A 125,958-nucleotide genomic window follows, 5' to 3' on the forward strand; every position below is an offset into this window, starting at 1 on the left:
GGTTAATGCGAACTTGATTCCTTCTATTTGGTGTTTGCACATCTTAACACCTGTTTTATTGACATAAATGGTCAAACCTATTATTATTTTTTCATACTTTGATACTGGCACGGAAGGTCCGATTTTGCAGCCAAATACTCTAAAAGCACTCTTTGGTTCTTTCGGAAAAGTTACGTAGAAAGAAAACATAAATTAAATAATAGCATACGACGTTTCGATTGCAACACAAGCAATCATCATCAGGTACAAATGAGAGACAAAACACAGACACGGAGACACAGACAGACAGACAAGCAGAGAGAGACACACACAGAGACACACAGAGACACACACACTATGTCTCTGTGTTATCTCTCTCTGCTTGTGTGTCTGTCTATGTGTCTCCGTGTCTGTGTTTTGTCTCTCTCTCAAATTTAGCAATCTTTGGAAGAACGTAATCAACCAGGTGGGGTGTTGACTGTTATGTTAGCCGACTCTCTGTGTTGTATTGCATTATATTTCTAAGTTTACAAGGTTTATTTTCTCTTTCACTTGTACCTGATGACGATTGCTTGTGTTGCAATCGAAACGTTGTATGCTATTATTTAATATATTTTTTCTTTCTACGTGACTTTTCCGAAAGAACCAACGAGTAATTCTTGCAGTCACGAAAGCTCCAAATCTACTCTAAAAGCGTGTTTCCAAATGTTGAGGGTAAACCCCGGAGGACCCGGAGAAAAATCCACGTGACCACGGGGAAAACGTGCAAACCCCAAATATAGAGCAGGCGTCAGGGTCGGGATCGAACCCATGCCCTCCTGTGTACCAGGCCGCTTCTGAAAAAGGAGCTAATAGCTCAGTGGGTCTTACCTGGTGAAATAAAAAGTTCAGTTTAAGTGGAGTTATTCGGAGTGGTTCGCTTACCTTTCCCATACTTTGCACTCCTATCGTTTCTCCGCATTGTTTGCAATGGTAACTTTCTGACCCGCCCCGACCGGACGCCTGCGAAAAAGAGCTTCATAGCTCATCGGATTTCTCGAGGATAAAAACAGATTCTGATTCTTATGTAGGTGGATATTTTTCGGTAGGGTGGGAGGATTAATCGGCTGACAAAGAAGTATTGAGTTGGGTAGGCAAATGCATGTAAAGCCCTTTATCAATCCACTGCTGGATGATGGTCTCAGCACGTCGTGAGGGGCTGTTTGAACATACTTCACCACGCGGGCCAGTGCAGATTGAGGTGACGTAGGAGCATAGAAGTACAGTACAATATAAATGTTTTCGCTGCACTGACCATACAGCCACGCAGCAGCCTAGGGGCCGTCCATAAATGACGTCACGCGATTTTGGACGATTTTTGACCCCCCACCCCCACCTCGTCACACGGCGTCACAAAAAGTCAGACCGCCCCTCAAATATGACGTCACAAAGCTCTGCCCCCCCCCCAACATGCTTCAAATCGCTTTAAACTATTGTCATTGTAGTGCGTATTTAATGTGGCGCTGCACTCTGATGTTGTAGGATAAAACATTTATTTAAAAGTCTATTGAATTAAGTAGAACGTGTTGTCTATATTTATTTAAAGTTGTGCATTATGATGTGACGTCACATTTCTACCCCCCCCCCCTCGTCACACATCGTCACAAATGTCTGACCCCCCCCCCCCTAGGTGCGTGACGTCATTTATGGACGGTCCCCTATAGCACCTGTTGCGTGAGGGGCTGTTTGACCATACTTCACATCCCCCCCCCCAATATTCAAATATGCTCAAAATGTCCCCCCGAATATATTGCTATTAAATAGATTTCTGTTTATATGATTGTGGTTATGGTTGTACTTTATTAATCCCTCATCTCTGCCATTACATACAATGAAACAAGAAAAAGTAAAAAAAGAAAAAACAGAGAAATGCAATACAATTTACTATTAGACATTATTGTAAACTATAAATAAAAAGTCCATCATACGTGTCAGTGAATTTTTTTTATATTTTACCAGGAAATTCGTTTTCAAATTTAGATTTTTTTTATGGGGGGGGGACCCCTGGAAGATTTGGTCCCCACCAATGTTGACTCCATGGCTACGGCCTTGGTGTGTGGAGCCACGAGTTGCCAGTACCACGTCAGCACCGAATGTGCACAGTAGGGGGCACAGCTGGTGCATCTGCCGGTCATCTCAGTCCGTCAACACACGGCACATCGGGGGGGGGGGGGTCTGTCCCGTGACCTCCTGCATGCAGCGAGCCTTCGACACTTAGAGTGGCCTCAAAGTGAACATAGCCTGGCACAAGCGCCGTGGCGTCGTCACCGCTACCGAGTGGCGAATGGCGGCCGTCGTTGTTAAATCGGCACTTGCACTCACAGTGGACGCCAAGCGATGGGCACGGCACGCATCAACACGACACAGTTACATCACTAATTTGATATAAATATGGGGCCGTCCATAAATGACGTCACGCGATTTTTGACCCCCCCCCCCTTCGTCACACGGCGAAACAAAAAGTCAGAGCCCCCCTCAAATATGACGTTACGAAGCAATACCCCCCCCCCCAAAAAAAAAACACATGCTTCAAATCGCTTTAAACTATTGTCATTGCAGTGCGTATTTAATGTGGCGCTGCACTCTGATGTTGTAGGAGAAAACATTTATTAAAAAGTCTATTTAATTAAGTAGAACGTGTTGTCTATCTATATATATAAAATCGCAAATCTGTCTGTCTGTCCGTCTGTCTGTCTGTGTGTGTGTCTGTCTGTCTGTGTGTGTGTCTGTTTGTCTGTGTGTCGCCGGACCATACGCAGTTTCATTGGACGGCGGTTGCCCCTGGCAACGGGTAGCGACGCATTCGCTGCGGGGTGGACGCCATTTTTAATTCCCGTAAAAAATATGCGCACGCATTAACACGCGACTCTGAGGTAAATTCATCAAAGTTTCACGTCCTCTTCACTCCCCTCCCACCCCAATGTGTGCAATTACTATTATAGGGTCGGTAGATAATAAAATTATAGCGATTAGAGCCGGGTGGGCAATTTAGGCGAGGCGGGAGGCTCTGCACGGTACTAGGCCTCGACACCCCACCACACTATAGGCCGTACATATTACTGCACAGCGGCCCAGGAGATCGTGGCTGGGGGGGGTGGGGACAGGGGTAGCAGCCCATCTGTGTATATATGTAAGGTTATTAAGAAATATACTTTTCACCCGGGCAACGCCGGGTACTTATGCTAGTATTTATTTAAAGTTGCGCATTTTGATGTGACGTCACATTTCTCACCCCCCCGCCTCGTCACACATCGTCACAAATGTCTGACCCCACCCCCCCCCTAGGTGCGTGACGTCATTTATGGACGGCCCCTATACACATATATATTCAGGTCCGTGTTGCGAGAAATCAGAGTGACAAGCTACAAACAACACGAGGATGATGACCGGAGGCGTAAATGAAAGGGGCAGGGGCAGTTTCTTAATTAGGGCGATTGGGCGACGCACCACCAATCTCAGCCGTTACTGTGCCTCTGGATATAGTCCAATCAGCGTCATGTCACGTTCTGTGGAGTACCGCCTCTTTTTGGGCGATTTCACTCTGGCTGAGAATCGCCCCGTGTGGTCCCATAGACTTACATTCAAAGATGGTTTTTTTCGAACGGCGGGCGCTGCAATGCATTCTCTATGGCTTCCGGGAGGGCTCGCACTAACGTGCTTACGTCATCATACGTAAGCACGTTTCAGTCAACAATATTATTTGTCGCCACCTAGTGGAATCTTTAATAAAATAAACTAAGTGGATTGTAATAATAGTGAGATAGAAACAAACAAGATGCATTGTAAGAGTCACTTTATTTTTCATTAATATTAAAGAAGTAAAGTTGCCTTTACATGCTTAAGCTGTTAATTTATCCATTGCATGGGTGGACCTTATCCTTATCAATCATCCAGACATTTGCCCCCCCTGAGAGATTTTGCAGGAGCCGCCACTGGAAAGGGGTAGTTGTGACTGCCATTTGCCCCCCCTGAGAGATTTTGCAGGAGCCGCCACTGGAAAGGGGTAGTTGTGACTGCCAGCCCCTCCTCCCTCCCTCCCTCCCTCCCCAAAAAGATACACCATGCTATATCATTGAGAGAGAGAGAAAAAAAAGTTTTGCTGGCTGGCTGGCTGCGTGTTGTCCGTTGCTTCTCTCTTACTGTGCAAGCCCCATGTGTAATAAAGGACTCCTTCACAAGATGTCGCTCTCCGTTGGTCCTTTATTGGATTCTTTCCTCGCACCCGCTCCGACCCTCACAGTGCGCCCCGCGCACGCTCCCTGTGGCTCTCTGTCTCTCTCGCCGTGCGCCCCGCGCACGCTCCGTGTGGCTCTCGCCACGCCGTCTCCTCCGGCCCCTCCGTGTGCTCTCTCCTCACCCGCCTGGGCCACACCGCCCTTCGGTTACCCCGCACACGCTGCTGGCTCTCTCTCTCTCCGTGCGGTCCCGCACGCTCCGCTGCCCGCGCATGCTGGACCCCAGTGCGCCTATCGGCCCCGACCACGTGGCAATGGCGCCACTTCTCCCTCCACCGCCAGCGTGGCTCCCTCCGTCGTTCACTCTCTTCTCCCTCCTGCTCCTCCTCCGTCTCTGTCCTTATACAGTGATACCTCAGTTCACGAACTTAATTCGTGAACTGACTCTGGTCGCGAACCGAATTGGTCGTGAACCGAGGCACATTTTCCCATAGGGTTCAATGTAAATCTGGTTAATCCGTTCTGACCTTTTTTTTTGGTTTTTGAAGCACAAAAATATGAAACAAATTACAATACACAAAGAGAGAACACTAACCTTGCTTGAGATGACTTCAGTAAGCACTCAAACGGGTGAACTGTACATTACAGTAAGTACAGTATTGTACAGTACAGTAGTACAGTACAGTACTGTATGTGCTAAAAAGCACACCAAAAAGCAAAAAGTCACTGAAAGTGTCTTCACAGTACTCACAGTACTTCTTTCTGTGTCTCTTCTTCTCTCCACGATCTTCCTACAGGAAGTCACGACCATGTGACAGCCTGAAAATAGCATTAAAATGGCCGCGGCTCCTGTTCGTGAACCGAAGCGGAGTTCGTGAACCGGAGCATATTTTTATGAACTTTTCTGTTCGTGAACCAAGTTGTTCGTGAACAGAAGCGTTCGTGAACCGAGGTATCACTGTATCCCCTCTCTCACGTGACCCAAACTCCACCTTCTCATACCGCCCCTGTCTCGGCCCCCACTCACCCCAACGACCAGGCTCCGCCCTTCCAATACAAAGGCCGGTGTGAGTGGTGCGGAGGCAGCGCCCACCCTGTCCTTGCTCGCATTACACTACTCCCCCCCCCGATGAAAAAGCGAGCCGTCCTCGGCTGCAACAGAACAACAATAATGCGAGCAACACATGACACACCGGCATAAGAAGACAACAGAGAGAAGAACAATAACAATTAACGAAAGGGAAGGGATTTCGAACGCGTGCGAGTCGTCGAACCGTCCTGCACGGGGTTGCCCCCCCGTGCGCACCGTGGCCTCGACGGGGTTTTAGGAGCGGCGGGACTGGAACCGCCCGCAGCTGTTGGAGGCCCTTCACTCCCAGCGTCCCGTTCCCCAAAAAGGCCCGTCATCGAGCCCTCCCGCAACCGCGCCCGAGGTGGGGTTGTAGCGGCAGCGAGGTCAAGTGTCCCCGTTGCCGTGGTAGGCCCACCCGGAGCAGGAATCACCATGTCCGGCAGGATCACCGCCGGTCCGTCTACAGGAGGCACGACAGGCGCGCTTGCAGGTTGAACAGGCAAAGTCAATGGCGCGTCGGTCGCGACAGACACCGGCAAGGCAACATTAAGAGATGACGCATCCGTCCGCGGGGCCACATAGGGTTTCAATCGGGACGTATGCACGTACCAACGCCGCGATCCGAACCGAACATGCGCGGACTGCGAACTAGGAACCTCAATAAGCACCACTGGCCCCTGCCACGGCCTATGTAACTTAGGGGAGGTCCCCACCGGTACCTGCGGGCAGTGCAGCCAGGCCATGTCCCCCACCCGCCAGGGGGACTCACCATGCGAGCGTCCTGCACAACGTTTGTTTCGGCCCTGGGTCTTGGCAGTAGCCAATCGGGCCCCCTCCCACTCCTCAGCCACGTGATGAACGGTGTCCCGAATACAATCGGGGAGAGGCTTAACAGGACCCTTCACCCCCGTGCCCAGCTGCACGTCCACCGGCGGCACGTTCTTGCGGCCGTACATCAAACAGAAAGGCGAGTACCCCGTCGACGCATGTGGCGTCATCCGGTACGCGGAGAGCACCCCAGGGATATGCAAATCCCAATCAGCCTGCTTTTCGCCAACCGTATGATAGAGCATCGCCGATAAGGTCCGATTAAGACGTTCAACCATCCCACCCGTCTGCGGATGGTAGGGAGACGTCCGTACCTTCTTGGTCCCCAGTGCAGCGCACACCTCAGCCAATAATTTAGAACAAAAATTTCGCACTTGGTCCGTAAGTAACCTTTCCGGTGCCCCTTTGTCCATTACATATCCGAACAAGAACGCCTCCGTGATAGACGTCGCTGACTGATCGGCTAGGGGCCAGGCCATCGGCCAGCGGGAAAGATATTCCACTCCAACCAATAAAAATGTGTTACCCCGAGCGGATGGCGGAAAGGGCCCCAAAATATCCAACGCCACCAATTAATCCGTGACACCTGTATGGACTGCACTGGCGGAACATATGGGTGTTTAGGCGGTGTCCGTTGGGCACAGTCGGAGCACACCCAAATGTGCCCGACGACATCAGTCGTCATGCCGTGCCAAAAATAATCCCGCTGTAACGTCAACAAGGTTTTCTGCACTCCGAGATGTAATAACTTCTCGGGATGCAGAATCCGAATCAATTGATATCGCAGCCAAACCGGCACAACAAGCCGCCAGCGATCGTGCAAGCCTTCCCTCCACATCAGCAAGCCATCCCGGAGAGCACTCACCCCTTACCTTCTCAGCCCGACCCCGAAAGGCCCCCAGCGAGTCATCAAGCAATTGTTCGCGAACCCATACCGAACGTGGCAAATTCAAAACCCCATCAGCCGGCTCTGGACACGCGGGAGCCTCAGGCACCTCCACAGCGGACATAACCGTCTGAGGTGGCAACGGAACCCGCGTGCACCTATTTGTGCCCGAAGTGCAAGCGCACGGGGACCCCTGCGGCAATCTAGAAAGCACGTCCGCGTTCGTGTGATGCGATCCCTTCTAGTACTGAATTTCAAATGAAAACTCCTGCAGGGTTTCCAACCATCGTGCCAATTGGCCAGACGGTTGATCAACCCTCAGGGCATATTGCAGAGCAGCATGATCCGTGCGCACAATAAACGTACGGCCGTATAGATACGGCCGGTAATGGCGAAGAAAATGTACTATGGCCAAGAGTTCTTGACGAGTAACGCAGTAGCGGGTCTCCGGCGGAGACAGCACGCGGCTTCCATAAGCCACTAAGCGTTCGACGCCGTCCCTAGATTGGGACAGGACGGCCCCAATCCCCGTGTCACTCGCGTCGGTATCGAGGATAAATGGCCGAGTAAAATCCGGATAGTCCAGCGTCGGTGCCGATGCCAACCGATTGCGTAGGCTCTGAAATGCCGCCTCCTCCGCCGGTCCCCAACTGAACCTCCGGCCCTTCGCCGTAAGGAGGTGTTAAGGCCTCGCGATCGTGGCAAAATCAGGCATGAACTTGCGGTAATAAGAAGCGAACCCGACGAACCGACGCACGTCCCCCACTGAGGCCGGAGTCGGCCAGTTCCGGACGCACGCCGTCTTGTCCGGGTCAGTGGCCACCCCGTCCGAGCTGACTATGTGGCCCAAATAGCGCACGGATCGCTGCAACAGGTGACACTTTTTAGGCTTAAACTTCAATTTAGCGGAACGCATCCTTGCAAACACCACGTCCAATCTCCGCAGATGTTCCTCAAACGTGCGGCTGAAGACGATAACATCGTCCAAATATATCAGACACGTGTCCCACTGCAGACCGGTCAACACGAGTTCCATCAATCGCCGGGGCGGCGTTCAAGCCCATGGGGAGACAATTAAATTGAAACAAGCCCTGCGGTGTACGGAAAGCCGTCTTTTCCCTCGAGGACTCGTCCAGGGGAAGTTGCCAAAATCCCGATGAAAGATCGAGAGTAGAAAAAAAATTTGCCCCAGACATGGCATCGAGGGAGTCATCCATACGTGGCAGGGGGTATGCGTCCGCAACCGACACTTTATTCAACCTGCGAAAATCGACACAAAACCGCAATTTCCCATCCTTTTCTTCACAAGGACCACTGGAGCACCCCACGGACTGTTGGACGGGGAAATGATGTCGGCGGCCAGCATATCCTCCACCGTGCCCCGTATATGATCCCGCTCCGACGGACTCAACCGATGCGGGTTCATCCGAATCGGAGCGGCATCCCCCGTATCAATATGGTGGGAGAGCAGTGAAGTGCGTCCTAAATCGAAATCGTCCAAACTAAAAACGTCGGAATACTTTCCCAACAGCGTGCGAAGCGCGGACCGTTGGTCGCCAGTTAAGGACACATTCTCCCGGCACAATTCTGCAATCCAGCGATCGTCCTGTGCCGTGGAGGTCGAGACACCCCCTACGAGGCCCCGAGGGCCCCATCGCCATGGGTCGTGAAAGCAGTCATAGCATGAGCTAAAACCGTTCCGGCCGGCACACTAACATTATCTGCGGTCCCATTCAACACTTGTAAAAACGGGGGTTGACCCGGCCGAACAATCATCTGCGCTCCGACCAGCGTCAAACCCCCCGTTATAGCATTGGACGGCGACAACAACACACCTTCCGCCCCCTCGATTCCCGGCACCGGTTTTCGATAACGCAGCGGAATAAGCATTTGCGACCCAGGTGGAACATCAATCGATACGTCAGAGAGCGTCTGCACCTGGCGGTCAGGAACGGACTGGCCCCAGGGTGATGGCAATAAGGCAATTTGGCGGCCCCCTGGTAATTGGATACAATTCTGATCCACCCTAATCTGAATGGGCATTTTCGCCAGGAAATCCGTTCCCAACAAGCAGGGCACAGCGAGGGACCTAGAAATCAACACTGTCCCAGAAACCGAAACACCCCCAACCGCTATGCTGGCGTCCACCTGACCCACAATGCCCATACTTCCCCCATTCGCCGCTATACACGAGTCGTAAACCGGTCCCACCCGCTCTGGAGGAATGGACAGGAGGTGAAATATAACGTCCGAGATAATGGTTGCGGATGCACCCGAGTCCACCAAAATATGCACGTCCACCCCTTGGATGGAACCCGGCACAGTGGACGACCCGGTAGCGGCCGCAACCACCCTCCGTGCCAATTTACGCCACTGCATCAGCGAGCGACGCGGCTCTTGCAGCGCTCCCCCGTTAGTAACATTATCCGGCCCCCCTGGCGAAAGTGATGCATAAGGTGACAGGCCTTGCCGGATGTCTGATGCGTAACGACTCGCCTATCGTGGTTGTTCTTGATATGGCGCCTCTTTGGCAGGGGCTTCCTGCTGGAGCGGCGGGCGAGGGCGAGCCCAACATTCCCTGGCGAAGTGCCCCCGACAGCCGCAGAGGAAGCACAACAGGTCGGGCCGTCGTCCGGCGCCCCGCCTGTCCTGGCGATCTCGCAACGGTGGCCCAGGCCCCAACTCCGCACACCCGCGAGTAGGCGGTTGAGTCGCTGCTGCCGTCAACTCCGCAGGCCCCCTCTCGTCCCGCACGTACACGGCCTTTGACGGGTCCCATCCCATGGCACCGCCCTCGATCTTGGGGCTCCCCATCCAGGCCGTCACTTGCTTCCACCAGCGCAGGTTGAATTGCACGTCCAGGCACTTAGCCGCTATCCGGGAGGTCAGTTGTTTGTGGCCACACACAGGCATGGGGATGCCCAAATCCCTGGACAGCTCCAACATTTTTCCTAAAATCAAATGCTCTAGCAAGTCAGGCTCCGTGTCCGGGTTATGCGGCCATAGCCAATTCCAAGACGGCACCCCGATAAGCCACGGGAGATTCCTCCGGAGCCCATTGCCGTTGAATAAACCTGCGATGGGCATCGTCTGGGGGCTCATAAGCTTCTGCCATCTCTTCAAATACAGCCTTCAGCGTAGTCTTTCTCGCGGCTTTAATGGAGCGGAAAAATCTGACCGATTCGTCATCCAGAAGCGTCGGCAGGACTTCTAGAGCCTCCGCATCAATCCATTTTGCAGAGCGGACTGCCGCCTCAAAGTGGCAGGCGAACGCACTCCAGTCGCCGCCAATGGAGAATTCCTTGAGCGTTGTCAGACGATGGCTGTGGGTCCCCGACTCCCCGTACTCCGCCCACGGTGTTTGACGCGGTGGCGACTTGATAGCGTCTTCCCGCATAGCTAAGATGGTGGCTTCCCGCGGAGACAAGATGGCGGCTTCCCGTGGTGACAAGATGGCGGCTTCCCGCGGTGACAAGATGGAGGCTTCCCGCGGTGACAAGATGGCGGTTTTTCGCGCTTCGTCCCCGGCCCCACCCAAGATGGCGGCGTCTTGCCGCGTGGCGGAGAGGGCGGAAAGCGCCACGCGGCCCCAATGGCGGACGGCTCCCCGCTCGGGCGATCTGGACTCGCCGCCGTCGTCACCAGGGCGCACAGTTGTGTCAGCGTGGCCCGCAGCAATTCGACTTGAGCCGTCACTTGCCGCCAGCCATCCTCTGCACCCGTGGAAGCAGACGGCCCCGCCGCACCGACGATTTCTTGCAACCCCCGGCGTGTCGCCCGTCCGCACTTCGCCCCCTCCTTCCATCGTCGGGACCGCCGCCTCAATTATAAACTCGTCTTCGTCGTCCGAGGATGGTGCAGGTACGTTCTTCTTTTTAAGATGCCTAGACATCTTGGTTTACTTCTGACACCAGTGTAATAAAGGACTCCTTCACAAGATGTCGCTCTCCGTTGGTCCTTAATTGGGTTCTTTCCTCGCACCCGCTGGTCCTCGCTCCGACCCTCGCCGTGCGCCCCGCGCACGCTCCCTGTGGCTCTCTCTCTCTCTCGCCGTGCGCCCCGCGCACGCTCCGTGTGGCTCTCGCCACGCCGTCTCCTCCGGCCCCTCCGTGTGCTCTCTCCTCACCCGCCTGGGCCACACCTCCCTTCGGTTACCCCGCACACGCTGCTGGCTCTCTCTCTCTCCGTGCGGTCCCGCATGCTCCGCTGCCCGCGCACGCTGGACCCCAGTGTGCCTATCGGCCCCGACCACGTGGCAATGGCGCCACTTCTCCCTCCACCGCCAGCGTGGCTCCCTCCGTCGTTCACTCTCTTCTCCCCCCTGCTCCTCCTCCGTCTCTCTCCTTATATCCCCTCTCTCACATGACCCAAACTCCACCTTCTCATACCGCCCCTGTCTCCGCCCCCACTCACCCCAACGAACAGGCTCCGCCCTTCCAATACACCGGCCCGTGTGAGTGGTGCGGAGGCAGCGCCCACCCTGTCCTTGCTCGCATTACACATGTAACGGTCACGTCCAATGGGAAGGTCACGTCCGGAGCGAGGAACGGACAGGTTACGTCCATAGAACGTGTCAAATTGTCAATGCATTGTTATGATTATTTCACTTACGTATTTTTTGTTCCATTATTCGACAAATATATTGGGCTAAGACTGTTTCCCGAACTGAGTCGCCTCCCAGGGACACGCCTTATCTGCGTGCACGCCGGTGATGATGGTGATGGTGGTGATGGTGGTGATGCACATCCCACCGGCCTCCTTTATCCGCACTGAGTTCAAATCAGAATCCTCGCCATTCGTAAAGGCGCCGTCGAGCAAAGCAAACGCGCGGACCAGTCGGAGGGCAGCGTCGTCCGTGCGTTGTGCGATCATCTGCTGGTCCCGTGAGCCTCTCAAGGTTAGCGATCGTATGATCTGGCTGTATAGCAAATGAACAATACAATTACTTTACTATGCAAGTAAAACATTTGTGTTTTAATATTTAGGTCTTTTTTTTTCATTTAGGGCCCCTTTATAACATATGCTACAGGCCCCGCACTAGCGTAATCCGATGATGATGATGATGGTGGTGGTAATGGCAATGTTTCTGTGAGAGGCTCACTGCAGGGTATGGCAACATGGTCACCCATGATCATCACATATTGAGTGCTGATTAGCAGTCAGTTACACTTGCGGCGTAAGGCGATCGCGAAGGCGCTGCTGTCTATCACAGACAGGTATAGTCTGCCAGTAGGGTGTGGGCGGTGTTGCTATCTGGCTCCACCGACCCGCGGCTTAACCTGGGAGATGTGAAAGCTGAGTAACAGCCACGTCCACGAGCGCATCCGTCAGCAATGTGCTCACTGCTGCCATAGATTCATCCGGTAAAAGCCTCACTGATTTCCAACATTATTTTCAGGAGGGTCCTGCTCCGATGGGATGTTTGTTTCAGGCAATGTTTTTCACACATTTTCAGAGGGGAAGGGGGGGGGGCACTTTCGCCGATAAGACATCATCAGTGCTGATGGCCGTTGTGGGTTTGACAGAAGCACGATGATGATGATGGGGGTGTGTGGTGTTCACGCGTTGTGTGTTGTCGGGGGCCGCCACGTCAGGGGCCGCACTAAAGGCCACCAGGGGCCGCCAATGGCCCGCGGGCCTTGAAAAATGAAGAACGCTGCTCTGGTTAATTGGGCGCTTTGTATTAGGGGCCGTCCATAAATGATGTCACGCGATTTTGGAAGATTTTTGACCCCCCCTTCGTCACACGGCGTCACAAAAAGTCAGACCCCCCCCCCTCAAATATGACGTCACAAAGCTCTGCTCCCCCTCCCCCAAACCAAACTTCCATTTTGAAAATAAAACATGCTTCAAATCGCTTTAAACTATTGCCATTGGAGTGCGTATTTAATGTGGCGCTGCATTCTGATGTTGTAGGAGAAAACATTTATTAAAAAGTATATTTAATTTAATAGAACGCGTTGTCTATATTTGATATGACGTCACATTTCTCAACCCCCCCCCCCCTCGTCACAAATGTCTGACCACCCCCCCCCCCACCTAGGTGCGTGACGTCATTTATGAACTTCCCCTGGGGTGGCAATGGCTTTTCCAGGCGAGGTGCTCAGGGGGGACCTACGCAGCCCCGTGGTGTCGGGGGGAGCGGGCGGGGGGGGGCTTGCCCATCTTCCCAACCCGCGGTGCAACATTTTCACAAACGCGGTGGTAGTGGCCTCACAAGTTTGCCGAATTTTTGCAAAAAAAAAACGTTGAGAACGTTAGTGCATGTGCAGCTGAGGGAAGATCGCGTACCGTGACTCGTTCTGCTTCGCGCTTTAACGCTGTGCCCCCCCCACACGACAACCACCGGTCAAGGTCCAGCGCTGGACAGAGCCTGCAAGGTCACGGTTCAGCGTATGGGGGGCTCTATCGGTCACCGCATCGATGCGTTTCTGCGGCCATCTGGAACGCTCCTCCTTGCGATGTGAGGAAGCCACTGGGGAGCTATGCACATGTAACTCATCTCGATGGAAAGCTAATTTCTTAAAAAAAAAAACTACTTTTCGTGTTCAGTTCGTTGTCCGTCGCCTCGCACCTCCGATAAGCACGGCTGAATACGTACGGTGCAAAAGAAGTTCAACGTACGTGTACCGCGCATACGCGGCTGAGTGGGGGCGTCACTCGCACGCGGGACCCGGGCAGCCGCTGCCTTCAGGTGTGAGGCACAGGATGTGATGTCAGAGGGGGCGAACAAACGGGGAGAGAGACAGAGAGGAGAGCGCTGGGAGTGAGAGGGTGTAGAGCCACGAGAGAGAGAGCGGAGAGTGGCGCAGATGGGGGCGAGATCAACGCTCGGCGCTTGGACCTAGGAGGGGAAGGAGACGGAAGAACGCACGGGGAGAGGATAGGGAGGAACAGAAGACGAGAGGGCACGAGGTCGAGGTGGCGGCGAGAGAAGACGACAGGGAGAAGTAGATAGGGAGACGAGGAGGAGGAGGAGGTGGAGGCGTGCGGGAGGGCGGTAGGACGCGTGACGGGAGAGGAGGAAAGGAGGCGACCCGAGACCACAGGATTAAGGACGCCCGCGCGCGCGAAGGGAGACAAAGGCGTGAAGACACCGGGCGTGCGAGAGGCGTTCACGGGAAGAGCGACAGGACCGACAGAGAGGTGAGTGCCGTGCGCTTTTACGCAGCGACGCGCGGCGCCTCCACTCTCCGCCGTCTTCGCATCTCGGCTCAGATCGCCACCGGCCCGACGAACGTGAACAAGCCCCCAGGCACCACATGTACCCGGAGTCGATGGCGATGGAGGCGTCGAAATATTTTCGCCGTTGTACAATTAGCGAGTGGCGCGTTTCTCGAGTTGTCGCGCGCGTGGTTTAGTGGAGGGTGGCATCCATTTGTTGACGCGCGTCGCTCCGCGCGCTGCCAACTTGCAGTGCCTGAACTCCGCCAGGGTGGACTGTGATGGCGGTGGTGGACAGGGCGGTTCGAGGATAGTTGTGGAGGAGGCATTATTAACATTGTGGCTGTACGCACACGCGCGTGTGTGGTGTGTGTGGTGTGTGTGTGTGGGGTGGTGTGTGGTGTGTCTGTGTGGTGTGTGTGTGGTGTGTGGTGTGCGTAGGGTGTATGTGTGGTGTGTGTGGTGTGGTGTGTGGTGTGGTGTGTGTGGGGTGTGTGTGGGGTCTGGTGTGTGGTGTGTGGGGTGACGCTCACAACAACGAGCAGAGGTCCCGGCGGATTAAAACGCGGACAAATGAGAGCGTGGGGATACGCACGTAGCTCACCTGCCAATTGCCCCTGGCCAACCAACACCACGAGCGTCTTGCCCCTAGGACCCGCCACCAGCGAAACCTTTCTTTGTCGCACACGTTGGTCTCAAAGTATGCACGCAGTACGTCGAACTTATTTCGCGCCGTACGTAGCCAAGCGTGCTACTCGGAGGTGCGGGAGGTGCACCTAGCCTGGCACGAGCGCCGCGGTTACGTCTCTGCTGTTAAGTGGCCAAAACGTAGAGCACCTCCTGGCTATGACGCCGGTGGTGGAACCATCAACGGCATCAGAACATCAACAGCAGCTGGCCGATGCGCGCATCTCCGTGAGTGGAAAATGAAAGACGCGAGCCACAGTCGTTCGATTGTGGCACTGCAACCCAAGCTAAGGATCGCAAGGTAAAAAAAAACCGAAGAGGCACGTGGAGGACACACAGACACTCGTTGATACAGAGAGACCCACAGTGACACACACTGATGCATAGAGACGCATAGATATACATGAGAGACCCATAGAGGTACATCAAACACAAGCCACACGAGTGAGATTGCCGCCATGGAACCGACACTACGGACCTTAAAGTAAACCACTGAGGACAGCGAAAAGGACGCGAACTCTCTTCCGAAGCCCGCTCGTCGTGGGCAGCAGCAGACCTCGACATTGGCATTTAGCTCCTGAACGCACTGCCAAAAACGCACGAATAGAATCGTGGTAAATGGTGGATGTTGTGGTATGGTGTGTGTCTCATCTGTATGAACCATGTATGGGTGTGTATTCGTGTGATTTCGGGTATCGTTTTTTTTGTTTTTACCAAGCAAGGCCCACTGACCTACACAGCTCTTTTTCAGAAGCGAACTGACCACAAATGATATCTCAACGGGAAGTGGCTTATCGTCGTGTGGAAATCTATAGCAGCCAAATACTCTAAACCAGCCAATGAGTCTGTCGATTGGGAAGTCTACAACAGTGGTCGTCTCGTCGATCTCAATGTGGAATTTGCACCCCCGGCTGGGTCGCCAGACAAGGGGAGCTTTCCTCCCACTTCTCGTTTTAGCAACAACAGCACCACCACCAAATACAAAGCACCCTCGTACAGCCTCAACAGACTGTAGGGGCAAGTGCTGTTAAGCGAGCACCTATGAAGGCCGGCACGGCACACGAGGGGGTGGGTGGCCAGCACCGCGCCCGACCGCCTTTGTCTACCTAAGTGGCGATGTTTACACACCGCACCGGATACTCATTTGAGGCCGAGTTGACCTAGGGGAGGCCCTGTTCAGATAACCGTCACCGGTTTTGGCCATGAGCAGGAATCGAATTTGAGGCCGCCGGGTTCGTAGCGCAGCGCGCTATCCGCTACACTACCGCTCACCCCAAACTCTACCACCACCACGTGCCTACGAGTTTGACTTTTGATTTTGCTCGGATCGACGCAACAAAAAAACACTCGATGCACCGTTGTACTGGGACCAGGTCTGCCCCCGCAACCTTTCCCCTGCCCTCACACCCCCATGGAGTGCTGTGCTGTGGTCGCTCTCCAGCAACGCAGCAGTCGCTCGCAAACCGAAGCGGCCAACAGGGCTCGCGTCCCAGCCGCCGTGTTGCAGTGTGTGACTACGCCTCGCTCTGCTTTCTGACTTTAGAGCCGCCCCCACCCAGTGGCGTGGTAGTGACATGATCAGCTCAGGGGGTATCAGCAGCAATGGGTCAGGTGGGCCCCCCCACCCAAAAAAGATTTCAGATTTGTCTCGCACGGTCGCACCTAGGCTGTTACATATGTCGCGGACTCCTCTTGCCTAACCACATCATTAAACATTTGAATTAAAACAAATTAAAACCGTGATGTTAAACAAGTGTTTTGTTCTTTGACACTGTTCTTGAAGACAAATCTCTTGGTGGTTGTCAAAGGGGGCCCCAACTCGTAGCTTTGGCCACAGGGTGGTGGAGGGGACGACGACAAGGTTCGCTCCTGCCCCCTTCACCCCCCATCGCCTCTTCTTCTAGGCTCCTGTGATGGCCCGACTCGATTCAAAACTCGAGTTCTTATTTCCTGTATCATCATTAGACCTCCTTTGCCAGTACCTGTAAAAGGTTTAAGTTTTGTTGCCAGAAAAAAGGGGAAAACCCCTATGTTTTTATTCCTGTATCATCATTAGCTCTGGCAGGTGCTGGCCCGCTTTTGTTAAGTTGTGCGATATTCCGTAAGGACCCTCTACTTGTTTTTCGGCAATGTTGATGGGTTTTTGTTTGTCCTTTGTTGATGTTGCTGTGCTAACGGCACCACGGATGTCCCATGTAAAATAGCCAACTCAAAAAAATACAACAGGACTGTGTACTCGCGCAGGCGTGTGTGTGTGTGAAATGTACGTGCTTGCTTACAGCACTAACAGCACTCGACCCAAACAGTCTGTTAAGGCTATACGGGGGGGGATCTTTGTCTTTTTGTATCAAATTGAACCGAGGCAAAACCGTGATGTCAAACATCCCAGTTGTAATATTCACGTTGTTGGGTGGCTCAGAGGTCAGAGACACCGAGCCCAGCACCGTCGAGAAACCTGGGTTCGAATCCGGTTGTGAGCCGCCCGTGATTTAAAGCTGCGATCTTACGCACGACGAGTTCATGGGAGTCGGCAAAATCACATTTCGTGATTTGCCACAGTCGGGCTCGGTTCATCTCCAACAGACGACAGCGGCGGCGCCGCCCCAGCCATTTTCGCTCTTTACTCTGCAGGTTTGCTGCCTCTTCCCCCTCTGTGAAGTAAACACGTGAGCGATGGAGCGAGCTATCCGTGCGGCGTCTTGAGACGAGGTCAGCATCAGAATTTAACCTGGAGAAATCCGATGAGAGATGAAGCTCTCTCTCACAGATGTCTGGTAGGAGCGGGTCAGAAAGTTGCAACTACAAACAATGCAGATAAACGATAGGAGTGCAAAGTATAGTAATGGTAAGCCAACCACTATCAATAATTACACTTAAACTCAACTTTTTATTTTAACAGGTAAGGCCCACTGAGCTGTTTGTAAGCCGGGGACTGTCCGTACCAACGATTTGTCCACCGTGTGACAACCGCCTGAAAAGCAGGGCATGAGGTGACCCATTTAGCGTGGATAAGAGTCAATTGGTACAACTTCAGAAAGCGTGTGCTATGAACAATAGCCATTGCACATATCATCGCCTATTGTATATTTATTGGTGTTGGTTTAATGTTCTCTGTGCTATCCGCGATGCCGACTCAGCTCTTTCCCGAATATGGCGTGTTGCAAATCTTGGATGGGTTGACTCATGCTTTGAGTTTGTTGTTGCTTGTGCACTGCTGCCAACGTGTGTGGCTGATCCATCACCAAAGGCCTCCTCTGTGGTTCGCTAGGACTGGAGTTGTGAACTGGTTACGTCTCTCGAAGTGCGACGAGAGGAAACGAATCTCAATGTGGAACCAAAGCAAATAAAAAAAAACTCTGCTCTGCACCCCTATGTCCTCCTGGACATGTGTGAAAAAGAGCTTCATAGCTCATCGGATGCCTCCAGTCTGCATATCGATTCTGATATATACAGGGTGCCTCACTGCCTTCACACTCGACAGCACCACAGCGTTGGAACGCGCGGTGGAACGAACTCCCGTACATAGCTCCGACAAGAATGTCTGCATTGAACTCCAGATTTAGCTCAGGAATTTACAGAGGGGTGAAATTATTCTGTTTTTCTTCCGTTAAAGTATTTGTCCTTGGCCGAAACACGGCACCGCCGGTAGACTGAGATCAGTTCGTAATTCCTCGGGAAGGAATTCGCCTCGATACAGGATTCTCTCCAACTCTCATGACACGTTTTCCAAGAGGGCCCATCGCTCTGCGTTGTTGAGGCCATTCCTTGGTCGGTGTGCGGTCGCGTTCGTGAGAGAGAGCTCGAGATCCCCCTTGTACACGGGGGGGGGGGGGGGTTCACTGGCCGCCTTTATTATAACCTCGTAGCCCATGATGTAAGGAATCTTTCGGGGCACACTAATACTCACGTGTTCCACCAACCCCCGCCCCCAAGGCAGTATTGCCAACTCGGCACGCGATTATGCCGCCGGATTAAGTGACTTTGCGGGTGACCCCTGGCGACAAAAGAAATCGTCCAATCTGGGGGCTTCCTGGGGACGAGGCCATGATGCACATGTATGAGCGATCCCATGGTGAGGGTTAAAGATTCTGTCTCGGTTTACGGCGGGTGTTGCTTGCAGCATTGGTGAGTAACTTTCTTATAAGGATCCTGTGTCAGATTCAAAGTCAAAGTGATTTCCGTTGAGGCATTGGTGCTCACCACCCGCTTTGCATTCCTATGACGGGGGACGAGTGTCCCCGCACAACAGCTGTTGACTTCCCCACAAAGCAGTACTCGTGTTGTCGACCCAGGAGGGATGATGGGCTCGGTCAACAGCCGCAACCAGGAGTTTAACTCGCGACCCTTCTGATCGCAAGCCACTCGCTCTGCTGCCGCGCCGCCAATCGTAGTTCCTCGTCCACTCTGCGTGGCAATTGATGGTGAAGTTCACACCGTGGTATTCCTAAACGCCTGAGAAAGACATGTTTTGCCCGTTCTCCGGGTCAGGCCAGGCCCTATCTGACCCTAACGGTCCAATGGTATGCCACTGATGAACCTGCTGCGGGCATATTCTTGGTTCTTTCGGTAAAGTCATGTCGATAGAAAAATCATAATAAAAAAAACCCCACGACGATTCGAATTCAACACAAGCGGTCTTCGTCAGGGGCAGTTCCCTGCAATGCGTCACTCACGCCTACACCAGGCCAGGTCATTGCCCTCTCTCAAACAAAAAAACAATAATTAATAGTTGCATTGTGGCGAGGGGAATGTTGTTGTTTGCCCGTGGAAAATTTTGGTGCATCGGCTGATGCTTTTAGGACTAATTTTCGTTTGCTCTCGCTGTCAGCCTGGATGGCAAACAAACCGTGTGTCAACACGGCGATCGCGGGCCCACTGCGCTCTGTGCGCCTGCGGGAGCCGCGTCTCTCTCTGCCTGCCTGGCCCTGAACTTTGTCCACCACTTCGCGGCGGTGAGGGAGGGATTCCCCATCACCCAAGCACACTGCACGGGACACCCAAAAGACAAAGATCCCCCGTATAACCTTATCAGACTTTTGGGGCAAGTGCCGTTCGCGAACACACGGCATGCGAGGGGGGGGGGGTAGCCAACACCACGCCCTGCCGCCTTTGTCTCCCCAGTGGCGATATTTTTTCACTCCGCACCAGCAACTCATTTGAGGCCGAGTCGACCTAGGGGAGGTCCAGCACCGGTTCAGATAATCGTCGGTGGTGTTGGCCGTGAGCCGGAATCGACCTCGGGATGGTCGGGTTCGTAGCGGAGCGCGCTAACCGCTGCGCCACCGCTCGCAGACGCGACACCCAGCCAGGGCCGGATTAAGTCGTGGGGGGCTTTCGGGGCTGCAGCCCAGTGGCCTCCGCCAGCTGGAGGGCCTTCAGAGATTAAGTTAAAAGTTATTTCATTTGTGAATGCTGAATTTTATTTGTTGTTAGCCTTGTAAAAATTAATTTAAATTTTTATTTAACTTTTTTTTCCTTTTGGAAATATTACTGGGGGGCCCGCACAGTACCTGCAGCCCAGGAGCCTACAAAATCTTAATCCGGCCCTGCACCCAGCGCGCCCTAGCACTCATCGTTGAGCTGGGGCTGTGGTCGAGTGGTGGGGGGCTCTGTGGTGGAAGGAAGGGATGAAATTCACACAGCACAGGCCACCCATTGGCTCAGTGTAGGCGTTTACACCCAAGGGGTCATTTCTCCTTATTGCACCCCACCTTGTTGTTCAACTGCTGGATAAAGGCCTCCCCCATGCCCTGTAGGTCATGGGGGGAGCGGGTTATTTGAACATACTTCACTGTGCTCGTCAATGCGGATTGGTCAGGCTAGATTCGGTTCAGATGTTAACTACCTCGCCTGGTATACAGGGGGTTGTGGGTTCGATCCCGACCCTGACGCCTGCTGTGTATTGGGAGTTTGCGGTGTCTCTCTCGCCGTGGTCGTGGGTATTTTTCTCCGGGTCCTCCGGTTTTCCCCTTGACACTTAGAAACAACATGCCTTCTGCTGTACATTTCCACACGGTGACAAGCCACTTCGTTGAGCTATCATTTGTGGTGGTCAGGTCGCTTCTAAAGAAGAGCGATGCAGCTCAGTGGGACTTGCCCGAAAAAAAAAAAATTTGAGTTGTTTTATAGACATCACTCGCCACTTGCCACCAAAATAAACAACCTCCACGAGTCTGGGGTGGGGGGGGGACGCCTTGACCCAGCAGAGACGAATTATTATTGATTGTTAAATTCCTCTCGGAATATCCCAAAGTGTACCACAAACCCCTGCTCGCGAGGGAACGCACCAGGGCGGCTGCTATCAGTGGCGCAGCGCAGTCGGCATGGGACCCTCTCTCAAGTAAACAATTGCATCTCCACCCTCTCGCCTACCCCCTAATCAGCAGTATCCCCCCCCCCTCTCTTCGTAGCCCCCTTTGTATGCACTCTATGTTGAACGTCTTCCGCACCGTACGCAGACAACGATGCAGTCGCGCCGCCTGCCGCACTCGACGGTTTTTTTCCGCCGCTGGCTCCGAGCGTACGAGCAGCACGGCCATGTAGGGGCACTGCCTGCAGCTGCAGCAGCAGCGATGCCTGGGGAAGCTCAGCCTGACGCCCTGTGACAGCTCGAACTGAGTGTGGGGGCGGCAGCAGCAGCAGCAGGAGCAGGGCGCCTTTCCCCCCAAGTTTTGCTGTGCGTTTTTGTATGCCTCGCGTAGAGAGGGAAGCCATTGTTGATTTGCAATGGAACATAAGAGACGATGGGACCTTTTTTTGCCAGGATCAAAAGTGTGAGAAATAAGAATCGGTTTTACCATTCAAGGCAATAAAGCAGGTGTTAAGATGTCTGCATGAACCCTACGTACTTGTGGCAAAACATGCAAATAAGCATGGCCTGATAATGTATGCATTGTCTTTGAAACTGATTGGCCTACACCACAGACGGCCTTTGTGACAGCATCGACGGCCCTGTCTCACCAGTGTCAAACCAGAGAACGCCAAAAGGTGAATAGCACAAAGGCAATGCCCAACAGTATCAGAGCCATGTACAGCTCGCGTTGAGCAGTTATATCTATGGGACCTTTTTTTTACGAGTATCAAAGTATGAAAAATAAGAATAGGTTTAACCCTTTCTGTTATGTCATGTAGTAAAAAAATGCCAATATAGTATGTGTTGAGCTATTTTGTAAATATTTTGTCGGATTGATGGAATATTCTCGCGAAATAATGACATTAACATCAGGGCACAAATTTAAAAGAGCGATTCTTAATGAACCGTGGTCAATCTTTTGTATTTATAACTCCCGCCTCTTCGGTTTCGCTCTCTATTTTAATCATTATTAAATGTCTTTCGAACTTAGTCTGCCGAAACGTGTATTTGTTACGTGGAAAAAATCCCGCGTAGCCAGTTACCTCGTTAGTTTCGGTGGCAACTGCCTCGACCAATAGAGTTACTATCTATGGGACATTTATGCCTGAATAAAAGTATAAAGAAATAACATCTTAATACCTATTTTATTGCCAAATAGGGTAAAATCCATTTTTATTCTTTAATAGAGTTACTGTTGGGGTGGTGGAGAGGTGCCCAGCCAGCAGCCAGCCAGGATACACGAGGCATAGATTATTTGTAACAATCGTATGATTTACTCATTTACAGCCCTTTGCCAGTCCGCTGCTGGATGAAGGCTTTCTCGTCAGTCATGCGCGCTCGTTTGACCATACGGTGAAGGCGCGGGTTGGTGAAGGTGCAGAGGAAGAGAGCAGGACCGGTTCTGATGTCACTCGCCGCTGATGTTAGCCGTGGCCGGGAACCAAACACAAGTGACTGATCGTGATAAACTTTCGAACGCCGTTCTTTTCCAGGTCACATATATTCCCGTCTAGTATCCGATTCGTGCTGCTAAGATGGTGGCAGTGACAGATACTAACTACTATTTAATTTTTTATTTTACCAGGCAAGGCCCACTGAGATATATATAGCTATTTTTCAGAAGCGACCTGGCCACAAATGAAAGCTCAATGAAGTGGCTTATCATGTGGAAATTTAGAGCAGCCATATACTCTAAACGAGTGTCTCTACATATGGAGGGCAAAACTGGAGGGCCTGAAGAAAAACCCACGTGGCCACGGAGAGTGAGACAAGCAAACTCCAAATTTTCTGGCTTTAGTTATGATCGAACCCACGACTTCTCGTATATCAGGCAAGGTGGTTAACATCTCGCCACCGCGGCCACCCAGCCACCCGAGGAGATTTTGGTTATCAGGCATCGGCGCACCGCCGCCAGCCGCCCGCGATTTGAACCTTTGTCGACACGAGACAAAGTTCAGCAATCACCGGGCATGAGCAGCGTGGAACTCTACTTAGTTTTGGGATGGAGAAGGCTGGCGGAGACGTTGTGTGTGGGTCGCGAGGACTGGAGATTGGGGAGAGACCCCCCCAGGCCATACCCACGGAGAGAGCCTCGCTTGCCGCAGCCCCCTAATCCTCTTTGCCGTCCAAACCCTGCAGCACAATGACGCGATTATGGTGGGGAAAACATTCTTCTCTCCGTGCTTGTGTAAGCGGCTCAAGCGCTGGCCAACGCTACGTCTCTCGCCAGGGGCAGTTGCAGTCTTTATTCTGTTCAGAAGAATTTCCACGTGACGGCAAACCATGTCACCGTGATTCTGATGCACTTGAAGTCAAATCTCTCTCTCTCTCTTCCATGCAGCATTTTGCAGAGCGACCGGCAAAATATTACAGCTGGGTGTTGAGATTAGCAATCGGTTCGACTGCATCACGAGTTGCCTGGTGTATGGCATCCGCGGCTGCTGCGTGAGCATGTCATGAGCGGTGGTCGCTCATGTGATGGGCACATTGCACCTCGCCAACCTCAACAGAGCGACCCTTCCATTCTGTATGTATGTTGAACTTATTTCGCCAATATGTAGCAATATAATCGGAGGTGCCGGGGGAAGGACAACAAAAAGCAGTTCTGAAGAAATTAGTTTGAAATCTATATTTCAAAATGGATAGCTCCAGTGGCTTCCAAATATTGTCCAACTGTGAAGGAGACATTGGCCGCTCGTGCCGTGCGCTGTTCGAATGCACCGCGGTGGCGAGGTGTAAACTACCTCGCCTACTATATAGGGGATTGTAGGTTCGATCCCAAGCCTGTCGCCCGCTGTATTTTTTGAGTTTGCGTGTTTCTCTCTCTCCCCGTGGTGGCATGGATTTTTCTCCAGGTCCTACAGTTTTTTCCCGAAATATGCGCGTTGAGTATTTGGCTGCTATAAATTTCCACGTGACAAGACACTTCGTTGAGTTATCATTTGAGGTCAGGCCGCTTCTGATAAACAGCTATACAGCTCAGTGGGCCTTAGCTGGTAAAATAAAACATAGCTTAGCTTGGTTTAGTGGCAACAATGGGAGGCACCGCGTGGCGCAGTCACCTTCGGAATGGTTCATCTTTTTCTTCACTCCAATTCGGTCGCAGTCGCCGATCTTTTTTTACGTGCGGAATTTCGCTTGTCACGAACTACGCGTCCCTTCTGGCACTCAGCAGTGACCGCGAGGCGTGGCTCGACTTCCACTTGACGGGTGACCCCCGCTGCCAGTCTATCATCTCCATCGTCGCCTTTTGATCTCTCCACCGCTGGATGGAGGCCTGCCCAAACCATCGCCATCCTCACGACCGTGTGACACCGAGAACACACCAAGCTCCTCCAGAAGCAGGGAATGGACAGCGGCGTAGCTACGGAGTGTGCAGGCGGTGCAACTGCACAGGGAGCCCACGGGTCAGAGGGGCCCAGGTTTCGTGATATGATGATGATGATGATGCAGGTGCCAGACTATGCAGAAAACTTGAACACGGGAGTGTCATTTCATTTCTTGCACCAGCAAGGGCCCATGCCATCCTCACTGCACCACTGGGAATGGACACCGTGCCACTGAATGATACAGGAAACTCGTGCCCGTTTTTTTTTCTGGGAGCCTCTCTCGCTCCTGCTTGGATTGTGCTGCGGTCTTTGATTCAGCTTGCCTTTTTGCGGTGAAGAGGAGGGAGGAGGAGGAGGAGGCGGATTGTCTGGCTGGGTGCTGCGATCTGTCCAGCAGACAGCAGGGCTGAGCGCCGCCGTTCCATGCAGTCATAGCCGCCGCGCGTCTCTCACCGCTCGGCCTACATCGTAAACACCCCGGGACTGCCTCCCTCTGCCTCTCCCCCGCATCCTCTCTCCGTCCCTTCCTCCACCGCGCACCCCCCTCACTTCCCCCCCTCCACTCCTTGTCTCAACGTCCACGTTGGCTGAGAGAGGCTCGCTGGCTTTTATAAAGACTGCCCCGGTGTCCTGAGGATTTTGTAAAACTTTGTTCGGGTTAAGCATTTTCTGACCTCGGAGGTGGGAATATAGCCAGTGGGGCATGGGAAGCCACTCATTGCGTGGATGGGTCTAGTGGTTGAGTGGGCGTGGCCGTGTCAAAGTGGGTGTGGTTGATGGGAGGGGGGCTAACCAGTTCACCATGCGTCCCCGTTGAGCCTCCCAAGAAATGTGGTGGCCTTATTCTCTTCGCCACGTCCTCCCAATCCCCCCTCTCTTACCACATGTTACTGGCAGGTGCCCCCCCCCCCTCTCTCTCTTCATTAGCGGAGGATCTCGCATGTCCATACATCTCATTGATATGCGAAGTGATGTCATCTCGACATGCAAGGCATGTTGGGATTCCTGCTGTATTTTGTTGCTTAGACACCCGTTTATATATTTCATGTCATTCGTGTCAAGCCTGCATATATTGTTTCTTCTGGTTGTTGAATCGTCTCTAGCTCAAGGTAATGCTGTACAAGTATTATATTGTGCCTCTAAGTCGGATAAAACTGGGGGCAGGGGGGAGTGGTGGCGCAACGGTTAGCACTTTGCACTTTGATCCCGGTGACCTGAATGCTAAGTCCCGGCCACGGCTATCATCGATGGCGAATGATACCTGAACCAGTTGTGGTTCTGCACTACACCAACCGGCAGTGACCCGCGTGGTGAAGTATGGTCAAACAAACTCTTTGCACAACCTCCACGGCGTGACGGGGGGCCTTCATCCAGCAGTGGCTAGACAAAGGCCTGCACATTTGACGATACACCTGCAGTGTACGCACTCTCGCTCCGCCTATTAGCATGAAGGGAACATGTGAATAGTCAGGCATTCTTACACGCATGTGCTGTGAGCGTAACTGTATCGGCAACCGATGAATCGAGTAGTCGTCGGGTCTGTCTCAACCCCCGTCGATTATAATATGATCCGACCGCAGGTAACATTTGCATAAGCGCGGTGAAGTATGGTCAAACAAAACCCAATGAGAGAGGGTATCTCCGCTAAGCGCCTCTCAATTATTTCCATCTTAACTTTTTTGTTTGTAAGTAAAACCGAACCCAATGTTCCGCCTCGTCTTGACCTTGTGTTTTGTTTGTCGATGTGAAGCAGGTGGGGGCTGAGCCCCCCCCCGCCCCCCAACGGGACGACGAGCTGGGGGTGGTGGTGGGCACGCGGCGCGATGGAGACGGTGGTGGTGATCGCCATCAGCGTGCTGGCACTCGTGTTTCTCTCGTCGCTCGGGGCCCTTGTGCTGCTCTGCCGCCACCGCTACTGCCGCGCCGACCACATCCTCACGGAGCGCGACTCCCGGTGAGGGCCGCCTCGTGGGTCCCCTATGGCCCCCCGTGGACCACCCGTAGCCCCCCATGGGCCCCTCGTGGGCTACCCTGCGGGCCCCTGGGATGGACACGGTCATTCCACTGCTTTTCCTGGTTTTTCAGTTTTTTTTCAGTTTCATTTATTAGGTATAATCCTGTGAGCCATGCGGCTCTTGACTCAGGTGCAACCGCAACAAACAAAAACGTGAACAAGAAACATCTTAAAGTGACTACACGCAACAGAAAAATCCAGGAAAAAACAGCAAAGTCTCCCAGAAAAAAACACCGTATATCAACGCTGTGTGCAAAAATCCCAGTGGGATGTGGGCCACGTGGTGAAACGGGCACGTGCGCGCATGTGTGTTCCGGCGGGTCACGCAACGTCTTGTCAGCTACTCCGTCACGGACTCGTGTGGCGCGGTGATGGGGCCGTGAGAGGTGAGAAGGAGTAGGAACTAACGGCTCGTCCTTGGCTCCCGCAGGCCGACTCTTGACCTGATCGACGCCATGGAGACGCAGAGCAACCCATCCGAGCTGGAGCTGGAGGGCGTCGTCATCACCAACCCCAACATCGAGTCCTTCCTGGAGGACGTGGCCTGGATCGAGGACGCCTCGTGAGTCACGCCCCCCCCCGCCCTCAAGTTTAAAGGGTTGTCCCCCGCGGCTGTTGTAGATTTTGGATGGCCCTCTTCGTAAATTCACTCCCTTCTCTTCATTGTTTTACCACCGCCCATGCCCCCCAGTGCCCATCGCTCCTTCGTTATTCACCGTGGCCACTTCCGTCCGGGTGTTTCATTTTGCGACGCTCGGATTGAAAAGCTAAATCACCGTCCCTTAATGTGCTCCGCTGACCTTAATAGGTGCTCGCTAATGGCACTGTCCCCAGCGGTCTATGTCCCACCTGAGTTAGAGAGCGTCCAATTGAAACGAAGGTGCGGACTTTTTTTGTACGTGTGTGCACACGTGCGTCCCACGCTAAGAAAACAGTGCTTTGCATTTGAATAGGCACTCTCCGCTTTACATGGGGCTATTGTTTAGCAATCATCAGGCATGTGCAGTTTGTATTTGAATGTAAAATTATGACACATTTGGTGCGTCGCGTCGCACAGAAACGCACAGCATGGAACAACACTGTTGAGTTTGACAGATCACGATAAAAACAACAACCAATTTAATGTTTAGTTTGATACAACGTTCTTCATGCAAATTGCATCTCACAATCGCTGGATAGGAACCACAGACAGAGCTGGAAGGCTGCCAGGCGGTGAGCCGGCGCTACCAACAATTGTTCTGTAGCCCTCTATATACCAAGATGTTTTCAGCCAACGAGTGGTTATCACACACGTGGGAGGAAACCGGAGCACCCGTAGAATACCCATGCACGCGAGGGTGCAATGCTCTATCTCATACACGTCAGTCTGCACTTTGCTGTACCGCATTCTGCTGGCGAGCCCGGGCACGGCACCTCTTCGACGGCCACGGGGCGGCAGGGAGTTCTGCAGCATCTCTGTGGTGTTCATAGCACGGCGCCTGTGCCAGGCCAGGTATTAAACCGCGAATCCACCAACCCTCGCTCCTGCTGCCTCCACAGCGCTCGGTCACAGGTAGCCGCGTGCAGCAGCGTAGCCACCACCGGCGCCGCCCAGCAGATGTTTGCGGTGTTCGTTATCAGGAGCACTTCGTGCATTCTAAACCCAATATGTGTTTGTTTGTTTATTCCCTTCCAGGGGACTGATTCCACACTGCATCGAGATCCTGAAGGTTGGTGGATCTTGCACGGTTCATTGCATAGCTCAGAAAGTAGCAGGATGGAATTTGACGATTTGCTCTCAGTTGGATGTGAGGGCCTGATGATGACCGCTTGTGTTGCGATCGAATCGTCGTGGTTTTTATTTTGTATTATTTTTTATTAACTTTATTATTCTTTTCCTATCTACGTTGACTTTACTGAAAGAACCAAAGAATATGAATTCCTGCAATCACCAAAGTTTCAAGTAAAAAATCATTCTCTTTTGTTGCGCATACACGTCACTAGCAAACGTGCAATCCGCTCCCAAATCAGCCACAGCTCACTGCGCTACCTATTGACTCACTCTCCCGTGTGTGTACCTCGCCCCCCCCGCCCTCCCTCCATCCCCCGTTGTCTCGCCCACCCCCCAGACGTGCCACACGCTGACGGAGAAGCTTGTCGCCATGACGATGGGCTCGGGGCTGAAGGTGAAATCGTCCAAGAGCCTCAGTGACATCATCACCGTGGCGAAGCGCATCGGCCCCCGGTTCGCAAGACCCCCACCCCAGTCCCCCCCCCCCCCACCTAACCCATCCAACGCTCGCCACCCCAACACAGCACTCACCTCCTAGCCCCCCCCCCCACCTGGTTTCTATTCGCTTCATTGCTGTACTTGGTGTCTATGTTTGTGTCATTGTGGTCATCCATGACACTATCCTGGCCTCTGTAACCGTTAACTTACCTCACCTGGTATCCAGGAAGTCGTGGGTTCGATCCCGACCCTGGTGTTTGCGTGTCTCTCTCCGCGTGGCCGCGTGGATTTTACTCCGGGTCCTCCGGTTCTTCCCTTGACATTTAGAATCAACGTGCGGTGAGATTATTTGGCTGCTAGAAATGTCCACGTGATGAGCCACTTTGTTGAGCTATCTTTTGTGGCGTCTGAAAAGAACTACATAGCTCAATGGGCCTTACCTGATAAAATAAAAAAAATGTTTAAAAGTTTCGTTTTAATAGTTTAAGTAGCTCTAAGCCTAGTTAAACAAATAAACTTTAGCTTCCTAAAACCTCCCCCCTCCACCCACCACCTTTACACCCTCCCCTTATAATAACTCCCAGCCCCTCTTGTCTGACCCCTGACCCCTCCTAACCCCTGACCACTCGAGCACTCACCCGGACCCCATTCCTCCCCCACCGTGACCCCTGACCCCCGTGTTGCTGAGCGCTGGACAAGCAGCTGGTGGTTGTTGTTTTTCTGGGGAGTGGTGGTGCAGCGGTTAGCATGCTGCGCTACGAACCCTAGGATCCGAGTTCGATTCCCGCTCATGACCAAGACCACTGTCCGATTTTCTGAACCAGAAGCGACCTGGCCACAAATAATAGCTCATCGAAATGTCTTATCATCATGGACATTTATTGCAGCCAAATAATCTAAGCGCATGTTTTTAAATTTTGGAGGAGAAAACGAGAGGATTCGAAGAAAAATCCACGCTACCACGGCAAGAGAGATATGCAAACTCCAAATATACAAGCGTTAGGGTCGGGATCGAACCCACAACCTCCTCTGTACCAGGCGAGAGAGGTAACATCTCGCCACCATGGCGCCCCTTACTTATAGCACTTGCCCCAACAGTCTGTTAAAGGCTATACGGGGGAACTTTGTCCTTTTGTTCTTGCGGTGCTGTTGTGGTGCAGGGTGGATGACGCTGTTCGCTGCATGTACAACCCCATGGAGCCCAAACTGCTGGAGGCACGGTGAGTCCTTCCATGCCATGCAACTAAACGGTTCACGGTTGTTGAGAGCAGCAGGCCGAAGGCCCAAAACCGCCAAGTAGCCAGCAACAAACAGCAGTGTGTAAAAGTGCTCGTCGACGGGAGTTATATATGATTCAACACTTAGGCTTTCGCAATCAATATCACGCATGAACAAAAATTGTTTCTGGGTGACATCGCGTAAATGTAATTTTGTCGTACGCCCACCTCCACCTTGACGCGGCCAATTAGTGAGGTTCGTTGCGTGAAACGTCGTACTCAAATTGTACGTGTTGCGGTATTACTCCCCAACACATCGATGGGCTGAAGTGGTCACTCATCGGCGCGTTGTATGCACATGACAAACCTTACCGAATGGTTCTCAGGTGGAGGTGGGTTTACGACACGGCATTTACATTCACGCGGCTCTCACCCAAGAAAAAAACGCTATCATTAAGCTAGTTAATACGTTCCTTAAAGTGAGCAGGGTTGTACGGACCTGGGGGAAAGACACGATGGAAGGGAATACCAAAGTGGAGAATTGCACGGGAAGAAGCGGAGATAGAGAGGTGCTGTGACCTGTGGTGTGGTGGTTGAACCCTGTGCTGTGGGTGCATCCAATGTGGTGGTGAGTCTCTCAATAGGGCACACAAAATGGTTCTCATTTAATTCAACTTGGGCGGGAGAGTGATGATGGGATGAGTCAACCCCCACCACGATGATTTGAACTCGCACCCTTTCCTTTGATTGCGAGCCGCTCGCTCTAGTGCCGAGTCACCAGTCTGGACTTGACAGCCTGCGGTGCCCAGTGGTGGCCTCACTTAGGGGAGCGGTGGTGCAACGTTTAAGTGCGGCTGCGCTGCGAATCCGGCGACCGGAGTTGGATTCCCGCTCACGGCCACCAACACCAGTGACGATTATCTGAAATGGTCCTGCACCTCCCCTAGGTCGGCTCAGCCTAAAATGAGTGCCTGGTGCGATGTCTAAACCTCACCACTGGGGAGACAAAGTCGGCCAGACGTGTGCTGTGCCGGCCTTCATAGGTGATCGCTAACAGCACTTGCACCCCCAACAGTCTGTTAAGGCTATATGGGGGGATCTTTGTCTTAGGCCTCAATTATAATCCTCCGCCTGGCCCTGAGCCCTGCACAGGATAATATTTAAGGAGACCACATGACTTCTAACAACATTGCTGCCCAGACTGCAGCATCTAGAGCTGAGTGAATAGCGGAAAGGTATAATCAGTCAGGCCTGACTTAGGCCCATATATCTCTATGAACAGTTTGTTTTGACAATCCTCCTCCGAACAGAAAAAAGTCAAAACTAATTATTTATACACACTGTAGTTTACAGCTAGGCTGTACCCATGCGAGTTTTATTGGGCACAAGCCAACAGACGAATGTGTTTACCTGCTCGAGTTGACCTTCGTATCGGTTGAATCAATAGTTGAGTTGCATAATCAAAGCTTAAAGAAAAAATACTCCAGTATCTCCAGCAACTGTGTCTGGTCTTGAGTGGCCGCATGCCCCATTCCGCAAGTAAACAGCAAAGATTGAGCCCTTATCTGTTTACTTCTTTATGACGCTTCTCTTAAAAGCATTATGGTCTACAAAGCGCACGTGTAACTTTGCGCACACGTGACGCGTGGTCCCTACTGCTATCGACTTATCAAAACAGTTTTGGTGTTTTACTAATAATGTTGAGAGCCAACGGTGCTAGGATGACGAGCAATAGACGATACATTCACCAATGACAAAATAAGATCCTATTTTCAAACGTTGCCTTCTGAGAGGACGACAGATTAACTGGAGAGCGGGAAAACTCTGTACGGGATGCGATTGCTCATGAGTGGCCGGATTGCGAACAAAAATTAACAGTTCTTTTTTATCGATTTGATACTGGTTTTTATTTATTGATGAGGTTTGTTTTTCAATAATCGATGGGGTATTATTTGTTTATTGTGGATAATATTGGTTGCGAAAGCTTACAAGTCACGGTCACAATATTGTTGCTCTATTGAGAGATATTTTTTTCTTCCATCTATTTACTTGGAAATTCAAGACTAAAATGCGGTAACGATAGCGACCGAGGGCCCCTCCGTTACCCTTCCTGTTTAACCGGAACCGTTGCTGTGTACACGGCCCCACGGGGGGGGGGGGGGGTGTCATGTGGCATCAAAGCAACGACTGTTCCCAGATGAGGGCACGACCTGTGGTAGTGAGTGACCACAGCTGTAGGAGTAACAGTGGGGAGTGGTGGCGCTGTGCTACGAATCCGGTGGTGACCCGAGTCTCGATTCCAGCTCACATCCAATACCAGTGACGATTATCTGAATTTGGTTCTGGGGCCTTCCCATTGGTCGACTCAGCCCCAAATGAGTAACTGGTGCAGTGTGTATACATGCCCGCTAGGGAGACAAATGCGGCCGGGCGTGGTGCTGGCCACCCACCCCCTCGTGTGCCGTACCCGCCTTCATAGGTGCTCGCTAACAGCACTTGGCCCAACAGTTTCTTAATGCTATACGGGGGATATATGTCTTTTGTCATGGTCGAGGCTACCAAACGTCGCAGTTTGGCCGGTAAAGTCCTGGTTTCAGAGGCCGTCCCGGTGTCCCGGACACTTTAGCGAAAATCAAGATTTTGTCCCGGTTGCCAATTATTTGGCCTCATGCTCACCGCACGATGTGGGTAGAGGACAGGCTACCTGAGCAGTGGGCGGGGCTATAAGTGGAGAAGGCGGGGCTTATGGTGCTTGAGTGGGCGTGGCCATATAAAAGTGGGTGTGCTTGAAAGGAGGGAGAGGGGCTCCTGGGTCCTGGTTGAGCCTCCCAGAAAATTGGTCGCCTTGTCCGCTCAGCCACATCCTCTCTATCCCGTCCTGCACGCTGCCTCTAGGCTCTCTGTGTCTCAATGCTGAATTTAAGAGTAAACATTGTGTGCTGTTATCATTAGACAATGAATAATAGTAAGCGAGGCTACTAGCTCACCATGTATCCCGCTTGAGCCTCCCAGACATATCGTCGCATTAGCCATGATCAGGAGTGTCATCCTGTCCCTCCTGATTCTTCCCCCTGTCTACCGTCGTCCTTATCTCCCCCCCCTCCTCCCACCCCTGTGGGAGCAGGCTGACGGCGCTGCTGCTGTCCGTGTCGCACCTGGTGCTGGTGACGCGCAGCGCGTGTCTGCTGAGCGGTGGAGGCCAAGGCCTCGACTGGGTGGACCGCTCGCTGTCGACGGCGGAGGCGCACATGGCGGTGCTGCGCGAGGCGGCTGAGGCCTCGGAGATGGAGCCTTTGGCGGCGCCACCGGCGTTCGTGCTGGCACCCACGCCGGCCTCGCTGGGCGACGTGTGCGCCCACCCCAGCGCGCAGTCGCACCTGTGAGCCGTCGACCGACCGATCTCGTCTAACCGACCGACTGACGGGAGGGCAGAAGACGGGTGTGCCTGAGATTGTTGTCATTTCTCATCATCAGCAGCAGCATTGATAGCAGCAATATAGCCCTCATCATCATCTTGAACAGCAGGAGCAGCAGCATCGGCATCATCATCAGGGGCAGAATCATTGGTATCAGCGGTATTGCAGTAAGCAGCATCATTCACAACATTAGCAGCACAATACAATTCTTCTCAGTGTTGTCATCATTATTATCGTCGTCAAAATCAGTCATTATCGACATCAACTTTATCAGAAGCAGTAGTATCATCATCGTCTTCTTCTTTCTCATCAACAGCAGCAGCATTGTCATCCGTGATGTCACTTTTCAAATCTCCGTTCACAGAGAGCCACAGAGCGGCCCTACATAGTTCTAGTGCCAAACAATCACTGGGCCCACGCGGGCAGCAGGTGAACGTTGGTGTGGATTAAGACACACTCGCACCTTTACCAGCGAGACTGGCAAGCGCGGCTCACTCCCGGCATTCAACTGCTTCCTCCCGCAACTCAATGCACGGCGACCTTCTCGTTCGTCCACGATGGACGGTATCGTTAAAGCTACCAACAACGTCTTGGTCTTTGCCTGGACAGTTATATTAAGGCTGTGCTCCTACTGAAACATTTTACTTTTTTGTTGTCTACAGTTTAAAATTTCGTGAACTCATGCTCGGTTCATGATACGGGCAAAAGGTGTCGCGAGACTTCAGCAGGCTGGGCCTATAAGCGGTGGGCGGGACCAACGTCATCGAGAGACTTGAAGGTGGCCGCTCGCCGTGGGCGGTGCTAGTGGCCAAGTGGGCGTGGTGATTGAGAAGTGGGCGGGGCCAGCTCTCACCATATGTCCCCCGTTTTGAGTCGCCAACAAATGTGTTGGAAGCAGGAAAGCACTGAGCCGTGATCATTGAAGCCGGTGTAGAATCGCTTGAAAGCTTGCACAAAAGACGTGCATAGGACATTCTCACTCAAGCGCCCTTTCACGGTTTGCATTTATTGGATTCGAACCGGAAGGGGAAAAGCTGCTGTTTTAAGTATAACTTTATCTGGCTTATACCCCTGCATGGATGTCATGCTAAGAATAAGGATGTTTTATCTGCGAAACAGCTGTGTGCCGAGGCTTTATCTCTGTAGTGTACGCGCACGTACTGTGTAAGTGTGTGGTGATTCATCGACGCCTACTTACGACGTGAGCATCGAATGATGCGTGGCGAAGAAAAACGTATGCTTTTAGACACATTCAAATCAGACGCCGATAGCACATTCACTCTAAGGGAGCAAACACAACTGCACAAATGGAAAACATCCAAAATAGTACGAACGGGGTTTCGACAAAATGAGAAAATACATGGCTGTCCTTCAGAAACTCAGTTAAATTCCTGAAGATCCTCCCAGCCTCCGGGGCGAAACATCAGACATCCTGCCGACACGACGCGCGGCGTGAAACTTAAAACCCATGGGGAGAGCCGTGCTGCACAACCGAGAAAACCCGACATCGGTACGGGACGAAAAATATACGTATTGTTGAATCGTATCGCGGGCCGTGAAATCGCGACGGCTCCACGCAATCATCCGCCGCCCCCTTCGTGTTGCGTAAAGTGACGTGTGCTGAGCAGGTGACATCGGCCAACGATTATTGGCTCGGGTGATGTGGGCTGCCTGGGGGAATGCACGAGCGCCCCAAGGCGTTTATCTGCTTTTTTTTACAATATAACAAAAACGTGCTCTGGCGAGAGGAATCGTAAAAGCGTTAACCATTAACCTGGGGCCGCGTCTGAACGAGAGGACATGGCGACAAGGTTTACAGACACCGGCGGTTAGGTGCAGCTCAGGGTGGCGAGAGGGCCCTTCACTCCTCTTATCAATGAAGCCACTGGGACGCCTGTGACAACTCGGCTCATATTGGGTCTCCGCCTACTTCGATGAGTAGATTGGGCACAGTCGCATGTTCATCTGGAGAGCGTCGAGCTAGGTGAAAGCTTGGCAAAAGTTGGGGGTGGCTGCATGTACGTTGAACTTCTTTCGCAACGTACGTAGCCAACCGCGCTAATCGGAGGTGTGGGGGAAGGACAACAAACTAAACGCAATAAGCAGTTCTAAAGATCCATACTCTTTGGTTTTGTCGGTAAAGTCACGTAGGAAAAAAATAATCACGACGTTTCGGAAGCAACACAAGCAACCGTCATCAGGTGTTGACTGCTCCAGTGGGTAAGTTCTAAAGATATTAGTTTTCAAGAAAGATTTAAAAGGGCTTTTTAATATCGGAAGGAAGAGCGTTCCAGATGGCCGCAGAAGCGCATCTGAAAGCGCGCGACTCAGTGACCGTCTTTGTTCGATGGCCAGCCAGAAGCCGCTGTGAGCATGACCGGAGTTCGCGTGATGGTTTCGACTGGGTGCCTCAGGGGTCAGAGCACTGAGCCGGTACCAGAGAGGTCGCAGATCTTGCTCTTTTGCCCCCACAGTCTAGAACTCCCACCCCCCCCCCCCCCTACAATCCGTGCTGTCGACTCCCTGCTTCTTTTCAAGTCCAGACTCAATCACTTTTTTTCCCACGACCTGTGCCTGGCTGCCTCGTTCCGTCCATGAAATAAATACGCCTGCCATTTCTGTACAGCATCTTGAGATTATCTTGCATTGTTAACTTCCCACAAATTGAACTTCCGGTAGCGAGTGACGCGCTATGACTCTCGCACTGTCCCGTCAGTTTCTTGCCGACTTCTGGATTTAAGAATATAACGAATAATCAACAATCTTTTTACAGTTCAGCCCTTTCCCACCCGCACTGCCTACATGAGATTAATGTTAATCGTGTGACAGTCAAACCCTAATTTTTGTTTTTATCTGAGCTGGAGTTTTTCCACAATAAGTGCAGGATTTGGTGATATTCCAGTTTTTTGTGTTGGTGCAATCACCCAGGATCTCGAGCGTGCCAGCTTATTCCTCTACCTTCTCAGCCTCCTATGTCCTTTTCTTTACGTGAGAAGTTAAATACATCCTCAGATCCATCCTGACCCGCCCCCTCCTTGGCCACAGCCGTGTTCGGAGGCCGTGGGTTCGATCCCGACCCTGACACCTGCTGTATATTTTGAGTTTGCGTGTTTCTCTCTCCGTGATTGCGTGGATTATTCTCCGTGTCCTCCGGTTTTTCCTTCCACATTTAGAAACATGCATTGGAGTTTTTGACTGCGATCAATTTCCACGTTTTAAGCCACTTCGTTGAGCTATCATTTGTGATAGCCAGGTCGTTTCTGAAAAAAGAGCTATATAGCTCGGTGGGCCTTAGCTTGTCAGATAAATTCCACAACTGGCAGCTGAAGCCTTTCGCGTCGTTGACCTGTGCTGCCCGTGTGGTTCCTCCTGCTTGGGTGGGGTCAGCGCCCGCGCGAGCGTGGGAGGCCACGTGACTCCTGGGTTCACACCCCCCGCCCCCCCCCCCGTGTGCAGCCTGGCACTGTTGACAGTCACCATCCCATTCATCAGGACCTCAATAACATCCCTCGGCATCGCTTGAAGTCAAGCAAGCCCCTTTTGGACCCGTGCGCTTAACCTTCAACGAAGCGAGTTCAACCCCGACGAAGTTTGGCGAGCTGAATGGAGCTCAAAAGAACTCGCAAATAAACACCTTGTTAAAGACCCAACACAGCAGATCGCTGGTGTTTGAACATCCACGAAGCTCATGGTCCATCATAAACCACACCCGCACAAACCATGGCAGATGCGATTACCGGATGCATAAAAACGCTCCAGTCTGTGACTGTGGTAATCCAGAACAGACCGCACAACGCATGGCGATGCAATGCCCCGATCCGCAAATACGAAGGGGGACATCACAGCGATAATGCCCTCTGCTACTCCTGACGCGGTTTGTCTGGCTTGACCACGTCAGTGTGAAAATGGACTTGCTGCTGTGCTTCTACATCGGCCGTACCAAAGAAGAAGACTGGCGACAGATGTTTAGTCCGAAACCTCTGTCGACAGAGTGCCTCGTGGTCGGAATGTTTGGCCAGACTTTCAGCGCACGTGCTGATTTTTAAAAATACGTGTATATTTGTCCCAGATTACAGCCCTTTTGTAAATTGGCTCGTGTGCAGGTGCAAGGTGGATTATTACATCGCTGGACTGTGAGGGATGACAACGGCTTGGTAGGCCTCTATCAAATAATTGAGAGCTCACAGCTGATGATAATGATGATTCCGAGTGTGTTGTGAAGACATTTCCGCATGCAATGTGAGCAGAAAGTGGAAAGTACCCCGTGTTAAGATAATGTGCTCTGGAAAAGTTGACATCACATAACTACTTTGAGGGTCCCTTCAATTGCCTCATTCTCAATCGGCGATGCAAATTCTCACATGCGCTGCTATAGAAGTGCTTGCAACACGGCAATCCTCAAGAGCTGCAGACAAGCCAGATGAAGTGTGAAAAATGAAACATCTACATTAAATAAGATGGCATTATCGTTCAGTCTTTGGTGACCACGCTGAGACCATCAGCAGTGCTGTAGCCCAGGTGTGAACCCTGGGTCTCGGCCTCCTGAGCTCCTCGGTCCACCTTTGCGTGACCTCTGCTTGAAAAGCCAGAGCACACGGTGGCATTTAAACTGCGACAACATGGGCAGATCTGCACCTCCAGGGCTGTAAATGCCAACTGGACATCCGTGTAAAAGAGTTTCCTAGTTCATCGGATTTCTCCAGGATGAAATAAAGATTCTCATTCTGGAAAGGGATTCACGACCCTGGATCGGGCTAAATTACGTTCTGTTTCGAGCGCAAGGCAGTGGCCCAGCAAAAGCCACGTTCACTTGGAGTGAAAGTGGCACATGGCATGGTGTTGTGTTGGGGGGTGGGGAGTGGTAGTGTAATGGTGAGGGCGCTGCGCTACAAACCCGGCAGGGACCCAGGTTCGATTCCTGCTCATGGCCAACACCAGTGACGAATATCTAAACCGGTCCTGGGCCTCCCCTAGGTCGACTCATCAACAAAATAAGTACCTGGTGAGGTGCGTAAACATCGCCACTGGGGAGACAAAGGGGCGTGGTGCTGGCCATCCACCCCTTCGTGTGCCGTGCCGGTCATCATAGGTGCTCGCTAACAGCACTTGCGCCAACAGTCTGTTCCAGGCTATAAGGGTTTTTTTTGTCTTTGTTGCGGTCACGTGAAATGCAAGGCATGACGGGGGGACTGAAGCCTATGGTCACAATCGTGCGTTTTGTCTAGAAATCCCCTCTCGCGTTCGATTTTCGTCGAAGGAAATGTGTCCAGCTGCGCGTGTCTTGGGCCCTGTGGACTTGCGCTGGTGGGAAGTAACAAATCCCACAAGGCACAGCTAACTCTGTCCAGCAGCGTTCGTTATAACGAAGCAGTCAGAAGCTGTTCAGCATCGACACAAAAGTGAAACAGTGCCAGCCTTGAGTTAGGATTTGACGCAACACTAAATTGTTTGCTACTTCAGTGATTTGTTATTTTAGAAATGTGTTGGGTATAATCTGGACGGACATATGTCCATCGACATGCGGGCTGATGTAACCTAAATAAACTTATATCTAAATAAACTCTATTTGGTGACACTACTGCGTTGGCAGTGGTGCACAAGCACAATTAACAACAACTCAACACGTTCTTCAATAATAATGTGACTTTAAAAATAAATGATAATAGACGTTTCAGGAAATGGTCCTTCACAGCATATCGGCCAGAGATGTAGTCACTCTACCTTTAGCCTCTTGTATATTATATACTTGTTCTCGTTAAGTTTATGTTATTGATGAATGTTTTTTTATAACTTATATCAGATGACCCTATGTAATCGGCACGTGACATTTGTCTACGGACCCATGCGCCAAATGTGCACGTGACTTATTTAAGGCCTTCCAAACTTCTCTGCATCCGTCTCTGTGTCCTTTTTTGTCCCTGGTATCAATGATGGGCGTTTACGTAGTTCTTTGTCTGGCTGTGTGTCTCACAGTTAAGCAGTCATGCGTCTCTGTGGCACCAACAGAGTCTCACTCGTGGAGTCAAAGTAGTCTATCCTCACGAAGTGAAGCTTCAGACTTGTGGGACAGCCTGGGACTCACGGCCTGCGTGCGTGGTGTATGTTGAACTTATTTCGCACCGCACGTAGCCAAACGTGCTAACCGGAGGTGCAGGGTAAGGACAACAAACTAAACACAAAAATCTGTTTAAAAAAACGAGTTTTCAATCTAGATTTAAAAGCGCATAGCTCCAGTGGCTTAATAATATCGGAGGAGCGTTCCAGACAGCCGCAGAAGCGCATCTGAAAGCGCACGATGCGGTGACCGTCTTTGTTCAGCGGTTAGCCGAAAGCCGCTGCTGCGAGGATGACCGGAGTTTGCGTGATGGTTTATGCTCTTCGACGAGATCAGCAAGGCGTTGTGGTTCATTTGTGGCAAGCACTTTGTGTGTAATGAGTGCGACGACTTTAAGATGCTTCTTGTTCATGTTTTTGTTTGTTGCGGTTGCACCCGATTCAAGAGCCGAATGGCTCACAGGGCTACACCAAATAAATGAAACTGAAAACTGAAACTGAAGTGGCTACAAGATGAAACCCGCTGCTTCGTTTTCATCGTTTCAAAATCAGAATCCTCATTTCGACTGCAGGAATCCGATGAGCTATGAAGCTCTTTTTCACAGATGTCAAGGAAGAGTTCACCAGACCGACCCTGCAAACAGACTTCGTGAAGAAGAAAAAAAACACGCTTCAATGTTTTTCATTTTATATACAGTACTGTAATTGCTTTTATAAAAAAAAATACACATAGATGGTCTAGTTCAGTCGCAGCAATGTATATACACAATGCATAAGCATTTACTTAAATATATTTGTTGTTGTTCAGCACATGACCCCTGCAGCCACTAGTGGCCGCTACATTCACCACAATATTTTAACGAATTGACTGCAATCGAATGACACAATCCTGAATGATGACAATTCATCAAATCGCCAGGAAGAGGGATCGTCACACCCCAGATGGAAAGTCACGCGCAACTGTTTAGATTTGAAGTCTCTGAACATTTCATCGCCAGTACATGTAACAGCTATAACCCACTATGCCAGAGATACATTTTACATTATATATATGCATACATATATCAAGTTTTGTGTGTGAATGGCACAATAAATACCATGAACCATTGTGTGGTCATCGCGGACACTCTGTAAGACACGTCCAACACCAGCAGCGCAACATTGAACATTGCATTCAGTAAACGGTCTCTCTGGTGAGAACAAATCAACACATCGTTATACATTGACCTATAAATGACAGTACGAGGAAATGGGAGTGAAAACAATCGAGTGAGCCAGAGTCGAGGAAAGAGGACGGGGCCCAGACACGAACATCCTCCCGGATTAACCCAGAGGCTAATAAGGGCATTGGGCCCTCTCATATTTTGTAGGCAAGTCTTCTACTCCCAAGTCAAGATCGGGACACACTCTGGAGGGGGCCAGATGAAACGTTGTTCCAGGGTGTAGGCCCCAATTTTTTGAAGGCCCTCCTTTAGGCTCTCCGTTCCACATTGAAGTAAACAGGTGAGCGTCGGTAGAGCGGCCTTCATAGAATCTTTATTTATCTTTGAATTAACGTTGACATCTTCTTGGTTCTTTCGGTAAAGTCACGTAGAAGGGAAATAATAAAAGAATAAAAATAAAACAATCAAATAATTCTCACGACGTTTCAGCCACAACGCAAGCAGCCGTCCTCAGGTGAAGACCAGGTCTGTCGGGGAGACAGCGTCTTCACCTGAGGACGGCTGCTTGCGTTGTGCCGAAACGTCGTGAGAATTATTTTATTATGTTTTATTTTTATTATTTTATTATTTCCCTTCTACGTGACTTTATCGAAAGAACCAAGAAGATGAATCCCTGCAGTCACGAAAGCTTTAAATCGAAATTTAACGTTGACATCATTCATGACTTTGCCACAAGCTAAAGCTAAGGATGAAAAGAAATTAAGAAAAGAGTGTAGTGAGTGATTTATGTTTGATTAATTTACATTGAGTGGAATAAATGCGTCCAAAGGTAAATACATAAATAACGATGACTTCATAAAAAAAACATTTTGCAATAGGAAAGACATACTTAGGCCCTCCCTCCTATTAGTCGTATGCCCTCATAACCTGAATCCGGCCTTATGTGGGAGGCAACATGAGCAGTAGTGCTGGATAAAGTAATACTGGCTACCCAAGGGCATCTATCCCCAAGAAGTCTGTTCCCAACTGTAGAACAAGGGAGTGTGAGTGTGTATTCGTATAGAGTAGGAGTGCAGCGTTTATGACGATGTGCTACGAACCTGGTGACCCGAGTTCAATTCCCGCTCATGGCCAACAACAGTGACGAATATCTGAATCGGTCCTGGGTGTCCTCAAGGTCGACTCGGCCTCAAATGACTACCTGGTACGGTGCGTAAAAATATCGCCACTCAGGAGACAAAGGCGGCCGGACGTAGCGGCTCCCCACCCACCCACCCCCTCGTGTGCCGTGCCGCCCTTCATAGTTGCTCGCAGCACTTGCAACCAAAAGTCCGTAAAGGCTCTATGGGGGGGCAGCTTTGGAGAGGCTCACACGACCGTCTCCACGCTGTGGATCAGCTCGCCGGGCTTGGGGCGTCTCGCCGCACTCCAAGGGTACCCGAGGTCTCCGTGAGCTCCAAGACACCGGGTTGGGGTTGAACTGGGCTCCGTCACCTCGCCGGCCGCAACAGCATCAGAAGGGGCAGCAGGAGGTGCAGCAGCAAGGGCAGCGGCAGGGGCAGTGGCGGTACTCCACTGGACGAGGGGCAGGAGGCGTCCCTGAGTCGCATCTCCCGGCCGGACAGGCACCGCTGTGCTGGGCAGCCGTTCTAGCGGGGTGAACGCTCGGTACACGTATTTACCTGTGACAACGGGGGTTGGGGGGGGGGTTGGTGGGGGGGGATGGTGGGGGGGGTTGGTGGGGGAGGAGAGGTAAGAAGTGCAAGTCGGTGGGATGTGCAGACAGTGTCGGAGGAGGGAAGCCTTCTACTCCCAACTCAAGATCGGGACACGCTCCGGAGGGAGCCAGATGAAACGTTGTTCCAGGGTTGTCCACAAGAGCAACCTCACCAAGTGCAACATCGGCCGGGCAACATGGCAACAGCAGTGTTTGTCAACTGCTGGCGGGTGAGGACTAGGCTAGATCAGTGGTTCTCAAACTTTATTGGCTAGTGGTATCCCCTTGATGAATTTTGTTTCAACCGAGTACAGTACCCTCCCTTGCCTGACCCAACATGGTTCTTGTCTTGCCTCACGGCAGATGTGGAGCGTGCGTTCACAGGAAGTTCCTGTTTTTTTATGCTAATGTTGGTCACGTGACCAGGAAGTGACGATGTTAGATTTCCACTTTACCACGCGGGCGTCGGCCATTACACAGATAAGTCAAGATGGCGGCACGCATCGCATCTCAGTGAGACCACAGCCGCACTTGTCCATTGTGGGAGCTTAAGAAGCATTATCTGTAAGTTGTTTATATTCCTATAATATTGGAAATGCGTTTGTAATGTTGGAATGACCGTTATAGCAATGTAAATGCCTTTATGGTGCCGTTAAGTTGTTGTAGTAAATACGAGGCCTAGTTAGTAACGAAGCCTGTGACTTTCCTTATTGTGGATGTTACTTGTGATTTAGTAAGTCGAGTCAGACTTGTGCCTATGTTGCGATCCTGAGAGTGATGACGAAGTATCTCATCCACAGTTTAGTGTTAAGCGTAATGCTGTACATTTGGGGTGCAGTGGGATGAATACACTATGTGCCTGTATGCAACGCACCAGCTTGTGCCTTTGTCTAGTTGTTCAGGGGTAATGTGGGGGCCTGGTCCTTCCAGGATCTATTGTTATCTGAGACAATGTTCTGATGCTGTGGTGTTCATTGTGTGGGTGTTTCCGAATTATAACAGATGCTGTATCTGTGTTTTCTCACCAGTTTTACCTGTTACAATCAATAAATGACGATCGGAGTTGGACGGTCATCCTGGCTCCGAGGGTTTATTGAACACATGGTAATCTACTCAACTAGCGGTGCAACGCAGCGCACGGCGAGGCCGGGATAGTAAAAAGATACTCTTCTTAAAGCTCCCAAGAAGTCCTGCAGCCAGCTCTGCAGCCAGCTCTGCAGTCAGCTCTGCAGCCAGCCCTGCAGCCAGCTCTGCAGCCAGCCCTGCAGCCAGCTCTGCAGCCAGCTCTGCAGTCAGCTCTGCAGTCAGCTCTGCAGCCAGCCCTGCAGCCAGCTCTGCAGCCAGCCCTGCAACCAGCTCTGCAGCCAGCCCTGCAGCCAGCTCTGCAGTCAGCTCTGCAGTCAGCCCTGCAGCCAGCTCTGCAACCAGCCCTGCAGCCAGCCCTGCATCCAGCTCTGCAGCCAGCCCTGCAGTCAACTCTGCAGCCAGCTCTGCAGCCAGCCCTGCAGTCAGCCTGCAACAAGCAAGGAGCTCTGCAACGAGTCTACATTAAAATCGTGCTGCAAGCATCGGAGCATGGAAAGCCACAGTTCAGCAGGGAGAGATGCTGAAGAAGGTGAATCAAGCAATCCAGGATCTCCCATCCTGCCTCAAGAGGACCAAGGGAGTTCAAGGCCCCAGAGGGAGGTCAGGTTGACGCAACGGGCCTTGGAAAGCTATGAGGCTGAGAAACAGGACCTGGATGCCAGGATACAACGGGCATGGAACCGGGTTGAAGCAGATTTATCTGAAGCTTCAAATGCCTCAGACACAGTGGCCTCAATTCAGCGGGCCATCCAGCGAGTGAATGTGAGCAGCTCAAGCTACAAGCTCCTGGCAAATAGATGCATCTCCCTCCTGATGAAGGTGAAAACAGATGAGGGCATTGAGGGAGTGCACAGACAAGAGCACTTCCTCGAACTGCTCGATGATAATGTGCAGGCAGTGATACAAGATGCAATGGACCGTGTGGAGGGCTTAAGAGAGACACGATCTCAGCACTCTGTCTCATCCAGGTCCACAACAAGATCTAAAGCCTCAGCGCACTCACAGACATCATCTACTAGTATGGCAGCAGCTCAGGCACGCGCAGCAGCAGAAGCAGCAAGCGCCCGTATTGCCTACATGGCTGAAGAGGAAGCCATGCTAATTGAAAAGGCTCGCATACAAGAAGAAGCAAGCATAGCAGAGAGTACATTAGTGGCTACAGTGGCTACTGCCACATGGAAGAAAATTGAGCTGGATGCTAAGTTAAGCACCCTACAACTCAAAAGGGAAGCAGCTGCTGCAATGGCCCAGGCAGAGGTGCTCGAGGCAGCAGCCAACCTGGATAAGGAAGAGAATTGGAGTGAGTTTGGCACTCAGAAACCTGTCAAGGACCGTGATCAACTCACCAGAAAAAATATTTTGGACTGGTCTGAACAATGCATCAATGCTCCTCCACCAAACCATACTGAACAAAGGGTGGACGTTCAGGCATTGCCATCTCCACTCCGAATGAACACGAATGCTGTCTACAGGAATGGTGGAAATGCATATCCCGCTCTGGCAGTTAGTCGCCAACTCAGCGTCGCGCACGTGGGGTCAGACGTGGATGCACCAAGTCAGACCCACATTCCAGACAGTCACATAAGGGGATCCAACCAACATGATCGAAACCCTTTGGGCCCACAGTCCAACGCCATTGCAAATGACGGCATGCTAGGCAATACAGCTAATAATGCCGCCTCACAAGCGCCAGTATGGACACACCCTGGATCAGCAGGACTAGGAGACTTTGATAGGTACCTGGCTCACCGCGAACTAATCAACACAGGACTCGTTAAGTTTGATGACCACTCTGAGAACTATCGAGCCTGGAGATCTACCTTCAGGAATGCAATCCGAAATGCAGACATCTCTGCAAGTGAAGAACTCGACCTGTTGGTGAAATGGTTAGGAAATGAATCTGCAGAGTACGCAAAGAGGATCCAGTCAGCAAACATTGACGACCCCGCCTCATGCCTGCATGCGGTGTGGGAGAGGCTCGAGGAGTGCTATGGTAGCCCAGAAACCATTGAGAAGGCTCTCTTCAAGAAGTTGCGGAACTTTCCAAAAATCTCTGGTCGAGACAATAAAAGGTTACGGGAGCTTGGAGATCTTTTGATGGAGCTTGAATCAGCCCAGGCTGATCCCTACTTACCAGGTCTCATTTTCTTGAATACCTACCATGGCGTGAACCCCATCGTAAAGAAATTGCCATTTGACGTGCAGGAAAAATGGAGAACAGCGGGTTCAAGATACAAGTCAGAGCATCAGGTTGCATTCCCCCCATTCTCTTTTTTCTCAAAGTTTATCCGCAACCTGGCTAAGACTAGAAATGACCCGAGTTTCATGTTTGGCACCACGGGGATTTCCAGTCCAGATCTCCCAAAAATGGAAAGGACAACGGCGAAACGAGGAACAGCGAGAGGGCCAATTTCCGTACACAAGACTGAGGTCTCTCCTGCGACATTTGCAAACTCCGTCCAGGCAACCACCACAAAGAAAAAGATAGAGGATCCAGAGAAGCAATGCCCATTGCATGATAAACCTCACTCCCTCCAGAAATGCCGTGAGTTCAGGAGGAAGCCATTGGAAGAGCGGAAGAACATGCTGAAAGAATTTGGAGTGTGCTTCAAATGCTGTGCTTCTACAAACCACCTTGCAAGGAATTGCAAGACAGATATCAAGTGCGAGGAATGTGGCAGCGACAAACACACAACTGCTCTGCACACATTTTACTCGAAACCCAGTAGCACTAAGGCTTCCGATCCCGAAGCAGAGCACGGCGGGGAGCAAGGCGAGACCACCGCACTCACTTCGTCAATCACAACCAAATGCACAGAAGTCTGTGGAGAAGGCTTCAAAGGAAGGTCTTGCTCAAAGATATGCCTCGTCCGAGTCTATCCCAAAGGACATCCTGAAAGGGCAGTAAGGATGTACGCCATAATGGACGACCAGAGCAACAGGTCTTTGGCAAGGTCAGAGTTCTTTGATCAGCTAAGTGTAGGTGGGAATTCCTTTCCATACACGCTCAGAACATGCTCAGGACTGATGGAGACAGCGGGAAGAAGAGCGAGCGGCCTCATGGTGGAAACCATAGATAGCACCATGAAGGTAGCCCTTCCTACGGTGACAGAGTGCAACGAGATACCGGACGACAGGCGTGAGATTCCCACGCCCGAAGTTGCACGTCACCACCCACACCTGAAACCCATAGCAGAGTTCATCCCGCCATTGGATCACGCGGCACAGATTTTACTTCTGCTCGGCAGGGACACAAGGTTCGTAACCAACGCAATGGACCTCACGACGCTCCCTACGCCCAGAGACTCGATCTAGGATGGGTCATCGTGGGTGACGTTTGTCTCGATGGGACCCACAAACCAGACCACATTAGCACATTCAGAACGAGTGTGCTCACGAATGGACGCACGTCGCTCTTCAAACCGTGCCCCAACCACTTCACGCTGAAAGAGGAACTCGGCGAGAGAAGTCAAGGCTGTACCGTGCAGACTTACGAAGAAACCACCATGACTTCGCTTGTGCATCCACCGTCTTCGTTGGAGTTTGTTCCTCCACGTTTCTCCAAGCCAGTCCTGACTGACGGGAAGAAGACTAAGGTGAAGCCGCTGCTCATCGCTCTGCTGGTGGTCGTGGCGGTGGTCGCTGTGACCGTGGCCTCTCCGTTCCTCGACTCGGAGCTATCGCCCGAGTGGGAATTCTGGAAGGAGTTCCACGGCAAGGCCCCACAACCGGAACATACCATCTCAAGGCTCGAGCTGTGTGGAGCCATTCTTGCTACAGAGGTGGCGGAACTGATCTTAGACGAATTTGACGTCAAACTGGACGCGGTCAAGTTCTACACGGACAGTAAGGTCGTACTAGGCTACATAAATAACCAAACCAGAAGGTTCTACACCTACATCAGCAACCGGGTGGAGCGCATCAGGAGATCGACGCAGCCGGAGCAATGGAATTACGTTCCAACTGACCAGAATCCAGCAGATCTCGCAACTAGGTCCGTCCCTGCATCTCTGCTGAATCAAACCATCTGGCTGACGGGTCCAGCGTTCCTGTTACGACGTGACGTTGGCCCATGTACTTCCAAGGAGACCTTTGGACTCTTAGAGCCCGAGTCCGACAAGGAGATTCGTCCTCTAGTGACAACTTTCGTAACAAATGTGCGACCGAGAAGTCCACTGAGTCCACACCATTTTGAACATTTCTCGAAATGGACGATGCTCGTGCGAGCGATAGCACATTTAACGCATATCGCAGACTGCTTCCATCGCCCGATGAGAGGCACCACTGGTAGCTGCAATGGATGGCATCACTGCACAGTGCCACACACTGAAGACGAGCTTTCCAGAGCAAGGAAATCAATCTTCTGCTGTGTGCAACAGGCAGCTTATGCAAGTGAGATCAAGGCCATCAACAAGGGAGAAGACCTTCCTAGGGTCAGCACCCTCAGGAAGCTAAACCCCGGGATGGACAAAGACGACTTGCTCAGGATCGGTGGTCGGCTAGGGAATGCAAAATTAGATGAGAATGAACGAAACCCCCTCATAATCCCAAGCCAGAGCCACATCGCAATCTTACTCGTGTGCCACTACCACGAGAAGGTCAAGCACCAAGGTCGGCACTTCACAGAAGGAGCAATCCGATCTGCAGGGCTGTGGATCGTTGGAGCAAAGAGGTGCATCGCCAGCACAATCCACAAGTGTATCCGGTGTCGCAAGCTACGTGGAAAACAGGAAGAACAGAAAATGGCAGACCTCCCAGCCGATCGACTCAGTGTGGAACTTCCCTTCACCTCTGTAGGGATTGACGTGTTCGGACCGTGGACAGTCATCTCCCGCCGCACCAGAGGTGGGCTCGCGAACAGCAAACGTTGGGCAGTGCTGTTCACCTGTATGAGTACACGAGCAGTGCACATCGAAGTCATCGAGTCCATGGACTCTTCGAGCTTTATAAATGCACTCCGGAGATTCTTCGCCATCAGAGGGCCAGCCAAGCAACTCCGTTCTGATTGTGGAACCAATTTAATAGGAGCATGTAAAGAGCTTAAGATCAATGCGGAGAATGTCGAAGATGATTCTGTCAGGAAATAACTTAGTGACCAAGGCTGCACATGGATCTTCAATCCTCCCCACTCTTCGCACATGGGTGGACCCTGGGAACGCATGATCGGGATTGCTCGACGCATTCTCGACTCCATGCTATGTGATGTCGGGTCCACACGGCTCTCTCACGAGGTCTTGACCACTCTCATGGCCGAGGTCTCAGCCATAATTAACTCAAGACCCCTGATCCCCGTCTCAACCGACCCGGAGTCACCATTCATCTTGACTCCTGCTACACTTCTTACCCAGAAGACAGATGTGCTCACAGCACCTACCGAGGAGGCCAGCACTGCAGACCTCTACAGACGTCAATGGAGACAAGTGCAAAGCTTCGCGAACACGTTCTGGCGTCGCTGGAAAAACGAGTACCTTACGACACTCCAAGTGCGCAACAAGTGGCAGTCTAATAGACCAGACATCCAAGAAGGCGACCTCATCCTACTGAAGGACAACCAAGCCAAACGGAATGAGTGGCCAATGGGCCGCATCCTCAAGTCGATTCCAAGTGCCGATGGAAAAGTTCGAAAGGTCGAGGTTATGATTGCGAAGCAAGGTGTCGCAAGAACTTTCATCAGGCCCATAGTCGAGATAGTACTACTTCTCTCTCGCAAAGATATGGACAAATAAGTCGACCCGTTGAAGTTGTTATACACTTGTTTATGAGATAGGAAATAAATGGTGGTATCTCCTAGATACCAGACGGGGAGTGTCTTGCCTCATGACAGATGTGGAGCGTGCGTTCACAGGAAGTTCCTGTTTTTTGATGCTAATGTTGGTCACGTGACCAGGAAGTGACGATGTTAGATTTCCACTGTACCACGCGGGCGTCGGCCATTACACAGATAAGTCAAGATGGCGGCACGCATCGCATCTCAGTGAGACCACAGCCGCACGTGTCCATTGTGGGAGCTTAAGAAGCATTATCTGTAAGTTGTTTATATTCCTATAATATTGGAAATGCTGTTGTAATGTTGGAATGACCGTTATAGCAATGTAAATGCCTTTATGGTGCCGTTAAGTTGTTGTAGTAAATACGAGGCCTAGTTAGTAACGAAGCCTGTGACTTTCCTTATTGTGGATGTTACTTGTGATTTAATAGGTCGAGTCAGACTTGTGCCTATGTTGCGATCCTGAGAGTGATGACGAAGTATCTCATCCACAGTTTAGTGTTAAGTGTAATGCTGTACATTTGGGGTGCAGTGGGATGAATACACTATGTGCCTGTATGCAACGCACCAGTTTGTGCCTTTGTCTAGTTGTTCAGGGGTAATGTGGGGGCCTGGTCCTTCCAGGATCTATTGTTATCTGAGACAATGTTCTGATGCTGTGGTGTTCATTGTGTGGGTGTTTCCGAATTATAACAGATGCTGTATCTGTGTTTTCTCACCAGTTTTACCTGTTACAATCAATAAATGACGATCGGAGTTGGACGGTCATCCTGGCTCCGAGGGTTTATTGAACACATGGTTATCTACTCGACTAGCGGTGCAACGCAGCACACAGCGAGGCCGAGATAGTTCTGAGAAATCAATGAATGAATAATGAACATTAGTTTATCAAGGTACTGTATTATAAATCGTTCTAGGTTACTACGTGTATTCAAATTTGATCGTAGTTATTTTATATTGGCAGACTCATACATGATTATTCACCAACGACTCTCACATATGATATAATTCCACACATTGATAAATCATCTCAAGTATCCCCAGTATATCCCCGGTTGAGAACCACTGGGACTAGACAATGGAGCAGAAGCAACACTCACAGTGGCACCACCCCAGCAGGCAGCACCAGTGCAGGCGGAAGCAGCGTCCGTGGCTGTGCGTGGCGCACAGCGCGCTGTGGCCATGCGGGCCGCCCCCACGGCACGCCTGGAAGTCCGGCGTGCCCGCCCGGTCCCGCGCCAGGCTCTGCGCCTCCTCTTGCAGCCGCTTGTGCAGCAGCAGAGAGGGCCCGTCGCACGGGAGGACACTGCAACTGCGACCACCAAAACTACCAACAGCAGCAGATCCAGACTTAGAGGCCATCGCCATGGGCTCTATGCTGGAACTGTCGGCCAAATCCATCCATTGTGGCGTAGCAATGGTGGCGGCAGATTCCTGCTGCTGCTTCTGCTGCTGCTGCTGCTCCACTTGCCTGAGGTGCAGCTCAGCGTCGCCGCTGTCCAGGAGCCGCGAGGTTGGGTTGGGGTAGATGTTAATGGTTTGGTGGGTCGCCCCACCGTGGCCCGGTGAGGATAATGCATCAGGCGTGGCGGGAGCTGACGGGAGCAAGGACTTTAAATCCTCCCACTGCTGCCCTCCTCCGTCATCCATGCCCCTGAGGTGTTTGGGTTACAGTGTGAGACATCCAAATCGTAACTTCAGTGATATACTTGATATTAAATGTAAGGCATACGCTTTGTAATCCGACCAGTCAGCGTCTGTGGTCAGAGTTCTTCAGTTATCCCTTAGGTCTGGATAAAATAAGTACTGTACGACTTTGTGGGAAATTGATGACGGTGATCATCATATAAATTACCTTCCTTGCCATGGGAACGTGGAACTTCCACAATTGGCTCAGGGGCTGCCAAAGGAGGTGAGCGCTTCGCCTTTGTTCATTTGGTCAGAAGTTTTATTGTTGGCTCGATAGCCATGAGTAATGATAGTCACAGTTAAACCATTTATGAGTACACGGTGGCTAGATGTTAACTACCTCGCCTGGTATACAGGAGGTCGTGGGTTCGATCCCAATCCTGACGCTTGTATATTTGCAGTTTGCGTGTCTCTCTCCCCGTGGTCGTTTGGATTTTTTTCCAAGTCCTGCAGTTGTTCCCTTCACATTTAGAATCAACAAGTGTATTTGGTTGCAAGAAATTATCCACGTGATCATAAGCCACTTCGTTGAGCTATCATTTGTGGCCAGGTCACTTCAGAAAATACAAGCTATATAGCTCAGTGAACTTTACCTGGTAAAATAAAAAAATAGTTTATGGTTCATAACAGCCTCTGTGTTGAAAAATGCAAAGCCCCCAGCCAACTCTGCTCATGGGAGATAGCTCCTTTTCTGCGTCTGCAATGAGGTCTGAAAAGCGGCTGGTGACACGGCCTACCGGTAGGTGGCGTTAACCCCTCGACGAAGAGGGTCACAGTTTCAACCCAGCGGCTGCCCTGGTTATTACCGTGGGTGTAAGTAAACCATCGATAAGTAGTACTACACGTCGCCTGCTTCAACAGTGAACGGTGATAGTTGAGCCATTGTATTGCCAGTGTTACGGTCCAAATTTGACGTCATGGTCCAAATTTGAAGTCATGATCCAAATTTGAAAATGACACTGCTAATCACTCGATTGTATGGACGTATGCATGTCGAACTTCTTTCACACCGCACGGAGCCAAGCTTACTCATCGAAGGTGCGGAGGGAAGGACAACAAACTAAACGCAAGAAGCAATTGAAATATAGGCAGCAATCATCGCCCCCTGCAGTTCGCAGTCGAGGTAACGATTTCTGTGTCGGTTTTCAATTGCTTGGCAGGACCCTCTTGAAAAAGAGTCACGCGACTCGATGAGACTTCCCCTGGGTAAACAAGAGTAGTAGTCATAAAAAGAATAATAACTCCGCCTAGTTCAGATCTTGGAAGATACACATTCGAATTTTTTCGATTTAAAGCTTTCGTGACTGCAGGGATTCATCTTCTTGGTTCTTTCGGTAAAGTCACGTAGAAGGGAAGTAATAAAATAATAAAAATAAAACATAATAAAACAATTCTCACGACGTTTCGGCTACAACGCAAGCAGCCGTCTTCAGGTGAAGAATGAGACACTGCCAAGCTAGGAGCTTATATATAAGCTGAGTTGGAGGTGGAAGAAGAAGAGAGCCTTAACAAAAGAATGTGCATATCAAGAGGAATTTAGCATATTCATGGTAAATGCGTAGGAGGTGGGCGGGGGGGTTTCAAAGTCATATTATGCCCATGCATTATGCAGGATCAGCAGCACCAAAGGGAGGGGGGGTAGCATTAACAAAGGGAGGGCATGTTAATAGTATGTAGAAGCAATGAAACATGTGAATGGGAAAACGGTGGCAGGAGATCGCAGCGGAGCAAATAATGCATTCCCTGTGGAGAACACAAGATACACAGTTAATGCCAGTGAGTGGACTGCGGTCTGAAAGTCACCATAAACGTGAACAACAATCAGTTAAGATCCGAAGTGGTTTATTACGTCCTTCCAATGATTGCTGAGCCAGAATCCATCTTCTCGGTTGAAATTGTCTCTGTGTTTGTATATGTGGATCGCCTCATGAACGTCCTCTGCAACGGTCTTGGCTGATCCCCCGCTGGAGGCAAGGGCGAGGTTGGAGGAGTGAGGGTAGATAGTCTAGCAGTAGAGAGGCTAGCGGAATACTAAGTGTGAGTGTGCTAAGGTTAGCAGTGGAGAGGCTAGCAGAATCCTAAGTGTGAGTGTGCTAAGGCTAGCAGTAGAGAAACTAGCAGAGTGTATAGTAAGCTAGCGGAGTCCTAAGTGTGGGTGTGATAAGGCTCGCAGTGGAGAAGCTAGCGGAGTGTATAGTGAGAGGCTAGCAGGGCAGAACCTAGTGGAGTTTCGTGAGAGGCTGGCAGTGGAAAAGCGGGCAGAGGTTAACGTAGCAGACGAGCAGTACAAGAGGAGGAGTTGCGACGGAGATGCGTGGTGTTGAACACGAGGAGTTATGTACGAATAAAGTGACACTGGAGAAAAGAAGAAGTTGCCAGTGTGAAATAGCACTACTGCACATGTATTAACGGATGCTGTATTTTGTGTTGTGTTTTCCCATCAGTTTTACCTCGTTTAATTCGCTAAACACGTTGGAGTCAGATATTCACCCTGGCTCTGAAGGTGTTACTGAATGCGAGGTTAACTACTCGGATAGTGGCGCAATGCATGGCGCAGCGAGGCCGAGGCACACGACCTCCTCCGTATCGTGCGAGGTCGTTAACATCTCGCCACCGTGCGGGAAAAATCAATTATTGTACAATGAGTCTATGCTCCCGCGACTGTGCCCCCCCCCTTTCACCTACACACACTGCCCAGCGTGGTGAATTATGGCCACAGAACCCCCCCAACCCCCCTATTCAGACAAAAGTGTTGTCACGCGTTCACTGCACGTTTCCCCTACAGCCGCTTGGGGCGCTCGCCGCAATCTTAAAAGTCACGATCCGAATCGTGATTCATCGAGTGGCCAGCATCATTGTGGGCTAAACCGCAGAAAGGCATCACGATCCAACGTCCCATGCAAGTCCACGAGTGCCTCATTACAGCACGGTTAACCCAGGTGATCTCCATCACCCACAACACTTTACATGCCTCTGTCAATCCCGCACCTCCAATTTGCACGGTTGGCTTCGAACGGCACGAAAGAAGTTCAAATTTCTTGCTGTGGATTTCACACCTCGTGATGATAATTGCTTGTGTTGCAGTTGAAACGTCGTGAGAATTTTTATTTTTTATATTTATTATTATTTTATTATTTCCCTTCTACGTGACTTTACCGAAAGAACCAAGAATATGAATCCCTGCAGTCACGAAAGCTTTAAATCAAAAGATCTATATACATACAATCCACCGCTTGATGAAGGCATCCCCACGCCCGTTATTGTTTATGGGTGCTGTTTGGCCATACTTCGACGGTGCCGGTTAAGGCGGAGTTGTGCCTACCCTGTCCTGCCTTCTTGCCTGCCCATGGGCCGGTTTCTATATCACTCGTCACTGACGTTAGCCGTGGCCGGGAGTCGTTACTAAACTCGACGGGTCCATAGCTCGGTGTGCGTCCACCACACTGTTGGTGCCACCGCTTCATCATCATCACCACCGCCACCACCATCCCCTCCCCCTATCACCATCGTCGTCGATGATCTATCCACTGCTAGATGGCAGGCCTCCCCCCCCCCCCCCCCCCGAGCCGCCCGCCATCTCTCGCAGGGTCTGGTCGAGCGACACGCAAACGAATCCCTCCTCCTCCTATTCCTCCCCGCCACCCAACACGGCTCCTCCTGCACACCACCATGCAGCAAGCCTCAACGGGGTGGCCGGGGGTCGAGACGAACGGCGGAGTGGCAGCCAAACGAAGGAATGGAAGTGAGCGAGCGAGAGAGGAGAGATGAACGAAGCAAAGTGCCGACTACACCGAGCATCTTCTTGTTTCCTCCGATCGTAAAATAGAGAGAGAGAGAGGAGAGAGAGGGGGAGGGGGTGGAGAGAGAATGTCTGCAGACACTCTCCTCTTCACTCCGCACAGGACACACGGAGTGACAGACAACGTTACTCACTCACAGCCGTCTGTTCCTCCCGAGTGCAGCTCGCTCGCAAGTTGTAGGGGTTGGGGGGGTGTAGAGCTGAGTTAAAGTTGTAGGAGGTGGGGCGACTGGCGGTGTTGTGATGGTTGTATAAAGTTGGTGCCGGGCGCTGCGTGTCCGCTACGCGGCGTAGCTGCGCAAGGCAGCGTCGTGCAGGAATGCCGGTGGTTGTGGAATTTGGTGGTGGCGGTGGTTGTGCTGGACTGTAAGTCTGTGTGTAGTGGTTGGAGTTGGTGGTAGTTGTGGTGCTGGACTGCAAGTCTGTGTGTAGTGGTTGGTGGTGGTGGTTGTGCTGGACTGCAAGTCTGTGTGTAGTGGTTGGTGGTGGTGGTGCTGGACTGTAAGTTTGTGTGTAGTGGTTGGTGGTGGTGGTGCTGGACTGTAAGTCTGTGTGTAGTGGTTGGTGGTGGTGGTGGTGCAAGTCTGTGAGTAGTGGTTGGTGGTGGTGGTGGTGCTGGGCTGTAAGTCTGTGTGTAGTGGTTGGTGGTGGTTGTGCTGCAAGTCTGTGAGTAGTGGTTGGTGGTGGTGGTGCTGGACTGCAAGTCTGTGTGTAGTGGTCGGTGATGGTTGTGCTGGACTGCAAGTCTGTGTGTAGTGGTTGGTGGTGGTTGTGCTGGACTGCAAGTCTGTGTGTAGTAGTTAGAGTTGGTGGTGGTGCTGGACTGCAAGTCTGTGTGTAGTGGTTGGAGTTAGTGGTGGTGCTGGACTGCAAGTCTGTGAGTAGTGGTTGGAGTTGGTGGTGGTGGTGTGTGTGCACTGGTCGGTGGAGTGGGTGAATAGTGGTGGTGGTGGTGCTGGACTGCAAGTTTAACTGTGTGTAGTGGTCGGTGGAGTTGATGGAGTGGCTGAGTGGCGGTGGTGGTTGTGGAGGGGGCGACGCGCTGTAGGAAGTGGCCGGGTAGGAAGCGAGTCACGGTCTGCACGGGATTCGGCACACAGCGGAAAGTCGCCAAAATAGCCTGGGTAAGGTCACTAGAGGTCGCTGTGTGGACCTACAGCCGTCAATAATTGTCACTGGAAGACAGCTTAGCTTCGGGGCCATCCATAAATGACGTCACGCGATTTTGGACGATTTTTGACCCCCCCCCTCGTCACACGGCGTCACAAAAAGTCAGACCCACCCCCCCCCTCAAATATGACGTCACAAAGCTCTGAAAAAAAAACATGCTTGAAATCGCTTTAAACTATTGTCATTGTAGTGCGTATTTAATGTGGCGCTGCTGCACTCTGATATTGTAGGAGAAAACATTTATTAAAAAGTCTATTTAATTAAGTAGAACGTGTTGTCTATATTTATTTAAAGTTGCGCATTTTGATGTGACGTCACATTTCTCAAACACCCCCCTCGTCACACATCGTCACAAATGTCTGACCCCCACTCGCCCTAGGTACGTGACGTCATTTATGGACGGCTCCTTACCTGTCAAGCCGCAATACTATTTACCCGTATTCTTGTGCAGGGAAATTTCGTCATCAGGTGCATACGGCATACAGCCGTTTGAATGCGGGCAGAATTTAATTTGTCTTATTTGTTTGTGTTTCTCCCTTGTTCAGTGGGACTTTGTAGGATGAACGTTGAGATGTAAAAGGGCAAGGGGTGACCAATATAGTCTGAATTTGTCTGTCATAAGGTAGGACACTGATCAGGGGTTGACAGGTATGGCTTAGTATCAAGTGTGACACTACACTTTGAGACAGAATGCTAAGCACATGCGTCTAATACAACTAGAAATCTACTAGGCGCTTAACGTCAGACTAAATAATGCAATGAAGTGTTGCAAACTGTTTGGTGGATTTGTGGTGTCAGTGCGCGAATCGCCGAACACACGTCGCTCCTTTGAAGAAGGGTCATCGCCCGAAACGTCGCCACGGTACTACTGACGAACGCGTTGACGTGCTGCTCTTGTTATCTGCACGGTACTCCACGCACCGCTGTCAACGTAAGAGCAGCAGCATCGACCAAGCAACGTGGTCTGCACGCGAGGCTGGGAGGGCAACGCAAAATGGGAAGTGGATTTGGGGACGTTGTCAGCTTCGTCACTAGCTGCAGGCTCCACGCTTCACTCGGCCAGTGGCTATTCTAAACATATATATAAACGTCAGCACTCGGGCGACAAAACTGGCTGGGCGTGTTAGTGCTGACCACCGCTCGTGTCTCGTTACGGTTTTCATAGATGCTCGCTAACAGCACTTACCCCAACAGTCTCTGTCGGCTACACGGGGGATCTTTGTCTTGTTGGTGGTGGTTGTTTCGATGCAGAAAGTGCTGGGGAAATTGAGGACACGTCACGAATCATGATGCCTGCCTGCTACCACACCCAATTGTACTTTCCAAATTCCGTCTCAGCTACAGCAGTATGTGGGGTGGGTGGACAGGTCGTCAAATGGTGAGTGCACTGCACCATGAGCATGGTGACCAACATTTAATTTCCTGGCCACGCGAACATCAGCGGCGAGTGATATCTAAACCGGTCCTGGCAAACCGCCCACACTGACCAGCGTGGTGAAGTATGGTCAGATGTCCTCCACGAACCGCATGGTGTGGTGGAGACTTTCATCCAGCAGTGGATTGACAAAGTTTTTCAGTTTCATTTATTTGGTATAGCCCTATGAGCCATTCGGCTTTTGAATCGGGTGCAACCGTGCATCTACTGTACATGGGTGCTAAAAGCCATGCATTTGATGTACACGTACAAAGAAGTTATAAAAGCCATCAAAAGCCAACATTCTCAATTTCTCCTTGACCAAATGAGCACTGAGTATGCGTACCATACAGCAGTGGGTTGGCAAATGGCTACTGTATATGTACAACATCGGCGATTCAGCCGTAGAGATGCCCTCGTCACCTCTTGCATTGCACGACTCCGCCCTTTCCGCCCATCGCTCCTGCTATCCCCCCAACCCATCCCCGCTAGACCGCGTGGAATGCGCCCAAATGCCAAAGGCACACACACCACACACACATTACTCCCCGGGCTCAATCCCATACTTGGATATCGCGGAAATACAGAGGGTGTTTAACAGGATGCTAACAAATGTCGGAGCCAAACTGATGATTTAAAGGGCTTTAACGGTTTATAAGGGAATATATATGAGCGGTTTTATACTCTCGTCTTTGCAGTCTACGTATTTCATTGTTGAACACTTAAATTTAACTTTAAAATATCTTTAACGGCCCATTGTCAACTCACTGCTGGAGGAATACCTCCCTATGCCACGTGGGTTGTGGGGTGTTGCTGGACCATACTTCACCACGCTGGTGACTAAGGTTGGATTCGTGAAGTGGGGTGAAGCCCAAAAACGCTTCTGATATCACTCGTTTCTGAAGTTGGCCGTGCACGGCAATTTAACTCAAGTTGCCGGGTTCATAGTGCAGTCCGAAAAAAAACACTGAACCACCACTCCACTCTCAATTGAACAGCAGTGATAGAAATGCCTTTTCTAAGAAAGCCTCAATGAGTCTCAAGACATTTTTTCAGGAGGGCCCTGCTACATTGGGACGTTTGGCCATTCCCATTATTGAGAGTTTTACATTATGTTGGGGAGTAAGCAGACTACCCGGAGAAAACCCACCACGCTTACGAAGGGATGGCACTGAAAAGCTCCTCAGATTTATTCAAAAGTTTTCATTGCTCTACTGTATAACTCCTGGCATTGCCAACTGTACTTTACCATCTCTGGGTCACCACGCAGAAATGAAATTTATTTTACTTTAAAGTCATCACCAGCCATAACCAATTCACTGCTGGATGAAGGTCTCCCCAATTCATTTCTCACGATTGTATTATTAAAAATCCATCTTAACGCCCAAACGTGAGCTTATTCGTCGCTCCATCTCTGTCGTGCACGTGCTCGCATTATTATAGGTGGAAGAAAGCATGACAGATTGTACGGGGTGGAGCAGTGGTGCAAGTGGTTCTCACTCTGCCTTATGAAACTGGGCAGCTAAGTTTGATTCCCGACCAGGGCTGACATTTGTGCGGGGCGATATCTGAACCAGTCCCGAGCTTCCCGAGTTCACAAACCCACATCGACCAGAGTGGGGTATCTACATATTGATCATAATTGTATGTTTTGGTGAAATATTAAGGACGAGTTTTGTGAGATTTGTTTTTATCTGTGCTTATAAACCACAATTTGTTTAGTCATGCATTTTATACTCGACTGCACTGACTTTCTATTCCACTGTTAAGAAGCGAAACCGATTGGACTTGGCATGATTAGCGCTACGGCCTCACTATCGGGCTTCTCCAACGCAGATCCCACCTGCTTCCCGGCCGCTACAGGGTTGTCATGCTGCCAAGGAGCTGGCTTCCGTGACTACTGGGTCCCTTGACCGGCCCACCTCACTGTTTGCAGTGATCGACCTACTGCCCGGTCAACAGGCAGCTCAGTCGCCTTGCTCTGGCAGCTCCATCGCCGCGACACATGACCCTTGGGCCACGCTCCTGCTCTGCAGTGGTCGGCTCAACTCTCTTCTTTATCCTTCCCTCGTTCCATTTTTTCATTACAATTTATCACTCACCTGGTCCCCCCGCATTTCTTCTTCAGCTATCTCGACTGCCTTCTTGCCTCCATTATCCCTCTCCCCCACCCCCTCATTCTGCAAAGTGAATGCAGAATTTCCTCTCTCCGACCTGATGATGCCGTTTCTACTCTTGCTTGACTCTCTTACTCTCTCGACACTCTCGCGCCTCTGCGTTCATTTTCCTCTTCCCCTCGGGCCCCTCAACGATGGCTTTCTCCCTCCCTTATACTTAACCGGCACTCGGTCTACAAAGCCTCCCACTCAGCCCAGATTCATGCACTTTACCTTTCTCTTCTTTCGAAACTGCTTGCAGATAATGAGTCTTTCTTCCGATCCATCATCTCTTCCCTTGCCCCACAACCTCGTCTACTCTTCTCCACTATCAACAACTTGCTCCATCCCTCTGCCTCTACCTTTTCCTCTCATCCCAATGCCCCTTCTGCTCTGGCCTTTTCCCACTATTTGTCCTCTTAATATTGAGCTAATTTATTTGTCCCATGCATTTACCTCTCACCCCACAGCTCTATCTCCTGCCCTGTCTTCTCCTCCATGCACCACTCCCCCTCCTCTATCCACCTCCACCCTGACTTCTCAGACTGAGCTCTCCATGGTCATTTCTGAAGCTAAACCTCCCCGTTCTCCGCCTCTACCCAATTTCTGGCACCCTTCTTCCTTGCCGTCTCCCCTATATACTTCCTTACCTTGTGTCCCGTTTCAACTCCTCCTTCTGCAACAATGTCTTACCCTCCACCTTCATATCTGCCATAATTTCTTCTCTCCTCAAAAGACATTCCCTTGACCCCACCATTCCAGGAAATTTCCACCATATATCTCTTTTGCCTTACCTTTCATAAATTCTGGAATCACTTGATCACAACTGGCTCTCACTCCACATGTAGTTGCATTCCCTCTATCTCCATACCTCTCAATTCCACCGATGTAGCCCTTATCAATGCCCAGAACAATCTTGCAAACTATGTTTTTGAAAGATTCTCATTCATATCGACATATCGACATTTCCTCTGCCTTTGACAGCATATCTGGCACTTCCCCTCTCCTGGATCAAGTCTTACCTTACCTCTCGCACATCCTCAATCTCCTTAAATCACTATATACCCCCCCCTCTCTCAATTTTGGTATTTCGCATGGTTCCGTTCTGGGTCCTTTACTATTCTCTCTCGATATACTAGTAGGAACCTCCTGGTTACACCAGCCCACAGGGGATTATTGTGTCCATCCGTCCGTCCGTCGTGCATCCAAAAATGGGAGGGGTGGGGCTGGGTGGAGAGGGGAGGGTGGAGAGGGGCTGGGTGGGGAGGGTGGGGAGGGGCTGGGTGGGGAGGGTGGGGCTGGGTGGGGGGTGGGAAGGATGGGGCTGGGTGGGGAGGGGAGGGGAGGGCCTGGTCACCCCGTGGTGCCCTTATAAAACTCAACGTTTAACCTACTCACGCCGGCTTGTGCCCGCCCTCATAGTCGGCCATATTTGCAGAATACACCAAGCCGCCGTTGACCCTGGCCATTGACCGAGCAACCCAACGTTCCTACCAGCTCCCTCCGCAGGAATGTGTTTTCGCCCTTCAAATGTATTATCTCCTCTTTCTATTTACCTCACCAATTTTTTGCCGATGACATCCAAATATTCTTCTCCTTTCCCTCTCTCACTCCCGACCTTTCCTCTCGCATCTCCTGCCTGGCTGCCATACAATCCTGAATGACACTTCACTTTTTTTTCTCTCAAACATCATTCGTTTTATTTCCAGCCTCTCGCTCTAGCCCCTCCCATTCACAGCATCTCCTTCCCATCTTCTTGGTTCTTTCGGTAAAGTCACGTAGAAGGGAAGTAATAAAATAATAAAAATAAAACATAATAAAACAATTCTCACGACGTTTCGGCCACAACGCAAGCAGCCGTCCTCGCCTGAGGACGGCTGCTTGCGTTGTGGCCGAAACGTCGTGAGAATTGTTTTATTATGTTTTATTTTTATTATTTTATTACTTCCCTTCTACGTGACTTTACCGAAAGAACCAAGAAGATGAATCCCTGCAGTCACGAAAGCTTTAAATCGAAATCTCCTTCCCACATTGCCACGACAACTCACACCTGCCGCTTTCATCTATTCAATATCAGGAAAATCCGCCCTCTCATTTCACTTTCTGCTGCCGAACACCTGGTTCAAGCTCTGATCTTTACCCATCTGTACTACTGCAATTATCCTCTACTCGGTCTCGCTGCCTATGCACTCACTCCCATCCAACACATTTAAAATGCTTATGCGTCGGTTATTTTCAATTTCCCATTTATTTATCACACTTCACTGGCTTCCGTTTACTACCACTGTCTTTTCAAATACCTTAAACTAGTCTTTAAATCTCTCCATGGCCTTTCCCCACCTTCTCTTATCTCTCCCACCTCTTTTCATGTCCCCGCTCAGTGCTGTTCGTTAACAATCTTCTGTCTCTCTCTCTGTCCCTCCGTCTCTCTGTGCCCAATCTCGTTTCCAATCTTTATCGCTCCTTGCACCCTTCCACTGGAATAAACTTCCCCTGTACACTAAGCAGCCCCCCTCCTTAACCTCCTTTTGTTAATTTCTCAAAGCTCACCCCTTCTCCATTGCCCATTCCCTTCCTCTTCCCTCTCCTAGCCCCTCCAACCCTTTGCTGTCCCTGCCTTATAGCCCTTTCATGACCCCATGTGCCCTCTGTTACGGTCACTCAGTCCTCGGGCCTTGTACGCCCTTGTCGTCTAGATCACTCTATTTTGTGGCCGCTTTTAAACGATGTAAAGTCCCTTGGGCGAAGGCCCTCTGTAAATATAAAATAAGATGAAATAGTTGTCAAAAAAAACACGTGAAAACAGTGAAGGCAGAAAGTGGCAAACTGGCATAAGTTGGCGGTGAAGCCCTCTAGACAGAAACAATGCGACGAGTGGAGCAGCGCGTGACTGGGTCAGTGGAGATGCTATGCTGCAGTACCGACCACAGGCAGATCCATTAAGTGCCATACACCGCTACAGACCAACACAACATTCACTCCTGCTCTTATGCTGCCCTCGTAAGTCTGGAACTACCTTTCTCCTCCCGTTTGTGCTGTCGACTCATTGGCCATGTCCTATTGCAGGCTCAAAACCTTCCTACGTTGCCTATGACTGCCTTCGTTTGCCCTATATAAATACATATCCCCCACTGTTTAGGTAAACTTGAGACCCGGTAGCATTGAGATGCCACCTAAATTTAAACTGTATGGTGTATTGTGTTGTAATTTAATACGCGTACGCTTTCTTCCCCCAACGATGTAAATGCCACGTGTATAATGTACCGTCGTAAAGTCATCTCTCCTGTGAAGAAGGGGCATTGCCGAAATGTCGCCTCTTGCATTTAAAAAAAATATAAAGCACACCAACAGATGGTTTAGGCTCACAGGGAATACTTGATAATGTTAGCAATTGCGTCAAAACTAACGTAACTGGATGGTAACGATTTCTTAGAATCCAAACGATGTAAACAGCACACTTTTCGTTTTTATTTATATGTTTTTTTGTTAAACTTCTCTCACACCCACATGGTATTTTTATAAAATATAGAAATATATTTTATAAAATAAAGGAAGTTGGATTATGAGAATCATGGTAGTGTTCTCATAATCCAAAAACGTACCGAAAGGAGGTCACTTCTGCGATTTATGATTTCTGAAAATTGCTCTTTCAGCCACAGCCCCCTCCACTCTCTGGCTCCTTTCACCCTCCAGCCCCCTCCACCCTCATGCCCCCTCCACTCTCCTACCCCCTCCACCGTCCTGCCCCTCCACCCTGCTGCCCCTCCACCCTCCTGCCCCCTCCACCCTGCTGCCCCTCCACCCTCATGCCCCCTCCACTCTCTTACACCCTGCACCCCCTCCACCCTCCTTCCCCCTTCACCCTCCTGCCCCCTCCACCCTGCTGCCCCTCCACTCTCCTGCCCCCTCCACCCTCCTGCCCTCTCCACCCTCCTGCCCCCTCCACCCTGCTGCCCCTCCACCCTCCTGCCCCCTCCATCCTCCTGCCCCCTCCACCCTCCAGCCCCCTCCACCCTGCTGCCCCTCCACCCTCCTGCCCCCTCCACCCTCCTGCCCCCTCCACTCTCTTACCCTCTGCACCCTCCTGCCCCCTCCACTCTCTTACACCCTGCACCCCCTGCCCCCTCTACCCTCCTGCCCCCTCCACCCTCCTGCCCCTCCACCCTCCTGCCCCCTCCACTCTCTTACACCCTGCACCCCCTGCCCCCTCCACCCTCCTGCCCCCTTCACCCTCCTGCCCCCTCCACCCTCCTGCGCCCTCCACCCTCCAGCCCCCTTCACCCTGCTGCCCCTCCACCCTCCTGCCCCCTCCACCCTCCTGCCCCCTCCACCCTACTGCCCCTCCACCCTCGTGCCCCCTTCACCCTCCTGCCCCCTCCACCCTGCTGCCCCTCCACCCTACTGCCCCCTTCACCCTCCTGCCCCCTCCACCCTACTGCCCCTCCACCCTCCTGCCCCCTTCACCCTCCTGCCCCCTCCACCCTGCTGCCCCTCCACCCTCCTGCCCCCTCCACCCTCCTGCCCCCTCCACCCTACTGCCCCTCCACCCTCTTGCCCCTTTCACCCTCCTGCCCCCTTCACCCTACTGCCCCTCCACCCTCCTGCGCCCTCCACCCTCCAGCCCCCTTCACCCTGCTGCCCCTCCACCCTCCAGCCCCCTTCACCCTGCTGCCCCTCCACCCTCCTGCCCCCTCCACCCTACTGCCCCTCCACCCTCCTGCCCCCTCCACTCTCTTACACCCTGCACCCTCCTGCCCCCTCCACTCTCTTACACCCTTCACTCCCTGCCCCCTCCACCCTCCTGCCCCTTTACCCTCCTGCCCCCTCCACCCTCCTGCCCCCTCCACTCTATTACCCCCTGCACCCTCCTGCCCCCTCCACTCTCTTATACCCTGCACCCCCTGCCCCCTCCACCCTCCTGCGCCCTCCACCCCCTGCCACCTCATCAAAGGCCACTCCCTAAAATAGTTTCATGGCTGCTGTAGCGGTTTTGGGTGTTATTATTGTGAGTTTTTAAACAGCACAAGCTTGTCATGCCCCAGTTAGTGTGAGTCATGGCCAGAGCCTGACACATTCCCATAATCAGCAGCAGCCATAGTCAATCCACTGCTGAATGAAAGCCACCTACATAACTCATGATCCCACATTTCAAAAATCCACCGAACACCTTCAAACAAGTCGACTTCATTGCTCCAAATCCTTTTGGATGTGTTCCCTCCCTCGACTGCTACTCTGTCATTAGTTTCAACTATCGGCCATTATCCCTTTTACGATATGTCCTGCCCAAGCCACTTTTCTTAACACTTTAAATTATGTCATTAACCTGCTTGTGTTTTAGAATCCATATTTTGTACTGTATGCTGGACTTCTTTCGCACCGTACCTAACCAACCGTGCTAATCGGAGGTGCTGGGGAAGGGCAACAAACTATACACAAAAAGCAGTTCCAAAGAAATTCGTTTTCCATTTATGCATGCATCTCTCCGTGATCCTATGGGCACTTTTCAACTTTGTTCCCTTTTTCCTTAACATTTTCGGCATAATTTTGGGCAGTAATAGCTCCCTGGTGTGTGTGCGCGTTGTATCACGGATTGTTCGCCATGATGTTTGATATTTCGTTCCAAGTACTGCGATGTGGGAAAACACCATTAGAGAGATATACAACAAAATCGTGGATACCGAGGGGTTGTTATGCAGTCGGCCACAAACATAAACTACAGCACGTGTGGTGTACTGTTTGTGATGTACACTTCATTCTGGTTGGAACCTCCTGGTTACACCAGCCCACAGGGGATTATTGTGTCCGTCCGTCCGTCGTGCAGGGAGGGGCTGGGTGGGGAAAGAGGGGCTGGGTGGGGAGGGGAGGGTGGGGAGGGGCTGGGTGGGGAGGGGCTGGGTGGAGAGGGTGGGGAGGGGCTGGGTGGGAGAGGTGGAGCTGGGTGGGAGGGGCTGGTCACCCCGTGGTGCCGTTATAAAACCCAACGTTCAACCTACTCACGCCGGCTTGTGCCCGCCCTCAGTCGGGCATATTTGCGGAATACACCACGCCGCCGTTGACCCTGGCCATTGACCGAGCAACCCAACGTTCCTACCAGCTCCCTCCGCAGGAATGTGTTCGTGGACACTCTAACAAGCAGCCAGAGTGAAGCAAAGCAGGAAGGTCACATTTTAGTGTTTTTCTTGATCCAAATGTGAGGAGGCTATGTTGTGGGCAGCCAAGGATAATGTGGCAAAAGCCACAACCCGGCTAGATTTATAATAACTTTATCACTGACCTTCACTCCACAACTCGGTGCTCTCACTGTTCACAGCGCCGCCTGGCGGCCGGACCATTTTACTCTCCCTGTGATTGCCGTTAGAGCGGGAGCAAAGCAGTGACGGGCACAAAGTTCATCGTGGGACTGGCTTAGGGCTATGGCATTTCTGGCAGGCTCAACCGTGACACGTGGCTTGCTGGCAGCCCCTAACCCTCCGTAATGCCCCACTCAACCACTAGCCCTGCTCTCAGTGACTGGCCTCAAACTCTCAGATGTTGGCCAGACCTGGGAAACATGATGTATTGCTCTTAATTTTAGAACTTTCGTGACTGCAGGAATTATTATTTGTTTCTTTCGGTTAAGTCACGTCTAAAGATAAAATAATAAATTAAATTAAATAATAGAATACATTCTATTATTATTCTATTATTTAATTTAATTTATTATTTTATCTTTAGACGTGACTTAACCGAAAGAAACAAATAATGATGTATTGCTACTTATATTCACAACGATTATATTGTTGTGCTTTGTATCATGCAATTTTACGTCGTACTCCAACCCATATCTTAAAAAGAAGTTCCTTGCCTTTAATATTTAAAATACATAAGCAGGGCTTAGTTTCTCACATAATATTTACTGGGTCAGAAGGAGCTCATCAAAGATCCGATGCGATCGGGAGCGACCTTCTGGCTGCACAAAGACGACAGTGGGAGGCGCGTGATCGCGCCCTAAACCAAGCTAAGCTTTGTTTTATTTTACCAGTTAAGGCCCACTGAGCTATATAGCTCGTTTTCAGAAGCGATCTGAGCACAAATGATGGCTCAACGAAGTGGCCTAACGTGTGGAAATGTATTTCAGCCATATACTCGAAAAGCATGTGTATAAATGTGGAGGGAAAACTGGAGGACCTGGAGAAATATCCACACGACCATGGGGAGAGAACATGCAAACTCCAAATATTCAGGTATTAGGGTCGAACCCGCGACCTCTTGCATAACAGGCAAGGGAGATAACATCTTGCCACAGCTGCACCCCTAAGGATGTGACTATAAGCCACAACCATAGCGAGAGGTATGATAGATGTGGTGTTCCAGGCACAACATATATTTCAGATCGCCGACCCATAAATAACCAGCCAAAGTTAAGCCCTGGATATAACTGTATCGTTTTGCGCCTTGTTTAAAGAATCGCATTTTTGTTGTAATAGTTTGGATTCCTGATACTTGGAGCTCATTCATTCTTTGCTAAAATTGGCATGGATTATGATACACTATTGTCATTTTCTCTGAACAAAATAACCCGTTCGAGGTCAACCGATGTTATTCAAAGCATTCACGAAAGGCCATAAAAACATTTTATTTGCAATACAAATAACAACGATGCACATATAAATACAGTGGTGTCTAAATCCAACCACATCTCCAGATACTAAACAACGCAGACTGGGACTTTACAGAGCCTTTCAAAAAGGGAGTTATATATGTTTAAAGTAACATGTGTGGTTGAAGACACTTAATAATTAGTCGTTAACAGCCAGAGGAGAAGCGGAAGGGCTTGAGCCTTGACTTAAACAAAGGCAGAGAGAATTTGTAGTACAGATGGCTGGAAGGAGGGACAGTAGCAGAGAAGGAACCGCCTCCCATTGGACGAAGGTTAAGAGTTTATGGTATAAGGCCTTGTTTGCTGGAAGAGAGCAAACTGTAACGCACCTAAGGAAACACATTTGTACATGAAACAAAATAAGCTGCGGAAGTTCGACCAATATTGCCTCAACCCTTCGTTTAAAATCAAGTAAAATGGTTTAAATCTCAAAGAACAGAAAATTATGACACGTCATGGCTAATCTCGTAAAAATATAAATTTGGCCAAAATGACAGCATTTTAAGTGTAAACAATGTTTTAAATGTCTACATTATGGTAATCAAGCGGTGGATTGCTTATGGGGAATGTTAACAGTCTGTTACTGGTGTAGTTATGTACAAATGGGTAATGGTTGAAACAGAATCGGACCGGGTTCGTAAAAGTGTGCAACATAAATGTTGGAGCGTAGAATTGTAGTACAATGCATTTTGCTATTCTGCCCTCTGCTATCCACTACCGCACAGCCACTTATGACAACATGGCATTCATACAATACAGCGTAATACTCAATTACAGTAATACCTCGGTTTACGTCGGGGATGCGTTCCTGAAAGGTGCCACGACGAATATCGAAATGACGTAATTCAAAGCAATGTACAGGGTACGTGGAGGCAAAGGCTGAGAAGCGACGGATACGAGAGAGGACGGGCAATGCTGTCAGCGACGTAAGTGTGGGGGTGAGGCGACGCATATCGGGTAGCGGTGTTAATAAAGTGACGACGTATTTGCGAAATACCGTAAAAGGGGGAGGCGTACATTTGGGTATTACTGCAGTACTGTGTGATCATTGTAATGAAGTATGATCACAACCCTCCACCAATGTGTGATACGGTGTGGGGAGGACTTCATCCAAAAGTGAATTGACAAAGGGCTACAAATTATCATATTTGATCGTAATTATTACCAATGAATTCTGAATTTACGTCTCCCCACAAAGGGGTACAGTATTGTCAAGGCATGCACGCACATTCACACCAGCTAGCATTGAAGGAAATACTGTAGTTGTACATTCCAGCAAATGGAATTTCCTGGAATTTAGAAACATGTAATGCTGCTCGACTTAATTAGTGCAATATATTGCACAACTACATGTTACATGTTAAACATAAGCATTCGCAAGATGAGATTTAAAAAAATGTATCTCTGTAGTATGCATGGAGTTTGTGATTGAATACCGCATTCCTGCAGGGCTGATATAAGGCAAGGAGATTTCATGCAGCGTTCAACCTCAGTAAATGCTCACGTCGGGAAAGATTTGAATGGCCGTTCAAGATCAGCTACCGAGAAACACGACAAGAGTTTGTTGATTCCCACCATGAGTGGCAATTTGATATCAGAACAAAACCTAGGGCACTCCACTTTCCTTTCACCAACCCGCATTGACCAGTGTGGTGAAGTATGGTCAAATAACTCCATGATCGACACGGCGTGGAGAGGCCCTCAACGGGATGCACATTATTATTATCTTTGGGTTTGACCATCTCTGTATTACTTCCCATGTGATGTCCACCATTCCCAATGGGGTATATTGCACGTAGCATTGGTTCGTGTTGGAGCACTGATACAAATGTGAAGTACTGTATATACTACGCATACATACATATGCCTGTAGGGTTGTTTACCCATTGTGTAAACAATGGTCGTTAACCCGGTCACTAACTTGCCATTTAACGTGAAATATTATCTTGCTGCCCTTTGCCAATCCTTTGCCGAATAGAGGCATCCTGGCACTGTTTTGGCAGTCATTTTCAATTTCATTTATTTGATATAGCCCTGTGAGCCATTCGGCTCTTGAATCGGGTGCAACCACAACAAACAAAAAACATTAAAGTGACTATGCGCAAACAGAAAAATCCAGGAAAAAGCTGCGAAGTCTTCCAGAAAAAAAGCACCGTACACCAACCCTGTGCAAAAATCCCAGTGTGATGCAAGTCAAACAACAACCACAACAACAACCACAAGACAACTTAGATTAAAGCCACAAGACAACTTAGATTAAAACCATGGAAGACTGATTGATCACACCTCACCCACACTGACTACTCCACGGGTTCACTGATGGTGATTGTATTTTCACCAACTCAGCACGAGAATGAAAACAAACCAGAAGTGTCGGCAGACTTTGCCAATGAGTGCAACCACACCATTGTTTTTTTGGCTGGGGTCAACATCACACAATTTTAGGTTTTCGGGATTTCCCCCCACACTTAGAATCAGAAGTCTCGTCTATATTTCAGCCAAATGTATCGGAAGCCACCCACCCTCTTCTCTATCCCTTCCAGAACATGTATTATTTTTTTTATAAAGTACACGTACAAATGCCCTTCCCTTCAAATCGCACCCTTTTTAAAAACAAAAAAATGCCTCCGGTTCAGCATCGAGCGATGGGCTCAATGCCAGGATTTGGCCAGAGGAGGGCGTGAGATTGACGAATGGAAGCCATGAGGACAACGTCACAACAACAGGACAACAACAACAACAACAGGACAGCAACAACAACAGGGCGGTGTGGTGGGTGGGGTGCATTGCTGCTACATTGGCCACACAACAACAACATCATCATCACCAAACAACAACAGTGGAGATTCAAGCCTGTGAAATCCCACACTGCCACCCGACTACCACCGCCGTGAAATGGCGCACGCAACTTTTCGCCTTCATAAACAAAACAATAAAAAACCCCAAAAAAAAGAACCGACGCATTGAACAATTGCAGCAGCGACGGTGTCAAGTTATTAATTCCAGCCGTCGCGAACTTGTCGCGACGCGTGTCCCCCCCCCCCCCCGGTGTGCCAGGCTAGGTGCACTTGGAGCCATCGTCCACTCCTCCGCCTCCACGCCCGAGCGGGTGGAGTCGGGGGGTGTCGCCACTTCCTGCGCCGGCCTCGGCGACTCCCTCTCGCTTCTTCTTCTCCCTCCGCTGCACGGGCACACAGGGAGAGAGAGACACAGAGACAGAGACCAGCAACACACACACAGAGACAGAGACACGGGGGGAGAGACGTTTTGAGTGTCTACAAGAAGAGAGACACAGCGCCCAGAGACCAGCAACACGCACACACACACACGTGTGCGTGTTATCTACGGCTATATTTGTACACACACCACACGTCCACCACGCACTCGTGGACGGTTCCAGCAAGCTGCAGTCGGGGGGCGAATCGGAATCTGCTCTGAAAAGGGGTAAGGAGTTCACACAATCATAGACACACACAGACACACACACAGACATACACACATGGACACACACACGCATAGGTAGACACACACACAACACGTAAGCACACAACACACGCACGTTATCTACACGGCTGTAGTTGTACACACACACGCCAGCGTGCACACAGAGGAATAAGTGGAAACACCCTCAGCTATTAGTAGTTGGAGACACACGCCGTGCGACGGCTATTGTCGTGTAACAAACAAAAAAACATAAAAAATAGGCGGACGTAGTTAACGCACGGCGATCGTTCCGTGCAACTTGTTACACATGAGAGTGCCTCGTCACACACGCAGCTGCGTAACTCGAGTTATGAACACGCAACTGCATAACTCGAGTTATGAACACGCAACTGTAACACACCGACACACACGCAACTGTGTAACTCGAGTTATAAACACGCAGCTGTAACACATCGACACACATGCAACTGTGTAACTCGAGTTATAAACACGCAACTGTGTAACTCGAGTTATAAACACGCAACTGTGTAACTCGAGTTATAAACATGCAGCTGTAACACATCGACACGCACGCAACTGTGCAACTCGAGTTATAAACACGCAACTGTGTAGCTCGAGTTATAAACACGCAACTGTGTAACTCGAGTTATAAACATGCAGCTGTAACACATCGACACGCACGCAACTGTGTAACTCGAGTTATAAACACGCAACTGTGTAACTCGAGTTATGAACACGCAACTGTGTATCTCGAGTTATAAACACGCAACTGTGTAACTCGAGTTATAAACACGCAACTGTGTATCTCGAGTTATAAATACGCAACTGTGTAACTCGAGTTATAAACACGCAACTGTGTAACTCGAGTTATAAACATGCAGCTGTAACACATCGACACGCACGCAACTGTGTAACTCGAGTTATAAACACGCAACTGTGTAACTCGAGTTATAAACACGCAACTGTGTATCTCGAGTTATAAACACGCAACTGTGTAACTCGAGTTATAAACACGCAACTGTGTAACTCGAGTTATAAACACGCAGCTGTAACACACAGACACGCACGGGCCACGCTTACGCACACAGCCGCAGTCGCTGCACTCACCTCGAGCGAGACACACAACAACAACACACACGGCCATAGCAATACAACCACACACATCTGTAGCGTAAACTACATCTGTGTGCCCTCTCTTGTTCTCTTCACGCAGATCTGCGGAGTGTAACGAGTTTGTGGCGGATTTTGCCGCTGCTGTTGTTGCTGTTCGCAACCCAACAAAGCGTCGACCATGAACCCTCCGTGTGCCCGCTGCAACAAGACGGTCTACCCCATCGAGAAGCTCAGCTGCCTGGACAAGGTGAGCAGACCTCGAAGTGGATTGGGGGGGGGGGCATCAGCTGATAAAGCCAGCGAAAATGTTTATCGATTTGGTGGTGGGTGGTAGTCGAAGTCACACGTTGGGGTCGTGCTAACGAGAGCGCACCCAGGGTGAAAGCTTGATCAGGTTGGTGGGACTCAGGTTAAGCTGTGTCTCGGAGGGGGGGGGGGCATCATAGTTAGTATTTGTTGGGAGGGGAAGGCACGTAGAAGTACTGTATAACATAGGTTTGTCAGGTGGAGGGCGGGGCACGCACTGGGGACTTGGGCTAAGTGAGATACCTAAGGGAAATAGTTTCATCAGGTGTGTGTGTTGGGGGGCATGTACGGTGCGTTGTTGTTTCAGGGGTTTGGCTGAGATGTATGTAGGGGAGAAGATTACCAGGGTGTTTGTGTGTGGTGGTGGGGCAGAGTGTAACAGGCGAAGAACTTTGTGGTGTGTATGCTGGCGAGGTGCAGCCATTAGTGGGGGAGTTTAACACCGTAGGTTTTCGCGAACAATATCATCCATAATATCATAATACAGGGATTTCTGGCTGTCCGCCTGATAATGTCGGTTGTAATTGCCGGCGAAACGTCGTACTCTGGATTGTAAATGTTGTGGATTTGCTCTCCAAACACACCGGTTAGTGCTGTGCTAGTGACGAATTGGCCACGTTCTGTTTACGTGGCAAATCTTGACTCATTGGCTGTGTCGGGTGGTGGTTGGTTTAACGACACATTTATACATTTTGATTTAAAGCTTTCGTGACTGCAGGCCTTCATATTCTTGGTTCTTTCGGTAAAGTCACGTAGAAGGGAGACAATAAAATAATAAAAATATAAAACAATAAAATTCTCACGACGTTTCGATTGCAACACAAGCAATCATCATCAGGTGTGATGATTGCTTTATTTTATTGTTTCCCTTCTACGTGACTTTACTGAAAGAACCAAGAATATGACGCATTTATAGTTACGCAATTTAAGGGACCGTCCATAAATGACGTCACGCACCTAGGGGGGGGGTCAGACATTTGTGACGATGTGTGACGAGGGGGGGAGGGAGTTTGAGAAATGTGACGTCACATCAAAATGTGCACCTTTAAATACAAATAGACAACACGTTCTACTTAATTACATAGACTTTTTATTAAATGTTTTCTCCTACAACATCAGAGTGCAGCGCCACATTAAATACGCACTACAATGACAATAGTTTACAGCGATTTGAAGCATGTTTTATATTTTTTGGGGGGGAGGGGGGGCAGAGCTTTGTGACGTAATATTTGAGGGGGGTCTAACTTTTTGTGACGCCGTTGGATGAAGGGGAGGGGGGGGGTCAGAAATCGTCTAAAATCGCGTGACGTCATTTATGGAAGGCCCCTAACCCCAAACAAAAAAAACCCAAGTAATTATGTAGTAGTGAGGAGGTATGTAGAGCTGAGTGCATTGTTCGTGCTGTGAATCGGCAGTGCCCTGCAGGATAGCGTGTGCCATTCCGTAGGTGTGCCATCTACTCCAAAGACAAAGATTCCCCAACCCCCCGTATAGCCTGTGACAAGACTGGGGGCAAGTGCTGTTAGCGAGTAGTAGATGTTTACACACCGCTGCTGAGTCGACCCATGTCTTCTCTGTACATTGCAGCACAAACACTTTTGGGTTATTCAGCCACGCGTGCAGAGAGGTAATATTACAGTTATAATTACGCACTCAATTATTCACTGGGACGATACAGCGCTGTATACTGAACTTAGTGAACGGCTAAAGAACGACGCATACGCGAACACACGCCGAATTATGTGCCTTGAATGCACACACACGCAACTCCGATCGGCACGGTTGGCTACGTACGGTGCGAAAGAAGTCCAACACGTGCTTTCGCAGGTAAGGAAATACCCTGCAAGGAAATAAACCTGCACTGTGTGTAACTGTTGCCTGCTGCCCGGAGTGTGTCGTGCCAATACGCGGCTGGTGTCAACCAGCAGTGGATCGAGAAAGCCCTCTCTACATGTGCCGCAGATGACTTCAAGCGAAGGCTTTCGTCGCTAACGTAGTGATCCGTGCGCGTTGAAATTTGGGGGGGGGGGGGGGTAGGCCACCACTGTTGTTTTAGTCCAAAATTCGTGTCATTTAACCCCTTCACCACCCAGCAATTGGGCACGTGCAGTCTAAATAATAATACAACTCACCACTGCCTGTCAATGTGACAATCCCGTCAGGTGGTGGAGGGTTCACGACAAAGGCTTTTGGGACAAACCCTAACCTGCGTGGCCTCACCCAAACCCCAACTCTGGATCGCGCGCAGTGGATGTGCCACACCACCCCACCTCTCTCTGTGGGGGGAGCGGTGGCGCAGTGGTTAGCGCACCGCCGCTCGCCACTCACCACTCACCACCAGTGGCCAACATCCCCGAACCCGGTGTCCGAGGACCTCCCCGAGATCGACTCCGTCGTCCGCTCGAACGAGTGCCCGGTGCGGTGCGTAAACATCACAACCGAGGAGAAGAAAGGGCGGCGGGGCGTAGTTGTTGTCCTTAATAGGTGCTCGCGAACAGCACTCAGTCGGTCTCTTGAAGGGCTATATGCCAGGCCAAAGGTGGAGGGGGGGGGAATCTTTGTTTTTTTGTCGTCTTTGTGTTCACTGCGAGGCAATGGATGCTGGCTCGGTCACAGCTGTCGCTCGTGTGGGTTCGGAGTGGAGCATAAGAGGGGGAGGAGGGAGCTGTGGGGTCGGCAACGTGGAGACTCCACTTTCTGTTGAAGCAAAAACATTAATAATTATAGGCTTCAGCCTTTCTTTTAGATTTGAAGCTTTCGTGACTGCAAGGAGTCATACTTTTAGTTTTTCAGTAAAGTCACGTAGGTAAAAAATGAAATTAAAATTAAGAAAAAATGAAATTAAAATTATTAATTAATTATTTTTTTTATTTAATTTTTTACCTATGTGACTTTACCGAAAAAACTAAGAGTATATTCAGCCTTTCTGTGTGTATGTTGAACTTCTTTCTCGCACCGCACGCAGGCAGACCAATCGTGCCAATCGGAGGTGCGGGGGAAGGTCAACAAACGAAACACCAAAAACAGTTTTAAAGAAATTCGTTTTGAATCTAGATATAAAAAAGAAAGTTTTAAGATATTCTACCACCAAATAGATAATTTGTTGCAAGGCAATCAAGGCTGCATTAACCACACATACTAGTGGCAAAACATGCAAACAATCATGCTCCGATGATCATGATGCATGCATTGTCTTTGAAATTGATTGGCCTCCACCAGAGACCACCTTGATGTTATGGCCATGTCTCACCACCAGTGTTAGTTAGGCCCGAGGACGGCAACAGGCGAACAGCACAAAGCCAATGCAAGTATGAAAGTACATTATTCATAGCTCGGGTTGAGCAGTTACATCCATGGGATCTTTTACACAATTTTTTGTTCATTATTTGGATGCTGCCAAAAAGGTCCCGTAACTGCTTTCGATGCACGCGTGTGTTGGTCTCGCTCCATGTCCCTCCGTGTCCCTGTGTGTCTTCTGTTCTTGTGTCGCCCTCTTTGTTTCCCCGTGTGTATGTATCCCTCTGCGCCACTATGTCTCCGTGCCACGGTGTCCTTCGCCGTGTCTCTGTCGTGCTTTGTGTGTTTGTTTATCACTGCCTGGCTGGCCGTGTATTGTTTATGTCTCTCAGTGACTCGCCCATTGTGTCTGTCTCTCTGCGTCTTGTCTTGTGTCTCGCTGTCTCTTCCCTTTTTCTCTCTCCCCGTGTCAGTCTCGAGCCCCCCCCCCCTGCCCTCATCCATCTCTTCCACGTGTACACAGCTCTCCCCTCGCCCCCCCAATCCTACTCAGTGACCCCTCTTGACTACAGAGTACAGTGATAGAGGAGAGAAGGTCGTGAGAGAATAGCCAATGACACTATAATAGAGTAGAGCGTGAGAGGGAGAGTGTTGAGTTTGAGGGAATGGACAAAGATACCCCAGAGGAGAGGGAGAGAGAGTAAACAGAATAAGGGGTGTGCAGAGCACGCGTGAGTAAAGAGAGCGAGGAAAGAAAGTGAAAGGACATCTGTGAAAAAAGAGCTTCATAGCTCATCGGATTTCTCCAGGATAAATAAAGATTCAGAGTGGAGAGAGACGGAGTGACTTTGAGTAGACTTAAAGTGATCACTGTATTGAGAGAACAGACGAGAGCACGAGAGAGTGTAGAGGTACCGGGGGGTAGAGTGTGTGTGTGTAGCACGCGAAGAAAAGCGTGAGATGATAGACAATGATTTAGTTAGGGGGTCAGATTGTAGAGATAGTCCAGATGATGGAGTAGAGAGCAAAGCATGAGAGTTTAAACCAGTGAATGAGGGAGTCAAATGTGAAACGGATGCTGCCTTTCATCTCCATCCACACAATGAACACTGAAAGACTCGCCTTAAAAACCAAACCACCCTTTTAGATGGTGTTGTTGATCGTAGTGATGATGATGATGATGGTGGTGATGCTGATGACTCGATCATTAATCCACGTGAGTCATGAGTTGTGATTTGCTGCAGTTCATAGTTGAGACACCCATGACCAAAGCAAACGGAATGCACGCAATGCCATTAGGTCCCCTGGATTTCAGAAGCAAAGTGGGATTTGAGCCTGGATAGTGCTTGGATAGGGGACCACCATGCATAACAGGGTGCTACAGGCCGCTGGTGGTGCCGCATGGTGGGCATCTGAAGACTGGATTGAGAAAGAGCTGTGCACGTACATAGCGGAGACACACTTGTAAAGGCAGAAGCTGTAAAACACATGCCTGTGTGGATGACAGCCACATTGAATGAAATCAGAATGTCAAAACATACCAGCTCCCACGTGGTCCATTAACCGACAATTTAGTTCCACCGTGATGGATTGATGGGCCTTTACTGTATATTATAAAAAAAACTTTAGCAACGACTGCACCCATTTTTAATGGTAATTTATTGGGTATACAGTACTGTACTGTAGTTTACTGTATTTCAAAACATATATAATTCACTGCCCTTAATTCACTTATGGAAGGTCACCCCATCTCATGTGGCTCATGGGGGTTGTTTGAGTGTACTTGACCCAGTGTTTGCTTCGGATGTCACTCACCGCTCGTGTTAGTTGCGGCTGGGAATCAAACGCAGGTATCCGGGTTCACGGTGCCGTGCATACACCAATGTGTCACCACTTCCCCTCATTTGAAATCCCGTGGTTTATTTCAGTTGGGATTGATGGGGTCCAGCCGATCTTGGTCGGGGTTTGAACTGGAGATATTACTTGTCTGTTATTATCTCATCATTTTAACTGCCCCTATGCGTGCAAGACACGACAGTGTGGAGTAAGTCTTTAGTTATACATGCGTTTTAGAATTGTTTATTACTCTGACGCATATGGCTTGCTGCAATTCTATAGAATCTGGGGAGGGTGCTAGTTCTGCCCTCCCCTGTCACTCATTTCCAAAATTCATGTGCAAAAGTAGTCTTTGTTACTTCCGTACAAAACTGCAGTATGATCGGTGTTGGCCTTTGACTGTGGTTAAGACACTTTCGGCATCAGTTTCACATTTTCCAACTCTGCAGTTCACCGAGATTATCGATTGGTGGGCTGCGAGGCATGAACGTAAGTGAGCAGAGTGTTAGTTTTGGCAAGACGTGTAAAACATTTTTAAAAGCTTACAGTATTATCCTACCACTTCTCATTTGTGCGTGACCACCCATGACTGGGGATTTTGATTGGCTGAGATTGCAGCGTGGGCAAAAGTCCCTGAGCAAGCAAAGAGGAAGTGTAAGAGATGTCCGTTATCATATCCCTCCCGTTGCGTGTAGCACCACTGCCCATGGATAAGACACAAGGTCTTGTCTTCGTGGCAGTTGCTGTAAACGGCACATAGTTTATACATTTGGAGGCAGTATATATGTCCAAAACGTTGTCTTAAGGCAGTTACACACCGGACTGATTAGTTGCACAACTTGGTTGCGTGCAACTCATTAGCTTATACGTGGATGTCTCTGAAACAAGTTGCGAGCAAATTTCGATTTAAAGCTTTCGTGACTGCAGGGATTCATCTTCTTGGTTCTTTCTTCACCTGAGGACAGCTGCTTGCGTTGTGGCCGAAACGTCGTGAGAATTGTATTTTATTATGTTTTATTTTTATGATTTTATTATTTCCCTTCTACGTGACTTTACCGAAATAACCAAGAAGAAGTTGCGAGCAGTTGCACAATCGGTTGCTTACAGGAGAGACGGACTCTACTTTGAAGCGATCTTCTCAGTGTTTTGTAGCGACGCTTTTCATCACCGTGTGAAACATTTGTCTGGGAAGCGGGATAGGTTGTTACGATCCTGAATGCGCTTTGTTTTCATCAAGAGGCGGTACATTCAAAATAATTTACCGAAGAGTAAAATAATGCATCCGGGATTCCCGTGCATTTTACGACCATCGCTAATGAACAAGTCCACCGTTTGGAAGAGCTGACAGCTGCCAGAGGGTCTTGTCACCGCAAATGACCGGAAAATATTACGCGAACTTCTAAACGCGGGAACCTTATCGTGCAACTAATCGCTCATGTGTGGAGCAGCCTTTACATGGAAAAATATAAGTGCAATCCCAACATGCTTTTATTGACGATATGACGTAACGGTGCTTGGGCACATTGAGTATCTTTGTTGTGATATTCACCCTTGCCAATGATTCAGTCACTAACGTCCTTAAATCTTGACTCAAAGCTTTCGTGACTACAGGTATTCATATTCTTTGGGTCTTTCGGTAAAGTCACGTAGATAGGTTCAAAGAAAATAACTACGACGTTTCGATCGCAACACAAGCGGTCGTCATCAGGAAAAGGGGGTTAGCTTCTAAAGGCAAACTGTTTATAAAGGTTTGAAATGGGCGTAGCCCAAATGTCAGCAGCTAATGTAAGTGGTGGGCAACAACCACGATAGTGGTTGTTTTTCCACCAATTAAAGGGCTGCCAGGTGAAAATTAGCATGTTAATGTAAGATCGGTGAGCGGCTTCCACGGCGCATGCGCTGAGGTGGCTATTTTAAAGTGAGAGATTAGCATTAGGTTGCCGCTCTGCGATCTGCCATTAACATTTCTTTGAACCTTTATACGTGAACCTATCTACGTGACTTTACCGACAGACCCAAAGAATACTAATGTCCTTGTTTGCTCATGCATTTCGGCATGTAACGATATACCGGTTCAATCAAACATTTGTGAATCAGCTGCTGGGTGTTTGTGCATTTTGTTTATTTCTCACGTGACATAGTTTTAATTGCTCTGATGTTGTTTTTTCCATTGATGTACTGAATTGGTTTTCCTTTTGTCATTTCAGTGACCCGGGTCACTCTTGAAAATGACACCATCCCCGTCTGTTGAGTTCTCACCTGTTTAAACTAAATAAACTTGATCTGAGATAAAGGCCCTCCCCCACACTCGAGGTTGTTTGATCTTACTTCTCCACCGCTGGACCACTTGCCACTCATGTTAGCCAAAGTCGGAAAGTCATCGTCGCCAGGTTCAAAACGTGGATTACTAACCACTGTGCCACTGCCTGTCCACTTGAATGGAAGCATGACCTTTATAACCATGTTAAGTCTATTGAGACCAAAATGTCTCTATTTACAGTGAGACATGTTGTTTAAATATCTAAGTGTAACCTTTGCCAAAGGGCAGGATGGGGCAGTGAGTACAGTACTGAAGCATGTTAGCACTCCGCTAACCTGCCACACAGAGGCCGCATTCCCATCCGAAGAGCATGTGTGCGTTTAACATGGCATTCTTTGGCTCTTTGCCATCACAACTACTTTTAGCGAAATCTTGGTGTGCCTGGTTATTACAGTACGTTTCATAATGTTTGATAAGATGTGCGTTGAACTTGGTCCACGAGAATAGGGTTTTCCCCTTTTATCTGGCAACAAAACAGGTGTTAAGTTGTTAAAACACCAAACTGAAACCTTTTACAAGGAATCATGCATGCATTAACCACAATACTTGCGGTCAAAATGCAAACAAAAAAATACTCTGATAGCATATGCATTGTCTTTGAAACAGATTGGTCCACACCAGAGACAGCTTTCTTTTGAGCCTAGCCTCAAAACGGTGTTAGACCAGAGGACGCCAAAAGGCCGTTGTAAATTTTACATATAGTCCCCTTGTCATACACTACTGGATGAGGGCCCCTCTCTACACCGTGAACATCTACGAGATTATTTTACCATTACAGGTCGGTGATGGTAGGACAACTATGGATTGTGTTGCCACGCCCTCCACTGACAATGCAGCCCAACAACAACCTACACCGGCTGTTTTTCTGAATCAGAATTTGTATTTATACTGGAGGAATCCGATGATGTCAAGCTAGTTTTGACAGATGTCCAGTCGGGGCTGATCAGAACGTTGCAACAACAAGTAATTAAATAAACACAATAGGAGTGCAAAGTATAGGATAGGTAAGCGAATCACTCAAAACATATCCAAATAAATTATTTTAATTTACCAGGTCAAGCCCACTGAGATATTTGCTTCTTTTATCAGAAGCGACCTTGCCACAAATGGAAGCTCAACGAATTGGCTTCTCACGTGGAAATTCATAGCAGCCAAGTAATCTAAATTATGCCTGGTGGTTGCCCCTCAAAGCACTATCCAGGCTCAAATCCTGCTTAGCCTCTGAAATACGATGATATTGGGGTGCATTCCTGGTGGTTTGGTCAAAGTGACTCAAAGAATTAGAATTCAGAACAAGGCTGCATTGTTGTGGTGTGGTAATCCACACAGAGGTGGATGAGGCCTCAAAGACACGTGCTTATTCACATACGTGTGGTTTTCTTCCGCTCTGAGAAGCTGAGTCAGTGAAGTGTCTAGTCATTGCTCTGAACGCGTTGGTACTAAGGTACCTTTGTTACTTATATAAACTCTTGTTATGTACTCCAGTAAAGTAAACATGTTGATGATTAAGCTACACGCCATCATCTTTACCGCTTTGCTGTTTGTTAAAAACAGAACTGTTCGCTGTCCATCCGCTGATGATTTCTGCAGTTGTATTCATATATATTTTTTATGTTTTGAAATGGCTTACTTAAGATTATATAAATTCCACAGGCATGAGACTTTGGGGTTATTATAAGGGGTGCTGGAACAATACACTTAAAAAGGTGAAGATGTGTATGTATGCATGTTGAATATCTTTCGCACTATACGTAGCCAACCATGCTAATCGGATGTGCAGGGTCGATTCGGGGCCAGTGGGTGAAGGGGGTGACTTGGGGGGGCAGGTGGAGTGTTGGTGAATTGTGACATATTACCGGACATGATGTAATTAATCAACCGTGCGATGGAAACATGGCCATTAGATCTGTGAACCTAATAAGCATCATTAAGTTATTAATATTTCTGACTTGGGCACCTTTCTGTATGGAGTTTGTATGATATTCCCTCTCGTTTCCCACGGGTTTCCCCCAGGTTCTCAAATTTCCTCCCATAGCAAAAAAACCCCCAAACATACAACGTAATTAGTGTTGGCCAAACATCCAAGTGCTGAAACATTACCGGCAATTTACTTAATTTGAGTTATATACAGCAGCAGCAACATCGTCCCCCACTTTGAAAACTTAGCTTGACCAACTTCAAAAATATTTTTGAGACCCATTGAGAATGTCCATGATACAAAAAAAGTAATATTAATCCACCTATATAGCCACATTACAAAATAGTGATCCTTTTTTTAAATAAAAGCTGTAATTTCTGATGAACCCACATGTATCAAACCATCCTGCCATAGAATTGCCCCGAATGTCAAAATAGAATCACTTATCGTCATCATCAACATGACAGCATTGAACAATACAGTACAGTGCTGTATAGCACATAACCTGCACCGCCCTAATCCAGCTCAAGAGACTGCCACATCTTAGTAAAAAAAAGGTTGTATTTAACATGGTGGCTACTGTAGCTAATGGATTAACTTGAGCTTAAACACGTAGCGTTATGACCCCTAACCCTAATCCCACGTACTGCAATCAAGAACCACCGTGGGGAGACGACAATGAACAATTGATTTGTGGCAATAAAGTGGTGATTGTTTCCAGCATGTGGACCCCTGTCTGGACCGTACAAGGACAATCCGGGACTTGTGAGCCCCATTCCTGTTCCTGGTAAATCGTCATGACAGGCATCCAGGGGCAGTGCTTTTGAGATGCGTTCCCAGCACCCACTTAATAACCGTGCCCAAACCCTTGTCGGCTAATTGTGCAACACACGGTACCATCCGTTGAACAATCCCTAACATTGCTGCCGTAAGTGAACACTTTGGGCTGTGGGCTGGCTTACAAGATACGGCAACAGGAACCGGTTTCTAAGCACACATCAAAGAACAATCGTTCGTAGCTTTGAATTTTTCAAATAATAGTTTTGCGCATTAAAACGTCACAGCTGACAGTCATTTAATAATATTTGTATTATTTTATTATTTCCCTTCTACGTGACTTTACCGAAAGAACCAAGAAAATGACGACCAAGTTCAGAGCTTGCACCAAATAACACAATTGTGCAAAGCTTAAACAGTAATAATATAATCGGTAAGTGCATAATAGAGGGTTTTTTGTTAGATCACATAAATATTAATTTGTCATTAAACCCGCCATCACCCAACACAGCCAATTTAGTAAGGTTTGTCACTAGGCCTCGGCAAGGTAAGAAAAAACGAGTCTACTTTTACCCTACCCTTTACCTTACCACAATACAATCACTCTACCCTTACCTTTTACCCTTTAGCAAGGTAAGGTTAAAGGTCAAAAGCAACGAGCCTACCTTTACCCTACCTTTTACCCTTACCCCATACAAATGACCAGATTTACAGGGTAATTACTGGGGTACTACTACACATGAAAAAGGTTTCTAACAGGTAAATGCTAGGTAGAGCGCTTTCTTCATATAGAATACTCTCGATGATTCGAATTTTAAATTGAGGCCACGGACTGCGCCACGGAGCTTTTAGCGAGCGGTAAACAAGGTGTTTACCGGGTAATTCTTCCATGCTACCTTTACCCTACCCTTTACCTTACCCCTTGGCATGTCGACACCTTTACCCTTTACCCTTTTCCCTGGTAAAAATGGTAAATTACCTTACCTTGCCGAGGCCTATTTGTCACGTAAACAAAACATGCCAATTCGTTACGAGTTCAGCACATTGGTGTGTTGGGAGAGTAAACCCACAACAACATTTACAATTCGAGTACTACATGACAAACCTTACTAATTTTGCTGTGTGGTGGGGTGGTGGCGGGTAAAAATGTTGCGCGATATCACCCAAAAAATAACCTCTTATGAATAATATCGGTCGCAAAAGCCTACGCGTTAAATTGGAAAGTTGACGTACATTTAACCCTACACTCAAGAGTCCGTGGGTGAAAAGGAACGTTTGTGTCTGTGTCTGTTCCCAAGAGCAGAGCCGCGACCTGCTTCCTCTAAGAGCCGCGTCTCTCTCTGTGCTTCATAGCTGTTAACCCAAAGGGCCTTTGACTTGCTTCATACGGCATTGCACTCGGGACATTTCTCTCTGATGACCTGCCATCGTGGTGGTGTATTCAGCCGCACGGCTTACCCAGCGTGCCCCCCCCCCGCTGCCTTCCTTCTCTTTGTGTCGCTTGAGTGGCGTCCAGTTATTCAAGGACTAACAGAAAAGGAGAGTGCTCACCAACAACACGAGAGTGTTCTTTTGGATGGTGGGGGGGGGGACATTTGGGGTAAATCGGAAGTTTTGCAGTCAACTGAGAATATGAAAAAGTTCATGTTAACACTCAACAGAGATGTTTTCTGTCTGTTGAACTTTTTTCGCACCGTACGTAGCCAACCGTGATTACCGAAGGTGCAAATCGAACACAGGATAGATACAACGCATGGCGAGCGATATCTCAAGCGTAGGTGAGGTATGGCCAAACAACCACCGTACCCGACATTAGCCCTCAGCAAGGTAAGGTAAAAGTTAAACGGTAAAAAAAACAAGACAAACTTTACCCTACCTTTTACCTTACCACAATACAATCGCTCTACCCTACCTTTTACCCTTTAGCAGGTAAGGTAAAAGGTAAAAAGCAACGAGCCTACCTTTACCCTACCTTTTACCCTTATCCCATACAAATTACCCGATTACAGGGAAATTACTGGGGTACAAGAGATGAAAAAGGTTTATAACGATAAATGCTAGCGAGAGCGCTTTATACATATAGAATACTCTCGAATCGGGCGTTGAGGCTGTCGACGACACCGTCTTCCATAACCTCCTCGTCCCAGTCGTCTTGGTCGATGGCGATCTCCAGAGGTGTGGACTCGAGTCATGTGACTTGGACTCGAGTCAGACTCGAGTCATGAATTTGATGACTTGCGACTCGACTTGGACTTGCATAACAATGACTTTGTCCCACCTATGAGATGTGGACTCGAGTCATGTGACTTGGACTCGAGTCAGACTCGAGTCATGAATTTGATGACTTGCGACTCGACTTGGACTTGCATAACAATGACTTTGTCCCACCTCTGGCGATCTCATCAACAACCTGATCAAGTTCGTCATTGCCATCGTCCTCGGACGAACGACAGGCAATAAGATCCGCTCCGGCCCAGTTAGACGAAACCTTCAGGCAGCCGACGCCGACGTCCCGACCTCGCTGCTTGGGGCGAGCACGTTGTGCTTCTTGATGTGGGCTTTCCACCCCGACGCGTTCGTGTGGGTGGAAAACCACTTACGGCAGTGCGTGCTGTACATTGGGATCACCCTCCATCCAATCGTGCGTGTGCTCCCACGGGAACGCATGCTGCTGCCTCTTTCGATTGCTGTTCGCAGCAACCCCAAAAATGCCGTTGCTGGCATCATCGTCCTCTATTACCTCTATCTCAAGAACGTGGACCATCTCCATCTGGTCCGACATCAATTATCGCAATTTATAATGGAGGCCACGGACTGCACCATGGAGCTTTTATCGGTAAACAAGCTACTGTATTTACCGGGTAATTATTCGCGCTACCTTTACCCTACCGGGTAATTCTTCTGAGCTACCTTTACCCTACCCTTTACCTTACCCCTTGGCATGTCGAAACCTTTACCCTTTACCTTTACCCTTTTACCCGGTAAAAAAGGTAATTTACCTTACCTTGCCGAGGCCTACCCGACATTGTGTGTGGTGCCCTTCATCGAGCAGTGGATTTACAACGGGCTGTACGATACCAAAGCTGTACAGTTTATAATAACGTCTCATCTACATGCTGTCTGTTCAGTCACACTGGGCCTATTTCTTAAGGGCTTCATTTCAGCTGACCAGGTTTGCCTGGGTTGGCAGGTGGCACGCCACATACAGTTCCTCTCGCTATGGCTGTGTGGATACTACTCGTCACGTGCCAACTCCAGTCGACCAGCAAACCCGGATAATACTCTTGGGTTTTTTCGGTAAAGTCACGTAGGTGAAAACAAAATAAAATAAAACATCCAAATTAAATCACGACGTTTCAGACGCAACACAAGCTTCCGAAACGTCGTGATTTAATTTAGTAGTTTTATTTCATTTTGTTTTCACCTACGTGACTTTACCGGAAAAACCAAAGAGTATGGATCATTTCAGTCACGAAAACTTCAAATATAGAACCCGGATAATGCTCAGTGGTGCGGAATGATGCCCTGGGTGTAGCAATTAACTCCCTTCCCCGGTAAATCGATGATTTGGCACATTACTGTGTCTAGATTCAATTTAACAATTAATTTTTCTTTTAACTTTGGAGAATGTAGCGGCCTCTAGTGGCCGCAGCGGTCACACTAATCCATTTTCTTAGGTTTTTTCGGTAAAGTCACGTAGGTAAAAAATTTAAATTAATAAAAAGTAAAATAAAAATAAAATAAAAATCACGACGTTTCGGAGGCAACACAAGCTTCTGTCTTCAGGTGGAACAGTCACAGCACGATAGCTGTATCAAGTGATCCATTATATACGGCACTACGTAATTAAGTGAATTGAAAAATTACAATTATTACAAATGTGATATGATGTGTGTGTGTGTCGTTACATTTTAAGACGCGATATTAAATTATCTGACACATCGTTACACCCTCGCAGAAATAGTTCTAGCGCAAAGAAGACAAATATAAAATGATTACAAACAGATGCTTACGTGTGAAAAAAAACTCCATTACATTTAAACAACTTTACTTTCTGCCTATAACGGTAAGCCGTTTAGAAACGTTTACATGAATTGTAATTGGCTTCTGAGCCACAGCTTATGATGCCTTGGAATTTGAAATAACTACAGTACTGCACTGTACCATAGTTGGGCTCTTGTGTAATCTCCCAACGTAGCCAAACGTGTCTTAATTATGTAACACGTGCACCACCAATGTTGTGTGTCATAAACAATCTGTAATAGACCAGTCCTTAGTGTGATTCATCTACTTGAATAAACTCTGCAGTAGTTGTTAATGTGCCAGCTACAGTTGGTCTTCACGGCACATAAAACATGGCGCATCCTCTAAATATTCATATCTAGAAATGTAACACTTCATGATACAGAAGACAGGGAGAGGAACACATGGATTAGGCCCGCCAATCCATTATAGTGGTACTAAGTTGTCTGTTAAAGGATATAACGTGAGCAATGGGATTTTTTTTGACATCCAGATGACATCACTGGCAAGTGATGGCAAGTGATGTCTGCACTAACTCATGGGAAGCTTCTTTTTGGTTATTTCGGTAAAGTCACGTAGAAGGGAAATAATAAAAATAAAATAAAAAACATAATAAAATACAATTCTCACGACGTTTCGGCCACAACGCAAGCAGCCGTCCTGCGTTGTGGCCGAAACGTCGTGAGAATTGTATTTTATTATGTTTTTATTTCCCTTGTACATGACTTTACCGAAAGAACCAAGAAGATGAATACCTGCAGTCACGAAAGCTTTAAATCATGGCAAGCCCTTTACTTCAACTAGCACTGAACCAGCCTGGTCCAGTATGGTCAATTAGCCCGTGACAACCACACAATGGGTAGATTTTCATCCAGTGGTGGATTGACAGCAGGTTGTAAGTAATAAATGGTTATGGTTGTGCAAGTTTACACGCATATCTTGGCTCGCTGTCAACTGGAAACCATTCTTTACATGGCTTTTGGGTGTAGCCTCCTGCGTGTGTGCTATTTTAGGCATTCTTCTTGGCACGTGTGATTGTGTACACGTGTTACGTGCTTTGTGCATGTATTGGAAAGACATTCTTCATGTGTGACAACATTGTCCATGGAGAGTGTGTGTGTGTTTGTTTACAACTTCGCTACATTACCCGGCCACCTGAATTCGATTCCCAGCCCCAACTAACATCAGTGGCGAGTGATAACCGAACCTGTTTTGGGTTTCCTCTCGGTTGGGCGCCGCAGTGACGAGATGTTAACTACCTCGCCAGGTATACAGGAGGGACATGGGTTTGATCCCAATCCTGCTGCCTGCTGTAGATTTGGAGTTTGCATGTTCTCCCTGTGGTTGTGTGGATTTTTGTCCGGGTCCTCCGATTTTTCCCTCCACATTTAGAAACATGCAATTAGATTGTTCGGCTGCTACACGTGGCAACATGATAAGCCACTTCGTTGAGCTATCATTTGTGGCCAGGTCGCTTCTGAAAAATAGCTATATATCTCGGTGGGCCATCCTTGGTAAAATTAAAAATAGGTTGATCTAGCGTATAGGTTGATTCAGTCTTAGAACACATTCCTGCGGAGGGAGCTGGTAGGAACGTTGGGTTGCTCGGTCAATGGCCAGGGTCAACGGCGGCGTGGTGTATTCCGCAAATATGGCCGACTGTGAGGACGGGCACATGCCGGCGTGAGTAGGTTAAACGTTGTTTTATAAGGGCACCACGGGGTGACCAGCCTCTCCCCACCCAGCCCCACCCCTCCCACCCCCCACCCAGCCCCTCCCCACCCTCCCCTCTCCCCCCAGCCCCACCCCTCCCATTTTTGGATGCAGGATGGACGGACACAACAACCCCCTATGGGCTGGTGGAACCAGGTGGTTCCTACCAGTATTACCACTCTAGCGTGGAGTATTAACAATCGGCACTGGTGAGAAAAGTGCCTCTTGTGAACAGTGCCGGCCTTATTAGGTGCTCAGACAGCCTGTTTTTAAAGACTATATTTACAACTCGATGTGGTGTGTTAACAGTCCGTACAGGGAGACTAAATGCAGTCAGGTTTGCTCGTAGAATGTTACATGAACTTAAATTTCCTGAACAGTCTCAGCTAAACAGAGCTTTTTGTTTAATGCCTACATTTCTATTAATTTAATATTGTTTTAAATGTTTCCATGTTTACACCTTAGTCTGGTTGTTTATTTTGGGCATATAACAATTAGGCAAATAACAAATAATTTTATTCTCATGCTCAAGACTTGTCACCGAATACTGCTGGATCACGTGAGTCTGATATGCCTGTGGACTGATGGACTGAAATCTATTTTATGTTTATATGGCAGCGTGAGCGCAAGTCCAGTTTAGCACGTGGGGCTTTGTCCACCGTGCTACTTCTGAGCACTACTTTGCATCTAAAGGCACTGGAAGATGCGATATGAACTTGTTGAAGCAAAGGAAATTAGCAGGAGTAAAAAAAATGGTTTGTTTGAAGAAGTGGGAGAGAATTTTAGTTGACTGTCAAACATTTAAAACTGGAAGTGGAACTGTGGAACAGGAAAGGCTGGCGTGTCCTCAAGGAGAACTCCCTACACCTGGCACTCACCAGACATCACTTAAAGCCTTAAAACACCACGTTGCCAGAAATATGTTCTAATTTCTACGTCCGTTACTCATACTGGATAAGCGCCAGGTCTGTAACGATTCTGCCTCCTTGCAATTTCATGATTTTATCGCACTTAATGGTTTTGCCATTCAATTTCGTAATTTATTATTGAATACATGAATCGATACGTCGTGACATTACTAATGCGCGTTGTAAAATAAAACAAGTTTCTATCCGGGGAAAATGACCACATTATGACAAATAAGTGAGTGTTACCCAGGTCCCCCTTGTAAAGAAACTTCCTGTCCCAATGGGCCCTCACCTGGTTATAAATAAAAAGGTGTGATTGACTGGATTAATTTATAGCATTAAGCTTTATTCTCATTCATCATCACGTTCTTTTGGTTGCCACTGTGGCCACTGGTGCTGTCGTCGCCAGGCCTGTTTATTGGCAGGCAGCCCACAGTGATATTTCCCGTAGCAGTTGCCAGGTAGTATCTACAAGACCAACGTTTCCACCCACTTTAGGGCCAAGATTCGATTTAAGAGTCTTTTTTTTCAAATGTACAATTGTTGTGAACATAGTGGCCGCTCGTGCCTTCTTGCAGTGCTCATCTGAACCCATCGCAAGGCATACGGCATGGAGCAAAAACGCATTGAGTCTTAAAAATGTGTTTATATATGTACATCTTCAGCTTAACAATCAATATGAATTGGTGAAGCCTGTATTTGTCCTCCTTCACTCCATCTGTTGAGCACATCCTCGATGTCATCAAAGTAAGACAAAAACACCTCCAGCTGAATTTCAAAGTGGATTAGAGCACTCCATACCTGCCCATACTTAAATTACACTGCGTTCATCCAAAGTACCCATTGCGCAAGAGTCCCTGAATCTGTGCTCTTCCACATGGTTAAATAAGGGCGATGGAATGGAGCCTGATGCATGGCATTTGAACGCCGCAGTGTTAGCGGTCACTTGCTTCCCCAAAGTAACGGAATGCTCTGCAGAGGGTTCACAGCCAAGGATTGTCGACATTCAATTTACCCGTAACGCTTTGAAACCACACATTTTCCATTGTGCCCTCGCTTCCTACTGATCTAGCTCAGGAAGCTCGCTCGTGGTTTGCGTACCATTACTGTATAAACACAAACTCGTGGATGTCCGGTGGGTTTTTTTTTAATTCTGGCTCATGGATTGTACAATATGTACGATGGCGGGCATTGAAAGCGTGCGAAGGGCAGGACACCGGGACGAGTCCCCTATCAGTCGGGAGCGATGAGTTTCGCTTGTAAATGTGGTGGCTTTGAACTTTAAACTTTTTTTTATTTTACCAGGTAAGGCCCACTGAGCTATGCAGCTCTTTTTAAGAAGCGACCTGGCCACAAATGATAGCTCAACGAAGTGGCTTATCACGTGGAAAATTTCTAGTAGTAGCCAAATACTATAAACGCATGTTGATTCTAAACGTGCAGGGAAAATCCGGAGGACCCGGGGGGAAATCCACACGACCACGGGGAGAACATGCAAACTCCAAATATACAGGCGTCAGGGTCGGGATTGAACCCAATACTTCCTGTATACCAGGCGACGTAGTTAATATCTTGCCACGGCGGTGGACCTGGTGGATTGTGCAGAGACACCTACATTGCTAGGCAACGAGCGACTCAGCCTCAAATGAGTACCTGGTGCGATGTGTAAATATCACCAATAGGGAGACAAAGGCGGCCGGGCGTGGTGTTGGCCACCCACCCCCTCATGTGCCGTGCCGGCCTTCATAGATGCTCGCTAACAGCACTTTCCCCAACAGTCTGTTAAGGCTATAGGGGGATCTTTGTCTTGGTCTCGTCTATGAAAGCATGGCAGCAAGTCGGTTTATTACTGTGGCTTCCTTGCAACCCCTTTTGTCAATCCACTGCTGGATGAGTGCCCGCCCACACCTTGTGGATCATAGGTCTTGATGATGATGGTGATTCAGGCAAAAGAGCCGATTGGAGACTCTGTAACAGTTTGTATTTCCCCACGTATTAGTGGGACCTCACCTGATTGGAAACAAAATGGACTTTCCATTGGCACACTTTGGTCACCGGCGTGACGTCGCAGGCTAAGAACACACTGCCATGTTGTGCGTGCCGAGCTCCGCGTGTGAACTGGATCCTGTGTCGGTGGCCACGATATTATTTTTCAAAATACGATAATGAATTTCACGGTGTGATGGTTTAGCACGATATTATTTTTCCCCTGACCGTGTCACTGTATTTCGTGTTTCCATTACTTTTGTGTTTTGGTGCATGTCTGGCACAAATAAATATTACATTATCCTAAATGTTCTACAGCTGCCAAACTCAGCATCAGGCTAGCATAAGTGTTCCAATTATTACAAATTTGCAATCTGTAATGCTAACAAACACACATGCTGTGTCAGTACCGCCAGAAATAATTTTCAAAAATGTGCAGAATGCAAACATGGTGACTTCATATGTAATTGGTATGCCATCCAGTATTCAGGTAAAGTTTTTCAAAGCGCGAATTTAATGGGAAATAACTCTTCGTTTATAAGTAGAGTAATACCACTATTTACATCGGGAATGCGTTCCTGAAAAGTGCGATGACGAATATGGAAACGACGTCAAAGTGATTTCTAGGGTCATAGGTGGAGGCGAAGGCTGAGAGGCGATGGATACGAGAGAGGACGATGCTGTCAGCGACGCGTGTGTGGGTTGAGGCGACGCAAATCAGTTAGCAGTGTTAATAATAAAGTGACGGTCAATTTGCTGAACGACGTTAAAGGGACAGACGTAGAACGTAGATAAAGTTTGCTGTTTAGTTATGATTCTGTTGGGAGGTAGAACTATTTCGATTGTTTTTATACTTTGCAGCAGGTGGGGGGGGATTTTTATTGAAAAACAAAAAAAGTGGACGATACAATTACACTGGTCAAACACTTTTTCTGGCATAAGGTATTCCAACGGTTTTAATGTAATTTTGGGGTGCTGATTCCAAATCTGGCATCAGTTTTTGTCTATCACATCAGGTGTTTGAGATATCAAATATTGCATTTTCAATAAAAATTGCAGAAGAAAAATATGAAATAAATGTGGATATCTACATAAAATTATATTATAAACACACTATCCTAAAAATACAGCACCATATTTTAACACGAAAGCAGTCACTGACTCGCAACAACTTGCAATCATAAGTGACAGAGTTAATTTCGGGTAAAATCAATGAAAATGGGGTATGTTGATAGCATAAAATGAGATGTGATAGAGCAAATCTGAGATCAGATTTGGAATCAGCACCCTAAAATTAGTCTAAAACAGCTGCAAAAGTCCAGGCCAGAATTTTTTTTTTTGTTGACCAGTGTTATCGTGGATCATATTTCATGGAATGTATTGTGACGGTATCACCATCTCGCGCAAACCTAATGTATACCCTCATTCACGCCACAAAATGCAGCCCCGCGGCATCCCATAACCATGGCGGTCACATCTTCAAGCACTGCACAGGCTCAGACCTGATTGACTTTCAGATATCCAATGAGATCTCGTACATTTCCAGATAATTCTGGTCAGGTGTGGGCAGCAGAGGGCTGCCAGTAGTGGTGAGGCTTTGTCTTACTGCGCTGGTGTAAATGTGAGTTGCATGTAAGTCTATGCGACTTGCCCACCTGAGTTCGATTCCAGACCCCCTGACATCAGGTATCTAAAATGTTATTGGTTTTTGAACCAGTATTATACCCAGGATAATTTGTATTTGGAGGTTTGCATGGTGATTACATTGATGACTAGATTAATTTAGAGTACTTCTTTCTAAGTGTGATTTGGAAGCCGATAGGAAGTGGACAAAGTCCAATAACAAATTTGGGATGAAAATGCAAATAATGCTGCCGTTTCCAGAATTACAGTAAAACCTTGGATTGCGAGTAACTTGGTCTGTGAGTGTTTTGCAAGACGAGCAATTTTTTAAAATAAATATTAATTTTATAAACGAGCGAGGTCTTAATTCTAGATTTGCGTGGTCTTGCAATACGAGTAGTACATTATACGCTTTGTCTGCCGAGCGTCACGTGATCACAACTGATATACGAGTGCTTTGGATTACAAACACGTTTCCGGAACGAATTATGCTCGCAATCCAAGGTTTTAGAATTATAAACAAAAATCACCATCAGTGCATTTTCCGCTCTTCCCCCATCTATGGTGTTAAATCAGGAGGTCCCTCTCTCACGGAACAACCACGGCCACAACAACGAGCAGCGTCCAATCCACCTTGGCCTCGCGAATCTACGTCCACGACGATACTTTCTCCGTTGCTGAGGAACCCCCGGCCGTCCGTCTTTGGCCAAGGCTAACCGCGCTGGCCCTTGGCTCGACTCCGCTTTGTTGCCGTCCCGTGTGAACACGGTGTACAAGAGCGTGGCACTTTGGTGTCGGCTGCGGCATACGTCACGAGCCCCCCCCCCCATCCCTGCCCCCCCCTGAGCGAGGTTGCGGATGTGAGGTTTGGCACGGAGGTGTCACGGCCAAAGCCCTCACAGCGATTCCCTTGTCACCCCCCCCGCCCACCGCCGCCGCTGCCCCTGTGCTCTCGTGGCTATGGAGCCCCACGAGCCATTGCCCAAAAATGGTGGTGAAGAGGAGGCCGGGGTCCAGCGGAGAGGAGGGGAGGAGTGGTGGGGTGGTGGTCGTCGTCACCGCCGCTTCTGGGGGAGTCTTTTTCTGCGCCCGTTGTCTCGGGAGAGAGCCGCTGCTGCGTTCAGCACTGCTGGGGGGGGTTGGGGGGGGATTCTACTCCAGTGTTCCCTCCTTCTGATGTTAAACCAGACCCAAACGCGTCGGGGTGTGTGTGTCCTAGTCAAGGCATTTTACTCCGCATTGGTTTGGTGGATTAAAAGCGGTTCTCACGTTCGCGATGCATGTATCCCATCGTGCACACTGTCTGTTGATTGTGGTTTATGCAAATTGTATGCTCATGTTGGTGAAAATATCACTCGCCACTAATGTTAGCCGTCCCCAGGATCCGATTTCAGGTAGCCGGGTTTGCACTGACCCAGCGGGGTTATCGAAGATCAAACAACCATCTCGCTTTACTCCCCTCCACGCACGTTCCTACGTCTCTCCCCTCTGATCTCACTCCATCCCCCTCTTTGCAGTCTCCTACCCCTCCGCTCTCACTCTACACCCTCTACGCACTCTCCGCTTCAGCAATCAAGGCCTTTTTTGAAGCTCCCTGTCAATCTCCTCTGAGTGGGAGGTCGCTCATCGTATCCACTGTCTCGAACTCCCTTCTCCCCTACCTCTACCACCTGTGTCGTTAATTCCCCTTCCCCTGTTCAAGCTCGGCCTCAAGATCCACATTTTCAACGGTTTTACTGAACTTGATTCAACGGTTTTACTTAACTTGATTCAGCGGTTTTACTGAACTTGATTCAATGGTTTTACTGAACTTGAATCAACGATTTGACTGAACTTGATTCAGCGGTTTTACTTAACTTGATTCAACGATTTGATTGAACTTGATTCAATGGTTTTACTGAACTTGATTCAACGGTTTTACTTAATTTGAATCAACGGTTTTACTGAACTTGATTCAACGGTTTTACTGAACTTGAATCAACGGTTTTACTGAACTTGAATCAACGGTTTACTTAACTTGATTCAACGATTTTACTGAACTTGAATCAACGGTTTTACTGAACTTGAATCAACGGTTTTACTGAATTTGATTCAGCGGTTTTACTTAACTTGATTCAACGATTTGATTGAACTTGATTCAACGGGTTTACTGAACTTAATTCAACGGTTTTACTGAACTTGATTCAGCGGTTTTACTTAACTTGATTCAACGATTTGACTGAACTTGATTCAACGGTTTTACTGAACTTGATTCAACTGTTTTACTGAACTTGATTCAACGGTTTTACTGAACTTGAATCAACGGTTTTACTGAACTTGAATCAACGGTATTACTGAACTTGAATCAACAGTTTTACTGAACTTGAATCAACGGTTTTACTGAACTTGATTCAACAGTTTTACTGAACTTGATTCAGCGGTTTTACTTAACTTGATTCAACGATTTGATTGAATTTGATTCAATGGTTTTACTGAACTTGAATCAACGGTTTTACTGAACTTGAATCAACGGTTTTACTGAACTTGAATCAACGGTTTTACTGAACTTGAATCAACGGTTTTACTGAACTTGAATCAACGGTATTACTGAACTTGAATCAACGGTATTACTGAACTTGAATCAACGGTTTTACTGAACTTGAATCAACGGTTTTACTGAACTTGATTCAACAGTTTTGCTGAACTTGAATCAACGGTTTTACTGAACTTGATTCAGCGGTTTTACTTAACTTGATTCAACGATTTGATTGAACTTGATTCAACGGTTTTACTGAACTTGAATCAACGGTTTTACTGAACTTGATTCAACGGTTTTACTGAACTTGAATCAACAGTTTTACTCAACTTGAATCAACGGTATTACTGAACTTGAATCAACGGTTTTACTGAACTTGATTCAACGGTCGTACTTAACTTGATTCAACGATTTGACTGAACTTGATTCAACGGTTTCACTTAACTTGAATCAACGGTTTTACTGAACTTGATTCAACGGGTTTACTGAACTTGATTCAACGGTTTTATTGAACTCGATTCAACGGTTTTATTGAACTTGAATCAACGGTTTTACTGAACTCGATTCAACGGTTTTACTGAACTTGATTCAACGGTTTTATTGAACTTGAATCAACGATTTAACTTAACTTGATTCAACGGTTTCACTTAACTTGATTCCTGTGTCGTGGTTAAATCTTGTAATCTACATTTCGTCCACTTCCCGTTGTCCAATCAATTCCAAATTTTGCGCACGTACTCGGATCCGGTGACAATGCATGCCTGTATCAATTAATGAGTTAATTCGCTACTTTAAAGCAATTAACATTTTGTATGGGCGCCTTATTATTTATATATTTTTCCCCGGTCCCTAAATTGTGTAATTGCCTCGCTCAAGAAGCAGGCGCCGCGTGTCTCAGGCGCGCCTGCTCCGTGTGAACGAGTTACGGCCACCCTCACACCACGCAAACAAAAGTTGTACGTTGAAGATTAATTTATAAAGGGATCAATTAATGCAGTAAGCGTTGATGTGGGAGCAGGTGCCGCATCATTGACGTACTTGTTGGCCGTGAGTTAAACGAAGTTGCGAATAAAACCGTTGTTTAAAAAAAAATTTAAGGAGTTTATTTTACCTCTGCCTGGAAATGAACAGCGCTCCCTTCAAGATACACATGGCCACTGTTTCTACCCAGTGTCTGTAGATGTGCTAGCGTGAGGCGCTGTATAAATCCACATTGTTTTCATTGCAAATTGCCTAGCGACAGGCGCCTCTGCTTGGTGTTGTCGGTGGCCATGGCAGAGTGAGACGTGTTTTTGCTTTCGGTCTAGCTGCCAATGGTGCACATGTGATATAAATTACAACACGCTCGGAGTGAAACAGGGAATCAATTCATGAATTGATATCGATTCTTCGGCATTTAATCGTGTGTGTCTGTGTGTGCGCACGCGTCGATATGTTTCAATATTGTATCCTCTGCGTGTTGTATGCAATATATTTTACGTAACCTCCATAACCACTACAGTCGCTACCATTCACCGCAATGGTTAAAAATTCAAATAATCAACTCCTGAGTTGAATTGTCGGCTGTCTGGTGACATTTCATCGCATCCCTGAACGGTGGGTTCTGGTTGGGGCGGTGGGGGCCGGTAGGGGGCCGGGGGCGACATTGAATTTGTGGCGTAGCTACCAAGTGTGCAGGTGGTGCAACTGCACCAGCACTTCGGCACACGAGCTACGAAGGGAGGGTGGAAATGGGATGGGGGGCATCATTTAATCCTTTGCGGCCAGGGTCCATGCCAACAGTGCTAAGGGGCCATCTATAAATGACGTCACGCAATTTTGGACGATTTTTGACCCCCCCCCCCCCCTCGTCACACGGCGTCACAAAAAGTCAGACCCCCCTCAAATATGACGTCACAAAGCTCTGCCCCCCCCCCTAAAAAAAAAATTAAACATGCTTCAAATCGCTTTAAACTATTGTCATTGTAGTGCGTATTTAATGTGGCGCTGCACTCTGATGTTGTTGGAGAAAACATTTATTAAAAAGTCAATTTAATTCAGTAGAACGTGTTGTCTATATTTTAAAGTTGTGCATTTTGATGTGACGTCACATTTCTCAAACCCCCCCCCCCTCGTCACAAATGTCTGACCCCCCCCCCTCCTAGGTGTGTGACGCCACTGTGTGGATTTGTCTCATCCCTCTAACAAAAACGCGGTTTATATTTCTTCATTGCACAAAACACCGCCGCGGTTGCGGTGAGAGGCTTCGGCACGCTGGAGAGAGCTCCAGTTCTGGCTGGATTTCTCAAAGGGTGCCAGCTGCTGTTTGTTCTGTTTCTCTGTGTTGCCATTGCCTCACTGAGAGGGCACCTTCTCCTCTGGACCAATGACTGACTGTAACGTAGCCCCAGCTGGGGCGATCCGCTTGCCGTGCCGATCGTGTTTTTGCTCGGAGAGCGTGTGATCGCTGCGACGCAACTCCACCGAGCCCCTGCTCAGCTCTATGATTCAGCATTCTGTGAAAAAGAGCTTCATAGCTTGTCAGATTTGTCCAGAGTAAACACAGATTCTGATTCCGTGGTTTGGGTCCGATGAATTTGTTTTCGGGGAAATCTATTTTGTGTGACGCCATGTCGTCGGGTTTGTTTCGATGTGGCTCAGAGGTCAGAGCGGCGAGCTGGCAACCGCTGGGCACATAGGTTCGAATCCAGGTTCAGCCACTCGTGATTAAGCGGAGTTCTCCAGCGTAGCAAGTTTTTGGTTTCAGCCCGCAACAAACGAACCCATCGTATTACAATTTTTTTGAATTATATTTAATTTGGCACTTAATTTGGATAAATGTGATTTAGTCATGTTTTGCTTGGATTGACATGCTGTGGCCAATCTTTGCATGCCATACACACCTGTGTCCCTCAGTGACCTCATCTGCCATGACCAGGAGTCGGCAACCTGTGGGCTTCGGAGCGGCACGCGGCTCTTTAAGTGACTACTTCGTGACGTTGTTTATTAAGGACTCACCGTCTCGTATTCACCACCACAGTGCATTGCAGCTCTTGCAATTTTTTTTGCCGAATTCAAAAAAAAATGTCTCTTGTTATTTTGGTTGCCCATCCCTGGCCATGATCACTCTCTAGCACGCGGTTATGCACTGCTACCCGCAGAGGTCAGAATGAAAATAAAACGTGTGCATCCCGTGACCTCATGCCGACAGCACAATTGGGATTTACTGCAATTGGTATTGAGGAAAAGACAGCCAAGGTTATTACGTGTGATCTCAGGAGGGTGACCCCGACTCTACCTTGTCTCAAGTAAGCGCTCTGTGCTGCTGTCTCAACGGCTGATTGAGCCCTTCCCCGCCCTCTCCTCTACCCCCCTTCGTTGCCGTCCACAGGTCTGGCACAAGGCTTGCTTCCACTGTGAAGTCTGCAAGATGGCCCTCAACATGAAAAACTACAAGGGCTACGACAAGAGGCCTTACTGTAACATGTAAGGCCTTTGCAGTGACGTGCGCTTGCACAAGTGTGCGTGGACACAGCACGCACACACCCACACGTGCACTCGCACACACATGCATGGGTGCGCACATTCACACACACACACATCTGCCCAATACAAACACATGCACTTACGTGCGTGCCTACGTATACACACTAGCACAGGTGCGCACGCACACATACACACGTGCGCACACACCCACCCAATCGCGCACAAAGACAAAGATCCCCTGTATAGCCTTAACAGAATGTTGTGGAAAGTGCTGTTAGCGAGCACCTATGAAGGCCACGGGGTGGGTGGCCAGAATCACAGCCGGCCGCCTTTGTCTCCCCAGTGGCGATGTTTACACTCCGCACAAGGTACTCATTTGATGCTGAGTCGACTTAGGGGAGGCCCAGGACCAGTTCTAATGATCGTTATTGGTGTTGGCCATGAGCAGGAATCGAACCCAGGTCCCTGGGTTTAAACATACATGCGTGGGGCATAGGCATTCGCACACACACACATGTACAGGGTGCAGGAATGTTTACCAAGTTCACTCATGAAACCTCGGCTTGTGTTTTTTTTTTCACCCTATTTAATATTAACAGGGTCCAGCAAGTTGTGTTCATTTAAGCGCCGTTGTCCTTAACATCGCCCTTTGGGCTTGGGGGTCATTCGCATCGTAATTTTTTAAAGGTGGCTGGCTGCCGGCCTTCAGTTGTCTGCACGCTGTCACTTCAGGGAACAAAATTCATAGGTTCGGAGCCCAGCTCAGTACACTGACAACACTGGTCAACACACTTTTTCTGGCATAAGGTATTCCAACGATTCTAAGGTAATTTTGGGGTGCTGATTCCAAATCTGGCATCAGTTTTTGTCTATCACATGAGGTTTTTGAGATATCAAATATTGCATTTTCAATAAAAACTGCAGAAGAAAAATATTAAATAAATGTGGATATCTACATAAAATTATATTATAAACACACTATCCTAAAAATACAGCACCATATTTTAACACTAAAGCAGTCACTGACTGGCAACAACTTGCAATCATAAGTGACAGAGTTAATTTCGGGTAAAATCAATGAAAATGGGGTATGCCAATAGCATAAAAATGATGTGATAGAGCAAATCTGAGATCAAATTTGGAATCAGCACCCTGAAATTAGTCTAAAATAGCTGCAAAAGTCCAGGCCAGAAAAAAATGTTTTCTTTTGTTGACCAGTGCAATGCTTTGCAAGAACATTTCCTAACACCCCTACCACATACTCGTACGTGTGGGTATAATATCGAACAACCTTAACGACTCGCCAATTAGAATCGGTTCTTGCCCTTACCGTACATAGATTGACACTTGTGTTCAAGAATGTGTTATTTATAATTCATGCAAATTATATATAATTGTTTTGACTAATGGCATGAACAATACATACCAAAATAATAGATAATTGTATTTATTTGCGACCTTGATTCATTATGAATCAAATAAATATGCAGCGTTGAAGCAGCACGTCGTTATCACGATCGTCCCTGATCAACCCACTGCTGGATGAAGGCTGCCGCCGTTCCTCACGTTCCTGCGATGTCACGATACAGCTCTCTTTAAAGCCGATCTCTTCGCTCCATCTCGGCAGCGTTCATCCCCTCCTTTGGGTGCCCATTCCATGACCAGTCTTGTCCATCGTCCGTCACCTCTCCTAGTGATGTTTCTGCCTTGGTTCGTTTGATTTCCTGGGTCGTCAATGTGACGTCTCCAAATTTGCATTCACTTCCCCCTGATCTGTGTTCCTCTTTCTTATTCGAGCTCGTGGTCCAACCACTACACACACCGCTGCTCTACCCTCCCTTGTATACACTCCCTGCGTAAGTCATGACATGGCAATAATACATTACCTCTGTGCACGTATCACGTACACATATATATTTCAGCAACTGTCCCTTAGGATCAGATTGCTAGATATGAGGCATGCTGTGCTCAGCCGATTGGGATCTCGGTCACTTCAAACTTGCGCTCCACTCCTCCATCCATCGTCCGGCCATCCGTCGGTGTCAGCTCCAGGTCGGGAGGTCGACGGTCAACGTTCATCAGCGCTTCAACTTCGAGAGTGCGCATTCACCCAGCAGTGGCTAGACCAGGGCTGATTATGATGATAATCTCTCTCAACGTGCCCCCTGATGAGCTGGCTCCAAACCTGCCACCACCATTTCCGTCTTTGTCTCTTGCCCCTTCTGCCTTTTTCATTCCGAAGAGGGAGGCTCATCTTCCAGCGCTAGGCAGTGCGATTCCTTGGTTAATTATGGGTATGATGATGAAGATGACGGCAGTTTAAAAGTGTAAGTTGCGTGGGTTTTGTGGGTCTGTGTTGGTCTGTCACGCCTGGTTATTGCTGCCAGCCACTCTCACCCCACAAACCTCCTGCTGCTGCTGCTGTCGCTGCTGTGTTCCACCGCCGGTCTCGTCTCCTCTCTTGTGCAGGCACTACCCTAAGCAGTCGTTCACCTCCGTGGCCGACACGCCCGAGAACTTGCGACTCAAGCAGCAGAGCGAGCTGCAGAGTCAGGTGCGCGCACACTCGCCGCACACCTACCCACGCGCACCACGCATGCACACGCGTGTTCAGCGCCACCGTGGCGAGATGTTAACTTCTTCGCTTGGTACGCAGGAGGTCGTGGGTTCGATCCCCTGACCCTGACACCTGTATATTTAAAGTTTGCATGTCTTTCTCCCCGTGGTTGCGTGTGTTTTTCTTCGGTTTTCCCCTCCACATTTAGAAACATGCCCTTAGAGTATTTGCCTACTATAAATGTCCACATGATAAGGCACTTTGTTGAGCTATCATTTGTGATGGCCAGGTCGCGTCTGAAAAAGAGTGATATAGCTCGGTGGGCCTTTCACTGTTTTAGTACATTACAACCAGGAACTTTTCTGCACTGCTCTCTGCTAACAACATAGCCCAACTGCTCATGAGATCTGGTGCATTCTGGGTGATTGGTCAATGGCTCACACACTCATAACAACAAACAAACAACCCCTTGTGGCCGACATAGATTGTTGAGGCAAGTGCTGTTGATGGACACCAGCTGCACAAGAGAATGGGTGTGGCCAGAGCTACATCCGGCCACCTTTGTCTCCCCAGTACAGATGTTTATACTGCATCAGATACTCATTTGAGGCCGAGTCGATCGGTCGAGGACCGGTTCTGATATCAGTCGCCGCTGATGTGAGCTGTGGCCGGAAATCGAACCCGGGTCGCCGAGTTCGTAGCGCAGTGTGCCAACCACTACACAACCACTGTCCCCACTTATTTTATCACACTAATATTTTTGTATCCAGCCTCACTGAGTCTTAGTGACTATTTTTAGGAGCATGCTGCATGTGGATGGATGTTTGGCCATTTTCTTTTTAAGCGGCATATTTTTAATAAACTGTATAACCATGTCCATTGCAGTGATGTTCCATATTATCTGTTGTTTTCATGGGCACATTTATAGTTTGTTTAATTACGCCATCCCTCCACCGCTTCCACACACACACACACGGACGCACGCATGCACAGCCACGAACACGCACACACAGGGACACGCGCATGTGCGCACGCATGCTGACGTCTTGTTGCACCATCCTCTCTCTGTGTCTCAGGTCAAGTACAAGGAGGAGTTTGAGAAGGCCAAGGGCAGGGCCTGCAGCCAAGTGTCGGACACGCCAGAGATGATGCGCATCCGCAAGGCACAGGACCAGATCAGCGATGTACGTTACACGCGCGCGCGCCATCTGTGTCGCCGGTGCGCGCACGGTGGGGAGCGCGGGAAGAGTGTCGGTCGTCTCAGGCGGTTAACCCATCCTGGCTGGGTTGGTTCTGTGACCTGTCGGCGAGCCTTCGACACGTCGCATGGCCCCAAAGTGCACCAAACTCTGTGGTGACGTCACCGCCGATGACTGGTCAATGGCGGCTGTTGTGTCTGTGTGTGTGTGCGTGATCAGGTGTCTGAGTTCAATTTCTGCTACGGCCAACACCAGTGACGAATGTCTGAACCGGTCCTGGGCATCCCTTAGGTCGACTCAGCCTCAAATGAGTACCCGGTGCGGTGTGTAAACATCAGCAGTGGGGAGACAAAGGTGGCCGGGCGTGTTGCTGGCCATCCACCTGCCCGTATGCCGTACCGGCCTTCATAGGTGCTACTCGCTAACAGCACTTGCCCCAACAGTCTGTTCAGGCTATACGGGAGATGTTTGTCTTTGGTGCTTACTGTATATAGCTCCCAGCGACTTGAGTTCGATTTCCTTTCATGCCCAACATCAGTGGCGAATATCTGAACCGATCCTGGGCCTCCTCTAGGTCGACTCTGCCCTGAAAGAGTTACGTGGTGTGGTGTGTAAACATTAGCACGAGCGAGACAAAAGTAGCCGGGCGTGGTGCTGGCGGCACTGCCCTCTATTGTGCCCTGCCGACCTTCACAGGCGCCCGCTAATGGCACCTTCCCACGCAGCCGACGAAGGCCACACGGTGGGTCACTGTGCACGGGGGCGTTGAGTGCCGTTGCAACGGGAGGGCGGGTGCACCGTGGACTTGGATGTGATTGCGTGTGTTGCTTTTTGCGATTGCAGTCAGTTATTAGGCTCGCGATTCGTCCACCGAATTATGCATGTCGGAACTTGGTATTTGTGATTGAAGTAAATTGTTAGCTGTGTTTTAGGCGAATGGGGCAAATGAAACTGAGCAAATTAAACAAAAGTAAGAGATTCTTGAATGGAATCGTGACAGTTGATTGCATTGCTACACGTGCATGACCCTTTGTGTGCAAGCCTGTGTATAGTTATGTGCATCTGTAGTTGTGTACATATCGATGTGTGTATCTGCGTGTATGGAATTTTGCCTTGCATGCGTTTATTTGTGTAACTTTGTATCGCCTTGTTTCTACAAATGCGAGTAGCGTTGTAGGTCTTTGTATCCATATGCGTAGCTGTGTGTAGCCGAATCCTCGTATCGCTGTGCCCGCCCTTGTAGCTATATATACCTTCCATAATACAGGTTTTTTGGGTTAGGTCGTGTAAATATAAATGTGTCTTTAAACCTGCCACCACCCGACACTTTGTTACTAGTACAGCACACCGGTGTGTTGGAGAGCAAATCCACAACGTTTACAATCGACACAATTATATTTACGCGATCTAACCCAACAAAAACCTGTATTATGGATGATATTGGTCGCGAAAGCTTACATTTTAAACTGTATGTACCTTTCGTGTGTATAGCTGTGCTTGTGTAAACGAGCATTTACTTGGCTTGCTGTGCGTCCAGTAATTATGCGTGTGTGTGTCTGTAAGTAGAGCAGCAGCTGTCTGTATATCTCTGTAAGGCCTGGTGCTGGCCCCAACAGCCTATGTGGCCCAATGGTAACACTCATGCCTCGCATCAAGAAGAGCCTGGGTTTGATTTCCTACTCGAGCATCTTTCTGAGTGGCATTTTTGTGTTCTACCCCTGTTTTATCCACATGGGTGACTCTGGGTTCTCCGGTTTCTTCCCATAATACGGGGGATCTTTGGGTCATTGTATACAAGTGTTGGGTAGCTGTATATGCAATTGTGTCTTTGTTTGCCTGTATACATTTGTAAGTCTATAAGTGGGTGTAGTAGTGTGGGGAGCAATGGTGTAGTGGTTACCGCGCTGCGCTACGAACCCGGCGAACCGAGTTCGATTCCGTCTCACGGCTAACACCAGTGACGCTTATCTGAACCGGTCCTGGGCGTCCTCTAGGTCGACTCAGCCTCAAATGAGTACCTGGTACGGCGTGTAAACATCGCCACTAGGGGGAGACGTGGTGTTGGCCACCCACCCCCTCGTGTGCTGTTCTGGCCTACATAGGTGCTTGCTAACAGCACTTGCCCCAACAGTATTTTTAAGGCTATGCAGGGGGTCTTTGTCTTTTGTGTGTAGTTGTATGCGTGTACCTGTACGTGTGCAGCTGCACATTTGCGGCTGCACGTGTTGCGACTGCAGCAGTGCAGCTGTATGTGTGGCCTTGTGGTCTGAATAACTCCTTTGTTGAGAACCAGGTGAGAGTCCATCGAGATATATTTTTTGTTCCCTTTTTAAGCGAGTACAGGAAAGTTACACATTAGAAACAAATGTATATCACCTGCGTCTCACTTTAATAGTCATGTGTGGCGGCATATGCTTTGGCATGTGTGCACGTGTGCGTGTGTGTGCACGTTTGTACGCGTGACGCACGTTTTTGGGCAGAATTTTTGCTCTTGTGAGTGCGCGTGCGAAAGTCGGCTCACCTGGTGATAAAGTAATCGTGTTCACCTGCTTTTGTTCGTGCATCCGTGAGCTTGTTTGTCACTGCCCGCGCACGTGTGTTTCGTATGCGTGAATGTTGGCATGGACGTGTGTTTGTGTGTGCGCACACGTGTGTGTGTTTTTGTGCACGTGTGTGAATGTTGGTATCCCGTTATATTTAGTGTGTCTGTGTATGTGTGAGCAGATGTGTATTGATGCACCCCCCCCCCCATCCAGGGGATTGATGATTTGTCTCGATTCGACACAAGAACCAATTCTCTCGTCTGCGTTTTTACTTTTGGAGTGTCTTTTATTTTTCACTCCATTAACATATATTTTACGTTCGCTCATCATGCTCGCGCGAACGCTAAACCATCGATTCATGCAATCTTCTTGGTTCTTTCGGTAAAGTCACGTAGAAGGGAAATAATAAAATAATAGAAATAAAACATAATAAAACAATTCTCACGACGTTTCGGCCACAACGCAAGCAGCCGTCCTCAGGTGAAAACCAGGTCTGTCGAGGCGACAGCGTCTGAATGAAACAGCACACGTGCTTGGAGCATATATATAAGCTGGGTTGGAAAGGGGGAAAAGGGCGCCTTGACAAAAGAATATGCATATCAAGAGGCATTTAGCATATGTATGGGAAATGCAGGTATGTGATTAGTACTACTCATGCCTGTGCATTAGTAGTACTAATCACATACTTGCATTTCCCATAAATATGCTAAATGCCTCTTGATATGCATATTCTTTTGTCAAGGCGCCCTTTTCCCCCCTTCCAACCCAGCTTATATATATGCTCCAAGCACGTGTGCTGTTTCATTCAGACGCTGTCGCCTCGACAGACCTGGTTTTCACCTGAAGACGGCTGCTTGCGTTGTGGCCGAAACGTCGTGAGAATTGTTTTATTATGTTTTATTTTTATTATTTTATTACTTCCCTTCTACGTGACTTTACCGAAAGAACCAAGAAGATGAATCCCTGTAGTCACGAAAGCTTTAAATCGAGATTCATGCAATGTTAGCGAAGCGCCATGGTGGAGATAGCGCCCACAAGTGGCTCGCCGGGAGTCGCGTGAACCCATTACACACAGTGCATATGAATCGCCAAATCATCGATGCCTTGCGCGTGCATTTTCTCAGCTTGAATGGCGAGCGTCCGCGTCGATGTTCATGATTGGATGCAGCAGCGTTGCGCGCCCGAGCATGGGCCAGAGGTGCTGTGTGCTGTTAGAGGGCTCCCAAGTGTTTTATGTTCACCCCCGAGGCTGGCATTTGGCCAAGTCGAGCCTGCCACGTGTTTGATGCTTTGCATGCCACACATTCATCCGAATGCCAAGCCTTTGCCAAGATAAATAGCCATGAATAAAATATATATATACAATATTACATAATTTGTTTATTGAAATTATATTTTGGAGTGTACAGTATAGAAATTGTCAAGTTTTTTAGCTTTGGAGTTTTAACATCTTGCTTTGCTCACAAATGTTGGATAATGCCAGTGTTGTGTGCAACACTGGCAGTAAACGGGTGAAACACATGCACACATCACTGTGCCAAGCCTGGCTCACGTCCCTCTTGTTTGACCCATGCCATCGAAAAAAACTCACACCGAAATAATGTTTCCATCATCATCAATAGCAGCAGCATCCATGATAAATCCACTGCTGGATGAAAGCCTCCCCCCACCCTGTCACCCTCCCGCACGGACTGCGACTGCCACGATCTATCTCATTCCTTGCACAGCAAGCGTTTTTATTGTTCCACCTCCATGGTGGACATCCTCGTGGGCACCAGCCTCGTCCCTCGGCCATGGGGCGCCACGATAATGAGATGTTAACTAACTCGCCTGTTATACAAGAGGTCTTGTGTTCAATACCGACCCTGGTGCCTTGTATATTTGGAGTTTTCATGTTCTCTCTGTGGTCGTGTGGATTTTTATCCTCCGGTTTTTCCCTACACCTTTATAAGCATTCGTTTAGAGTATTTGGCTGTTTACACTATGAGACCTCCTTTACCAGTGGCAAAATATAGTAGTAGGTTTTTACCCTTTCAACTGCTACAAAACTGACACCTTTATACAAGGGATCATGTTTGCAATAACCACAACACAAGCAGTCAAAATGCAAACAAAAAGAAACAACTCTGATAATGATAATGATATGCACTGTCCTTGAAGTTGATTGGTCCACACCCGAGACAGCTTTTTCTTAGAACCTACCCCGAGCTCTCAATACTCTGATAGTGCGCTATTTTTGAGTTGTACGCCTTTTGGCGTCATCTGGTCCAACACCAATGGAGACTAGGCTCTAAGAAAAGCTGTCTCGAGTGTGGACCAATCAACTTCAAGGACAGTGCATATTATTATCAGAGTTTCTTTTTGTTTGCATTTTGACTGCTTGTGTTATGGTTATTGCAAACATGATCCCTTGTATAAAGGTGTCAGTTTTGTACCAGTTGAAAGGGTAAAAACCTACTACTATTTGGCTGTTATTCTACATGATAATAAGCCACTTCGTTGAGCTATCATTTGTGACCAGGTCACTTCTGAAAAAAGAGCTACATCGCTCCGTGGGTCTCATCGGGTAAAATAAAGAATAGTGTGAGGAATATTGTTTATATTATTATTAACTCTTTGGAGAGATGTGTCCTGTCGAACCCACTGGCTTCCCCGAACAGCCCGCGATGACCTATCTCGCTTGTTTCTTCCCTGATCCACGTGCTCCTCATTCTGCCTCTCGGTGCAATTCCACAGCATGTGTCGCCCCACACTTCTTTGCTGTACTCTTCAGCTTTTGTTCCAATTCATGTATCGGTGTCCATGTCTCTGGACACCCGTGAAGGTTTGTGAAAGTGGTAAAAAATTTCACCGATTGAAACGTTCTTGTTCAGCAACATTGTATTTTCATTATCAACTCCGGTTTCCCATCATGTGACGCCGTGTGTTACTGCTGCTGCTGACGCAGGCCAAGTACCACGAGGAGTTTGAGAAGAACAAGGGCAAGGGCTACGCGCCCGTCACGGACAACGTCACCATGGAGCAACAGCGTCGCAGCATGCACGAGGTCGGCAGCGACGCCGCTGCCGCCTACAGCCGCGGCAGCACCCGCTACTCGGCCGACGAGGGCGGCATGTACGCGCAGCAGCAGCAGCAGCAGCAGCATGGGTACCAAGGCGGCGGAGGTAACGCTATGCCATGGTCCCTACTCTGTGCGGTTGCGCGGCCAGAGAGTCGCTCTCTTGCGAGGCGACGTGTGGTGGTGTGGAAAAAAAAAATAAGAATAACATCTATTTTTCGATTTAAAGCTTTCGTGACTGCAGGGATTCATCTTCTTGGTTCTTTCGGTAAAGTCACGTAGAAGGGAAATAATAAAATAATAAAAATCAAACATAATAAAATACAATTCTCACGACGTTTCGGCCACAACGCAAGCAGCCGTCCTCAGGTGAAGAACAGGTCTGTGGCCGACACGTCGTGAGAATTGTATTTTATTATGTTTTATTTTTATTATTGTATTATTTCCTTTCTACGTGACTTTACCGAAAGAACCAAGAACATCTATTTTATAAATCGCTTTCTATTTTGAAGTATCTCAAAGCGCTGTCCGTAAAAATAAAACTACACTCACAAATATAGATAAAATCTAAGCGCAATAGAAAGCTGATATCAATGACTCCTTTTGAAATTGCAATTAAATGAAGAACTGTGATAAAAGCAAATAATACTAATTGCAGAGTAATCCAATCAGACAACAGAATTGTTTTTTTAAATCTTAAGTTACGAAGAAAGCCAATGGTGAGTTTTAAGACGTTAATTTAGAAAGTGACAGACTTGGAATCCCTAATTGGACCATGGAAGGGGATTCCACAATCGCGGAGCCTGGCTGCAGAATGCTCCGTCTCCCATAGAACATCACAATGTTGTCCTCTTTGGAACGATGAGTAGACCAGAATCAGCTGATCTAAGTTTTCGCAGTGGTATATTAAACTTGAGCAGGTTAGTGGAACATTTAGAGCCAGCCCGTTCAAGGCCTTTAAAGGTGAGAAGCTTATAAAAGAACTAGACACACGTTCGTCAATAACATTGCCTTAAAAAAAAAAATACATGTCACAGGTGATGTTTCAGGCCATGGACCCTTCTTTATAACATTTTTGTATATGTGCTGTGAAGAAGGGCCATTCCCAAACATTTTTCCTGTGATATATATTTTTGTATTCTCTCTTCAGGTCATGGTGTCATTGACGAATATGTAGAGATTTTAAAATACATTTAGTGTTTTATGGACATGCAGTCAGCTGACGACAACACTGCCGCACTTGAGAGCCCAGTTTAATCACCGGTGTGTCGTCAGTTCCGACTCAAAATCCACGAGCGCAGCGGGGCCGGCTCCTGTTTCCCCAGCCATTGGCGTTACGACGAGTCACACTTGCATATACGTCCGGTTCGGCGAATTTATCGAACGTTGCCGCACGTCGCGTTCTCAAATTTCCCTCGTCGCGCTTGCACCTGGTGGTGCGCGTGTCCCGACCGGGGGCGCGTTTGTTTAGCCGCGACTCAACTCCGGTGGGCTGCGTCAGCGTCGTGCAACTCCGTCCCGTGTCTGGTCTCATCTGCCGTGTTATTCTTGTTTGCCTGCATCCTCCCGTGTCACCTTTCTCTCCCACCGCTCTTGTGTTTTCAGCCTAAGCCCTTTCTGGTTTCTCCTTTGGTGCTGCCGCCTACTCCTCCTCCTCCTTGCTCTCAAATCGTGTTTTATTAGAACCCACGGGTAAGACGAGCAAGGGAGCCGCTGTTTTCACACCTCTCCTTGCTCCGACGCCCGTCTCTTCCTTCCTTGTGCCTCTTCATGCCTGAGCTGTCTCTCTGACCTCTGCGCATGAAGCATCCTTTTTCGTGTCGTTTCACTCCCTGAAAAAGTTTCGTTCCAGGCCTCGCTGCTCACATTCTCTCCCGAAACACAGTTTTTGTATGAAATTAAGTGGCAAATAAACGTGACAAAATGCTATTTTTTTATGTTTTATATGATTAATGTAGCGTCCCTTAATCGATAAATAAATACAAATAACTGAAAATAAGATTTGTTGTTTGGCAAAAAAATTACGAGTTCATTTTAATTGTTTCATCTCAATATTTACCTCAACCGATGTGTGTTTGTAGTTTAAAGTTAACCACTTTTATGATGAAGTAAGATGTTTGACAAAGTCACTAAATCGTTTCTCAAAAATTACAGTGGCTCATTTACATGCAGTGCTGTTGTATATTTGATAGAAAAAAGTATTTCTATTTTTTGTTTAAATCACGAAAACGACGAATAGGGCGTGCACAGATTCACATTAAATGTCTTGTTTTTCTGTCTCCTAACCTTTGTACAAATAAAAATATCTCAACGCATCCTTTAATATCACTTTCTTAAAAACAAACGCATACAATTGGCAACGTTTCAGGCACTGACCCTTATTCACAGCACATAGAGACGACAGAGAGGTATAAATAACAATGAACAAGTTCATTGATTCAAGCATGAAAATCTGTGTGTTTTAACTCGCATGTATATTCTTCTGAATGTCCTCTTTCTGTATTTAATTTTTATTTTAAATACTCAATTTGGAGGCTCGGTTAAGCTTTCCTGGATAAGCACATCTATCATCATCACACACGCATCTCTTAACACGTGCGTACAAAGGCGACCTTCTTGACACTTGCACGCAAATGAGCGGACGCTGACGAATGGTTATTCACAAAAGGGCGCAACTCACCGGAGCAGCCTCCTTGAACAATCATTACGGGTGGGTTGACCTGGAACACTTTGAACACAAAACCAGTTCGCAATCAACTGCACGGAGTAAACCAACTTTAAAGATCTCGACGAGGCCCTTTGCCGATGGCCATCATCTCGTTTGCCGGCGGGGTTAACGCGTGCGTGCGTGCGTCATGTTCGATGGCCGTAGCGCTTGACTTCTGTTCACGCTGTGAACGTCTCCATCCTCCTGGGCCCGGCCGGGCGGCTGCTGCGCGCAACATGCTCATTGTGTGGTCTCCTGCTGCTGCTGCTACTGCTGCTCCTGCTGCTGCTGCTGTTGTCGTCCCCGTGCTCTGTAGTGCACACCTCGGGTGGTCCCCAGCATGGGCAGGGCTACGTATCCTCCGCCGCCTCCTCGCAGCAGCGACCCGTCTCCCAGACACCCAGAGCCACGGTGAGAGCAGCCTCGCCACGCTGCACCCACCGCACAACCCGTGACCAAGCCGCAGAGACAAAGATCTCCCCTCCGCCGTAGCCTTAACAGACTGTTGGGGCAAGTTCTGTTAGCGAGTAGCACCTATGAAGGCCGGCACTGTGGCACACGAGGTGGAGATACGGGTCGAGATGAAGATGAGGATGGCGATGAGAAGTATGGGGGGCGGGGGCGAGGACGAGGCGAGGGGGGAGATGGCATTTGGTGTGGAGCAAGACAGCAATAATGCTGACACGTGTGTGTACTGAATACGCATAGACATTGATACATGTGCAGTATATGTGTTGTTGAACTTATTTCGCACCGTACGTAGCCAACGGTGCTGATCGGAGGTACGCATACGTGTACAGGATGGTCCTTATTAAGCACAGAGCTCTGTTCAGCTTGTGCATTTGTATCTCGGCAGTCTATATGGGTATAACCCGTATATATTCGTTTAATCTGCATGCATATGCCACGTATATACATGCACAAGAACATACACATGCACAACCACACATACGTACCGTACACATTAGCAACACACATCGCACATGCATACCTATTTACAAGTATGTATATCAATACAAGTGCTGTTAGCGAGCAGCACCTTTGATGGCCAGCATGGCACACAAGGTGGTAGGTGGCCAGCACCACGCCCGGCTGTCTTTGTTTCCCCAGCGGCGATCTTTTTACATACCGCACCAGGTACTCATTTTAGGCTGAGTCGACCTAGGGGAGGTCAGGACCAGGAATCGAACTCGAGTTGCCGGGTTCGTAGTGGAGCGTGCTCACCGCAGCACCACCACTCGTGTCTCACCACCCCGGTTCATATACCACGCTCCACTGATGTTAGCCATTGAGCATGGCTGGCTATGTACGGTGCGAAAGAAGTTCAGCATACATATGTGCATAGCCGCGGCCGTGAATCACGCTCAGGTCGCCAGGGTTCGTAGGGTTGGCGCGGTAATCTGTCGTCGATTCGTACGCACCCCGCACGGCAGCGCTCGTTGACGCCGCCGTGAGAATCGGCGTGGTTAATCGGCACGTGGCTCACGTCATTTGAACGAGCGCGTGTGACGACGCGCGCTCACCGGGGTGCGTGCGTGTCCGTTGGGGGTGCAGAGGCCGTACCGTGCCGTGTACGACTACGCGGCGGCGGACGACGACGAGGTGTCGTTCCTGGACGGCGACGTCATCGAGAACGTGAAGCAGATCGACGAGGGTTGGATGTATGGCACAGTGCAGAGGACCGGCCAGACGGGCATGCTGCCCGCCAACTACCTCCAGCCGCTGTGAGAGGGCGAGCCCGTTTTTGCCGGCGAAGGGCGCCGTGCTTCGACCCACCAACACCGAGTTCCACTGAGAATCGTTTAACTCCTCTGACGGCAATACTCGCACCACGGCACCACACCGCTTCTAGACACCGCCGCTGTACCCCGCGTCATTACACGTCTAATGTCGCGACCACTGCTGCTCATATAACACCATCGTTTCACCACCAACACCTCAATAACCACCACCGACCACCACATCGTTACCACTGCGTTGCCAACAATACCACCGTCATCGCTCCACTCTCAGCACAACACGAGCATGTCGACAGAGTCTCTCCAAAAGCGGCGTTATAGTCTAATGTCGCGGCCACTGCTGCTTGTAACACCATCGTTGCAACACCCTAACCACCACCACCACCAACAACATCATTACCACTACGTTCCCAACACCGCCCATCGCTCCACTCTCAGCACAACACGAGCATATCGACTGAGTCTCCAAAACGCCAACCCTCGAACACGAGTCCCTGCTCTATGTTACTGTGAGGCCGGGGGGTCGGGGGGAGGGGCGGGGTGGGGTGCGGAATTGAAACGCATCGTCGCAATTTTTATTATATTTACAATTTTTTTGTAAATTTGCAGACCAATGAACGGTTGATGTCTTTTTTTCCTATCTCGGCGCAGTTTCTAGAATTACGCAAAAAAATATAATTCTGTGATGCATTTATCTTCGCTCTCTCGGTGCGTTGAGGCAAGTTGGGAGCCCGCGTCCCATTGGCAGCGCTGGCTTCAAACAATTGACACTCAATGCACGAATTGCTTTAAAATAATAATTATAAAAGAGCATTAAAAGCCAGGGCCAACTACAGCAACAACATGATTTCTTATTGTCTCCAATTACTTTAATCTAGTTTACGCTGTAATCCTTAAAAATATATAAACACTTACCAACGTTATTTTATTTTCATACTCGTAGTTTCCAAGTTGATTTACAAAGTTGCATTTAACATATTAAGACTGACGTAGATTTTCTTTTTTTCCCCCCAGCCTTTAATAAAAAAATAAACTTAAAATAGCAATGTGTTGTTATATATATGAGAAAACAATGTTACAGCAAAAGCTCAGTTATTTGGCATCCATGAGCAATGTCGGGTGCCGGTTCATCAAATATACCCGTTTATCTGAGATTTATACTCACGGTTCACCACATTTTCCAAGAACATGAAACTTTAAAAGAAAGAAACCAAGTCCTAATTTTAACGATGATGTAAGACAATATACTCAATTTACAGAGGTACTCACCCTGTCAGCTGTAGAACATTCTAAGTTGATTGTAGAGAAGCAGCAGGGCAGTTTAAGGCACAGTGGTAGAGTACTGTATGTCGCTAGCACCACCACTCGGCAGCATCCTGAATCTTCCGTAAACAACAACGGATCTACGATAAGTGCACGCATGGCAAGATGCTAGATGGCTGTCGGATTTTTTCCGGATACGTTAAACGTAGATTTGTATTTCCGTCTGTGACAGATGCCGGTTTATAGAGCATTCCGGACGGTGAAGTGGCGGATAACAGAGATGTTGCTCTATACTTAACAATGGACTGTTAATTGGCCTTATCAACGTGCATTGTTGGCAATTGTGATGATTTGGCAGGGTCAGAGGCCGTGCCGGTGTGAGATTCTCCACTGGCTCAAACTCGCAAACTCCCACCGTGCTTTGATTCGCCGCTGGGTTTTTTTTCGGTTTGGCCACACGCGTCGTAATGATCTGGCCAAAATGCGTGTCGCGAGGCCCTCTGTCACCCGACACGGCCAAAACATACATTCATCGCACGGTGGACAAGCATTTGTTGTGCCGCACCAGTCGATTGAAAAACAACGCAAACGCCTTCCGTGCAAGTAAACGGATGAGAGATGAATTTAGCTTCATTTTGTTGAGTTGTTTGTAAAAAATAATATTTGCCAGTCAGTTGATAAAACATGCTTGCTTTTAGATTTACTACATTATTTCTGAAACATTCCATTGCAGTCAGACAGGCTTCGTCTGACCAAGTCCATCGTGTATGCGGACTCACATGCAGACGTTAGGAAGCGCGCCTCTCCCTCTGGTGGTTTTAACCAGCGGTAGAAATTCCACATTTCTATGGTGGGGACCAGTCTCTCCGGAAGACATCCGCTGCTCACTTTCCACAAGGGATTAACTCTCTCTTATCCAACCCGGAGGGATGACGTACCAAATCGATCCCTGATATCTGATCTTGCATCTTTCTGATTGCTTGCCCAATGCTCTAACCGCCGTTGCACAACCTGGACGGATGTCTTCACGTTCCTACTTCCTACGGGAGGAGGCCTTCGTCCGGCCGTGGATTGCCAAAGGGCTCTACTCTTATTTATTAATATTAATTTGACTCGCACACACTGTGTTTTGAGTTTAATGCCAACAAGTGAGTGTGGACTATGTTGCGGTGGACGCAAACAAGTGTGGGTAACAAAGCAGCTGTCTTGGTGCTCGGTCCTGGGACACAAACTCCCTCCGTGTTCGTTGCTGGCAGCTTTGGCGTCTTGGGCTTGATTTGAAAAGAAAAAAAACCACAACGATTCTGCGCCTCTCTCGCGCCGGTTCGATGACTCGCCTCACCGGTCGATTCACTCATCTCGATGAATTTGTTGTTGTTGACATTTTTAAATGGGTAGCGCCTTGAGTGGGCTGCAGGGTTCACACGAAGGAATTGCACGCAGCGTCTGTGAATAGAAAAAAAACAATGGATTTCTCAGCACAGGCAGGTCGACATGTCCATCGCGAGCGCAAGAATCTTATTTTCGACTACGATGCGTCGTTTGCTCATGGAACACGGGCGTCCCTTTAGATCGACGTAAAGCTCTGGAGACTAATCACGCAGTTTCGTACAGCTTTCTGCATGTGTGCCTACCAATCCCACCAGCTGCACGCGGTTGCTCCCCCAACTCCACAGTGCCGTTTTAGAAAACTTTACGTCGAGCATTATTGGGTAACCGCATTTGCAAGTGCGCAACGGTTGCTGAGAAAACTAAAAAAGGTTACGTGCGAGTCATCCGTGAAGTTGGGAGGCAAGTTTGGCTGCAGCGATTATGTGTTTTGGATTTAAAAAATGCATGTTTATCTTGCCAGTCCTCACGATGACGGAAGGTCACGTGTTCAATTTGCTGAACAGGCGAGAAGCAATTCATTTGGCTTTCACACAAAGCAGAAAAAAACTCGCTTATTCTCAATTACAGTTTTACCATACCAAATTTTAACCCAACTGGTGCCTGAGATGTGCATGCCGAACAACATTCCATCGGCTGCGTAAATGTCACCCCTTGCTGCGTGAGACGAAACGTTTGCTGAAAAAAAACCCAGACGTTTTAACAAAAAGTAGTATTTCTCACTCAACACATTTTTTTAAAATCTTTGCTTATATTAAATAGTAACGAATGAAATGGTAAGAAATATATATTTACATTCCTGAATTATAAACTTTTGACTCTTTATTTGCAATGCGTAGCTCTTAGTTATACTGCCATATTCCGCGATGTAGCATTCAGGGCTCGGGACGTGATGGGGAACTTTGTGATGAATTTCGACCAACTCTTCAGGGTTCCAAATCTCCAGACACACCAGGTGTGACCAGATGTGACCCTTTCCTGCAAGATAGTCCCTCGGGCCACGGTGCAAAAAATCTGCACCACCTCTACGATAGTGCCAATTTTATTTGCTCGATAAACCCCCACTTGTTCCAAATAGTTACCACATAATTCACTGCTATTAGCCAACGTAGAGAAATTGAAGACGAAAAAGTGATGCCACCTGGAAGGTGGTACCGACGTGTCAGATATCCGTTCTAGGCTTGTAGACCAAGTGATGCCAACTGCGGAGGTCGCTTGACTTGTACCGCCTCTTCACCGCTTGGCAAGGCTTAAGATTAATAACTTGCGTCTCATGGCGTAATCGATATGCTTGGTTTACCTTCACGATATGAGTTGTCCATCAAAGCTAAAGCTGTCGTACATTAAGCCACCAGTCGTCGTCGTTTCTCTCACGGGCATCACAGGCATTCAAGTCTTCGGGTCCCGCGGTGGCGAGATGTTAACTACCTCGCCTGGTATGGAGGAGGTTGTGGGTTCGATCCCAACCCTGAGGCCTGCTGTATATTTGGAGTTTGCGTGTTCTCCCCGTGGCCGTGTGGATTTTTCTTCGGGTCCTCTGGTTTTCCCCTCCAAATTTAGAAACATGCGTTTAGCATATTTGGCTGATATAAATTTCCACATGATAAGTCACTTCGTGGAGCTATCATTGATGGCCAGGTCGCTTATGTTAAAATAGCTATATAGCTCACTGGGCCTTGGTGAAATAAAAATAGTTTGACTTTTTATAACCTTATGTTATATTCTTTCTGTTCTAAACGCACGTCGTTCCAATATTGAACGAGCTTTAGCCGACACGTTTAGCAATCTGTGCGAGGTTGTGAGCCTGTGTTGGCAGCAAAGCTGTTTCCGCTGATATTCATCAGAGAAGTGGCCACAACCGCCACCGTTTGTAGTACATTTGGGCCGGTTTTTTCTGTTTTAAATTGGCGGAAATGTGCCTTTCCTCCATCATATGAATCCGCCTCTGATTCCCCGAAACGTACAATATGACCATGAACTGGTGTAAATTGTTCACCCAAGCCTACATGCACAACAGCCCACGAAGCCCAAGATGTTTAATAATATATACATGTCTTCACAATTACTGCTAGATCACGTAACTCATTGAGGCACTGATAAATTGGTGCTATTGATTGCCGAAGGCTACTTAAGTTAGTGATCCATATGTGGGAGGACAGAAAGACCTAGTCCAGGTTAAAAAAAATTATTGCAGCATTGTGTTTGGATTTAAGACGGGAAGTACTTTGTATTTCAACGTCAGTTGTGGAAGCCGGTGACCTTTATCGGATAATACAACAAAAACGCAGGACCGGATCTCTGTTCTCTAAACCTGGAGCACTGTCGTTGCCACCACCCCATGCCTTCAGCAGGACAGCTTTGCCTGTTACTAAATGCACCCAGTCTCATCAGATGCGTGAAGCTAAGCAGGCCTCTGCCTGGAAGCTGCCTTAATTGCACTCGGTGTTCGTATGCGCGGGCTGCGAGGTGTACACGAGATGGCAGTGCAGCAGAGGATTCTAGAATCTTCCCCTGCGGAGCTTTGACGATGATCCTCGCTTGAGGTGTGGTCCGGTGGATTTCCTCCGGGTTCTCCAGTTTCCTCCCACGTGAAGCCAAAACGCAAGTACGTGGAATTGGCCAAACAACCCAAATGCAGAGCCTCGATGCATTCCTCGGAGTGTAAAGGACACAAATCGGTCCGCGGGTTTCAGTACCAGCGCAAAAATGAAACGGCAACCCTGCTCGCCAGCTCGCCGTAGCACGTGGCGATGTTGTGCTGCCCATCGACACCGCAGCGCATTCATCTTGCGCCACCAGAGGCAGCAAACATTTCCAGTGGTGACATTTCCCCTTGCGTGGTCGCGTGAGAGTAAATCGTGTGGCCAGCATTCTGGTTTCGAAAAAGATGTCGCGTAATTTAATTTTATTGCCCCGTGTAAAACAAAGGCGTTGCCTTGCAGCAGTGCATAGATCAAGGCGGGTGAAGACGGTAAGGAAATCGCTGCCACGGAATTTCTGACGCACTGGCGTGGGCAAGTGAAATGTCTGGTGGAGGGCCCGTGAATTTGTTTGGCCGGTGGCACTGAATATTGCCTGTTCAGGGAAGTGAGTGGAATTGTGAAAAGTGCTCTCTAACCCCGACTTGAACACACTTCTGTCTTAAGAATCGAGGTTCTTTTAGTGGCCATACAGAGCCATTGTTATATTGATGATGGTCCTGTACTGGTTTTACACAGACACACATTTCCATACTCGTAATTGTTGAAGTGATGCATATTTGCAAGGGAATGTAATATTTGCTTTCAGCTTAATAAACATTACAATGTATAACCCATGTTGCTTTGTAATCGCTTTTTATACTGGAAATAAACATTTGTGCCAGTGGTGTGCTGGGACAAATGCAAATATTTCCCGTATAGCCTTAACAGACTTGGGGCAAGTGGTGCTAGCGAACACCGATTAAGGCCGGGAAGCCACACGAGAGAGTGGGTGGCCAGCACCATGTCCGGCCGCCTTTGTCTCCCCAGTGGCTATGTTTTTTTTATTTTTATACGTCGCACCAGGCACTCATTTGAGACTGAATCGACCTAAGGGAGGCCCAGGACCCGTTCAGATATTCGTCACTTGTGTTGGCCGTGAGCGGGAATCGAACTGGGCTCGCCCGGTTCATAGCGCACAGCGCTAATCGCTAGACTGCTGCTCCCGTGTTGGGACCTGCACACATTTCCATTGAACAAGGTTTCATCTTTATGATCTGAATGCACATGATCTTATTTAATTGCGGACACTAAAGGGGCGGGGGGGGAGTTGAGTCTGGTTCGTCCTTGGCTTGGAGACTGCCAGGGAAGCTGCTAGAAGATGGGGCAGTAGAGCAACTTTTTTTGTTTTTCTACATTCGGCATTCACGACCAATGCTATAATTAAATTATTGGTTTTATCGTGTGGAAACCACATTGTTTAGGGTCAATGAGTTTAGAAATGGCTTTTATATTGTTCTCGGTTACCATATGGATTTAAATGTTATCGTAGTTATTTTATTATTGGCAGATTCACATATGATTATTCACCAATGACTCTCACGTATTATCTAATTGCACACATTTATGTAATAACAGCCATAGAGGGTTCACGTGGGGATTGGCTTGCCGGTCCTGCTTTGTAGCCAATAAGGGATGAGCCAGGGAGCATGCCCTCGGCGTGATCGCGGCGTGTTAGCAGGGGTGATTGGCCTGGCCTATCGGGGCCTCAGCTAATGGGGAGCCGGATCAGAGGCGTGGTCCCGGGATTGACAGGAAACCATCGGGAATGGTCAACGCTGTCTATAGATGATTGGCTGGGGGGTACCACGTGACGAAGGGATTAAGAGAGAGGGAGAGAGGACAGTCGTGAGCAGACTTGGGGACGACAAGAGCAAGAGTCACGCGCGTACGGGGCGCTGGGTGCCACGTGCGCGGTGGGGACTTGGTGAGAAGTCTGCCCTCTCTCCGTTGTCTGCCAGCAACGGGGAGTGTGTGTAAAGTGTAACTGTGGAAGTTGAAAATAAAAAGGACTGATTCCGGAAGCCGTCTCAAGGAGGTTTATTACATTTATATAAATCACCTCACGTACCCCACTGGGACATTGCCGCGTACCTCCCAGGGGTCCGCGTACCCCTCCGGTTGAGAATCGCTGGGTTAGAGTGCGTAGGGGATGGGCAGTGCTGCTCCATCGCTGCAGCCAGGGCAGAGTCACCGATCCTCATCTCATCCTCCGCCACCAATCCCCCTCCCTTCACACCGCGGGGGTGACTCCCAGTCAACTGGGTGCAGGTGTAATGACAGGGTGACACCTGTCGGCCTGAAGGGGTAATTGCGGTTATGGGGATATTACGTAATGCCCTATTATAAAGGGGGCGTATCTGGGGTAAAAGTGAAAGGCGGAGTTAGTCCACATGCTCCGGGAACCTGCTCGAAGGTTCTGGAAGGGGGCGTGTGGCCAGAGGCGGGGCTTGGCCGTGCAGGGGCGCATATAACCGGGGCCGAACCAGAGGTTATGTTGCGGATCCTGGGTCCTGGCTGCGTCGCTGCTTCTCGTCATCTCTTCGTCTCCGACCACATGGCTGATCTTCTGCAAGACCCTCGCTGTCGCTGCGCTAGTCGGACAGCGAGCGTAGCATATGCCGGAGATGGGCTCTGTTAGGATCAGTGACTTGCGGTCAGGTCAATGGCTGGGGAGGCACTGGCTGCTATCAGAGCCAGATTCACACACTGAGGGGGGCGTGTCCTCACTGAGGGGGGCGTGTCAGACACGCCCCCCTCAGTGAGGCAGATCTGATAGCTGCCTCCCCTGGTGCTTTTTCATTGCAGTTTCATGACGAGACCAGCGAGCCTAAATATCTTGATACACATACGTGAAATAAGTTACCTGGACTATGGAAGGTGAAGACATGTAATGAAGGGGTCTACATTATTACATTGATGACATACCGAGATAGTAACAGGCACGCGCTTGTTGCCCGCGCTCCATCCAGTTACTGAGGGGTTGCGAAATCAGAGGGGAGGCTGAGCTCGTCGCTGCCTCACCTCTCGTCTCTCCCTGTATTTGCAGCAGAGCGCCGCAAATTTGGCGATTTTGACGATAAAAATTATTGGAATCGTAGAGAAATTACATTTATTACACAGATCAGTGGAAAAAACTAAAATTTTCGTTCATTATTTTTTTATTGTCGTAACATCTATTTTCATTGGAGTATGGCAGGTGAGGCTGTGCCTGCCCTGCCTCCCCTGACCGCACGTCCCTGGTTAAGGATCGCCGACGTTACGTAATGTATCGCCCCGTGTGTTCTTCTCGGAAGTCGATCACTACACAGGGATCGACGGCAGGGTAAGGGAATGGTGATGTGTGGGGACCGTGATGGGGGAAGATCGTTCCGGAAGCAGTGGTTGTCGAGTCTCATGTCCATCTAATTAAAATTATCCACCCGACCGAGCCATTCAAATCGATTTGTCACGTGGGCAAACATTGCCAATTTGCTTGGGATTTTCAGAAAACCGCGGAAGCTGACGTAATTTTGACAAAAATGACACCGTACTCGACGTTTCGCTGGAGATGACATCCAGCATCGTCAGAGCTGTGAACAGAGGCTCAGCTCTCATCGCGTGAAAGAGCCTCTCTGATCCAGCTCCTTAAGTGCCACGGTGGCTAGGAGATGTTAACTACCTTGCCTGGTGTACAGGAGGTCGTGGGTTCTGTCCCGACCTTGATGCCTGTTGTATATTTGGAGTTTGCGTGTCTCTATCCCCGTGGACGTGCGGATTTTTTTTTCCTCTGGATCCTCCGGGTTTTCCCTACACATTTAAGAGCATGGGTTTCGAGTAATTGGTTGCTATACAGTTCCACGTGATAAGCCACTTCGTTGAACTATCACTTGTGGCCAGGTCGCTTCTGAAAATGAGCTACATATTCTTAGGTTTTTTCGGTAAAGTCACGTAGGTAAAAAAATAAAATTTATAAACGTAAAATAAAAATAAAATAAAAAATCACGTTTCAGAGGCAACACAAGCCTCCACATTCAGGTGGAACCGTCACAGCACTATATCTGTATTAAGTTAGAAACGTCGTGATTTTTATTTTATTTTACTTTTATTAATTTTAATTTTTTACCTACGTGACTTTACCGAAAAAAACCTAAGAATATGAATCCTTGCAGTCACGAAAGCTTCAAATCTAGAATGAGCTACATAGCTCAGTGGGCCTTAGCTGGTAAAATAAAAATAGTAAATAGGTGCAGTGTTAACCGGTTTAAAATCGTTAATTGCTGGTTTATTGATTACATTAATAAAGTGACAGAAGAAAATAAGTTGTCCCCATGTGAAATAACACCACTACATAGGTACAGCGGACACTAATTACTAGCATGCCGAGGCAGGTCAGGGTTTCAGTCCGTTTATTCCACCTCTGCAACACACACACACAGCTCCTTCCTTCATCCACAGCTCTCTCCTCCCCCTGCCATCACTCCCCTGTGACGTCCCCTCTCCTCATCACCGTCACCCTCATTCCCATCAGCCAATCACAAATCGTCACAGCGCAGAGATATATTCCCGGTCCAATCGGTGCAGCGATTGACTTCGTCGTTTCGGGTTGACCTTCTGGGGCCCGTTCCAGGTGCATGGTGGGTTTTCTCCGGCTACTTTGACTTCCTACAACCATCCGCACATGCCCGACCATTGCCACACCATGCTCCAAGTTGTCGACACCGATTCAAATAAAAATAAGAGGTATTTGCGTGTATTTTGAGTTGCAGTACACGAGTTTCACGCGACATGCAGCGGCGGAGGCTATCCAGCAACGATGGGAGGCGTGGCAATTTGAACTTGGAATGAAGACCGGAAAACACGTGGAGTGGTGGGATGATGGTGGGTCGTGAGGAGTAGCAGGCCGAGGCCCTGCTCCAATACGTGGATGAAGGCCACAGTTTGTCGTTCCCCCGCACCTCCGATTAAGCACGGTTGGCTCCGTATGGTGCAAAAAAAGTTGAATGTACATAAAGACAAAACAAGTAAACCCGTAAAAACAAAGTTTTTCACTATAAATCCTTTAGATGCGTGGCGGCTAGAGTCCTCTCGTCCTCTGGCTTGAGATGGCTGCCACCTATGGGTCAGATGATTGTCTGCCACCATTAAGCAATTAGTAATTAAATATTTAATTTGTTTTCCCTAAACAGTGTTAAAAAACGAGCAAAAGATTTGCACGGTCCTAAGCAAGCAAGCGAACTTAATATAAAGGATTTAAAAATATATTCGCCTGTGGAGGACGCGGGGATCAATCCCGCGACCTTTGGCATGGGAAGCGAGGGCGCTACCAACTGCGCTACTCCGCCACGGCCTGTGGAGGGGTTACGCTCTGGGCTCTTACACTGTGACGTTCAGCCAATGCCATGAATGAGTTCTATTTGAATATATGTAAAATATTTGTTTTTGCCTAAAAAGTGTCAAATTTTGGGAATTTTTTTTCACGAACATTAATTGTCTCGCACAACGAGTCTGTGTGGAAAATGTCAGCTCGATTGGATCACGGGAAGTGGGTTAAGAAACGACCAAAAGATTTGCACGGTCGTAAGCAAGCAAGCAAGCACGCAAGCAGGCGAACTTAATATAAAGGATTTAAAAAAGAGAATTTCTCCACAATTATGGCAGTCGCCTGACGTGGCCGGTTATAGTTACCGGCAAAACGTCATTACTCGAATTTGAAATGTGGGTTGACGCTCCAACACACCGGTGTGCTGAACTAGTAACTAATTGGCCAAGGTGCTCTTCCTCCTCCCTCCCAGCTTAAATAGACGCTCCAAGCCTGGGGTGTGTCATTCAGACTCTGTCTTCTCGACAGACCTGTTCTTCACCTGAGGACGGCTGCTTGCGTTGTGGCCGAAACGTCGTGATAATTATTTTATTGCTTTATTTTTATCATTTTATTATTTCCATTCTACGTGACTTTACCGAAAGAACCAAGAAGATAATTGGCCATGTTGTGTTCACGTGACAAACCTTACTAATCGTCTACGTGACGTGTCGTGGCGGGTTTAACAACGCATTCACATTTTCGCGATCTAATTCAACAAAATTACCTCTATTGTGGATGTTGGTCACACAGCCTAGGTGTTAAACTACTTACACACAACGTGCAAGTGTTAAACTACTTGCATACAACGTGCATCTCCCTCGTGCTAGATTAAGGTTCTTGGAGGCCCTTGGCACTTGGTTCACGGACCTTCAGTTGGTACTGCCCATGTTACTACCGCCACTGTCACTCGCTGGACAGATGTCGTTACCGATACGTTCATTGCTTAGTCGGTGCCCTAGTTCGATGTGGTATGCCGCAGATAAGCAGATTTAATTGGAAATAAATAAAAAAAGTCAGCCGAAAAAATACAAGGGAAAATTTAAACCATTTTTTTTACAATAATCACCACATCGGATGACGCAACTTTAGAATCATGCCATTCATTTCCATCAATAATTGCAATGTTCTGACAGGATGACCGTATGGGCCATATTGCTTTACTTTCGTTTAAGCTTAAATATTTATCATAGAAACAAAACAAAAAACCATGCTACCATTTTTTGTAGGCCCTTCAGTTTTCGTATGCCCGAGGTCTAGGAAAACCGACTGTGCCTATTGGACAATACCAGGGGCGAATTCTTCATTAGGGCGATTGGGCGACGCACCACCAATGTCATTCAACCACAGAGTCACGCTAGCCGTCACAGTGCCTCTGGATATAGTCCAATCAGCGTCATGTCACGTTCTGTGGAGTACCGCCTCTTTTTGGGCGATTTCACTCCGGCTGAGAATCGCCCCGAGTGGCCCCATAGACTTACATTCAAAGATGTTTTTTTTCGAACGGGGGCGCTGCAATGCATTCTCTATGGCTTCCGGGAGGGCATGCACTAACGTGCTTACGTCATCATACGTGCTAACGTCATCATACGTAAGCACGTTTCATCCAACAATATAATTTATCGCCACCTAGTGGAATCTTTAATAAAAAAAACTTGAGTGGTTTGTTTTAATAGTGAGTATATAAACAAACAAGATGTATTGTAAGAGTCACTTTATTTTTCATTAATATTAAAGAAGTGAAGTTGCCTTTACATGCTTAAGCTGTTAATTTATTCATTGCATGGGTGGACCTTATCCTTATCAATCATCCAGACATTTGCCCCCCCCTGAGAGATTTTGCAGGAGCCGCCACTGGACAATACGGCCCTGCATCTCCCTGCGCGAGTGGAAGTGGTGGCCGTCGGTCCACTTCATCCTGAGAACCACCCCAGCCGACTTCCGAGTGCCACCGACTGTTCTCTCACAGAGCTATGCCAGGTTGAGTTCACCCATCTTCAATGCCATTTCTTGATTTAAAAACATATATCTACACTCCGATAATGAAAGATCACCTTTACAGGTAACTTAGGCATGTTCAAATGAGAAACACAAAATTGTCGCCAAGTTTTAAAATATTCCCCACACTAACACTCACTTAGTGTGGCTAAGATGCTACACCAGCAGAAACGCAAAAACGTTACACGCAGCACAGACAACAATCGCGTCTTCACCACACGCTATTTGGCACGGACGTCATGAATCAGGCACAGAGGCAAAGCCAAAGATCCCCTATATAGCCTTAAGACTGTTGGAGCAAGTGCTGTTAGCGAACAGTGCCTATGAAGGCTGGGGCATGGGGCACGAGAGGAGGGGGTGGCCAAGGACCATGTCCGGCAGCCTTTGTCTCCCCGGAGGCGATGTTTACATACCACATCATGTACTCATTTGAGGTCGAGTCGACCAAGGGGAGGCCCAGAACTGAGATAACCATCAATACGTGTCCATAAGCGGGAATCGAACTCGGATCGTTGGATTCGTAGCGCAGCGCGTGAGCCGCTGCGCCATAGTTCCCCACAAACATCCCCCGTACAGCCATAATAGGCTTAGGGCAAGTGCTGTTAGCGAGTAGCACTGATGAAGGATGGCATGGCACACGAGGAAGTCCGTGGCCATGCCATCCTTCACGCCCGGCCACCTTTCTTTCCCCAGTGCTCATGTTTACACATCCCACCAGGTACTCATTTGAGGCCGAGTCGACCTAGAGGGGAGGGACCCAGGACCGGTTCAGAAAATCGTCACCGTGCATTGCGGTGAGTGGTAATCGAACTGGGGTTGCTGGGTTCGTAGCGCAGCAGCAACCACTGGCGACACCGTTCCATATACACACACACATACAAAGATCCCCCATATAGCCTTAGCAGACTGTAGGGGCAAGTGCTGTTAGCGAGCACCTATGAAGGCCGCAACGGTACACGACGGGGTGGGAGGCCAGCACCACGCCCGACCGCCTTTGACTCCCTAGCGGCGATGTTTACACATCGCACCAGGTACTCATTTGAGGCTGAGTCGACATAGGGGAGGCCCAGGACCGGTTCAGATACTCGTCACTGGTGTTGGCCATGAGCGGGAATCGAACCCGGGTCGCCGGGTTCATAGCGCAGCGCGCTAACCGCTACACGACCGCTCCCCCATCACACACACACGCGCACACACGGACGCTGGGACAAAACACTCGACGATTTGAGTTCGGTTTGTGTTGCGATAGGGAGAGTAAAATCTTTATTTACAGCCAGGTTGTTTACAAGAATATATACATGTGTAAAGAACGACACTGCATTGTCCAAGCCCTTACCCCCATCGTACCATGTGGAACGACTAAACGGGAATCTTCGGTACTGCATAAAGCAAAGAATGAACAGTTAAAAACGTTTAAAACGCCACGTAAAAACACGCGTG

The 125,958-nt window shown here is 48.8% G+C and overlaps 3 protein-coding genes across 5 annotated transcripts; 2 read left to right on the top strand and 1 right to left on the bottom strand.

The window, feature by feature from the left end:
- The first annotated feature begins 13,723 nt into the window (after positions 1 to 13,723).
- TMEM98 (transmembrane protein 98) lies at positions 13,724 to 40,176 on the top strand. 2 transcript variants are annotated; one of them, XM_078859246.1, is made up of 7 exons: positions 13,724 to 14,125; positions 26,262 to 26,465; positions 26,956 to 27,087; positions 28,201 to 28,234; positions 28,634 to 28,749; positions 29,895 to 29,954; positions 33,076 to 40,176. In XM_078859246.1, exons 2-7 carry the CDS (start codon positions 26,335 to 26,337, stop codon positions 33,332 to 33,334), a joined length of 732 nt encoding a protein of 243 aa, XP_078715372.1. In that variant the 5' UTR covers positions 13,724 to 14,125; positions 26,262 to 26,334; the 3' UTR covers positions 33,335 to 40,176. The 2 variants fall into 2 exon arrangements, with proteins under 2 accessions (XP_078715372.1, XP_078715381.1); XM_078859255.1 differs by having other exon boundaries at positions 26,265 to 26,465.
- A 318-nt stretch (positions 40,177 to 40,494) lies between these two features.
- Positions 40,495 to 54,895, bottom strand: LOC144933920 (uncharacterized). The gene is made up of 3 exons (XM_078859234.1): positions 54,777 to 54,895; positions 50,255 to 50,808; positions 40,495 to 42,266 (listed from the first exon to the last, which is right to left on the bottom strand). The coding sequence occupies exons 2-3, from the start codon at positions 50,802 to 50,804 to the stop codon at positions 41,953 to 41,955; spliced, it is 864 nt and encodes a 287-aa protein (XP_078715360.1). The 5' UTR covers positions 50,805 to 50,808; positions 54,777 to 54,895; the 3' UTR covers positions 40,495 to 41,952.
- Positions 54,523 to 115,387, top strand: LOC144933909 (LIM zinc-binding domain-containing Nebulette-like). Of its 2 annotated transcripts, none has more exons than XM_078859212.1 (9): positions 54,523 to 54,585; positions 70,079 to 70,465; positions 71,679 to 71,825; positions 98,111 to 98,205; positions 100,675 to 100,759; positions 101,839 to 101,946; positions 107,452 to 107,618; positions 110,586 to 110,680; positions 111,824 to 115,387. In XM_078859212.1, exons 3-9 carry the CDS (start codon positions 71,757 to 71,759, stop codon positions 112,327 to 112,329), a joined length of 1,125 nt encoding a protein of 374 aa, XP_078715338.1. In that variant the 5' UTR covers positions 54,523 to 54,585; positions 70,079 to 70,465; positions 71,679 to 71,756; the 3' UTR covers positions 112,330 to 115,387. The 2 variants fall into 2 exon arrangements, with proteins under 2 accessions (XP_078715338.1, XP_078715348.1); XM_078859222.1 differs by having other exon boundaries at positions 107,452 to 107,668; positions 111,824 to 112,139.
- The last annotated feature ends 10,571 nt before the right edge of the window (positions 115,388 to 125,958 follow it).

This window comes from Lampetra fluviatilis, chromosome 1 (genome assembly GCF_964198595.1).
Source record: "Lampetra fluviatilis chromosome 1, kcLamFluv1.1, whole genome shotgun sequence".
In the NCBI taxonomy this organism is placed as follows: domain Eukaryota; kingdom Metazoa; phylum Chordata; class Hyperoartia; order Petromyzontiformes; family Petromyzontidae; genus Lampetra; species Lampetra fluviatilis.

What these genes read in the sequence shown, in the direction of transcription:
- TMEM98 (XM_078859246.1), top strand. Translation starts at nt 26,335, where the DNA reads ATGGAGACGGTGGTGGTGATCGCCATCAGCGTGCTGGCACTCGTGTTT. An exon ending in ACTGCATCGAGATCCTGAAG is followed by an intron (nt 28,235 to 28,633) that starts GTTGGTGGATCT and finishes CCCACCCCCCAG; the next exon opens with ACGTGCCACACGCTGACGGA. An exon ending in GCGAAGCGCATCGGCCCCCG is followed by an intron (nt 28,750 to 29,894) that starts GTTCGCAAGACC and finishes GTTGTGGTGCAG; the next exon opens with GGTGGATGACGCTGTTCGCT.
- LOC144933909 (XM_078859212.1), top strand. Translation starts at nt 71,757, where the DNA reads ATGAACCCTCCGTGTGCCCGCTGCAACAAGACGGTCTACCCCATCGAG. An exon ending in AGCTCAGCTGCCTGGACAAG is followed by an intron (nt 71,826 to 98,110) that starts GTGAGCAGACCT and finishes TGCCGTCCACAG; the next exon opens with GTCTGGCACAAGGCTTGCTT. An exon ending in CCCAGACACCCAGAGCCACG is followed by an intron (nt 110,681 to 111,823) that starts GTGAGAGCAGCC and finishes TTGGGGGTGCAG; the next exon opens with AGGCCGTACCGTGCCGTGTA.
- LOC144933920 (XM_078859234.1), bottom strand. Translation starts at nt 50,804, where the DNA reads ATGGATGACGGAGGAGGGCAGCAGTGGGAGGATTTAAAGTCCTTGCTC. An exon ending in CCTGCTGGGGTGGTGCCACT is followed by an intron (nt 42,267 to 50,254) that starts GTGAGTGTTGCT and finishes CCGTTGTCACAG; the next exon opens with GTAAATACGTGTACCGAGCG.